Source organism: Cinclus cinclus, chromosome 15, assembly GCF_963662255.1.
Source record: "Cinclus cinclus chromosome 15, bCinCin1.1, whole genome shotgun sequence".
Taxonomy (NCBI): Eukaryota; Metazoa; Chordata; class Aves; order Passeriformes; family Cinclidae; genus Cinclus; species Cinclus cinclus.
Genome location: NC_085060.1, coordinates 7023759 through 7167937, shown reverse-complemented (window position 1 = coordinate 7167937; position 144179 = coordinate 7023759). Strand labels below are relative to the sequence as shown.

The following is a 144179-nucleotide window of genomic DNA, read 5'->3' as shown; positions in this document are numbered from 1 at the left end:
GGAAAGTCATAATCTGTGACAAGGTATCTAACTCACATTGCCACCAACAAGTGCTTACATTGATCCTTGATGATGTTGAAGGAACAATTGTTTTGGGGAGAAATTTAACAATAAAGGGTGTAGATTTCTGCCAAGTGCTCCCGATTTCTTCTTCTTTTACATTCACTGGACACCATGTTTTGTTAACATATTTGATTCCTGTTTTTCTTAGGAGTGTAGGAACATTACAATGAATGAATAGAAAATATATTTACAGTGAAAATGTTTTTTAAATAGTTTCATTTATGCACATTCTTTTTCAAGACATACATATATATACACAAGATACATTATGAATCACTTTAAAGGAAGATGAACTTCCCCTCAGAAACTGTGCTATATAAATTTTCTTTTAGGCTTGTTAACCCATTTTAGGTTTAAAAGACATTGTCTATTGAGATTGGGCAGTGTGTTGTATACCTATAATTAACTTTTTATTAATTATAACTTCTCATATCAAGACAAGTGTTTGATAAAATTTCTCCAAATGTCTCAGGTTTCTGCTTTTCCCCAACTAAAAGTAGATGCTTTTCAAAGAAAAGCAGCTTCAATAACAAAAGAAAGACAAACATACTGAAAATATTAAAGCAAAATAAAATTTTAAGAATCTGCCAAACTTCTTTCTCTGTATCATCAGTGACAACACACTTTCAGGGTATCAGCAGCTGCCTAGTGTGGCATTTTAGAATACCCAAATAGCTTAGATCCTGCACAGCCCCGCTGTTCTTTGATTTATAAACTGATATTCAAATCCTGACCTCCAGTTACAAAACCCCACTGAATTCACTAGAATTTCACAGGTGAAGATCAGGACAGAATTCAGCTTTGAGCTGCTTCATTTTAAATGGCCCATAGTATGTTTGTTGTTGGGAGGTGTTTTTTTCCCACCACTACACAAATTGGAAGATAAAAAATTAGTAACTAAAAATGTTTTCCAGAATCCTATTTTTCCTGAGGAGAAAAAAAATTAATTACATGTAAATGGCAGAGTTATTAGATCTTACTGTGAACATGGTAACTGTGGTGTCTGGGCTGTCTTGTGTTCTTTCTGTCCTTCCATCAGCTCATTTGTTTTCCATGTGGCTGCTTGTGTACTTACAATTGTGTCTGGTTATTATATGCTGAACATGACTGTTTTGCACTCAGATTTATTCCCAGCCTGAAATTATTTGAAAACAGGCAGAACGAGGGGGAGAAATGCAGCCATCATTTGAGAAACTCGTACAGTAGAGTGCTCAAGGGCTTCCTTTCAGATTTGCCTTCCCTGCCAAGAAAAGGCATTGTTACAGTGACAATCCAGAGGCGTGTGTTACAACAGGAAAATCATATGGGATGCAAAATTAAAATCTCAGTCACAGGTGAAGAATCAAGGCAGTAGAGGAGTGCATACACAGAACTGCTCTTTTCTCCCTGCCTACTAGAAAAAGTTGGCATTGCCTGGTCCCTGTAGAGGTGATGCTGTGAGACGTCCAATGCCTATGGCAGGGTAATGAAGCATCCTCCCAGCACCATGTCCTTCCTTGTCTCTGCTCAGAGCAGTGACTCCCCAGTCAGCTTCAGTGCCCCGAGCTCCCCCGGCCCGGGTCCTGCTCCTCTCTAGCCAAGCTATCTCCCATCTGACCCTCTGCTCCTCTCCCAGCTCCTGGAATTGTTCAGGAGTGCCAGCACGGCCAGGCCTGCTGACCCCATCAAAGGAAGAAGTGGCTTTCTGATGTCCCAAGCCAGTGTGGCCACACCAGTGGGACTCTGCAGCACAGCCCGAGGGTCAGCGGGACTCCTGAGCTGAGTTAGGGTCTCTTCAGGGGAGCTCAGGGCTGACACCTATGCACAGCCAAGGATTTGAATCACTCCTGGTGACAACTGAAGTCAAGCTGGTGTAGATACAGGTAGAAATCAGGTGGGATTTCTTCACACACAGATCACTGTATTTCTGAATGGCAGATTATGCTCCTCAAGTTCCCCTACTTCCAGCTACTAAGCATTTCTTCCCTCTTGCAGCAATTCTGGCCAACAACCCCCATTACTACTTACCCTCTCCGGATAATCACACCCTTACGGTACCTCTCACAGCCTAATGTTTTACAGTGAAATCTGAGAAGCTCTGAATAATCCTAATAGCAGTTAGGCAGCAGCATTTGCACAATTATGATATAAAAGGTAAGTGTGCTCCCACCAGCTCTCCATTTAAATTTATAGTGATTGGTTCCATACAGTAACATGGTAAATGAAAAACATCCCCAAGCCTTCATTTAAGAGGTTTATAGTAAATAAAAAAAATGCCGAGGGTTGTGTGTTGGCATCCAGCCTGGCAGCTCTCCATGCAGGAAGGGATTCAGGCTCCTTTTCCTAGGCACACATAAAATGCTGGGTGACACACAGCTCTGTTCCATCAGGAGCGTGGCTGCAGCAAAAGCCTGAGGAAGTCAGGCTGCTGGTCCTAAGGAAACCTTCTCTGCAGGCCTAGGCTGGGAGGGCTAAGGCAGAAAATCACCTGTGCTGTCCTGCTTTCCAGGACACTCTGGGATCTTTCCAGGGTTTGGTGATGTACCACATCCCAGCTACAAGGCAGAACGGATTCCCTGATTAATTCAGTACACAGTGCCCTGATCACACTGAACAAGGGCTGGCAACTGTCACATGTGTCAAGGGCTGACTAAATGTTTTTTTACAAGGAACACAGACCTGGCAGATTTTTAAACCTTCTCCAGAGACTAAAGGCTGCTCTGTTGTTCTGAGTTTAGACTGCATGGAAAACAGGTTCATGAGAATTTAATTTCAGTACCTGTACTTGTACCTTTAGAAAATGCAACTTGGATCTGACTCTGACTCTTACAATTAACTTGCACAAAATCCTGTGCAAGTTAATTAGAAGAAAGGTGTGATTCTGCTACACAAAGCCAAGCATCTGGGGAATACTCAACCTGATCCTGCTCAAAGTATATCACTCCTAGGTGAAAACATCAAGGTACCTACTCCTCTGTGCTCCTTCTGTCTGAGACCACCCTGATAGCCTGCAGTTCTCCCTCTGCCCCTCACCAGCACACCCCACACCACAGCTCTGGAGTAAGAACAGCCAGTACAAGCTACACAGTGAGAAGTACCCATGGCTACTCTCCTCAGACCAGCTCCAAGAAGGGTCCTGCAGCCCAGTAAACCAATACAGCAGGCACCAGAGAGGTTTTCATCATCTTTACGCTCTGAACATCACCTGTGCATTGATTCTGTGGTGCCCAAAACTTCCTTCCTTACAATGAGCTTGCATTCCTTCTCCTGGTGAGGAAGGACAAATCCTTCAAGTTTTCACATCTTCATCAAGCTGTTTCTGCAACAGCACTCAACACCCTTGCACGGCTGCAGTGTCCTGACACTGTTTTTCCCTCATGTTCCTCTCCATACATTTAATCCTTAAAATAAATAAATGAAAGAAGGCATTGTTGGCTGAGCCTCAACCCTAAACAGCCCATATTACTGACAGGTCCCTGCTGTGACCCTCCTCTCCCCCAGAGCTGCCAGACACAGCACACCCTGACCTGTCTCCATCACCATGGTTCAGCCTTCCCTGTTGCACACAAGGGATTATTCTGTGCCTCTAACTTGCTGTGATTTCACACCAATAAATGAATGCCAATGTTCCTATGAAGGGGAAAGTCACCAGTCATGCAACATCCATTGTCAGATTGCAGCTCCTGGCCTAGCTGGTTGTGACTGGCATCTACCTTGCAATCCCTTCATTATTACATCTCAAGGCTCGCCCTATACTTAAGGAAATTCTCTCCTCCCTACAAGAGGACACAAAGCAGAACAGACCAGTTTGTGTTTCTCAAGGCACACTGGAAAGTCAGTGGTGAGCCCAGGAAGGGTTGTGCAAAACTGCCTTTGTAAATCCCTCAGGAGGAGAAGTCACAATGCCTCCTCCCCCAGCTCTAAGGCTTCACACTGCAGCAGCACGTTCCTGGTGTTCCTTGCACATCTGCTGAACTAGGGTAAAACTGGACACTGCAGAGCTGTGATTGGTGTCACCAGGGTAAGGCACTGCTGGAGAGGTCCCTCCCTGCCATAGGAGAAATACTCAAACACACTTCTCTCTCCCTGCTCACACGTCCTGCCTTTGTGATCACAGCACAGTTAGAGGCAAAGCCTGTTACAAGATTGTCACCTCTCCTCCTCTTGCAGTGTCCAGAAGTCCCAAGGCTTGTGGCTACTCTGCCACCTGATAAAGGCAGAGGAAGGGCTTGGGCATCCCTGATAGACTACCTTCACACAGCTCCCCCCAGTCACTGTACTTTGGAGCAGCATAGGCAGCCTTACCTTCCACGAGCACTAACTGAAGAGCTCCAGCAGAGCTAGCAGCCAGCTCCACTGCAAGAAGAGTTAACTCGGTGGAAGGAGGCGGAGGAATAAAAGGCCTTCCTTTCTCCATTTGTCAGGTAACAGGTCACACATGCTTGCAGACAGATCCCAAAGCCTGTCTCTACTCTCACATTTCCTCTCTTCCTTTCTCTGACGCTTTCCTGACATATCTTCTTGTGCACTTTGCTCAGCTTTTGAAGTAACACTCCTCCCTGCTTGTTCTCCTTCCCACTCCTTGTCACTGAAGTCCTGCTACTGTCATCACACTCCCATCAGACTTCTCCTTTCAACTGTGCGTTTCCACGCTGTCTTTCCCAACTGTCACATACGCTTCTGGTTCAAACATCTGTTCCTCCCCCTCCCAGGGAAGCTGCTCCAAAACAAGCTGCTTTCTGTCTGAATGGCAGGGAGGATAGATTTGGTTGTACATGTGGCACTACACAATCATCATGCTGCCAAGTGAAAGACTCTTCTTCTGTGATTTGGTGACATCAATACCCAGGGCTACAGGCTTAGGACCTCCTTATTCTGCCAGGAAGAAGAGTGAGAAGCCTGTTTCTTGCACCTTACAGCCTGGTTACTCAGGGCTAAGCCTCTGCTCTGCAGGAAAGCAAAGGAAGGGAATACTTTGCCGCCCTGCACAGAGGGAAGGTCTGCATGACCATTCTCTGTACAGGTAAAGGAATGCCCACACAAGAATGTGTCAGCCCAGTGGAGTACTAAGAGGCCAGCAACGAACTGGCAAATTACAGGAGCATTGTGGCTACCCAGAGCCAATAGTTAGTGTTGCCTGGCGATCCCAAAGGTCTTCTGTCACTGCAGATGAATCTCAGGCTAGTTCCAAACTCAAAAGTGGGGTTAACCCAGGCAGCATGGCCAGCAAGGTATCCTGCACAGCCTCCCAGTACCATGGGGCTCAGAGGCAGAGCACTTCTCCGGGTTGGTGCAGAGACCACAGCAGCCCCACTGCCTGCACGCCCAGCTCTGCTGGCAGCCTTGGACTGCCCAGCCTCACTGACACCATCAGGAAAGAGAACAAGTGGTCTCTGGCCTGCTACTTGCTCTGTCTGCATGTGCTGGCTGGAGGCAAGGCTCCAAAGAAGGTGTCAGAACTTAGAGAAAAAGGTTCAGAGAGGTTTTATCAGCATTGCTAAGTTCTGCCCGTTGTGAAGAAACAGAAATGTAGTTTCTATTCTATTCCCTTTTCAGCTGCTTGTAAGTTTTTCAAACAGATTCCTATTCAGGGTGAAATGTTCAGTGCTTGGTCTCAGATCAGAGATGATTTTTTTATTTTCCCCTACAGGACCTGTGAACAAAATACTAAATGGAGTAGATTTGGAGTTTGGGGAGCATGAGCAATCAAATATATCCCCCTTGTTCCCTCTGATACCATATGTTCCAGTTGGAAATTTTACACTTGCAGACTGGTAACTCATAAATCGTGGAGATGATAGACCTCAAATGTTCTCATTGAGAGGCAGAAAACAAATCCAGATATAACAAAATAATTGGTTCAATACTGTTACAATGAGTTTAAATAATTCTGATAATGCTTTCCCCTTCCGTCGTGTCCCAGGAGAGACAAGTATACACATTTTATTTCAGTCTCTGTGCTATAATTTTAAGGATAGCTGAGAAGAGGTGGTCTTTTTTAAGAAGTATTTATTTGCTTTGAAATACAAAGAAGTTCAGCACTTGGAGGCTGCCAGAAATCATAGACTTATTATTCAAGGAACTTTTGAGCTGTGCTGTCAAACCCATCAGAAGTCTGTACAGTCAACAGTTCCCATTCAATGCATTTTTGTGCTCATTTACAAACTCTGCAGTGGAATTGCTTGAAGCTTTACCCCCCTCAACTCGAAACTCACTTAAAACTAGAGCCAGAGAACCCCAGCATTCCTGTAAAGGCATGTTTGGAAACCCAACCTTACAGAAGCAATGTCAGCCTGATCATCCTCACTTACTGTGTCAACTAGGTCACTCAAAACCTCACAGTCTAGCTGATATTTTTTACTACAAAGTCAGTCCTGCAACCTCCAGGCAACTTTTGGATAACCTGTTAATACCCAGCATGTTGGTATAAATGCAGAAGTTATAAGACACAGAAAACAGGCTTTAAGCACTGATAGTTCCTGATCACAAGTGCTTCATCATGATCAGATTGATGTATGCACCATAACCATAGATGGTTATATCTATGTGTATTTGTGTAGCACTATCTTCTCCAGGGGCCAGGTTTACTAAGACAATATCCCTGTTTCCTTCTCCCATTCCCACTGCACAGCACAGATGTCCTTTTGAATGTGGCTGGGGAGACACTGAACAGCTGCCCAGCCCATCCTGCTTCCCCCGCTCCATCCATGGTCCCATTCACAGCTGAGAGAGGCACTACTGACAGCTCACATGTATTTAACAACTTGGGCAGCAGGTGACTACCAAAACAGCCCAGCACATTCTGGCATAGTAAAACAGCATACACAAATCACTTTGTTTGGGCAAAGAAGTCTCCTGACCTGGAACTCACCACACACCAGGGCTGGCAGACCATCCAGGAGATAGATGATGGCTCTCTTCCAATCCCACTGACCAAAGTGACCCAGCAGCCACCTGGAACACAGCAAGAGACAAAATCTCTTTCAAGCAGCTCCCCGCCTGTTCTGTGACTCCATAGCATCTGGCACGAGCTACTTTCACCTCAAGCTCCTGATCTCTTTGATCTCCCAGATAGTTATGTACCTTAATGATTCATGATTGTTACTTGAGTCCCACCTGCAAGCAGGGAAGCCTCCACACTGGCCTACAAAGGTTATGGGATAGCTGTGGGCTCACTTCCCCAATCCCTCCTGGGAACTACTTCCTTACACCAGTCTCACAGCATGGTAATTCTATTAAGTGCTATGAAATTAATCATGATTTATGCTAGACAAAAGGAGAGAATAACCAAGTATCCTCCTGTAATCTGTAACCTGTATCCTCCCCTCCTGAACTATGGGTACTGCTCTAATCTTGCTCATACTCTGAAGTACTTTATTCCAGCCAGGTTGTTAGAATTACTTTGTGCTTGTACCCCTAAGCTCTGGTCATTCTTTGCTGTAATTCCTTGCTGTGGCTTCTGGAAAGGTGTTTTTCTCCCTCCACTCCCCACAATAAATTAGTTTGTCACTTGAAATATACTGCCAATGTGTTACATGTCCCACAGTGTTTGTGGTTATATCAGAAGTGTTTGTTTATAGCATCATAATTCAGCAATACCTTGATTACAAGAGAGATGGTGTTGTAACTCACTGTGGCTTGAGAGAATATAATTTTTCTTTTCCTTTAATATAAAATGTTGATTTTCAGTCAATACACTGAAAGAAAAGGGTGCAGTTGTTGCCCTAGTAACCAGCTGCCTTGTAAACCATAACATGGTAGGAGCACAAGGTGTTAATTGTTCCAAGTGCTGCTTGTGGTCAGGGGTAAAAGCTAGAATGGGAGAAATCACAAGGAAACATCTGGGAAGATCAAGTCAGCTGGTGTCTGGTTGGAGAAAGCCTAGCAGGCAGGGCTAAAGGGAGAAGTACCACTGCTACCAGAGGTGCAGGATGAGTGGAATTGTGGCCTCATGTGAAAGTCTTCCCTGAGTGAAGCCTGCTAGAGCACAGCACACCCTGGAAGCTTAATATGTTTTTACGAGGCACACTGAGGGTTCAGCACTCCATCCCCACAGGTAGTAGCTCCTCCTGACAACGCTCATTCCCTTCTCCTGACCAAACCCATCTCCTTCTACGCTTCTGCTCTGTGTCCTGATGTCTTGCTAAGCTCTGCTCCACAAGGTTCCTTCCTTCAGCATGAATTTAGGCTTGTCCTTCCCGTCACACACCTACCTGGGTTGCAACACACCTTCACTGCCCTGCTGAGCAGGTCCTGCTCTCAGGCTCCTTGCATGGCACAGCTTAGCACAGCACAGTACCAACATCTTCCTGGATATTCCTGCTATGCTTATCCTGGCTCTGCTCACTGGGAGCAGTTGATGGCCAGGAGGGCAGACTGAACACAAAGCATCTGTGCCTCTGACCCAGCCTCCTATGAGGCACAGCCCCTCAAATCCAGTGGGTTTTTTTCACCCTGGGGCTGGGAGGCAGCACCAGGACGACTCTGTCTGCAAGGGGCCTCAGAGGGAGAAAGGCTGCATGAGGGTTTCTCTCCCATCTCTCCTCTGTCAGACGAAGGCAAGCTGGCAAGACAGCAGCCTCATGCTCCACAGCATCTGCCACCTCTCCCCTCGCTCCCCCTGGCCAGCCCTTGCCACCTGGAGAGCAAGCAGGAATGCTGTTAGGTCTGGGGAAGGTTTTCTGCTTTGTAGCAATTTACCATATCTGAATGCCCACTGAACCTGCCAGTATGTGCACTTCCTTAGGAAATAAAGGCAAGGAGCCCAGAAACGATGGTGTATTTGCAAGATAAGCCCCTCCCAGGGGCAGGGTTATGCTAAGCAGGAGCCTCTGCCCCAGCATGGGACCTGGATTACATCTACACAACAGTAACATATGGAGAGGAGGGCTCATATCCTGCAGAGAAAAAGGATGGGACACCAGTATATTTTCCCCCTTGGAATCCATTGTCCAGGGATGTATTCCTTATGTCTCCCCTCTTCTGGAGGGCAGTTTTTCCCCCTGTTGTTTTTATTTACGAATTCTTGATGCCTATACTTTGCAATAAAGGCATTGCAGTGAGCCATGGCACAAAGCCCTGAGTGCAATCTAATGACATGTCGCACTGGGGATGAAGCCTACATTTAAGTAGAGGCTCATTTTCTTCCTCTTGCTTCCCCTGGTACAGTTGCCCATGATAATGCAGCCACCTTCATTGCAGCAGAGCCTCATGGAGACCTCTGCTGCTGCTCAGGGCTGGGATTTCTGCCATTCATACTTTACACTAAGAAAACACAGTTTGAGTGAATAAAGCTGATAAACCATTATTTTTTCCAAGCAGAGAGTACCTGGGCAGCACTTCAGATAGCAAAGCTGCATTTTAACTGGGATCTGTGGGAAAGACTGAAAAATAAAGATGAATGAGTTTGGCTGGGTAATTAGGTAATAAAATTGAAGGCTCTGGAGTTTAGCCTAGAAATATAACCCAGTATATGTGGCTGGCTAGCCTGCTCACTCTCCTACTGCTTGCAGCACTGTCTTTATTCAGCAAGATCTGTCCTTCAGAGTCCAAACACAGAAATGCATTTGGTGTAGCACAGACTCAACGGCACAGGATCAATCCTGCCCTCTACCAGTCTCCCAGTAGCTGGATTTACACCCCGCAGGTGAGGCAGGGCTGCAGAGAGGTGCTGCAGGAATCAAAGTGGCCAGAGGGGGATTTGGCACTGGAATAGGCTCCCCAGGGAAATGGTCACAGCACCAAGCCTGACCGTTCAAGAAGCATTTGAATAATGCTCTCAGGAGCACGCTGTGATTCTGGAGCTGTCCTGTGCAGGGTCAGGAGTTGGACTTGATGATCCTTGTGAGTCCCTTCCAACGCAGGAGATTCTATGATTGTATGAACTCTCATGCATCACTCCTGCCAGGAAATACTACTGTGGTTCCATAGAGGGTGGTGTTTCAGGGTAAAAAGGGGAGCAAAGCCAGTCTGAAAGGAAAACTGGGGATGGTTATGCTTTCTGGAGTGCCTGTTTCTCTAAATTCCATTTTCAAATTGCTGCAGACCTGAAAAGCAAAGCAAAGGCAAGTTCTCTTTGACTTGGGAAATCCTTAAAAAATAAAGCAAACTAATTTTGAAAGGCATTTTGTCAGCTGCCCTATTTTTAGGATTGGCTCCTACAGGTCTTTCCTTCAATGATAACAGTTTTGCCTGAGCAATGACTAGGGACTGCAGGATTTAGGCTTTTAATAAAGTAATTGTGTAATTAAAAATAAATGGGTCTCTAGTGTCACTATTTAAAAGAAAAGAAAGTTAGATCAAATAAGGCATTTCTTTCTTTTTGGTTTAGTCTGCTTGGATCATGCAGAGCTTTAATGACGCAGTCACAAATGTTGTATTTAAAAGGCCTCTTCGTTGCTGAGAGGAGCCCCAGGAGAGGGCTATTAACTGGCCAAATTAGGCTATTTATTTTTGTGAGTTTTGCAAGTTTGAAAAAGAGAGGCACATTTTCACTTAGGAGAGTGATATTTCAAATAGGTCACAGGAAACTCTGGCAGGCGGGGAGCAAAGCAGAGCGTCAGTAGGAAAACATTAACCAGAGACATTTTGCAAGTGTAAGTCGACATTTGGGTTCATAATGGCTTCTGAAGTCCATTCAAAAATCTTTCAGTGAACATAAAATAGGGGCAAGACACCACAGCTGTGCAGGAGTCCCAGCCTGATCCTGAATCCCTTAAAAATGGCAGAGCCATGCCTAGGGTGCTGCTGTGAGAGAGCCCAGGGCTGCCAGCACAACCAATGGGATGTGTCTGGAGGAGATGGACTCTGCCTTTGGTCAGGAGAGAGCTGGGGCATGCACAGACAGACAGTCAGTCCTGAAACCTCACTGCACCTTTCCTGCCTTTAGCTTTGACTTTGATTCTTGGGACAAACTGTGATATTCTTTTTCCTCTCCCATAATCACAGTCTGGAGCAAATCAGGGATGATTTCAGGAAATCCTCTAAAGCAAGCTGCATCAGACACAATGTATTTTAAACACATGTTGGAAAAGGTGCCACCACACCACCTCTGCAGGCACAGCATATGCTCACAAACAGTACACCTTCTCCTCCTTTTCACCTTTGCAGACAGAGTCAGTTACCTTAAAGCCCACTCAGGAATGATTCAGATGAAATTACTTTGAAGCACTGGTCCACCTCCCATTACCTTCAGCAGCTGAGGATGAAATTACTCAGGAGTTAAGAAGCCTCTGGGGCAATGTCAGGCTGTCACTGGGTCCTGTCCTGCTCCAGCAGGCCTGGGGTCCTTTGAGCTGCTGCCACACAAGCAACAAGAGCACCATGGCATCTGGATGTAAAGTTTTTCAGGATGTGAAAGTAAATTATATAGTAAGAGAATAAAAAGCAGTGTTCCTAGAAAGGGAGGTCTAATGGGTTCCTCTTGGTGGATTGTAAATCCAGTTGCCATACATGCTGTAAGACAAAGTTAAAGTAACTGCATACCTATTAAAGCAACCTTCCTCAAGTTCTTTTCCTACGTAAACTAGGTAAGTGAGGACTCAAAGTACTGGCATGTCTGAGGCTGTGACTGTTGCATCAGTGCTTCCAGCAGCCAACAACCAATCTCTATAAAGACACCTTTCTGTGATTGTGGTGGGACAGACTCTCAGTACCACATTCTCCTCCTGTGTCTGGGCGACCAAGAGGAGCTGTGGGACCTTTGTGCCTGGAGTTTTCACAGGACTTCAGGTTTATGATGCAGACAAACCAGTGGTTCATTGGATCAGAATAAAGGAGCTAGCACTGATGTAAAGGAAGCTGAAAGGGAAATTTGGAGCACACAGCTTGACCAAAAACCCTGTCAGTCGATACACAAAATGTCAGACAGACCTGACCCACTTTATTCTTCACATAATCATTGTACTCTGTCACACTAACATAAAACAGCTCATCCCACCCTGAACCAACCCAACTGAAACTAGGAGGGGTTTCTGGCCCGGTGAGACCTTGTCCTGCACTGTAAACAACACTGTACACTCAGCAAGAGGAAACCAGAAGTAGAGAGAATCCCTCCAGCTGTGTCATAGAAGAAAGCCCTGATCCAACCCATATGGCATGTGACAGGGTGAGCATATTTATCAGAGGTGAGGAGGGAATTTATAAGTACAGAGAAAGCACAAACATATTGCTTGTCTGTTTGGCATGGAAGGAGCTATAAATAGTATGACAATTGTCACCAGAAACCCAGGACAACCTCTGACCTGATTAGCAACCACACACTGTCCCTTTGGACTTTACTGATGCCATGCAGGTTGCAGTCACCAGCTCAGCTGGCTCAGTTGTCTTTTATTGCCTTTAAAACTGCCGTAGCAAAAGCTGCCTTTTCCAAGGACAGACAGAGGCTGGTTCTCTGCCTCAGAACCTGGTGTAGCTCCAGTGCTGATCATCATACAGTTGAGCAGTAGAGTTGTCCAGCTGGACCCTGTGCCTGCTTCATGGTGACAATTTTTTCAGACCTACTCTGTGTATTAGCTTATCACAGCAATATTTATTTAGCAGATACCACTTTGAAGCTGCTCCTGTAGAAATAGTTTGCAATATATTAACAAGGCTGTAATATTAGTCAAAAGTGTTTTTTTCATGTGTCACCAAATATTTGGTGTAAAAGAATCAGCAGACACAAGACAAATTCAGCCCTTATGATAAGTTAACCAATAGGTAAAACAAAAGGATGAGGGTGATCAGAGGTACCATAAACCACTCTCTCCTCCAAGACCCTGCAGCTCACAGCATGCTGCGTATAGTGCATGCAAGGTTTCAGCTTAAAACAATTCAATATGATCCAAATCCATCCAGACACAAAAAAATAATTCATCCTTTTTTCATGGATGGGCACAAAACAAACCATGCCAGAGTGCCATCCAGGGACAAATAGGTGTTTCTTGTTCAATGCATTTGTATGAGCTTGTACTGCCTGCCTGGCTGAAGATGGGCTTACAGGAAGGCCTGCAAGGATTTGGGTCACTTGCTTTTCCTAAACCACACATCCCATCGCTCTCCTCCCAGGCACAGCCACAGCCATCAGAACCCATCCAGCACCAGTCACAAAACAGCTCCTCCTGGCCCCACGCCTCCAGCAGCTGGGTCACCTTCTCCAGTGAAGGGCAAAGACAATCCTTATGGTGATGGGGGACTGGCAGTGCCCACTGCAGAAACCTCCCCTCTTTTCTTTCTTTCTCTGTTTCCCCATACAGGAAAAAGCTTCTGTCACAACAGCTGCTGATTCATTTTCTGACTTGGTGCCGAGCATGCCAGACATAACATTTGTTTGCTGCCAAAGTGGTAAAAACAATGAGTTACCAGCTCATTTTTCTTCAGTTGATTTTGTGGTGGGGGGAAATAGGAGCTTTAATTAGATAAGATGGAGAATGAATCCAATGAGATACAAACAGCAATGCTCTGGAAGACAGGAAAGGGGAGAGCATCTGAGGAGGTGCAGGAATAGCCATCACGAAACAAATGAGAACGAGGGAGTCCATGGTCAGTGGTGAGGGACTCTGTGGTCCCTTGCTGCCCTTCACCAATTTCTCATCTCTACACTTTCCACCACCCAGGTATCAACAGCTTCCTAGACCAGTAACTCTCAGATCCAACACTTTGCCTTCCAGACTGAGAGGAGAGAAGCCACCTAAAGACAGCTCCAATGAGGGCAGACAGGTATACTGGTCTTTGATGCTTTCCATCTTTCTTCCCTGATTTATCTTCTGTGATGGAGAAGACATTTATTTGCTTCTTAGAACATTGACTAATGATTTGCTCAGGAGAGAGAATCTACATCCAGCCCACATTTTGGAAGGGTTCAGGGCAGAGTGACCAGACTGAGATTTTGGCTTGCCTATTATACACTAGAGCCAAGTCTGGCTCCAGTGAGTGAAAAGTCATGGTAGCCAGTGTAAGGGTGAGGACCTGCTGTGGAAGGACCATCCAAAGCCACTATCCCAACATGACCATTATAATTTCATCTGATGATAAAGAAAAGGCAAAATCATTGAAAGGCTACAAGAAAGATTTTTAAGGCAGTTGGGGAACAATCATTCCACAGATGGAATGTGGCTGTGTGGTCAGATACTACAATTCATAGTAAGGATTCATCGAGGACTATTTATCTAATGCCTGGTAACCTCTCCAAAAACATGAGAAGAAAAAGCTCATTTTTATACCTTGCGAGCTCTTGCATTCTTTGCTTTTAATAGTTGTTTGCTCTCTTCATCTGAGGGGAATACAAAGAATGGCTATTTGCAAATGCAAGACCCAAGATCAAGGTGTCATTCTTGTTCACCAGAGAAAATAAAATAGACACTAGAGAAGTTCTTTAGAAGGAAGGAAGGATTTTCAAGAATACCAAATGAGGCACCTAGATACCACCAACAAGCCACTGAAAAAGCTATCCACCTTCCTGGAATATTTTCGGAAATTCACCTCATTATGTCAACTTGTATTCAGAACCTGAAAGGAGTATTTTCACCACCATACTCTCACAGAATGGCGAACAAGGGATTTAAGAGGTATCTTATGATCTCTACTCTCATCTCTGCTACACAACTAAACTATTCTTTCCTTGATTTGATCTACCTGCATCACTTCACAGGTCTTGTACAAACTGTCTCCCTGGATAACATTGCTAAATTACGTCACTATGGCAAAACATAAATGTTTAAGAAAATCTCAAGTGGCTCTCTCAACCAACCATGTTATGAGACCACCACTAAGAAAGGTTTCTCCCTCTCCCATGACCTTTTGCTGATTCAGACCTCACAGAAAGCAATGCTGCACTGCAGAACAATGCTCAAGCTGTGGATTGACATTCCTGACCATCCAGAGACACCCTGCCCTTCTTGGCTTCAGATGGACATGTAGTTTCTCAGCACCTTTGCAAATTAAGTCTAGAAACTATCACATTAAATTGTATTGCTGCATAAGGACCTTCATTTCCAGTCTTTTATCAGCAGGAATGATATTGCCATTCTATACACTAGTCCTATTTTTGTAATACTATGGTTCATCAGAAGTTTTTATGTTAATACCAAATCAGAAATAATACACATGTGATTCATAATAATCTAACTGAATGGCTGCACTGAATGTATTGTAAGAAATTCTGGTTAGGCAAGAAACTCATTAAAGAAATAGTGACTACTATTATCCCACAGCATATATCGTTCTACTGGAAATCTTCCTTGAGTAGTTTCTTTAATTAGCAATTTGATATTTTGAAATAGTGCGATCTCCACAACACACAATTTCTAACACAGACTTGGCTGGCAAAACAAAGAAAAACAAGCAATCTTTTCAGAGTTTGCATCTCTAGGGCATATCTTGTCATTTGCTGCTGTATATATGTGTATAACATGGTGGCACTGTTCTTGTGGGATTTTGATTCTTTAAAGTTACTCAGATAAAGAGCTTTTTTATTGGAACATTATATATTGCCATTTTTTCCCTTTTTTAGAAAATCTGTATAAAATATTTGCATAACTTTGGGCTATCCAAATAGAAGACATTGACCCCTGCTGTGTTCGAGTGAATGAATCATTTATGTAGGAGCTCATTGCACAGAACGTATGGTATTTTATCTTTGCTGGGCTTCTGCCAAATACAGTCTGTAACAATTTTTCCCCTTTGCCACATTTACTGCTTGATATCCTTTAAAATATACCAGCTCCAAGTGTGAGAAAGCAAAACAGATTCTGTCCAGCTCCGACTGAGAGCTGTATGTATGGATACCCCTGTGCTGGCAACCGAGGTGCCCTTGTTTTAGGAGAACATTCATTCCAGATCTGAGACTCTCCTTGCACTGACTGCTTTTAATAAACACTGAATCAAAGTTAATTTAAACCTGCAGAGAACTGCAGAATCCCAGGAGCAAGGGAAAACAGGGATCCTCTTCATAAACAACATAGGAACTGCCCCAGTGAGAGAGACAAACTTCCACTGCCTTGAACATCCCAGGCTCTGCAGTTACAGCTATCCTCCAGGTATCACTTAAGTGGTATCTGGGCAAGACATATTTCTGCCCAGAAGGGCAGGGAAAAAGATTCTTTCGTTAAGTGACTGAGGCACTGCATGGCCAAAGCCACTATTACACCAGGTTTGATTTGAAATAGTAAGAGAGAGGTCAGACTCTCTCAACACTGATCTCCTGGGGGAGAGGAGATAAGACAGAGTGCTAAGATTTCCATGGTCCCACATGAATAGATAAGGTCTGAATGAGCAGCCTCATATGTAGGCTGCTTCCCTAAGTGTTTTTCATAGCTTTCACTGGAAACCCTCATACCTTTCTACACTGAATCACATAATTATGGTTTCCACAAGAAATTCAGAGCAGGATCTCCTCCCACAAAATTTCCTCTCCCCTGCTCTCCTTTCATCACCAAAGATGAATATTTGTCAGCACTACCTCTACTGCTGAAACGGTTCACAAGCAGCTCCATTTAGCAGAGTCAAGAATACTTCCCCATGTGCAAGTGTCTAAAACGTGTTTGTGTGTGACATGAGCATCTCCATGAGGAATCATTCATTCAGGATACACTTGCAGTCTCGATATGCTCTCCCTGCTAAGCAAGGAGCTTCTTTTACAACAGACAGCCTCCATCATCAAGAGGTTCCCTTTCAGTTTCCCAGGAAAGCCTTGCTCAGATGGAGATACTGCTGGCAGGATGCAGCCCCGTTAATCTCTGCCATCCCAGTTCCTCATACCTGAGCTGTTCCCTGTCACAGGAGGCTCCCTTGTCATTACACCCTCCCACGTGCAACAGGAGCATAATAGCGTGGTTAAACCTGACCCTGGGTAAACTCCAAATACAGACAAGACACTGTTCTGAATTAATTCATCTTTTAGCAGCAGATTATTTCTGCTGTGAAATGTTTGCTCCTGCCCCTCAAAAAAGCAAGCCAGAGTTTATCACAGCTCTGCAAGTCCCTCCTGAGAGAGTCACCCAAGAACCTGCACTGACACAGGTGCCAGTGTTCCAGAGTTGAAAGTGCTGCTGTAATTACAAATTACATGTGACAGTTGTCTAAACTCCAGTTTTGGTTGCTCATTACTTCATCTATTATTAATTGTTTAGGCTGAAAATTTCTCCAGCTGGATTCAGCCTCAGGCTAAACTCTTTCATTTTGGCTGAAATGGCTTGTGTCTCTCCCAAGAATATATTTAAGGAAAAACACTCTCTTTTGCCCCTGTTAAAAGGATCTTTTTGTAATTTACTGAAATGTTCTCACAACTCTATGCTTCTAAAAGCAGCACCTTAAAATACTGGCAGACTTGACTGCCAGTATGTGAAACACATCTCTTCATATTGTCAGGGGCAGAGAAGGATCATAATTTGGCCGTTTTCAGCCTCAGACTTAAATACATGTAAAAAACATGTATAGGTATTTACACACACACACACACACACACACACACACACACACACACACACACACGTATTTAACTCCGACTACCCTCAGTGCTGAGCAAGCTTGGTGCCCTACTGTGCCAGACACAGAAGTGAGGGGACACACACAGAATCCAGCAGACACTAAGGACACTTCTGCAGCTACAGGGTCTGATAGAGCTTTCACTGCAAATGTGCCCTTTGGTTGCAGGTTCTCGGAGGTACCAGACCAGAAGAGGGCTGGAAGCAGGTCAAGCTGTGCAGGACACAGATACTACATCTCAGTGAAAACAAGAGAAGCAGCTACTGAAAGAGCCTGCGATGAGTCTGGCCACAGAGCAAGGTCTGACCTGTAGGCAGTGAAGATAACCCTGGATGCACATGGAGCAGCTAAGACAAGTCAAAATGTTCAAACACAGTTCAGCAAATAGCTTCTACTCTGAAAACAGCCAGAGGTGTCTCTACAGAGGTCTGTTCTACAGTGAGATAGAAGTGGAGAAAATGAGTATGTGGTTACTCAAGAGCACAACACAATGCAAGGGGGCTGAATGCAACCTGCATGAAAAATCTAAAGTTTCCTTCTTCAGGAATATCTGAAGTTAAAAACCTTATGACAGGCTAAAGACGTACCCACTTTCAGAAGGGGTGCACACCCAGTGACTTCTGGCCATGCAGAAAACAGGCAGAAAGCCCATCTGGCAGAGAACAAACCCTAGAAACACAGGAAGTCTTGAAACATCCAAACAGAAAGGTGAAAATTCAATCACTAAAAATTTTACCAATACAGTAGGGTCCAGAGATGTCACTAGGAAAAAGAAACCCCAGCACACATCTGCCTCCAAGCTAACTAGGAAAGCAAAATGGCCTCACTCTAAGAAATCAAAACACTTATAGACAGTTCTTACTACTCTGTGAACATGAGTCAGTACAAGTGAAAATGGTGCACAGATGGGCCAGCACAGAAGCAACAGAAGTGCTGTGATATTTACAAGGGGAAAAAAAAATCTTCTTTTACAAGTGTAAATATACCAGAGAAATCATCCGCTTGCAGCACAAACTGGGCTTTGATGTAGTAAATACTCCCACCAGGGAAGGCACTGGCTCTGCTGGGAGGGTAGACATTGCATCTGGAAGACAGTAGGCTCAAAGCACTGAGCTTTTCCAAGGAGTCACAATATGCACAAACATGTCAGACACACAGACCATTTTTATAGTCTTCATGCAACCAGCAGCAAGGGGCCAAGCACTGTCCCAGGCCATGGAGAGATGCTGAGAATGAAAGAATTGTGGTGGAAAGAGCTCTAACAGCTGGAAAGAGCATTGTGACAGCCCTACCAGCCTGGGCTCTGGTGCACTGCCCTTGACACTAGACATGCAAGAGCTTAAAGGCACATGAAACAAAGCTGGTGGTGTTCTGCATGGAGCCAAGAAAGCAGCACCTGAAGCACTCTGTGCAGCTCTGGAGGTCCTCAGCATAGGAAGGACATGGACCTGCTGGAACAGGACCAGAGGAGGGCCATGAAGGCAACCAGAGGGAAAGCATACAGGGAGACCTTAAAACACCTACCAGTACCTAAAGGGGCTATGAGAAAGATGGAGACAAATATTTTACCAGGGGCTGTTGCGATAGGACAAGGGGTAATGGTTTTAACTAAAATATTTGACTTTGACTAGATGCAAGGAAAAGGTTGTTTTACAATGAGGGTGGTGAAACACTGGCACAGGTTGCCCGGAGAGGTTGTAAATGCGCCACCCCTGGAAACATGCTCTGAACAACCTGAAGTTTGGGCTGAACTAGATGACCTTTAAAAGGTACCTTCCAGCCCAAATCCTTCTATGATTTTTGGGGCCCTCAGCCTCTCACAGAGCAGCAATAACACAGGGGGTCTTTTTCTCCACCCTCTATCTGGTCTCCCCCTCAGTGCAAGCTGCTCAGTTCACAGCGAGAGCACGGGGCTGAACTCTCCAGACTAATCACATTCCTCCCCACACGTCTTCCCCTCACCTGTAAAACAGCAGTAACAATATTTACACTTCTGCAGTTGGCTCAAGATGCGGGAATGAAAACTTAATTATCATCAGTGCTATTCATCTGTGAGGAACAGCACACAGCCCGACCACAGCAGAAATTAATGCAGCCCAAGGAGCCCAGAGTGGAGCTGCAGGAGACAGCACAAATCTCAACCCAGTGGTGAAAAGGTATGGCAGCTTTGAATGGGAAAGAAACAGTTTCCCCATCACTTATGAATTTGTTTATAGCGAATTAACACAGAATTTCATAATGGGTTTCCAGTATCCAGGTCAGGCAAATTCCTGCCATTCAGCTGCCCTGCCTGCTGACTCTGCAGTGACACACACTCTTGTGTTCTACGGGAAAACCATTTTTAAACAATAAATCCAGATTTCCAAACCTCTTGTCCTTCTAACAACTTTTGTGGGTTTGTGCTACATTGTCTCACTCTTTAAGACCTTTTTTTTCCCCAGTGTTGTGTGAAAGACCCAAGCACAGCAGGAGAAATTAATTAATGGAGCAGACAGCTATACTGCCATCAAATGAACAAAATTAAATAGTACCAGAGACTTACACTTATAGTCACTCCTAAGTATTTCACATGACAACAGCAGGGAAAACACAGTCCAGACTGTTGTTTTAATGTTGATAATATTCCAAAGTCCACACACTTACCTATTTCTCAGTGGAAATAAAACCTTTGACACCAGTGGGAATTCTGTCTGGGCACGAAGGCTGGTTGTTATATTATGATCTAGCAATAAGAGTCTGTTTTGATTGTCAGATGTTTAGCACCATTCCCTTCTATGCCTGCCCAGAGCACCTGGACTGACAAGCAGAGGACAAAACTTCAATGGAATTGTGTTAGACATGAATACATCTGGGCACTCACGTGCTTTCTGCCAAGGCTTGTGCTGCTGAGGAGTTCTCTACTACGGGCAGGGTTTATTTATACTTTGCAATCACCTTCCAGCAGCTGGAGGGCTGCCTAATGTGTCAGCCCACTCTGCTGCAGAGTGTTGGCTTTTTGCATCTCAGCTGATTTGTTACTGCTACACACATCCTGCTTGGATGCAAACCAGGACTGGGCACTACAAGGTTGCTAATTTCCCCCAAATCACGAAGATGTTAAGGAATATAGGGGAAAGGAAGGGGAGAAGGAAAGCATTATGATAACGAAATAGTAAGAGGAAAAAGAGTTAAAATGAAGACAGAAACAAAATTCAAAGGTGCACAAGTATGAGATAGCATCACTTCAGGGAACATATGTCAAAACAGTGTCAGATTTTTCCTCTGCTCATTAAGCCAACAGTTAAACACCCACCCGCACTGCTTTCTGCTTGCCCTGGAGCTCTGCTGCATTTGCAGAACCTCTCTATCGTGGAAATTGAGGTGGATGGAAGTGGCTTAGCCTGCAGATGCAGAATACTTTAGCTTCAAATCCTGGGAGGCACCTAGCTAGGAGGAAGGACATCCTTACATCATGGTGAGAGAGCAGAGAGAAGAGTTGTCTCATGGAAACTAATATGTTAACTAATTTGTTACAAATAGGGTGTTGTTCTTGGTTTCAATATATGGTTGGCTAGTGGCCAGCTACATATACGATTCTGTTCCTTGTCCTCATTATTGATTGGATCCTGTACCCTCCACCCCATTTATATACCTCTGCTTTCTGGGTTTCAGGGTCTTCGGAGGTTTTCCCTTGTACCATGCAGTCTCTACATTTGTTATTTTTATATTGAAAGCTCTTTGTTTTGAGGCAACTCCGTCATTCCCATCTCTCGATATTTACACCACGGAGCTCCTGGCTGGCCCGGTTCTGTTGTGGCCACCTGCAGAGGTCATACTGTATGACAACAGCAGTAGAAACAACTAGGTTTGTCAGCAGATAACCTCATTCGAGAGTAGGTTGAGTAACCCCTTCCACTCGTGTCACCATGAGGGCCAAGAGCAGGGGTCAGGTCACAGACTCCATATGGTGGAGACTAGCCCAAGCACAACAGAAGCCATGGGAAAATGACCTGAAATTTATCAATTTTTCTGGGTTTTAAGTCACACGCAACAGCACCCAATATTTGTCCCCAGAGTTCGATAAAATTATCCCTATAATACTAAATTAAAAACATTAAATTAATATCTATCCAGCTAACATGGTAGAGATCACCAGCCTGTAGTGAGGAATGGTCCCAGAAAAGGAACATCTGTGCATTCTGGGAAGAATTTCCCCTCTCCAGCACTTGGGGTTTTTAACTCCTCATTTACAGAGGATTCACAGAGAAAAACCTGACACGAGTGTTTTTCAATAGGACTTTGAACCTGCAACAATATTTGACGTAAAATTACTGCCCAATTACAAAATTTTGTGGTGCAGTTAAAGAAAACCCAAACAAACAATCCACATGCAATAACTAAAGAATAAAATATTAGTTTCCTTTTTTGTACATAACTTTTATTACACTCAGTGGAACTTCGACCATTACAGGTCGAAGGATGAGTGAACAAGCAAACCCTTATTTACAAAAGAGGGATAACATTGTCCAAGGGAGAGTGTGTATTAGATTGAGACTATGGTAATTTCCTAGGACTGTATTTAGATGAAAGAGTCTGGGGTATTTAGTTGCTTTGGCCTCAAAAGCCTTCCCAAAGTACACGTATAATTTAGCTGTGATAAGTCTCCCTAAGGTTTAGGAGCCAAGAAGACAGACTCATCTCTCCTCTGCAAGAGCCAGCATCCAGAATCTGGCAACACACACTTTCCTCCCAAGCAGTGTCAGCCCTGAGTTGTACCTGCTCTTTGCCTTTATACCAACACAGGAATATAAATCACCCCTGTTCAGTCTGAGGAAAAAATCCCACACAGACACCTCAACTGCCCTGACACTACCTGTTCTGCACTCCAATTTCCACACTTCTCAGACCAAATAAGGCTGCTTTATGCACTGTTTTATTACCTCAGGTAATATTGCATCCTCTCAGCAACAGGAACAAAGACACTGGTGAAAGCAAGCTTGTTTGTCTGAGGGTTTTAGGGTTTTCCCCATAAAAAAAAAAAAATTCTCCCCATTTGTAACTATAAACATTCCTTACCAGTCCTCACCTCAGTCAGCCAAAAATCACATGAGGTCTTTATGAAAAACTAAATTCTGTGCAATGAGGTTATTAACTGTTGGGAAAGGCAGAAAAGCTTTTTTACAGCTGTTAATTGATGCACTGAACATCACCTTACACCCTGTAGCCCCTTTTGGATTCTGCAGACTTCTGGAGTAAGCTAAGAAAAAACAAAAACCTTGGCCAGAGCAGTTACACGACTTCTTGAGACACGTTTGTTTTTGGGTTCAGGCCTCAGATTCTCAGCCAGCATTTTCTGTCTCTGATGGAAATTAAAAAAAAAAAAACAACAAAAAACCAAAAACCCACAACCAGAAAATACCAGGTTTGTCTGCTTTTCAGGAATCCAGAGAACAAATATGAGTTCCTAAGGCATTTGCAAGAGATGTGAATTGACCCCAAAGCCCCAGCATCCTTCCATCAAAGACCACAGTTATTCTGAAAAAAGCCAGCAGTGCCTGGCTCCAGACCAGAGTGCTCCCAGACACACACAGTGCTGGGAAGTGGGAGAGAAGCAGCCTGGCCATGCCAACTCCCATTTGGCACCCTGTGAGCCACATCCCTGCTCAAACTTCAGTCGTGTTCCCACAGAAGGGGAGAGCCTGGTCCACCTGATGCTGAAGTCCCCATCACTGATGTTTGAGCCTGTCCAAACAACACCTTTAATGACTCTCAGAAACTTTTCACACAGGGACCACGGCTTGTGCTGCTCTATTCAGTTTCAGACAGGTGCACAAACACCTTGGTTTAACCAACTGACTGTCATCCGGCAGTGAATGAGGCCAAAATTTATCTTCTCTGCTTAATTTATGCTTCAATATTTTTATTCTAAAACTGTACCCGGATGTATGGATACCAGCAGGTGCATTTCACTGGTACATAAACCATACCCACACAGTCCTGTTTTCATTCCTGCGTGCTCCTGCAGGAGCACACCACCACTCACACCCAGTCTGCTGCTTGGCTTCCTGTCCTCTTGCCCTTTTAAATGGCACAGACAGTCGATGAAAAGCCAGGCACACACCTTGACCCAGACTTGAATGTCCACCAGAGTTTCTCAGCAGAAACAACCAGTTTTGAAATGAGAAGAAATGCTTGGCAGGTGTTCCCAAGGGACTGGCCGAAAGTAAATGCACTCTCCAGTTAACTTCCATTCGAGTACTATTAACATTTCTCTTTTAAGAGAGCGGCTGAAGCATTTGATTTACGCCAAGGTGAGGCATTTGTTTGCAGTTACCCGGCAGACTCGGCACACAACAGGGAACAGTCAAACCCATTTTAATCACCTATGTAAGGTGCTCACGCTCTCCATTACAGACAAGGGATCTTTCAGGGTGTGATTAACCGTAATTAGGAACCTACCTCTCACCTTTGATTATAGCAGTAGTCTAGACAGCTAGTGTTGGCAGAGAACTGACAGACTTAAAATTACCTTGTACAAAAATTCCCCAGTGCATCGGTTCTGCAAGGAAACAGACCGGAGGCTCTTCGGGAAGAGTTATACCGAGTAGTACTCGCCACTTAGCAGGCAGCGAGGAGCAGGTAAGGCTGTTTACAGGGAGCTCTACTCAGCCGTGACTCCCACCAGGCAACTCCCTGCATCCAGCACGGAACGCCGCAGGGTTCTGTGGGCGAACCGCGTCCCGAAGCCCCCGAGCAGCTTTCTTCCTCTCAGCTGCTGGCACTGGAGGAGAAAAGTCTGCTGGATGTCAGCTCTGGCGTAGGACCAGAGCCGGCAGCATGGCGACCCGCTTCCTTCCTTCTGCACGATAATAATAATGCAGCTGCGACTGAAGAGTCCGGGAATATCCTCGAGTCCTGTAGCTGCGGGCGGCTGGGTGGTGCAGGCTGCTTGTAGCCCTCATCTCCGACTACTGCTTGCCTTTTTTTTTTTTTTTTTTTTTTTTTTTTTTTTAAGGAACCACTTGGATCATAACTTTAATCAAGACTTTAGAAAACAAGGCATCTAGAAAATTTGGCCAAATGTATTCTAGCTTCATTAAAGAATTTAAAATCTCCCCCCTAATTAGTATTTTTTTTACTTAAAAAAAGAGAATTGTTGTATTTGAAAATAGTGCCATAAAACAATACCTCAGGCAAGAGATAGACTGAGGTCGAAAAGTAGTTAAGCCCCTGAAATTACTTGCTTTAAATTCATTTTCCATCTCAGATAACTGTGTGGCAAGGCTGTGCATTGCTGTATGACAGTTCGTTCTACTTTTCAAACGGCAGCACTTCAGTAGTAGCTAAATTGATGCTTTTTATGGGTCCATCACTTACCGAGGGTAATTGCTTAGTGCCTGTGAGAGGGGCTCTGAGATCTAACGGATCACATGTTCTGAGCCTGCTAAATTATTTGGATAGATTTAGGAAGAAAAAGATTCAAAATTTTGTGTGATCTAGTATTGCCATTCCCAATCAGCATTTCCCCTTCCCCTATTTTTGCTCAGTTAGGAAAAAAAAAAAAAAGTGTGCTAAGCCCAGGGAGCAAGAAGAGTTAACCATGACACCTGTTAAAATATAACGGAAAGCGAGTATATTTTTCCACTGAGAGTTTCTTTGATGACTGTTTATTCCGCTATTTAAAGATTACAGCTTTAATGTAGCTCAAGAGAAGAAAATGGAAAGGTCTGAGCTTCGTCGAGCTCGGAGCGCTCCAACGGGCAGACGGCACTGCAGCCCCAAACAACATGCTATGTTTGAGGCTCCAGCCTCACAACACATCCTCTGTGGTGCAATTTGGAAGCATTTAAGCTCAGCTGCCTTAAACACAGCCTGAACCAAGAATAGCCTCGGCTCCCGGGCACAGGCCAGGAGACGCTGAATCACTTGCTGGCCGGGCCCCAGGCTTTCCAGCTGCCTTGGGTTCGGCCTCCTTAAAGACACAACTTGTGCCTGCCGCACACAGCCCCAGCTCCAGCTGGGCATGGCCAGACAGGGATGGCACCCTTGGATGCCAGGGGATTTAGCCAGATGCGTGATTCCAATATGAATTCCTGGTTCGTGCCGCCCTGTTTCCCTCCAGCTCCGGAGGGCAGCACTGCTGCTGCCTTCCTGCCCATTGAAAGCTACATTCATACATCTCTTTGTAATTATGAATCAACTCCCAGGCATCGGTGCACACCCCAGGCTCACACAGAACGGCAAACAATATACTGTCACGGGTTGCATCAGCTGCACGATGCTCTCTCATGCCTTCAGGCTTGCTAAAGCTGATCCAACGCTAATATAATAATAGCCTTTTTACCCGCCTCCTCCCCCAACAATTACCGGAGGCTTGGAAAGCCATTGAAATGCAAATAGCACACGGAGAGGTTATTGGGAACCAGACTGGGAAGGTACAAATGCTGTCCTGCTAGTTTCTTTTCGTTTAACACGGACGGGGCTGTAGTCCTGAATTTCTCTTTGTATTAACAGGGAGAGAGGCAATACTGTGGATGTACAGACGGCCAAGTGTAAAAGCTGAAGTGCATCTTCTCCAGAACCGCTTCTCTGTATGTAGGACCCCTGTTACTCCCCTTAGCTGCTGCAGTAGCAGAGAACTGCACAGCACAGAACTGTCTGTAGCTGCGATAATGTGAGAGTGCCCAACTGCACAAACTCACAGAAAGGCGTTCAGTGTGGGTTTGAAAGAACTTGCCCGCACAGGGCAAGGCACTGTGGAACCTGCAGTTTGCTCTGTGGCCACAGACGAAAGTCAGAAATACAGCATCGCCCTCCCTGTTATCCCACTTCATCCTTCAACCCAGGAGCTTCTACAGACGACAGGACCCCCTCTCTCCCCGTCCCATCATGGTCTGTTTGCCTACTATCTTTTCTCGTAATATTTCCATCAAGTACAAAAATGGGCTTTCTGGACCCAAGGCAGTCCTGACACTTGGCTGGAGCAGCCACTAACAGCAGTGTGTACAAGTTGCTGTGAGGTGACACGGGACTACGATGACCCAGACACTTATTCAGTCTCTCAGTCCCCAATAAAGCTTCAAGAATACCTCCTAAAAATAGGCTGCAGACGCATCCCTTTTTCTGTAGCAAAACAACCTATAAATATCACAAACAAGATATCTACCCTGCTATTAACATCCCCCTTCCCCCGTTCAAAAGAGTCATAGAGAAGAGGGTCCAATACCGGGTGCACAAGAGGTAACTTGTTTGCTCTGACGAGAAGGCAGCTGAGGGCAAATCCAACGGCAGTTTACAGCTACTCAGGGGCAGTTATTAACACCGCAGAGCCAACACAGCTAGGGGTGATGGCTGAAGTGTCTGTGGGAGGGGCAGACTGACCCAGGAGAATCTTCTTGCCAAGGCAGTGAGACAGCATGGCCCTTGGTAATCTCTAGGGAGGTTAGGGGGAGCTTTCCCCTGGAAAGGTTTTCGCCCTGGAGGTTTTCAGACCCGTGTCCATGGGTCCCGCTCCGATGGGCCCTTTGGGCTGGAGACCTCCAGAGGTCGCTTCCAGCCAACAATTTCCCAGCTCCGCAACCTCCACGTAAATACTCGACATTAAAGGGTGAAACTGCAGCAGCTCCTTCCCCCGTACTTCTGTACTTTCCCAGGAGCAGGGCAGAACACCCAGGCCAGCACCTCTGCGGCCGCCCCCGCCCCGGGGCTGCTATCCGCGGGCACGAGGGGCTGCCCCAGCGCCGGGTGCTGCTGACGGACCGCGGGGCCCCGGCAGCAGCAGTCCCAACCCTTTCCCCGTTCCCTGTGCGTCTCCTCATGGTTATCTGCCGCCCGGGTCTCACCGCTCGGGTGAGCACATGCGGGACTGACAGCGGCAGCCCCGCTCACGCCCGGCGGAAGAATGTACGCCGGGACCGCGTTTGAGCCGAGAGGGAAAGGTCGGTAGGTGCCGGGTCTCGGCCGGCCCCCGGGGGCCGCGCAGTCTCCTCGCAGACGCTCCCTGCCCCGCTCGGGGCCGGGGCGGGGGCGCGGCCCGGTGGGGAGGGCGGGGGGCGGTGGCGCGGAGCGCCCGCCCCTCACGGCCGCGTCCCGCCCCGGCGGAGACGGGAGCCGAACCGGCGGCAGACGGATCCCCGCCGCGTCATGGCCGGCCGCCGCCTCCTGGGGCTGCTCCTGGTCTTCGCCGCGCTGTTGGGCGCAGGTAGGCGGCCCGGCCCGGTCCGGTCCGGGCGGCGGCGGCGGCGGGAGGGGGCGGCCCGGGGGGCTCGGGGGCCCGGGGTGTTCGGTGCGGCGCTGTGCGCATGATCGCGGCGCCGGGCCCGGCCCATGAACGGCGGACCCCCGCCCCCGGCCACGGTCACCCCGCGGGATGCTCCCCCCCGAGGGATGCAGGCGGTTGCGGCTCCCTCGCCGTGGGGGATTCTCGGGCTGGATGTTTCCGCCGGTAGCACGGAGCCTGCCCCGGGAGGGCTCACGGGGCCGGAGAGATGCGCCCCGAGGAGAGGCCCCAGCTGGCAGGATGCACCCCCGGAGGATCGCCTCGAGGAGGGCGCTGCACCCTTCGGGCCCCACCCTGCGCAGAGCACCCCGGCTCCGCAGCGGATGGCGGGGTGCCAGCCCTGTGCTTCAGGGCCGGGCCACAGACGATCGTTGTCCCCCATCCTTCTCCCGATCCTCGCCGTGGGCTCTGCCCGCCTCCGGCCCCCCTGCCCCTGCTCCGGCCGCTCGCGATGGGGCCGGTCCCGCAGCGGAGCCCGCAGGCCGGGCGGCTCGAGCCCTGCCTTCGCTGACAGTGCTGGTGATGGACGCGTCTCGGAGCGCAGCGTTTGCCTTCGGGCGACGGTGTTACAGCGATGCTTAAGATGTGCGATGCTGCAGGTATAAAGCTCTGGAGCAGCCTGGGGCTCGGCTAATCCTGAACAGCGGTAGCTAGCCATGGAGTCATCGCGAAAGGAGTTTGGGTTTGTCTCTCTGCTCGCTGAGCTGTTGGATTAGTGGATTCTCTATGTGACCCAATTTTGTCGGGCTGCTGGTTGAATTCTCACTCTTTTTTTTTTTTTGTCCCACTGTTATTTCTGCAGATCAGAACAGTCTAACCCAGAAAGCAGTCCCAGCTGAGCAGCAAATGGGAAGGAAAAATAAAATCCTGTTTTTAGGAGGGTGAGGAGGAAGAAATTAAGATCAATGCAAAGCTTACCACAGCTCTTTGTCTCCTTAAAGAAACCCAACAGTACTCTTAAAAAAGCTCTGTGTTTGAATTGAAAAGTAAGGTCTTTCTAGAGGTTATACCGAGAAAGTAGACTGCAATTATGTAAAAGGCCTCAGGAAAGTTTTTCTAAACAAAATCTGCTATTAGCTAGGAGGCACCTGGCAAGCACAAACTGGTTAGAAGATACCAGCATCAAAGCAGATAGCGAACTGAACCCTAAGCAGGTTTTGCTGTTGGAATAGATTACGTTTTCCATGAGTCCGCCTGGAATTTGTTTGTTTGCATTTGGTACTTACCTGTTTGTGCACCTGGAATGGTAACAGCGTAGTACAGATCTGCTTATGCAGGTTAGCAGCTGCATTTTTGATTGATGGATATCAGTTTGGCAGGCTGAGTTGAGACAGTGCAAAAAAATCCTGATTTTGGGTTAAAATAATAAAAAAAACCTGATTAGTCAGTACTAAAGCTATTTGCATTCTGTGTTGTTTGCAGTGTGGGCAAACAAAAATACTGTTCTGTTTTATTTTGGAGCTCTTGGGCTGCAGAGTCCAGTTCTTAAATATCCTTGGCTGTGTTTGTATCAAAATGAATTTCACTGAAACATTCATAAATCATTCCTGCCAGCCTGAGGCTTCTCAGGTAATCGAACAACACGTTTGTCTCCTCTCTGAACTGCTTTAAATTGCCTCTCCATGGCAAGCACTGTGTAAGGGGAAGTGGGCTCTTGCTTCCCCTCCTGTGCAGAACCTTGCTGACATGGGACACACCGAGCTGAGATGCTGGTGTGTGGCACAGCTTTTCCACACAGCCTCTGGTTCATCCCCTGTGTATTCTGGCAGTGGCACTCCCAGCTCATGGGTGGGTGTCTGCTCCTCCCCCTCTCTCTCTCTCTCCCCCCCAAATGCGTTGGAACAGCTTTGCAGCACCCCGAGGGAGCCTTGGGATCCCTTCCTCCCCTGAGAACTGAACAGGCCTTTTGGGTATACTAGCACAACCTCCCTGCCATCATCCTTACCCATGGGAAAACAGCAGGTGGTGGGAAGGCAGTGGGTTTCCCAGGCAGGACATTCTATGCCATTTCTTCAGAACAGCAGCAATAGAAATCACACCTCTTCATTACTTCTGTTTCCCAAATTTTTTTTTCTTTTTGGCTTCTTGTTCTGAAACAATTGCTTCAGCAGTGCTGAAGGCAGGCTGTGGGCAGCCCCGTCTCTTAGAAGCTCAGAGATTTATAAATTACCAAGAAAAATGGATAACAAACAACAAAAGCAGTATTTAGTGCAATTCCTGCAACTGTGGACCAGATCCACTACTGACACAAGACTGATGTATGTCTTGTATGTGACTGCCCAGTAAAGCAGGAGCAAACTTCACTTTTTAATTCAAAGAAATGGGTTTGGGTTTCTCTTTGATCAAATTCTAGTGCATTTCCTTCATTCATTGCTGTGTGCTTCCGTGCCTTATCAGTGGGCTATCAGATGCAGCTATGCTGCATCTGTCTGTGCCTCCAAGTTGCCTCTGCCCACAGCCTGTCTGCCTGAGCTGGAAACAGGCATTGCTTGTAGGGCACCAACCCATTTGCCAGTGCTGTTAAACTCTAGAGTATTCCCAGTGTATTGGAGGGGCAGAAGAAGCATTAAAGTATTTTGTGACAGTGGAGAAAACCAAATACCCTGCAAAGCCTCTTGGTTGTAGCCAGAGACAAGCATTCCCTATGCCAGCACATTGCATGATGTTTTAAATTCACAGATCTGTGACTTTTCAAAAGCATAGTTATGTTTCATGTTTATGAGCCATCCAGAGTTAACCACATGCTTGTGGAAAACAGTAAGAGTCAAACAAGAAACGTTCCACTCTTGTTATTTTCCCCTGTCCTGTCCTGTCTCATAAGCCAGTACAGAAATGCCTTGATGCATTTTCATGGAAAGCTGGCAAATTTGACATCTGAGGGCTTTTTGGAGGGAGCACAAGGTTTCCTCTCGCAGGCCAGGCACAAGGGGCATGTGCAGTTTTTGTGCTTTACATTTTGTAAGAAAAGGCTGAATAAAAACTTTACAAACTATGATAGGAACAGCTGGACGTGTCCTCCAAAAATTACCGTCTCAGCACTGACAAGCTGTGTTGACACCCGTGTTTTCATAGGCAGCATCTCACAGATCACCTCTCCTCTCAAGTGTGACTACCAGCACCCACCAGCAATTACAATAATTACTTTAATACGAAAGCAATATTAGACAGTATAATTAGCTATATATAACTCTTGAACAGATGGCTGCAGTCACTGTGGGTGGCTCCCTTGCACCAGCTCCACATGACAGTGCCCAGTGGAGAGCGTGGAGAAAGCAGAAAGGAGCCATCTCTTTTCCAGATGTTCTTTTTGGGTGTCTGGACTCTGCTTTGCACTGGGAAGCCATGGATGCAGCTGGCAGAAAAGGGAGTGCCAGTGCCAGGTGACCCCGTGTCTCTATGCCCCGTCACTTGCTAGGGTCACTCACCATGGATGTTCTAGAAGAGTTGCAGGGAGGAATTATTTGGAGTAGAAGAGAAAGACTTGGTTTGGCATTGTTGTTGAAACTGAAGGACATAGCAGCATTGTATAAAGCTGCTAAAAATCTTTGTTATAATACATGGTTGTGTTATTAAAGTTGTAACTACCAGGTATCAGTGGCGAGTCAAAGTAATAAATTTAAAGAATAATTTGTACTTAGATAATGTCTTTAGTGTGTATGACAAAGCAGGAGAAGCCAAATTTGTTTTCTTGCAAATTAGCTCTGATATTTGAACACATACGCATTAATTAAATATGCCATACTCTGATATTTATGTACGTATCTGTTGAAATAATTAATTTCCTGGTTCTACTTGTACTTTGAAACTTTTTCTTCTACCAGTCTAGTGATAAATGTGCTTGGAAATGGCTGTTCAACTCTTGGGAATTTTTTTTTCCCCTTCTACAAAAGCATTATTTTTTTCTTGTATCTGTTGCAAACATTTCAGCCCTTAAAGCACATAAAACAGAAGTGTCTATTGATTTCCTGAGTTGACTAGAATAAACTTTTAAAACTACTTTGTTTAAACACAAATTTGTTTTCTTCTTGGAAGACTATCTCCTGGAGGTTTAAGGCATTAATGTTCCAATTAACTAAAGGAAAAACTGGGGTTTTATTAGACATTGCTTCTGAAGCTACTCTAATAACAAAACATATGTTTAATAAACTACGTAACACTGATGGCAAAGAGAAAAGCTTTGCAATAATTCCTTTGTAAGCTGATTGATGCAATTCACAATCAGTGGAAGTGCTCAAATAGAGGAAAATGGGAGCAGATGAACGTGGTACATCAAAATGTAGAACATGAAAGAACTTTGAGAGGGAAACTTCAAAGTTGGGGATCCAGATGCTGGAGTCACTAGCTGTGATTTAGGATGTGAGCATGGGAATGTGACTGCTGAGGGAATAATGCTTTTGAGAAGAAAAACAAAGTCCTGATACAAGCCCAGTAGCCATGGCAAAGAGAGATGAGTGCTGCCTCTGCACTCACAGGGATTTCAGTGGAGCTGCTCAGGGTCAGCTTTGGGTTTGATCTTCTGAGAGCTCAGCCTGCTGGTATGATGGGGATGAAGTTAATGCTAATACATATTTATAAAACTGCCTTGCAGTCAGTCCAAAATCCTTTTCCTTTGCTTTTCAACCTTGGCTAGGAAACACAGAAACTTATTGTGGGAGAAAAGCTGGGGCCACAGGCAGAAAGCTGATGCTGAGTGAGCGCTCTGTTTCCCAACCAAATGAACAGCATCTTCAGAGAAGGAGATGGCCAGGTTGCTGTAGGGATCTAGTGCAGTCACCACGTACATTTATAAAAAAAACAAAGCAAGCAAAACCAGAGGCCTTGGCAAGATTTTGGAGGTGGTGGCTCAGACAGAGAGGAGGGACACTGAGAACAGCATCATTCTGCTGTTGGAAAGCTCTGCAGGCTGGTGCAGAGTTGTCTCCAGCAAACAAGGTGCTGGGGAAAGAGAGCTACTCAGAATTTTGCTTGCCCTTTGAAATGCTCTCTTTGCCCATACACAAAGGAGTCTGGGTAAAAAGAACTTGTCAAAGTTGGAATAATCTTACTGAAATCCTGCTTCAGAAGAGCGTGCTCTGGATGGGGTGTTTAGGGGTAACTGCAACTCTGGCTCTGGAAGGGTAGAAGGCAAAAGCTAAACAAGCAGAACAAGTTTCCAGCCCCAGCTGTGGATGACAAAAGAGGTGCTTGTGCTGCAGAACAGATGTTATATAGTTGATGAGATTTTGAACAGCACATTAGTCTGTGCCCATAAAGCTTTTGTCTGCTGACAAAAGTGTCCTTTTAGGGGTAGGAGCTTGGGGAATGTCTCTACCTTAATGTCAGATCTCTACATGATCTCTCTGTGGGGTGAACTTAAGCAGCAGGGATGTCTCTGAGGTGACCAGACACCTCCATTCAGGTGTTCCTGCTACTGCAGGACTTAGGTCATTTTTCCAGACAGGAAAATATGAGTGAAAATAATGCCAGACTAATGTAGACTCATTTAGAGTAAAAACCTCCCCAGCTCCCATCCTCCCATCTGGTACACAGCCTTCCTCTTGGAACTTTGCTTAGTTTCCACTACAGTGCCTGAAGAGGTAGAAAGACGCAGAACTGACGCAACTTCACCTAGCACACTTTCTCACCCTAGAAGTTCTTTTGGCCAGAGAATCACAGAATCAATTAGGTCAGAAAAGACCTGTGAGGTCATTGAGTCCAACCTGTGACCAAAGACCGCCATGTCTTTGGTGGTCAACCACACAATGGCACTGAGTGCCATGTCCTGTCTCCAGGGACAGTGCCTCCACCATCTCCTTGGCCAGTCCATTCCAATGTTTAATCACCCTTTCAGTGAATAAATTCTTCCTAATGTCCAACCAAAAATCACCATGTAACCTTAGGCCAGTGCAATGCTAGGGAGAAGTGGTTACATCCCCCCAAAATCAAGCCATCCCGTCGAGGGTGATGTGTCCAGCTGGTGCAAGCCTTCTCTGAGCCCTTGCTTTGTGTCCCCAGCCAGGCTGGGTTCTGCTCCAGGTGCTTCTGCTGGGGTGGGTGTTCAGCCTGGCCCCACTTGCCAGGCCCCAGCTACTGCTGCTGGTGACACTATCTCTTGCACTGTCAAGATAACACTGAACCCATGCCATGCAGTTTTCTGAAATTATTTGAAGAAATTGGAGTTTGTTATTTCCAACCACTACCTCTCTCCCCACCACCCCAGGACAGCACTAAGCTTTCCTTATGCTTTTAAAAACACACACAGAACCAAAACATATCTTTCACCTCATGCAGAAAATAGAGCATTTTAAAGTGAGGTTAAACATATATTTGAAAAGATAGTGTATTCCTTCTTTCTTTTTTTGTAATGATGGTCTTAACTGAGTGAATTATTTATACTTTCACAGAGAAAATCTCAGAACCACAGCAGTTTGCAGACAGTTGGGTTTGTAAATGTTGGTGCTATTTCCAAGTAGGGTCACAGAGAGCAAGAGACCTGTTGCTGGACTTCTCATTGAACTCACTAAGCACCCAGTTTTATGTTTAAATTATATCATGCCACATCAGTAGCACAGAGTGCTCTGATTATACAGCACCTGTTCTCCAGGTGATGGGGATATAACATGTGCTGGGCATGGGAAGTAGCAGAAGCTGGATACACACCCCCAAACTCCCCTTTTCAGAGACTTCTCCAGACTCCTCTATGAAAGCAAGGAGCCAAACTCACCTTATTGAAAACAAGCTGTTGGAAAAGACTGAGGGATGTGGCACAGCTTCCCTCCCTGTGGGCAAGCCAGGAGGTGTAGCCTCACAGCTGCTGGCTGGGTGGTTAAAGATCACCACCAGTTCCTGCACCACCTGCTCAAGTTGCTGCTTCCTGCTTGGAGGATGCAGCTCCCCCCCCCCCACTGTTTCTCCATGCTGTCTCCTTCCCATGGCAGCACCGCCTGGATCTGGGATGCTCCACGAGCAGCAGAGTTGAATGACCCATAGCACAGTGGGAGTGTGGGTGGGCAGGGAGGGTGCAGACAGTGAGCAGCACGGGCTGTAGTCTCAGCCTCTCCCCATCTGACCCGAATACCGCATGTTTGCACGGGGAGGTGCTGTGGGAAGGCAGGGACAGCAGTGGCCAGGCAGGAGCCCTGCAGTGCTGCTGTGGTGACAGGGCAGACAGATGCCTCAGCCAGAGGAGAAGGCTGAGAACCCATGCTCTCCTAGAGCCCTGCTCCATCTGTCATTATTACCTGAATCTTCATTCCCACTACTGCTCTGCTTCTGATTTTAAATAGCACAGTACAACAGGAGCATCACATCCCAAGTGATGAGCCAGCATTTTTACCGTGTAATTCCCTATTTACCTACTTTTAACTACAGCACCTCCTCTTGATCTTTATCTGATGAGAACAACCTTTTTCCATCGGGAATCAGGTGATAAGCATTTAATCTCCCGCTTCATTTTTCTTTGGGCTCCTGCATCACTGACTTTGTCCTCAGTTGTTCTGCACTGAGTTATGAACAAAATGCTTTCATGCCATAATTTGTTTCTGGCTGATAAACAGGCATCTTTGGCAATGGGCAGATTCATAGTCATTACCTAATGTGTAAGCAGAAATCAAATGGCTAATGTAAATGTACATTGTAATCTTTCTGAGTGGACAGCAGGCAGGAAAACATGAAAGCAGCTGTTGTGGTGTAATCCCAGCTGGCATCTCAGCCCCACACAGCCATTTGCTCACTCCTCACCACGCTGGGATGGGGGAAAGGATTGGAAGGGTAAAAGTGAGAAAACTCATGGGTTGAGATAAAGGCAGTTTAACAGGTAAAGCAAACCAAGGAATTCTTGCCCCACTTACCATGGCAGGCAGGTACTCAGCCATCCCCAGGACAGCAGGACTCCACTTGGGCACAGGGAGTGCCAAGGTTGCCCCTAGAGTGGTTTTAGCTCAGATCCTGCTCTTATCCCAGCCTGCCTGTCCCTGACAGGGCTGGCTGTCAGCAGTGCTGTAGCAGACCGTGTTTGTTTGGGGAAAACAGGCTGGTGCCTGCTGGGCAGTGATCGTGGCACCCCCACATTTCCCCTTCCCTTGCTGCCAGGGCAGTAATCCGTTCTCCAGCAGAGGCCTGCACACAGCATCTGGTGGGGACAAACCCAAGCCCAGGGTGACACTGTTGCTTTTCTCCATCACTGAAAAGTCATATTTTACCATTCTCCATCCTGTGCAGTTGGTTGAGTGCTAATTTCCCCTTGGCCTCTTGCAAAGTGGTTGGGGTGTGGGAATAAAATAATGACGCTGTCCACATCCTTTCCCCTTTAGGTATTGTCTCGGTTTGAAAGACAGATGCCTGCTGGGGAAGGCAAGACTCTCCCCTGGACTGGAGAATGTAAACCCCCTCCCTCCGAATTCTTATAATTTTGAAATTAAGGGGCTCTCAGGCAAAGATATGAGGATAGGAATAACAGTTCTTTACTAGTATGTATAACAAGGAAAACAACAACAACAACTATGAAATTAAAACCACACAGAACCAGGGACCCTGTGACACCCTTCTCAGCTGGGATGGCAAAGGAAGGAGAGGCTTCGCTTCAGCAGCCCTGGGGCAGTCGGTCCCGGTGTCCCTCAGGACTCTGAGGAGCACTAAGCTGGAACAGCAGGAACGAGCACAAGGTCCCGGGCCGGTGGAGGAGATGTATCAGAGAATTCCGCGGCAGTGGCTGGAGCTGAGGGATGTCCCGGCAGGGCAGGAGGTGCGGGGCTGCAGCGCGGAGAAACCCGGAGCAGCGGGAATGGGGCTGGGACTGGGGCTGGGACCGGGACTGGGGCTGGGACCGGGACTGGGGCTGGGGCTGGGACCGGGACTGGGGCTGGGACAGCCGGGCTCCGAGCAGGGCAGGGACAGGGGCTCAGGATTCCCGGGAACTCGAGCAGAGGGGGATAGGCTCTTTTAGTGAGGTAGGTGTTAATAAGGTCCCAGGTCAGTGGCTGCTCTCACGAGCAGAGGCTCACCCCACACAAGAAGAAGCAGCTCCGGGCTGGGTTGTGGTGAATTCCTTTCTCCAAGCAAGCGTGTCCTCCGAAAGCCGCAGAGCCAGGGAACTAGCAACTGTCCCCTTCCCCGCCCTCCTTTTACTTGGGCTCCACCAACCATTTATTCTCTCAAGTAACTCTTAAGTACCAGCAGTCAGCGTCTCCCAGCAACCCATGGGAAAAATTCTATAGGTGAGAAGGAACAAACCAAAAGAAATCTAACCACCGACAAGTACATACATATTTCTTCCTTTAAAAATTCCCAAACAAACAGCAAGAAAGTGGAAAGGAAAACCAGCTCCCTTTCTTATCAGATACACCTTTAAGTTATTGAGACTTACACCTGGGGCATTTTCCCACAGTCCCAGGGAGGGTCAGAGATTTGCAGAGCTCCTATGAGGGCTGGGACAGACTGACCTTGTCCTGCCCTCCTTAGTCCTTAGCCACAATGTCTTGGTACCCACTCCAGGCACAGAAAGTTGGGCATCGCCCCATCCTCATCACAGGTACAGAGCTGAGGTTAGGCACACCCCAGAAAGGGAGGAACCTTAAATATATCTGCTATAAACCTTTCAGCCTTTTGCTCAGGGTGCAATTGATCTGGGCCTAATTGAAAGGTTTTGGCAGTGCTGTGGTAGAGCCCTCTTTGACACAAACCTCAAAGAGCAGCTATCATATTAAAGTTGCTTAGAAAACATCACTCGCTCCATGCACTGAGATGGCAGAAACCCCTGACACCTGGAAATCTTTGAGTGGTGATACTGAAAAAAACTGTTTCAGTTGTCATCTTGTGTTGCTGGAGCAGGGCTACCCGGTCTGGGACCATCCTGTGATGGAAAAGCTGCTGAAACATTTGTTTCATGTGGGGTTAGAGAGAGGATGCTGCTGTGGAGCCAGAGATGGGGCAGACCTGGCCATCAGCTGGCAGCCCAAAGCATTTAATGGGAAACCCCCATACAAAGCCTTTCCTGGCTGTGGTCCTGCTGACTTTGATGGTGAAAGCACCAAAGCTTTCCCTCAGAGCTGTTCAGGGTTGCTGCTGGCACCCAGAGGCGTTTGTCTGTCTGTGGTAGGGGCCCTCAGCTTTCAAGGGTTCCTTGCAGCCTCTGTGCCAGAGGTAAATAGGGTGGGCTCTGTGCAAGCCAGTTACCAGATGCAGCTGCTGGCAGAGACAAGTCAAGGGCGCTTCCCTCTGAGGTTTTAAATCTTGCTGTGGAGGAGTGGGAAAGGCTGTGCAAGAGGGCAGCAGATGAGAAACTCCTCCCTGTTGTGTTTTTTGTCTGGTGTCTGCAGAGGGACCTGCTGGAAGCTCCCAGTGTGGCCATGGCAGCACAGACTGAGCCCCCAGCTGCTCCCCGGGGCTGTGGGACATGGCAGGGCATGCAGGGTGGTGCTGCTTCTTTAGGTGCTTTGGAAGCAAGCTGAAGGTCTGTCCTTGCACACCAGGTAGGGAGAAGATGTGATCAGACCTTGATGCAGCCTTCAGCACGGTGCAGGCTGGATGGGCTCTGCATCCCTTGAGCATCCACAGTGTGGCCAAGCAGGTCCTACTGAGGGCTTACTTTCTGCTTACCAGGATGCCCTTTTGGCCCTGCCCCACATTGTGATGCCAGTGATGTCTGCTGGGAGGGAGCATGATGCATGCTGGTTTTGCTGGTCACGTTTTCCTCACCAGTTCCATCACCCCTGCTGGGTGTAAAGCTTATTGGGTATCACTTTCAAATAATTTATATTATTCCTAGTAAGCCTTGAAATCAAATTGCAACAGACACCTGCTTCTCATGCAGCTGCCTCAGCACACAGAACTGTGGTGTTATCCTGTGGCTTAGAGCCCAAGTGAGGTGTGTTGCCCTGAACTGCAGACTTCAGAGCTTGCACTGGGGCTGTGCTGCCTCTCCTGCCCTGTCCTGGGGCACTGGTTGGAGGAAGGGACAGAGCTGAGGTTGTCATGGAGCTGAGGTTCCCAGCTGGGACCTGAGGGCAGTGTAGGTGCTGGAGCCTGCACGGGTCAGGGCAGTGCCCTGGCTGTAGTGAAGGCTTTTAGGCATTTCCCGGAATAGGTTTCAAACACAACCACCATCAGTCCCTCCACAAAGAGAAAGTCTTCATTATGCAAATTCTCATCTTAAAGCTTTATTCATGTGCTTCCTGGCAGGCTTTCCTTTAATCTCAAGAGTGAGATTGCTTGGAATTACCATACACCCTTGTTAATTGCATAAAAAAAATTTCAGAGGTTGTTTTTGCCATAATCAAGAGTGTTTTTTGATTAGTACTTCTGAAAATCAGAATGTTTCACTGAGAATAAAGAGCAAGGAGAGCAGCATTCCCTCATCCCCTGAAGGAGCGAGGGTCGTCCCAGCTGGGGGAATGTGTCCCACTGCTCTTCACTGGTCATGCCCTGGGCTGGATTGATTATCCTCAGCATCAGCTGTTGGTCCCACTGCTGGGGTGGATGCAGGAGGCTGTTTCTCCCACCCTTTGCTTCTCAGCAGAGCCCTTCCACCCTTTGCCCTGGCAGGCTGCTGGCAGCTTGTTTGTGCAGGGCAGGCAGTCTTCCCTGGCAGCAGCTGAGGAGATAGATTGGAAGTTCAGAGTTTTCAAACAGAGCTACCTGTGCTGAGGAGGCAGCCTGGCCTCTCTGCAGGGAGCAGTGCAGCTGCACAGAAACTGCTCTGAGCCACCTGCCCCACCAGCAGTGCTAACAGAGACTGTGACGCCCGAGCGCTGAGGAGCAGTGCTCTCCCTGCACACGTGGAACTGTGCTTTGGCCTTAGCAGTCAGCAGGAATTTGGGATTCACAAGTAAACTTCCCACACATTTGGCAGTGGCTGAGGCAGTGCTCAGCACTGGTGGAGGCATTGGTGAGTGGGAAGCTCTGTCCTGACTGGCATCTGCTCTGCTCTGGCTGGTGGTGGTGTGCCATCACCTGCACCTGGAGAGCTCCCTGGGGACACTCAGTGCTGCCCCAGGTACCTCAGATGCTGCAGGGCAGACCCATGCCATGGAAGAACAGCCATTTACTCCCGATGGACTTCTGGGGCTGTGTCTCTGCTGAGGTGGCAGAAGCCCCACTGCGAGGATGCAGCCCAGAGGTCCAGCGACACAGCTCTGCTCCCGAACCCCTCCTTCCCAGCACTCTCTCCAGAGGTCCCAGCACACCTGTGGGTTCCCAGCCTCAGGCCCACCCACCCACGAGTGCCCAGATCATAACTTGGAGCCAAAAAGATGAGGCTGGTCATTGGCTACCACAGTACTTGTTTTTCTGCTTTCTTCCTGTTTCCCTGCCCACTGCATTGCTCCTAAGATGGATGCATAAATGTCGGGCAGTTGGAATTACTTTCCGCTGCCCTTGTACCTGCTTTGCATTCTCCTGTAATCTCCCAGGATGTCAATCTCGTACCGTCGCAGGCTCTCTATTCCCAGGGAAGCTAAATACATATATATTACACAAAGAGATCCGTGGGCTTGCGCTAAAAATGGAATCACCTCTCTCTGAGTGCTGCAGACAGCCTGGCAATATACTGGGTGTGAATTATGATACTGTAATTCAAGCTTTGTCACACAGAGGGGCTTAATTAGAATATATATATAATTGTAAAAACTAAAAAGCTGACGAGCACAATTGTGTGTTTGAGCTGCCTGCTACAGAAAATAATGAGGAAAGAATACATTAAGGCACAAAAATCTTCTACCTTCAAAGAGCAGCTAGCTCTGATTAAAAATACTCCTGGCAAGGTGAGGAGACTCAGCAAAGGGGGGGGTGGTTGTGGGGGGCAGTCTGCAGTGCTGGCTTGGCCATAACTCTCACCCCTGTTCTACAGCTTCTGCTGGACACAGCTGCAGCCTTTGGGTCCCCCCACCTCTCCAGTCTGGCTTGGGGGAATTCATATTGGGTGTGATTGGACATGTGATGTCCCAGCTTGGTCTCTGTGGATTGTCAGATGAAATAAAAATATGGAAAACATATCTCATTTGCCTATTCTCACCTCACCATAGAGCTGCAGTCCCATGGATGCTCCACTGCTCTTGGCTGGTGGCACACAGGGCTAGAATTGCCCCCAGTTGCCCCAGGGGATGTGTGTTTTCTCCCAGCAGCCAAAGAGCAAAGTTCTTCCAAAGACCCAGCGCAAGGGTAGGGAAAAAAATAACCCAAACTAGCCTAGTCATCAGCCCCACCAAGGATCCCATACTGCTCCCCAGCAAAGGGAGGCTTTGCATATCACTGCTATAGTGGCCCTGTAAACAGGTGTAGGTGGGGATGTCCTATGGGGGATGTGACCTGTCAGGGCATGCACAACCCTGACTGCTTCATGGGCATTATAGACAAACTCTGGTGCAGCTCAGCAGCTTGTGAGTGCTGATGTGGGCCCCAACCTCTCCCAAAAAAAGTATAAACCCTTACTGTAAAGATAGTCTGTGCTGTGCATGAGTACCCATCAGAGGATGGGCTTTGGAAGTTCCACTTTTCCAGTCATTGTGGAGCAGTGTCAGGGCCCCGGGAGCAAAGGGATTGCACAGCACAGTGCAGGGAGCAGCAGTGCTGCCTCCAAACATCTGCATATGCACAGTAAACACAGGTACCAAGACCTGGTGGGGTTTTCAGTGTCTGGCCATGAAGTACCAGATTTGTTACCACTTAATAACAGAGTAAAAGAATGAGGAGAGCATTCCAGTCTTATCTGTAGGAGCGAGCAGGGGAGTTTGTGTGCCGGTGATGGCAGTGTTTGGTTATTGATCTATAAAAGGTCTCGTACAGCTCTGTTACACCCTTTGCATGAAATAGAGATGTTGTCAGCTTCAATTAACTGGCAGTCTATTATTAATCCTTGCCAACGCCTAGGGGAATATTGGAAAAGGATGTCGGTTTGCCATGGACAGCATCGGGAAAGCCCTGGCTAACGGGCTGTGCCAGGCAGTGCTGTTCCTTGGGAAGGTGTTACTGGGCAATTCAGTGCATCCACAGTTTTCCCAACACTCCCTCGGGTAACATTCCCACCTCTCCCGCCGGTGTGGAGAAAGCCCCCAGGAAGCAGCTCCAGCTGAGGACTCTTTAGCAGTTGCTGTTTACCTCAGCCTCATGAGGATGGAGGGCCCTGAGCACCTTTCACCCCCCTTGGCCCCATCATGTGCCAGCTGGCTCATTGGAGAGTGGTTTTGGAAGGGGCACCCTCCTCTCATCCTCTGGGGAGAGCTGTTGAGGGACCTGTCACCAAACCCAGGGAGGTTGTGAGTGCTTCTCAGCTGGCAGGTCCAGCGAGCCCCCCAAAGCCAGGTGGGGGGAGCTCATTTTTTGGGACACTGTGTTCCCTGCTGGGTCCATGTCCCCACTAGGGGGACATCTCTGTCCAGCCCCACAGCCCCTACAGCCCTTCATTAAAACATGTGAGCTGCACACACCCTGCAGCTGTCCACTCCTCGGGATCTGGGCTCCTGCACCTGAGGCAAAGTGTGGGGAGGATACACTAACACAGGGCTCAGTGCCTTAATATTGACTTAATCGTGGAGAGCAGAGGGAGCAAGGGAGAGGGAAGGGAGGGCTCCTGGCATAATAATGTGAGTTGGTGCTGCCACCACATCTCTCCTGCCAGCTCACATGGTGATGGAACATTTTCCTTGTTCAGGTTGGCAGTGCTTCTCATCCCACCAGAGATGTGATGTGGGTTTCACCTTCTGCCAATTTTAAGCATGCTTTTAAGTAGAAAGACAAACATTACGGAGTCCTGGAAATCCAGTAAAGACTGGGGAAAAAGCCATTCTGGGAAAGGAAGACTGCATGAACTTGCCAGACTGACAAGGTTGGGGCAGTTGGCCAGCACAGTGATGACTGTGTTGAGTCTCAGCAGGGATGCTGGTGGTTTGGCAGCCCCCCGTGCAAACCCTGGAGCTGGGCAGGTGTTTTTCAGCACTGTGGATGGTCTTGCACATTTCTTCCTCCTCTCTTTCCTCCATAACTTCACTCCTTCATACCGACTGACCACTTGTTAACCCTGTGGCTTCACCCAGGCTGTCAGAGCAGGAGAGCATCACCCGTCTGACAGTGCCAGTATTTCACCAGCAATAAGGCCCAAGAGGGAAAAGTTTTGGGAAGGGAGGAGAGAAGCATGGAGGGAGGCTGAGGGTGGCAGACATAGCCCTATTGTGCTGAGCAAGAGGCTTTTCTACATGCTTCTCCCTGTGGATTTCACACAGATTTTCCCTGCATCTCCTGCTGCTGACCGTTCCTCCAGGCTCGCAGGGAAGTGTTGGCATCATTGAGCTCCATGAGAAACACACCTGGCCTGGGACACTCATTCTTTATACACCCCCTGTAGCAGTGCCTAATGTCGAGCCTTTGCCAGGGGGGAGAAGCCCCAGTCCCTGCCCTTGCACATACATCACCCTCAGGGCTGCTGAGTGTTTGTTTAACAGATGAGAGGTGATGTGTGAGTAAGTGGAACCGGAACTGCAGCTGTTACAGTACTTAGTGACCACTCTCAGTAGAAGTTTTTCACTGAAACACTGATACCTGCTTTCTGATGGACTGGTGCCTTCCCATTGTTATTGTCCTTGTCAGTAAAGCTTTAAATTTATTCATGAAGCACACTGGAGCTCAGGTGGCAATAGCTAAATCCATTTAGCAGTAGGAATAAGAGGAAAGCCATTTTAATGTTCTCTTGCAGTGCTGCAGTACTTAGCAAACCCAAAGGATATTAATTACTCAGCATGCTCCGAGATGTAAAAGCATGAATTTATCAAGACAAATACATTCAGAACTAGGGTAAGTCAACAGTAATTAATGCCATGCAAAAAAGAGACAGAGAAAAGAAGGATTAGCTGGCCCTGTTCCAGGAGAACATGAGTTAGCCCTGAGTTATCCCTGGGATGTGGGACTGGAGTTGTGGTGAGGCATCTCTAACAAAAAAAATAAACTGCCCGTGGATGTTACCTATATCCCTGGGATGGGGGTTTGGTCCTGGTTCACATTTCCAAGGCAGGAAGATTCAGGCAGCCTCTGAAATGCTAGGTCGTGCTTGGCAGCCAGCAGCAGCTTTTTCATGCAAAGCCTTTGATGTTGAAAGGCACTTGAGAAGGAGAGGGGCATAGGGCTTTTTTGTTTGCCACCAAATTTGTCTGCCCTGTCCCAATGTTTTCATAGTGTTTAGCAATCATATAATTGTGAGCACAGCCAGAGATGAGTGGCAGCTCAAGAGATGAACTGGTAGGCCCTCCTTGACCAATTTAAGCATAACATGTCTTTACGCCACATCCATTAGGGCATACAAATGGAAAACCCAGAGTTGGCTGCTCTGCATTTAACAGTCACAGCATTTGGAGAGGGCTGATGTCTTCTTCATCAACAGTGCTGGGTGAGGCTTGGAAAAAAAAAAACAGCAAAAAACTAAAGCAATTTGAGGAAACAAGTCTAGCCATGCCTTATTTAAAGGTGGTTTATTCTGTGTGGAGTGAGTACAACCAGTGCTGATTCTTTGTCTCCAGGTCATGGGGATGACACAGATGACTTCAACCTAGAAGATGCCCTGTTTGACCCCATCACAAGGCGACGTAAGTCACATTTATTCATTGTTTTAAAGAGGAGCAAAGAAACAGATGTTAACAGATGTGGTTTGTTCTTTGGGATCTCATGCTGGTGGGAGGGTGGTAGAGGATACAACTGCCTCATCCTCTTTGCTTGGGAGACACAGGGTCTGGGTTTGCACACAGGTGGAGCTGGGGATGGTCCTGGAGAAGCTGGCTGTTGACCAGGTGCTCTTTGCTTTCCGACTCCTGTGAGGAACCACAGAGGCACAGCACACCTGTGCACTGTGGTAGCAGTGGCACTGAACTTGCCCTTTTGGCTTCCTTGCATCCCTCAGTAACGCCTACCATCAGGCCTGGCGCTGTTGGCCTGGAACCAGTGCATCAGCCACTCCCTTCCCAGCCAGGGAGGGCAGCTGGCTGTGTCCGACCAGCAGGGGCAGCGCCAGGTCCTTCCCTGCTCCCATTGCAGTGCGGTGCCCGGCAAAGCAAGCGGTGCGGGAGGTCACTGCTCTGCTTCGCTGGAGTTCCAGTGTAGCCCATCAGTCAAACGAAACTCACTTCCTCTGGGGGTGCCTCGCTGCTGGCATGCAACATTCAGTATTTCGGTGTTTTACACCCCAAGGACAAAACCTAACTGCCAGCACAGCAGCTGAGGGATGGGAGGAGGCTCATCTCCCTCCCTGGGAAATGTCACACGCCTTCCCCCAGTGCCAAGGGCTGAGCCCAAGAGCATTGTGCACTCACACACATCTCTGGCTCCCTTTGCTACCCATCCATGTAGATGCTGCAGCAGAGCTGCAAATGCCAGCACCCAGGACCCCTTGCTGCCCAGTACTCCCCGTGCAGTTCATGGTGGCTGTCCCTAGACCCAGCACCTGGCGGGGCAGCAGTGGGGATTGCTCCATGAGCTATGCCAAGCTCCGGGATCAGGCAGAATATACCCACGTGTATCAAAGGGAAAGCTGTAACAGTATTTGGAACCTCCTGTGCTGTAGTCTTAACAACAGACAGACACTTGTGCTGTGTTACTTTGGAGTTTATGTGGAATAAAGGATGCTGTCTGCAGTGAGCCAGGATAGGCCATGGGGTAGCAGACTTGGTCACAGGGCTGATGTGGCTCATCTAGGATTTTGCAAAAGTCCTTTAATGCAGCATGTGAGGAGACCTGGTTAGAAATAACTAATGAACACCTCACGTGGAAGGAAGGTGGTGTTCTCCAGGCTGGGGTCCCTGCAGTGACAGAAGCGGCAGCACTGTCCCCATGGCCTCCCCAAGTGCTGCATCCCACTCTGGATTCATCGCGTCAGACCCAGAATAAAGCAACCAAGGGTCTGAAGTTGGGTCACATCAAACCATACCAAATGGAAATGAAGCCCAGGAGCACCACTCCAGTCTAATGGAAATTAATGGGAATGGAGCAGCCACAGCTCTTGCTCATAATTTATTCATATACTTGGTAATGCCAGCCACTATTAATAGGCAGTGGTTTCCATATTGCTTCCTCCCTCCCTCCCTCCCTCCCTCCCTCCCCCCTCCATGGCTGGCTGTAGCTAGTTTTAGTCCAGGAACAGCCAGGGGTGCTGGGATCTACCAGGGTGTCACTGAAAGTCCTCCAGCTGACAGGGAACCTCCTGTGCATAACACAGCATGGAAAATCATCTGTCATTGGACTGACTGACAAAGCCAGGGACACTGAAACATTGGCAACTCACTGCTGGCTTCCACGCTGTTCTGTACAGCATTTGCCCTTGCCTGTCTGCTGCTGTATCCTGCAGCCTTAGAGCAGATTGTTGCAGCTCCCTGCTCTTCACCAGCTGGGATGGGATTCTGGCTCAGCTCAAGGCAGCAGTGTCCTGTGGAGCACTGGCTCCATTTTCACCCATGGGCAGTACTGATCCCTGTGGCCACACATAGTGTGCAGGGTGTTCATGACCCTGTGCCCTGAGTTTACAAATGCAGATGTCAGAAAGCTGTGGTGAAATCTTTGCCATTCATTCGTAATCCAGAGGTGACATTTTTGGTGATGCCTATGGCTAACACTTTTCCTCCCCATCTGTTTTGTCACAGCCACTCCCAAGGGCCCCAGAAAGCCAGCAGGTGGGACAGGTGAGACCTTCTTGCATGCACATCATCTCAGCTCAGTGTGGGGTGCACTTCCTGTGGGGTTGAACTGTATTAGCCCCCTTGGGCTACCCATTTGTGGCTGAGTGCTGCTGCCTCAGCAGCTGCTTTGGGACCCCTTTATTTGCCCATAGGGAAGATGGAGCTGGTGTGTGCACCTGCACTGTTCCTGTGCAGCCAAAGAAATGCAATATTGATATTTCTGTCCATGCTGAAGGTGAGTGGCGGCAGAGCATTTACAACCAAGGCAGACTTTTGCACACTTTGCAGTATCCTAATGGAGAGGACACAAATCACTGCTCAACTGCACAAGAGCTTTTGTTCCTGTCTGCATGGCACCTGCTAGCTTTTCTTCCAGAAGGAAGTCCAGAGGATATTTGCCTTCCTTTATTTATTCCAAGATATCCCCAGCCTATAGGGAAAGTCCCATCTTGATGACACTTCCATACAGGGGAGAACGGGTCTCTGACTGTTGGTGCACATCAAATGTTCTGGCTGGCCAGCTCCCAGCAGTACCACGGTCGAGGAAGCTCCCTTAAATTGAAATTAGTTTTGTTGCCAGCAGCTCCTCTGGCTCAGTTCTGGCAAACAGTTCCGTTAAATATAGCATGGTCACAGGAGCTGAAGGGTTGCTCTTGTCCCAGTGGAGGTGCCTGCAATAAACTGCATCAGAAAAGTGCTCAGAAGTAAATCCACTCACCCCTGCATGAGGATCTTGGCATAAATTGAGGCAAATTCAACTGTCTGGCTCCTTTGCCACCATGGTCTTTGCTAGAGAGAAGAAAAGCCAAGTGCGGCTTCAGTGTTTGGATCACAGCCTGAATGAGAGGTTGTTCAATCCAGTAAACTCCCCCTGGGAAATGGACACATGTGGAGGCTGAGGCCTTTGTCTCAGTCAGTTGCTTCTTCCCTGGGGAGTGTTTTTTGGATTAATCATGGCACTGGGTGGCTCCTGCAGTAGATTCCCGTGCCCTGGCCCCTCTCTGTGCATCCCCCACTCAACTCAAGGTCACTCATGGGCAGTTGCACAGGGAGCAATGTCCCAGCCACTGGCTCAGTCCCACAGCCCCTTCTCATCTACACCAGATCTCAGGAGATGCTGCAGGACTCCCCCAAAAGTGAATTATTTTGGGATTTCTGAGGCTGAGCAGCAGCCACAGCTTGAATGGGGGGGACTGAAATTGTGGCCAGGCTTTTCAGAGGCTTTTGTGGTATGTCACAGTTGAGCAGCAAAGTGGCTGGATACCCTTTCCAGCTCCAGACTGACATGGGAGGCCCTGGCAATGGTGTAGCACCATTGCACAACACCCACAGAGCAGGGTGTTTGCCAACAGCCTTGTGCTGTCCCCTCAAACAGGGGTATAACAATCCCTTCTCTACTGCAGACTTCGATTTGGCCGATTACTTTGACACACCCGTGGAGACTACCACCAAACCAGCCAAGCCAACTCCCAAGCCCTTCCCCAAGCCAGGGAAGCCAGGTAATGCAGAGCTCCCCCGAGGCTGGAGCATCCCCGGGGCACCCAGAGGGAGGGGTGACCCAGTATCAGCTGAAACTGCATAAAGACCAGAGCACTGAGCTGGCTCAGTGCAGCCACAGTCTCACAGCAGGGTGGGGGTTTCCCCACACAGTACTCATCTGAACCCGTGTTTCAGAGGGTAACATCATTTTGGTCTTTTTTTTTTTTCCTCCCTTCAGACAACAGCTTTTGGGATGTCATTCGCACCACTACGACCAAGCAGCCAAAAACTACAAGAGCCCCTCCTAAGCGAAACCCAGGTGAGCGTCATCTCCACAGCCCCTGCCACTTCACTCTGGCTCTGCTGCTGGCACAGGGGGAGGATTTAGGATGTGCCATGATGGTGGTACTGCCCTCGTCCTGGTTTATCCAGCCTCTGGTCTGTTTGCTCACCTGAGACACCTTGAGAAAAAAAACAACTATTAAAAACCACAGAGAGAACAGGGCATCTGAGCATTGCCGTGCATTTTCTCAGTAGTTTCTGGGCCATGTTTCATTCCCAAGCTTGCTGGAAGGCTGTGGGCTGGTTGTGCACCCTATCATGGCACAGCCGTGTTGGGCTCCACTGGCAGACACCCACAGGCTCAGGGCACCCAGCTGGGAATTCTGCTGCCTGCCCAGGCAGGGTTTTGGTTTGGATCAGAATAAACTCAGGAGTGCACTTGGTGGGAGGACTGAGGAGTTCAGTTGGCTCTGTGCTGGGGTTTTAGCTGCTGTTTATGAGAGACAATATCCTCTGTCAGAGCCAGGCAGCTTGGGGGACCAATTGAGCATTCAGAGAGGAAAATAACTCCAAGGAATCAAGTCACAGGCTGTTCCAGCCAGCATGTGAGCATGGTACAGCCACCTCCTTCCCTTCTACTAGCTGGGCTCTCGGGGCACCAGTTTGGCTCTGACTTCCACTGGCCTCATTTATCTGATTACCTGGCACTCCAGCCATGGAGACACTGTTTTTCCAGGAAGGTATGGGGGCATGGGACAGGATGGTTTTGGGAGATCAGCCATGAGGGCCCATAGCAGAATTGGGAAATGCTTATGTCTGGAGCTTCATCTCTTTCAACGGTGTTTTTCCCTGATTGATGAATTAATCACAGAGTTCCTCAGCCTATCACCACACTGCAAACCCTGATCTTGTTTTCTAGAAAAGGATCCTATGGATTTTGACTTGGCTGATGCCCTTGATGATAAGAATGATGGAAAAGATGCTGGGAGGCCAGCTGTAAGGCCAGGTGAAGGTAGGCTGACCTCTCCTCTCTGTTCTGCTTGCTACCAGCCCTGCTGTTCCCTGGGGTCTATAGGAGATCCTTCCCAGCCTGATACCATTCCCATCAAGTCATGGGATAAAGAGAAACAGATACTGCCTGGTCCAAAGTCCTGCCCACTGCCAGCATCCACTGTCCCTGTCCTGCCTGCTCAGAGTGGGGACATTTCCACAGGCAGCTTGATCCTGGGGAGGGATGAAGCCTCTTCCTCAATGGTCCCTGGCAGAGAGGGGCTCTTCCTAATGACTTGCTCCCTGTCTGTGTGCAGGCTTTTTCCCCCAGGGTCTCTTCTGATCCATTAAATTGTGGAAGTTGTATTGAGTTCCCCCCATCCCCATACCTAACAGCTCTTTAACAAAGGGCATGGACTGCTGGAGTTCACAGTCACTGCCAAGGTGTAAATCTCCAGCAGGCTCAGGTCCTGGCCTAACACATCCTATGGGCTGGGAGTGTTCTTTTTTCATCTCTGAAATGCTCCAGTGAATGAATCATTTGTCTGTGAGGATTGTTCCCCTGAGCACTTGAGCTGGGAAACAGACTTTGCACGGCTGGTTTATTGATGTTGGGATAGCTGTATACCCTGCTCACATGTGTAATTAACAGGCAGGTATTTCATTACATTGTAATAACTAGATGACTTGTCTGCACTTCGGTATTGTGGGCTTGCTGAGTTTTCAGGCTCCTGCAGGAAAGGTTGAGGCATTGAACTGCTGGAACGTGGCACTGGCCACAAAGCAGCACACACATTCCCCTAGCATCACTGCTCCCTGGACTGCCTGGGACCTCTCCAGGCTCTGGCATAGTCAGGGCTTTCATTCTTTTCACACTCATTACTAAGCCCATAAATCTGGTTTTTGTGGTAAGCTGATGAATGAGACAGTCTCTTCCAGGCTGTTAAGACAAAGGAAATCCTTCCCAATGCACAGCATCAGAGGAAGAACCCTTTGCTGTCCTGGTGTTGGGTCTCTGTTCCCATCAGTCTCCTTGCTGCACCACTTGACTTGCCCACTACAAAATAACTTTTTCACATGTACTGAAACATGCTGCTGCTCAATTTTTCCCCTGGACTGTTCTGTCCCTCTGGGAAGGCTAAGGGTCAGCTCCTGCCTGTAGGAACAGCTGGTGCTGCCCAGGCCCAGCTGGTGCAGCCAGGGGCTCACTGATCCCCAGCAGCATGGCCATGGCACACACAAACCACTTCTTCCTGCCTCCTCCAATCTCAGCCAAGGCTGACCACCAAAACATTTAATGAACTCTTCAGTTATCAATAATTTGTGGTTATCAGTCATCATCACTCTTAAAAATCAGTCATTTCAGTTAAAAAAATACAGTAGCATTTAAACTAGTCAGTTATTACCACTTCTGTTACCTTAAAGTAATTCAGGGTTAACATCTGGTAATTGTGAAGAAGCAGTACTACTTTTTGACCAGTCCCAGTTCCCAAGTGGGGATGGAGCAGCCTATGATCCCAACCTCCAGCACATTTGTGGCTCCCTCAGGTGCTGAACACTGTTTGCTCCTGGTTTTTTTTAAAGGATTTTCAGATGATGACCTGGCCAGCATTGTGGACGGCGGCTACAGCCCAGACAAGAAGAAGGGTAAGTGCTGACCTATGAAAGGTTCTTTTCTTTAGCAGTCATAACTCAGGGTAGCCCCCAGCTCCTAGAAAGAGCCCTGTGCAGAGCAGTGCTCATCTCCATGGCAGGGGCAAAAGGGGTCTCAGCCATGGAGCCAAGGGAAAAGTTCTTGGCCTCTGTGGTCATGCCTGGTGCCAGCCATTGGAAATGCTTGGTTTTGATTCCGTGGAGGCTCTGCAGCTCCAGCTGCCACCAGGGCAGATGGGACCTATGTCTTCCCTATCACCTCGAGGGTGCCCTGGTGCCATGCATGGATACATGCCTTCATTTGCCTTTGACCACACGACAACCAATGTCTGAAACAAGGGGGAAATCCAGCAACAATCGGATAAGTTGTTCACAAGGATCCACAGCATTAAATATTAAAAGCAGTCACATAAGAGCTGAACGCCACAAGCCTAATCAACATTTAATAAATCCCTGTGCCAAGGACAAGATGCATCAGAGGCATTAATACAATGCTGACCTGCTTCCATAAATTCAGGATGTAAGTGACTCGGCAAAGACTGCAGTTTCTAGTAGAAGCAGCTTCTCTTCCCAGCCCAGTTTCTCCAGGAAAGGTGATGTCAAAACAGACTTCAATCCAGTTGAGGGCTCCCTGACATGATGGAGCTCAGACAGTGACCTCGCTGTGATGTGTGCTGTGTAACACTTTGACAACCCTTCAGGTAGTCCCTTGACACTGAACAGTGGAGGTGTAAAAGGTGGGAGTGAGAGCAATTGTCAGACACAGGCAGAGGTGTCCCATGCAGAGGATCCCCCAAAACTTCCCCCATGCATACACAGAGGGAGAGGAGCAGCTTCTAAGCCCTCAGAAGCAAAATCGAGCAGCTCAGTGGAGTGTGGGGCAGCAGAAATGCTGCATCCCATGTAGACATCTGCCCACCCCCAGGCCAGGGCTGCCCTGCCACCCCTGTCCTGTGTGTCCCCTCCCTCCCAGCACAGCAGTGGGGGGAGCAGAGGGGTGCAGGGGCACTGACAGGATTGTGTCTCTGCAGGTGCCAGTGGCAACACCGACAATGACTACAGCAGAGGTAGGTGTCACAGTGGATGGTGAGACCGAAGGGGTGGTGTGTGTGCCCATCACAAAGCTCCTTCTGTGCCCCACAGTGGCAGAGACAGGGACCATCGCCGGCATCGCCAGCGGCCTGGCCATGGCGCTCATCGGGGCTGTCTCCAGCTACATCTCCTACCAGCAGAAGAAGTTCTGCTTCAGCATCCAGCGTAAGTCCTTCCCCAAGCACCCCAGGGCACACAGCAAGCACACACCTGTTTCACCCTGAACCCCACTGCCACTCTCCACCCAGTGCCCCCCAGCTGGCAGAACAAAGCCCTAACCACAGGTCATTAAGCCTCCCCGTGTCAGGCTTTGCACAGAGGAACCCGCCAGCAGTGGCAGCCCCAGGACCCACTGCCACTCCCAGGGCTCACACTGCTCCTCACACCCCACACAAACAGAGCCCAAGATCAAACCATCATTACCAAACACAGGAAATATTAAAAAAAAAAAAATCCCATCCCAAAATAAACAAACCAGACCCCCCCCCCCCAAAATCTCAGCAAACCAGGTTCTCACCAGGCTGCAGGGAAGGAAGCAGGGGCAGTGTGTGCATTTGGGGCTTCAGCCCACTGCACCCTCAGCAGGTTCGTGACAATTACTGCAGTAAACTGCAAATTAAGCAGCAAAACTTAGTATTACCATAAAACACCTTTTGCATGAGCTGTCCCTTAAAGCTGCTTGGTGCAAGCATTGCAGGAGGGTCCTCACAGCCTCAGCCCACAGCACTCACCTGACCATGGTGGGCTCCTGCAGCTCATTATGAGAGAGAAGTTATAAGGAGATGAGTTACAAGTTCTTTTTTTAAATTAATCAATTGAAGTCTCCTGTGAGTCCCGTTTGCTCTAGGGAAAGGGTGTTTGGGATTGGAAATTTCTGTTGGAATTGTGCTATTTTCCCAGTTGTGCCTGAAACAAACAGCATTTTGGTAAATTAGATCAGCAGGAAAAGTCTAATGTGATGGAAGGAAACACCCCTGTATATGCCCCCCACTTAAATGATATTTTGGCAAGAATAAATAATAAAAAAATGTAGTAAAGGCTTTGATGAGGAGGAAGCTGAGAGACACAAAGCCCCAGAAAGGCAGCAGGAAATTAAAGTTAATTATAAAGGAAGATTAATTTAAGCCATCAGACATGGCATGCTGGGCTAATGTCAGGCCTAGGTGCATTGCAGTGCATGACAGAAATCTAAGAGTCATCAGCTGCTGCTTTTTATTGAAAAACATAAATTGCATTTGGTGTTATTTCGCCAAAACACATCTGAGTGGAGGCAGTGGTGTTGTGCAGTGACCACTCACTTGGTGCAGGGAGGAATAGGCTTGGTTCTCCCTCTTGTCCAGCTGTCCTTCAGCATTGAGTCTCTTCCAAGGAGCATTTGCTGATGATTCCTCTAAAGGACATGCACAACGCTGCCTAGAACTCTTCATCCCACTTTCTTTGCTTACACTTCACCTCATACTCACCAGCCATGCCTTGGGCTGTGGCTCAGCCTGTTGGTGTCCCTGAACTCTGGCTGTGCCTGGGCAGGGTGGGAGCTGTACCTCTCCTGCCTCCACAGCTTGGCCAGCTGCTGGCTGCAGTGTCTCTGGTGGCATGGGGGACTTCATGGAGGTTTTCTAGCCAGCTGCAGAACCTTTTCTCTCCTGTGTGTTGGAGACAGCAGCTATCCCATTGCTGCCTAAGGCTCCCACCACGCTCCTTTGGCTTGGCCCCAGCACCATTCCCTGCCTCCCTCCATCCCTGGGAGATACCAGTGAACCTTATCCAAACCTGGTGGTGAGGCACAGCCAGTACCTGCCACACCCTGAGTCATATTTAGATGTGCAAACAAGTTATAGATGCCTAAAGTGTGTGCTAAGTGGCCTGATTGCCTCAAGCTTCATTTGCAGACCAGCACCCAGCGCCCTTCCCTGGTCCCTCTCTAATGGATGAAACAGCACAGCACTGGCACCTCTGCCTTTCCCCACGGTAGTCCTTTAGAGGAGCTGCTGAGGATGCCTGAGGTCCATGGCACACCCCAGACTGTCTTAATTCACCTCCACCTCTGAGGTGGACCACCCCATTTCTCCTGCCCGCCCTCCTGCAGCCACCCCTGCCCACTAGTGCCCAGCCTTGCTCCTTGGCCTGGGCTCCACTTGTTGATAACATTGGGAACTTCTTTGCATTTAAATAAGGGACTTATTTGGGATTTGACACCCCACTGTGTAGGGATCCTGCTTCATCACCACAGCCCTGCTCTGAACTGCTTCTTGAAGCTCTGCATAACTTACCTTTTAATGAGGCTGTGGCACATATCTGTGCTGCTGCACAGCAGTCCTGTCCGGGAAGTCTTCCTCCCTCCTCCCTCACTCCTCAGAGCTGAGCTCCTTAGACAGGAATTAGCTGGGCTGTCTTGCCTGATAAAGATGAAGCGGAAGCCTCAGACGAAAGAGCTGGAGCTTTGCCTGCCAGGAGCTCCGTGGGCACTTTGAAACCCAGCAAGTCAAAGCACTGGCTGTGGGTTATCCAGGTGTCTGTGCTGCTGTCACTGCAGAGGAGGTTTCAAAAAGGCATCTTGGCTGTTACAGCTCTGAGGCCCATTACCAGAGCTTTTAAGGCATCAAAGCAAAGAATTTTACTTTCTACCGTTCCCATCTCACTCTGTTTATTGTACTTCTCAGAGGGATTGAACACGGAGTATGTGAAAGGAGAGAACATGGAAGCTGTCGTAACCGAGGAACCCCAGGGTGAGAACCTTGTATCCCTTACCCCTGCCTGCTTCCCTCCACAAAAACAGCTTTACCGAGGGACTTCCTTAAAGTCCCTGGTGCTGCTGCGTCCCTTTGATGATGGTACCGCTTAGGTGATGCTATGGCTTTTGTGAAATACCTACCACAGTGCTTTTACCCCTCTACTGCACACAAAGGAAAGCCTGCTAAGACCCCAAGGAGCTCATGCTGCAAATGATGGCAGTTAACATTAGCTTTCATGTAACCAGCCATTGAGAGTCTTGCACAACAGAAGCATGATCTTTCTTTCAGTGACACACAATTAAGGCTGCTGCAAAGGCTTTTCCAGTGTCACATACAATCAGCCAGTGCTGGGCACCCATTGCTTGCGCCCTGGTTCCATCGTGTGCTATTGTACTCATGTTTTTTTTTTTTTCTTTCTCCCCAGTTAAATATTCAGTCCTGGAAACGAAGTCAGCAGAACCACCAAAACAAGAGAGTTCGAAGATATAAAGCATGACCCAGGGCTAGAAAATAATCAGTCAGCAGCAACAAAGATCTTACATGCTTGTAATTTAGCTTTTAATTTGACTCCAAAGCTATTTAATGTGTATTTAGGCTTGAACTGGCTTTTTACTGCTCTAGGGTTTAGGGTTAGACTGGTAGCATGTGTTTATTTTTTTGAAGAGGTTTATGTTTACATCAAAGTAGTAGTGTAGGATTGGTGTGCAGTCATATGGAAATCCACAGAATGTACTTCAGCTGTGCTAAGTTTTCAAGAGCTTACAGGTATGAGGACGGTGAAGTGCCTGTAAATAGCAATCCAAAGCCAAACCCTGCAAAGCCCTCTGCAAAACGCCTCCAGCCACCTTCTGCATCGGGCTTGGGGCAGCAACACTTCCAATGGTGGGAACAAAGCTGCACATTTCCTGAGGGTGGACTGCAGTCCTTCGTGTAGCTACACCTAAAAATGAAGTGCCTATGATGGGTCCTTGTGCGGGGCCTTGGGCTGAGCCAGATGACTCCCTGCTCCAAAGCCAGGAGTGAGGATGCTTCACCACACCACCCAGCACTGGGCTTCTAACCAAAGGACCTGATTTTCACACCAAGTCACAAATACAGATTATAGTAGTGTGCACAGTGTTCACTTTTAGCAAATGCCATTTGAATGCTCCACTGTGCTGCAGATCAGAATGGAAGTGAAGTGATACAATTTTTCTTAAGCTGCACCAGGGAAGTTTAGGTTAGACGTCAGGAAAAAATTCTTCACTGAGTGATTTTGGAATTGTCTGCCCAGGGAAGTGGTGGAGTCACTTTCCCTGGATATGTTTAAAAAAGACTGGATGTGGCACTCAGTGCCGTGGTTTATTTGATGAGGAGGTGTTAGATTAGGTCATAGTTTGGACATGGACGTGATGATCTCAAAGGTCTTCTCTAACCTAGTTCATTCTGTGATTCTGTCTCTGACATGAGATATCTATGTTGCCACCACAGTTAAAGCTGTGGATGCTTTCAAGGACAGCTTCAGATCTGAGTCACAGTAGAACAAGTGACAGATTTAACCCAAAAGAAAATAAAAGCAGGTATCTGTTAAGATTGTTAATGCTCAGTACCACAACAGAACTCAAGCTTAACAAGATGCAGTCCCCTCATTCTTTTATCAGCAACTATCGGGAGTGCTCATGGGCAGAAAAAGGATTTAAGCTTCACTCTTTGTCTCACCAGCTAACCTTTAAAAAAGGCAACATCTCCTGAGAGGACAAATTCTCCATCGCTGTCCTGCATGGGGCTCCTGCAGCTGGCTGGGAATCACTGGGCTGTGAGTGGTGCTCAGCAGACATTGGGCTGCACTGGACAATGCACACGCAGCCCCTGCCATGCTGCCCAACTGCTGCCTAGACCTGACCTTCCCTATCTTGCAAGAATTTCTGTTTAGATTTCTATCCCTCCCTGGCAACCTTTTTGACTGCTGCTAAAATGTGGATAACTGCCACTTTCCAATACACTATTGCCAATCAATGATTGCTTAAAAAGCATGATCTCAAGAGAAAGAACCTTCACTTTACATGGTGTAAGAGGTACTCACTATTTATGTATAAACCTGAAATGTGAGCATTTTGTACGGGTTTGCAAATTCCCTATTTTATGAACGTGTATTAAGAAAACCAAGCCTTTCAGTATCATGTACAAATTCACAACTTTCAGGTAGACATAACTTCCAGAAGGCCTTGCCAGGAGCTGAATGAGCCCAGGAGCATCGCTGTCTAACAGCTCTATTTGGAAGGAAATTGCTTAGTAACTTGGTTAAGTATTTTGCAATAGCTGCACAATTCTTTATGCTCTTTTTAACATTTCAATTTTTAAAGCCTTATATTAGCTCTGGCAGAACAGCTACAGTGGTTTATAAGGTGCCTCACAACTATTCTTGTTGTGAACACTTAGGCTACAGCGATACTACTCTGAACTACTGCTGCTTTGCTTTATGAATGTGTTTGGAATAGTAAAGAAATGTTAATTGTTGGCTCAGATAATGGAAGCACAGGAAAGAGATGGGATGCACTGTTTGCTTACTCCCAGAGAAGGGCTTTCATGGAGGAAGTGGGGTGTGCAGAATTTGTAATAGGAGCTCAGATGCCAGCTAAGCCACACAGCTGAATTTGTGCATCTCCAGTCCCAAGCACCAGCATTTGTGTTTTGCTCTTACCCAAACACGTTTGAAAGCTGCAGCATGAAATGTGTTTTCTGTAAGTCACTGCAGATGAAGTGTTACAACAGGCCACTGATGATCACCAGAAGCTGTTTTCCCAGCTTAGATCTAGTGCCCATAATTCATCCTCTCACTTTGCTAGTGCCCATGTTCGTGCAGATGCAGATCACAGGTTTCACCCTGCTCTGCCTGTTTGACCAGAGTGTCAATAGTCAGTGTGGTTTAAAGAGCACAGCACCTACCCCTTCCTCTTACACTAGGGCACAGAGGGAGCACAAGTCTAATTCAAAATTCTGCAGGTCACAAATTTAACAAAGAAAGGCAGCAAGCTGTTTCACTGGAAAACCCACCCACTTTTGGGACTCAGAAGCTGCTGCTTTGCTCAAGGCTCTTCTATAACGTTGGTGATTACTTACACCTTAGTGTAATGTGTAGGTATGTGGAAATCCATAAATGCACAGTGAAAGAGAACACTTCAAAAGTGAATAGTGACAGAATTCAAGATTTCTTTCTCTAGGATTTCAGATAGGAAAATACTTGCAAATCCTGCAGTAGAAAAATTAGGCTTGGCCTTCTCTTCAAAACTGAACAGAAGTCAGAGTCTTAATGATAAATGTCAGCAAAGGCTCAAATGATTTTTTATTACTGTTTGTCCCCTCTTCCATCTGAACTGCACCAGTCTCTGAGAAACAGGGAGTTTATACATCATCTATATTTTAGGCATTATAGCAACTGAGAGGTTTCCTGTGTATTTTCCTAATAGTGATCCAAGTTCTGGAACAGCTGACCCAGCACTGACCTCTACTTTCATTTAATTACTATTTATTCACTTTAAATTGGAGTATGGATTTTTAAAAAATCCTGCATTTAAGCTTTGTATACATGGCATGAACTTTCTTGTCGTTTATAAAAAAAGGCAATAAACCACTAGAATATTGGTTTTTTTTTCATGAATCCAAAACCTATATATACAGACATCCTTAGAGTTTGTGTACTATGTATGCTGTGAACTCTTTCTTATGACACCTCACTTCTTAATCTATTTTAAATGGCTATAAAATGTTTCAGAAAAGGTTTTGACAAAGGTTTGACAAAGAAAAGAACGAACTGAAATAATTCAGTTGGCTTTTTTTGTGTTTATTCCTTGAATTACTTGCATTTTCCTTTGACAGTACTTCATTTCAGATTCCTCAGCTGAGAATACTCTGACACGAATTTCAGATCTTTTTAGCAGTATAAACCCAGTCATTTTCATGCAACCCCACTAACAAATCCTTACAAGTGCTCTACTGTCATTCTTAACTACTCATTTGTTGTGGTAATAGTGGAATTAGTCCATAATACTGTTTCAGATTCTGCAAAGGAAGGATGAGTCGGCAGGCTGAGGCTTTAAAAATTATTTCTCTAACAGATGAGGTTCAGGAACAAATGAAGTTCAGAAACAACGGGGTTGTGAAATTAGAGAACCCTTTCTTTTGAGTGAAGTTCTCACTTAGAAGCAAGACATTTTCTTGCAGCTGAAAAAGTGACCTGTACCAAATGAAGGTTGAACGCTACGATGTTACAAAACACATTTTGTTAATGTGCATGTAAGGGTCACTGGGGTAAAAAACAGGATTTAACTGTCTTTGGAAAACACCAAATAAAGGAAGTTGACTAGAACGACATTTTAGACTTGATTTTTTGTGGGTTTTTTAATGTTGGAAATAAGCTGCAAGTGTTTGGCTATATCCTTATGGTACATCACCTCTAACTACATGGAAGACTTCATTTAAAAAAACAATCCAAACTGGACTTTGTGAGAAAACAAATAATGGCAAAAATGGAGTATTTGCAAGCACGTGCACACACACTCTCCTCAGGTCACCTAGCAGCTAAACTGGAGGCAGTGCCACAGGTTTCCTGCAGTTTTCTTTACATTTTCACACCCAGCAGTGCAAACTAAGTTTTGTATAATGATGCGGTGCTCAGTCCCACAGTCAAAAAAGGTGGTTTGTATTTCAAACTACTTCTGACTCATGTTTCTCAACTCTTTTCTCCCAACTGCACAAGGTAAAAGCTATCAATACCCTCTTAGTTCAGCAGATAGGGTCTCAGCAAATGGACATTCCCTTTTGCTTTTTACCATAAATGTTTCACCTGGGGAATAGTCTGAATCGCCCATTTTACTGTGTCCTCTGTTGTGAAGCTTAGTGCACATGAATGAGAGCTCTTGATTCCTTGTTTTCAGCTTTTAGAGAACCAGCTGTTCTTGGTCTTACTACATACAGCACATGAACTAGTACAGCTTCTCTTGGAAAATGAAAGCAGTGAAACACTTCTTGTTTAAAGCTCTAACGACTTGAGAAGGCTGCCTCTGCCAGGAACAGAACCAGGCAGTAAGGAGTGTTTACTGGCTTTAAAAGCATTATTTCATTTTAATGAAACAACAACAAAAAATACTTTTATCTACAAAAGGGAAAGAAGTGTAAATTCAGCTCTGAAACAGGACTAAAATGGCAAAGTTTCTGATGCTGATGATTCACTTAACTTACTTTACAAGCAAAAAATGTGTCAGCTGGTTGCCAAGGCTTCACCCCCTTCTGGGAGACTGGATTCAGGTTGTACTCCCTTCTCATACACCACTGACAATAGGAAAATCCTACAAGCCAAATGTAACTGGTTACTCTCTTTGCACATTCCCTTTGTACTGAGCAGTCAAAACCCAAATCCAAAGCAGAAGATTTAGCTTTTGAACCAGAAGTCAACAGCTCTCTCCAAGGTGCATCAGATAGGGAACAGGATGCTGCTCTTCTGTTAGCTAGTTCAGTATTGCCATATTGGGAAAAAAAAAAAACAAACAAACAAACAAAAAAAAACAACAACAACAAAAAAAAAAACAAACCCACAACAACAATAAAGACAGAATTAGTTGTCCAATCCATAGGAAAAAAATCTGATCATCAGGAAGCAGACTGAGTGCAATAATCATCTCTTCAGTGTACAGCTATGCTCTAACTGGCCCATATGAGCTACAGAATACCTGTGAATATTTCTGTGTTAAGTATGTACAAATCCATCCATTGTGCTGACACGTGGAACAGCAGGACCCTCTCCCAGAGCTCTCCCTGCACATCAGAGTCACTGAGCTGTGCTGAAACTCGTGGATATGCAGCCAGTCACATGAAATAACTGATGTTCTTCTATGCAAAACCAAATTCTCAGAGTTTAGCTTTAGAAATCCAAGCTTCAGAAATCTCAGAATGCCCAAGCTAATCCAGTCATTGCTTTTGCAATAATTACAGAGAAAATCTTGCGATTATTAGCACAAATATAGAGAAAAGCTTCAAAAGATTTTCTTTAGGACTGCATTTTGGAGATAATGTGGTTTGCTTTAATATACAGTTGGAAGTGTCAAAGAAATCTGAAGTACAGAAGAGTTTAATTCAATACCAGCTCAAGATATTTTGGCAATGTAAAATTCACTGCTGGCACACTGTTCAGCAGAACCATTTTTACAGGAAAACATCTTTCATCTATTTATAAAAAGCCTGAGGTTGATTAAGAGATGCAACATTGCAAGCCTTCCAAAACTGTGTTTGTTTCTATTTATTCTAAAAAACATTCAGTACAGTAAAAAGGACATGTTGAAATACCCTGCACTGCACAGTAAATGTGTAAGCACTGAATACAGCACTTCAGCCTCTCCAGATGAAGTCGGGAAGGTGCTCAGCAGCTCGCTTGACTCATTAACTATGTGCTGGGTAGAGTTCATGCAGAGAACAAGACACAGGAAAGTGCAGTGTGTATTGGGAACAAATGTGCAACAACAAATACAGCCAGTAAAACCTTCAATTCTGCCATACAGAATCAACTGTCTCTTAAGAATGGGGCTTAATTCCCACCAGCACAACCCGGAGCAATACAAACATGATTCAAAAAGCAGAGCTGCAATATTTAAGTTTCCTAAGGAGAAGAACCAGATTTTCATGAAACACAGCAAGGAAAACAATCCAGGGGAAATGTGCAGCATGCACCATTTGTAGGCCTTTCAAGTATGCCAGTGAGTAACTGTCTAAAAGGAGGAATGTTATAGTAATCAAACCTCTCCATAAGAGTATTTCTGGGGGGAGATGCGAGAAAGTTGGGAATGTGTATTTAACATGACAACACAGTTTATTTATTCATTTACAGAAAAAATGCTAGTAGGAATTTAAAAAACAAAAAGCCAAGAGGCTTTATTTCAAGAAAAACAATATCATATTATTAAAAAAACTTTGTCAAACAAAGTCATTGCAAGTTAAGGTCCTCAGAAGGGTTTGGACAGGCAGGATCCATTTTCTGAGTGTACAGCTTAAACCCACGGGAGGATGCATGTTCAACATCCCATACATGTGTATCAACGCACACAGCTTTGCATTTTGTGTGTACACTTAGAAACAAAAAACAAATCACAATGTGGAGCTATACAGACTATACAATTTACACAGCTGGGTGTCATTCCAACCCCAATATTGGCATTTGCTAGAAAACAAACTTTTACTTTGTACAGGACCTTGACATGAGCAAGTTTACCTCTCACTCAGGAGGCTGAAACTGAACAATAAGCTAAACAGTCAAAAGACTTATTTCAACTTGTACAAAAGGCATTAAAAAACCTAACTATATGCTTTACCAAATATATTACACCACACAAGTCAGTGTGGTGTACTTGATAAATCCAGCTCAGCTTCATCCACTTTTAATGGCGTATTTAGTTCAAAATGTAAAACTGACTACACAGGAAAACATTTATTTTAAAATCAATTTCCAAGTGCATTACCTAAAATTAAAAAAAAGTTGGTCTAGCAAAAAAAAAAAAAAATACCGAGTGAAATAAGGAGCTCCCATTAAGAAAAACATTTTGTGTTCTGTGTAAGCATCATGTGGCATTTCATCTGATTCTATTAACCAGGCATAGTACTCTAGACAATGTGTGAGGCATTTTTCTGTCTGCTTGGCAGATGGGTTCTTTTTTAGAATGGTTAAATTGTTAGTTGCTGAAAAACAAAGTTTAATTTCACAATTGGTGACTTAGCTAGAGTGTCAAAACACTTGTGGGAACTGCCAACAACAAAATGCATCACATCTATTAAAGCTCTTTTTGGCCTCAACATGATAGCATCAGACACAGAGTAAGGCATGTAGATCATAGCAATTACAAGTCACTCACAATCCTTTTGTGATGGGAAAAGCATTTCACCCTCTGTGTTACCTGACACTGATTTTTTCACATGGCTTTTGTTCCACATCACACAGAGGTGTGCACTGGTGTGGCGGAATGGGAAGGAGATGAACCTCTGTCAGAGGAGGAGGAAATGGAACGTGTGGCAGCTTCCCGCTGCAAATCCTCAACCTTCTTCTGAAGCTCTGTCCGGATGGCCAGGAGTTCTTTAAGATTTTGGTGAATTGGAACCTGCCAGGTAAAGAAAGAAAATGATTACTTTGAATCTCACAGTGAGCCATCTTTGCCATCAACGCATCTGCCGTTGTTTTCAGTAACCAGGAATTCAACACTTGAAAATTTCACTATGTCAGTATTTAGGGAAAGTCTTTCTTTAGTCATTTGAAATGAAACATTGCAAGAAACTTTCTAACAACACAATTGTTGGGGAACCTATTAAAAAGTGTTTGCAAATGGTTTTGATGGGATATGAAATATACTCCAATAAATGTATCTTGAATCCATTATCAATACTACTGTCAGCTGAACTTAAAATGCCTTTCCTGACAGTGATTTCTCTGGCTTATTGGGACAGGACTTACTTTATACATACAGTTCACAAAGCTGGTTCTAAATGGAGCATCTTGTTCCTCTTCTTAACCAGGCATCTTCCCAGGAATCTGACCCCTTCCAGTGAGAACAGTGCAGCAGCCAAGTGAATGGTGCCTGGACCTCCTAGAATCTTACTCCAATAGTTCTTTCATGGAAGTTCATTGTACAGGTTTCTGCTTCTGACATTACCCAACAAACATCAGAGATGCACCACTCTGCATCAGAGCCCTTTCATATTCATCTGAAACATTCAACTGTATCATGGCCAAAGGAAGATTCATGCCATACTAGATTTTGCAGCTGGATTTGCTATCTCAGACAAGCAGAGAGAACCTTCCCCCTCTTTCAAATTCCACAACAAGGCCAAAAAAGTTTTACTGTAAGTTGCTTTTAATTTATTTTATCCTGTACAAACTCTAATTGTTTATAGCTTTCAGAAAGAGCAAGACAGGAAAATAATTCAATTGCACTGATGCAACAATCATGGGGAAATGCAGCACTGGGAGACGTATGGATTGCTAGATGAGTAATTTATACCCTGGGCTTCTGGAATGCCAGGGTCCAAGGAATTGCATCCACCCAGTATCAGTTCCTACTGCTTAGCAGTGATTGTTAAAGCTGGGATGCACACCTGAGCCTGCCATCTACACATGGCGCCATGTGAAAGAAATAGCAAAACCAGAAAGGGTTTTACTTGCTATCAATACACAAGTTACATTTTTGTGAATTCTCACTTTTTAAAGAACATACATCCAAAATCCATGCATTTGATAATGATATTTTCAAAACCTAACACAGAAAAATACCATTTAATTTTTAACTCTTGTTCTAACTTCAAAAAAAAAAAAGGAGCACCAAAGGTCTTTTTAGGTCTACAATTTTTTGGCCACAGTTTTTTTTCCTGTTTGTGCCTTAGACAAAAGAAACTTCATAAACAGAAACTTCATTATATTGAGAAAGTGCTGCTCCCAGTACCCTGGGAGTCATCAATTTATCCAGCATGTCATCTACAGCAATCTTAAAAGCATAACTTTTGGAGTCTTCAGCAGAACAATCGCTCCACACCACCAGTTCCCAATGACCCTGGAGCCCTGCCCTCACTGTTCAATGAATTCTGTCTCCTGTAGTTTTACCCTGCATCCTCTATACAAACTCTTCAGCAAGTGACACCACAAATCTACAGATCTCCTTCACTAATCAAACACAAAGCACACCCTCCAGAAAGCCAATCTCATCCTTTTGAGGTAGACTACAAAAAGTGTATATACCTAGGAGCACGACAAAACTGAGCCTGCTCATGAAGATTGTCCAAGATCCTGTAATACACACTGTGGGAAATTTAAGTTTTAGTAAAGATTAAAATTTTCTGGAATTGGCACCCCCTGTATTTATTTTTTTCCCTCCATAAAAGATCACTTTCTCACAGACTCCTACTTTAGATTTCTTTAGGAAGACATTTTCCTGAAACATTCAGGTCCCTAACGGAGTGATTTACCATTGGAATCACTAGTCACACAATGGCTCCCTGGGTCATGGGAGATCTGTATACCTGCTTTCTGCACAGCTTAACCATGATTCAGCAAACCAGGCCCATTTCTCTCAAACTGATTTCACACAGGCATCAGCTGCTGGGTTCTACTGCAGAGCTAAAACGCCCTCAAAAAGCAGATCCACACAACTGGCTTTCGGGGAACCTTCTACAAATCTTTCCAGGATACACCACACAAAAGCTGCTGCAGGACTTGGCATGCTCTGTAAAGTGCTTCGAGGAAGAAAAGTGTGGCTGCACCTCTCAGTCTCTCTGCATGGCCAGAGCCTAATTCAACAGGCATATGCTCCAACCTGGATGCAAGTGCTGTTCTCCCCACAGGTCCATCCTGAAGAGCAGAGCTGCCTTTCAATAAATTAGCTAAGTAACAATAAAGACATTTAAAAAGCCTGTGCATATTCAAGTCACACAGGAAACTCTTCAACATTAGGATTGAAAAACTATGCTCTCAAAGAATTAGGAGGTGTCAGAAAGATTACTTCTCTAACCTCTATTCAGCCTTACTATACATATGTATAAAATCATCAGTCAAATAAATATTAAAATATTTGCTTCTTCTTTGTATTCCTCATTCACGCAGTACACAGGCTGATGCTACTTAATTAATAAGAAGTTATTCAATATTTAGTTTACTTTGCAGGTGCCTGACCCCATCTTCTATTTATTCTTCTGAATTTAAAATGCTAAAGATTCCTTTTCTGTACTTTCATCTCATGTCAAGAAACAATTTTATTTCTGCAGCACCCTAATGAAGTATGGGAATATTAACATTCTACTTTTACAAACAAGGAGCTGAAGCCAGCACCTCCTAATTTTGTGTGCTTTGAATCTCAAATGGGTTTAACAGAGAACTTGGGAATTCTGCACCTGGAGCATGAGGGCATCAGATAGGACACCTAGTAAATAAGAAGGACACACAGAGCAACCATTCTGCTCCAGGTGAGCCCCCCGAGAACAGAGAAAACCTGTGGCAAAGGCAGGGAGAACCTTCATTTCTCTCAAAGGACAACTCTTCCTCTGCCTGCAGCCACGTCCCCTCTCTAAGCCTACTTGCCCAGACTCTGTTCCATGGGTTGGACAGAGAGCAAACACCTCCAGCACCTGGAACATTATTCACTCCTAGCTCCTATTCCCAGCTAGCCACAACTCTTTCATAGACTCAGTATAAAATTCATCTCTCAGCCTGTTTATTTATTCTCAGCTCTTGAGAATTCATTGAGATCATAGCAGCCTCAGACCTCCAAATTGGAGGAATTTCTTCCAGGATATGAATGGGACAGTTTCTGAAATATAATCTTACTATAATCTCATGTTTGCCCTAGAGATGGAACATTTATAGAAAAACAGCCCCTTGCCCCAACAGAAGTCCCAAAGTTTCCCAATATTTTCATATGGGAAAACATTTTTCTTAGTCACATTTTCATAAACAACTGAGCCTTGTTGGATTAAGTTTTACAATATAATTTAGTCAGACACAAACTTGGGGACTCAGTGCAAACCATTAGAACACAGCTAAACTGTAAGCAAGGCAGACTAGCATCTTATAGTAGGGAAAAAAGGGGTCACCTTCAAAATATTTGCCATCTTTTAGGAAGGGCATGTTAGATTTAAACACTGCAAGACAGTTCCAATAAATAACACCATCCCATTTCATCTGGTAGTGTAAACCACAAAGGGTTTTTTCATACAATGCTTTTCCCAGGAAAAAATTATTTTTGATTGCCATTAACACAGCATCATGTAGATGCACACAATATGAAACAATAAAACTCCAGAAATAGGTTTCACGTATTAAACTTCCAATACACACGTTAATTTCATGAAATAACATGCCAAATTCAGTCTAGAAAAATCTCAAGTAGCTCAATTTTCAAGCAGCTGACAATAGCTGATTCTTCAGTAATAAAAGTTCATGTTCAAATTACATTATCAAGGGGTAAGGAAAAGCTGGTATCACAGAAGTTCCTACAAAAAGACCTGAAAAACAGCCTGGCATGAGGAGCCATGTTTTCCTCCAGATGTCTTCAGTTCTGTTACTGTAACTGCCCTTTACTGGGAAAAAAAGCAGCAAATTCAAACATGAAAGAATGAAAATACAGAATGAAAAGGGGTGGGGGGAAGGAAATGCCCAAAACAAAGCCTCAACCTCAAGTTACATGTTTTCTTTTTTCTTTTTTTTTTTTTGTTTGTTTGGCTTTTTTAACAAAACCATTAAGTGAACCATGGAATTATGCAGTTTTCTGGAAGCCTCCTTCCATCTTAGATAGAGAAGGAAGAGTAAAAATATAAAGCAGCATGAATTAAAATCTGTAATGAAAAATATTAAAATTAAAATGTCAGTTAATTTCCACACTTCCTAAAGACTTATTCCCAGGCAGACCTGTTGCTGTCAGTGTATCCTCAAACCATCCTGTACAAATTCTTACAGATAACCATCTCCATTTTTGTCACTTCACCCTACTCTATTTTATAACAAGATTCCTCTCTTAAATAAAACCTTCTTCAGAAGAAAATTGGTCCAACAACCTTCACAGTAACACCTGCAATGGCTTGCTGTGAACAAGGCTCTCCTTCACTTTGCCACTGTTTAGAATGAATGGAAGTGGAAGAATGACAGATTCTGAAAGGAACAAGAAGTTTGAAGATTGTTTGTTAAAAGATCTTGTTACCACCTTAACCCTAGAACTGTGTACTTGCACAGCACAAGCAGTGTCTCCAAAGGAAGCTTTTATTACTGTCTTATTAAGAAATCATGCAACTGGTTTGCCTGACAGCAGCTGTACTGTTTTCTACTCTCTCATTCTGCCTCTCAAATTAGGAGTGGAAGCTCAAAAGATGACTCTGGACCTATCACCCAACTGCATTCAACTTATTTTTGCTGCTCTGTTCCACAGATTTTCAGCAGAGTACACATCCTTTGCTTTGTCACACCAGTGTCCCCAAAGTGATGCTGCCAGGCAACACTCAGCTTCTACAACCAGGTCCATCATTTTTGTCCATAACCCAGCTAAAAGCACAGAACTATTTCTGCTGCATGAGAGGAGACTACACAGATGAAACTTGACCCAGCAGTGCATCTACAGTTTGGCTGGGCTGGAAAACTGCCTGGGCCAGTGCTCTTCAGGATGTTTTTCATGTGCTATTTAAACTATTACCTCAGTTGCTGAAAAACAGTAAATTTTATTTCTGTGATTTAACACAACAATCCAGTAAAAATGAAATAGAAACATAAAGGTGAATGTACTACATACCTTTTAATGGATTTTGGAGGACTAACTGAAAAAAAAATTCTGCCATGTACTATTTATAAAAAATAGATTTCTCTAGTTACATAAAATTTACTACAAACAGAAGCTAATCACCCCCCCAAAAAATTGGCACTTGCATCACAAATATAGCTAGCAAGAGAACCAAACAGGGACAAGAATATGGAGTTTGCCAGCAGCACTAAGTAGTGGGGACAAAGGCCTGGATCCCTGGGAAGTCTGATCTCACCCCAGCATTAACAAAAAAGCTGGCCCAGTAAAAGCTGGAGAAGAATCTACCTGCAATGCTTTAAGAAGACTTTTTAGTGTTGGGAGCTTTTTTGTTTGTTTTGTTTGCCCCCCACCCCTGGTTTTTTTTTGTTTGTTCGGGTTTTTTTTGTTTGTTTTTTGTTTTGTTTGTTTTTGTTTGGTTGAATTTTTTTAATTGTTACTATAACTTTGACTCAGGAAGTCAGACTATATGCTGTTCCCCTACCTCATAACTATTTCTTTCCCACCACTTACTCAAACCCTGTGCCCCAAGTCCTTTTACCTGTCCTGAGCAATACCCTCAGCATTAATATAAGCTTTATAGACTTCTCCCTGTTGTCCATGATTCTGGCATCTGTTTGGCTTTAAGCTCCAACCAAATTTTGTACCATCACATTCAAATCCCTAGTTTTATTCCATTACTGCTCTTTCACTGAATTATCTGAAGGAACTATCTTTTTTCTTTTTTTTGTAAAAAACAAACAAGAATATTCAACTAATCAGTAAGATTTTATTTAGGGAGATACACATTTTCCCCCATTTCAACATTTCTTTAAGTTTCTAGTTCAACTTCCCTCCATCAAGCCACAATTCAACATAGGACCTGTTCCCCTCCTCATACAACCTATTTCTTCAACTGTAAGCTACCTTCAACTTCTTCCCTGCTACATGTTTCTTTTCCCTTCCCTTCCCCAGATATTGCCAGCTCCCCCCTCTCCCCAAAGAGCTTCTCCTCTCTGGTACATGCAGTCTCTTTCCCTGGTAAACCATGACATGATTCTCACACTACTAATGATACCTACAATATCTGAAATCCCATTCCCAACCAGTAAAAAGCAGTAAAATGCTGCCAAAATTGAGGGAACCAAGTAACGTTCTTCATTAAGGAAGAACTGATTGTAGGTTTCTGAAAATTAACCAGTTAAAATGGGTGGTGGTTATTTTCATCCTTTAGCTTCCTTTGCTGCCTATTTCATTCAAAAGCAGGTACTTTTCCTCCACCTTAACTACAGGGTACCTACCTACTGCCTACACTGAGAAGAAACATACTTACAGCACTGCTGAAAACATTCTTTATTGCTAGAAATATCATTGATAGGAAACTATTTTTTAAAATGAATCATCCACATACATCACATGCAGAACCTGGTGCAGTGTAATGTTGAGCACACACCACACCACAGTTACGATTAATTATTCCTGCTGGGGAAGGATTTGAGGAATAATGAAGTGGTTTTTTGAAACTAAGCCCACTATAGAGGAACTATAGTTAAGGTATACCATATACATACTACATCCCCCATAAAAACCACCTAGACATAAGACAGCTGCATTTCTTAAAAAATTCAAGCCTTCTTATTTACAGAATTACTACAGCTCACTTTCAGTATTGATTTTCAGGCTTTCATTCCCAAGGAATCCTTCAGGATTCTGAAGTGCTTTGGGATAGCAAAATTTGTCAACAGAAGGATAGATACAAGAGAAATTATAATAGCTACTCACTCACAGTACTGCTAAGTCTTAATTGGATGGGTATCTACTGTGTGTTACTTTACTAGCTCAAGGACAGCCATTCACATGAAAATTGTTCAACAGTGAATGCATTTTGTCTTGTTCATTGAGCATACTTTATCTATTTTAGCAACAGGGAAGAAAAGCTGCAGAAGAAAATGGTTATTTTAAATTCATTGCTCAACTTAAGATGGTCAGTTTTCCAAAAACCTACTCTGTGCATTGGAAAGACAACAATATCTTTCACTTGAGCTTTTCACTCCTCTCTGTGAAGAACTGGAAATCTGACAGCCTAGTTAACAGGAGACTCATAGCAAAAGGCCATCTGATGAAGACAGCAATTTTCAATGATAGTCAATACTTCCACACTTTTTGTAGAGATGTGCTCCTGAGAGCACAAAAGCAAAAAACCCTGGCCTCCTGGAAAAGCAAGGACAGAAATTATGAATGCTACCAAGTGGGAGGCAGAATAACTGATAGATTTCTAAACTCAGGAAACTGTACATGCTACAAGCTGATGCCATTGCTTATTAAAACCTATAGCCCATTTAGATTTAGACATCTGAGACATGAAAGAAATTGTGTGCTTGCTCTTCAAAATGTGTTAGAACTCGCAAAAATGAAGATTATTTGCACAGTACTAGCTTCTCCCATTCTGTGCACATTCTAATGCCACTACAGGATACCAATTTCTTTTTCTTGGGTAACTACAGTATCTGTCAGCATCCAGGATAAGTGGTTAGTCTTTGTTTTATTCCATACTGATTGAATACTGAGACTTTTATCTGTAGATGAAAATTATCTGCAGTAAATTAGACTCTGGAAATCTTGACTTGACACTCAGCTAGAGAGAAACTACCAGTACTGGCTGAAACCTGCCTCATCTCACAAGAAACTCTTTGTTAACTGCAGGAATGAAATCTGCTTTGCTAAGGTAACACTCAGCTGTCTAATTCTCAAGGCAATTCCTTCTCCTGACATCCCCTGCCTCACTCTTTCATTCAGAAAAAGGGACTCAGGACCAGCAATGCCAAGCAGTTTCAGAACTGTATGACAGCTCTGTCCTGTCACAAAATGGTGGTAAATCAAATGTGTGGACTTTCAAAAACATCCCAATGTCAACTTGCTCAGAGGGGAACACACCAGGCAGTGTGACTGAAGGCAGGGATAAATACATGAACACTCCACGTGCCAGACAGTAAGTTATATGCAGTAAATTACACATTATCCTGTTACATGCAGGATAAAGCATTTCAGTAATTATGTTTTCCAGTTTATTGTCAGCAATTTTCCCAGTGACACTCAGGATCTTGCTGTTCTCACTCTACAATATTTTGTGTTTATTGACACTGAAGCTCAGCTAACATCCAACTGCTCAACTATTCAACACATCAAATCCTTCTGCAATATCATCAAATAAAAGCAATTGTAAGCTATTTATATACTTTACAGTAATTTCTGTATATACTAAACAAACAGCTTTACTTATTCCTTTTACATCTTTAAGTGAACTGTGAACCAGGCAACAAAATTTCCCTGGCTCTTCCCACAGAAGTTTTGTGACTGCCTTTAGCAGGTGATCCCCTTACAGTAGCTGAACTGAATTTCTAGGTGATAGATGGTGCTAGCCTTTTACTATGGATGACAGTCCACACACATCAAGAAAAAAAATTAATTTGAAAAATTACAGGGGTTTCTATGGTATTAACATGAACACTGTGGCCAAATCTACGGAACAGATCTTGAAGAAAAATTACCAGGCATAAAAAAAATATCAAAAGAAAGCACATAAAACCAAAGTTAAACTACGCCTTGTCCTCCAAGGGTCAAAACACAATTTCCAAGAAACCTAAAAAGAACTAAACATTTTCTAATACACTGTGCAATGTTTGGTGACTAAAATGCATTATTTTCCTTGCCTCTCACAGCTTGACTTGAAAGGACTGGAACTTTTACTCATGTTCTGCATATATGAATGACGGGGTATGTTAGCTCAAAATACTGCCCCTGCAGAAATCACATTCAAGAACATTCATTGTTGTGTTCTCCCCACCTTCCAGAGATGCCCAAGGAGATACCTAACAACATCTGGCAGCCAGAACTCAAACCAGTGTCAATAAGAGGATGAAATCACTACATAGAAAAGGGAAAATGTGTATCAACTGAAAAAATTCAAAAGCATCATATCATCTAATGTATTCTAGACTAGAAGAGTTATATTGTAAGGCCATACCCACAGACCCCATGCTGCTGTATGAGAGAATGGAAGAGCTTCTCTTCCACATGCCACATACAAATACACATTTCTCCAGCTCAAAGGGCAAATCTGAAAAAGGTCTTCTCAGCCAATGAACTCAAATAAGACCAAACTTAAATCTAATTTTCTTTCGACAAGAAGTCAATAATGATGTAACGCTTCCAAACTCAAACCAAAGACTATTTTATTTCACTTAAGAATTTGAATAACCTTGTTGAAGCACCATTTAGGAACAAGAGATGTCCACATCTAACCTAGAATTTTCCAGAGTGTTCACTTCTCAGACTCCTGAGCTTTGAACCATATGGAAAGAGGCTGTGTTTCCTTAAGTGCACAAAATCTACTGCAATACAAAATAAACAGGGTCCTTGATGCAAATAAACACAATCAAATCCACCATCTCAGGCTTCTACAAAGCTTAGACAGAACTGAAATAATATGATTCTAAGCAATCTTTACAGAACATATGAATAATGCTAAATTCTGTATGTCCTAGAGCAAAGAAGAATATGTTTAGACTGTACCACAATGGTAAAGGTCGAGACATAGATATCTGAAGACAGAATACAATAATACAAAAACAAATAATTGGTTACATCAAGTTAGTGTTCAGTAATTTTTCTGATTAAAAAAAATTACAGGCAATATATGCTCATTTCCCATAGAAAAGGCAATGAAGTGCAGTGAAACTTCTCTTCATTTAAAAATGAAGCTCACTAATCAAGCAGGAATGAAAAAACCCAAAATACTACTATTCATCTTCCATTAAATTCACCTGTTGGGCTTTTTCCCCTTTTTGGTGAGCTCCTCAAAAACAATAATCATGGTTTAGTTTTCTAAAGATGTTTTTGCAGCTGATAAAACAGCACAAAGTTGCCTTGAACTAATCATTAGAGAACTTATTCATGTTAAATATTTTATTTTCTCTAATATTTAGCTGAAAATCAAAAGAACACATTAAAAAGTATTCAACAAAATCACCTTTTATCAGTAGGGAGGGATGCCCATTATTGTAATAAATCCACTGATTAAGAATTTTTTTCACTGAAGGTAAGTGAAGACCTGCTGAGTGTCACAAGGATCATTGTCTTTTTTTCTGTCACTGAATGCATCTGAATGTTACTGAATTGGTTAACAGGGTGTGACACCAGACAATGCAAACACAGAGGAAAGCAAACAGTATATTGTGATTGCAGAAACTGTTTATTTACTTGCTTGTAAAGTTTGTGGGTTTGTTCTTTCATAATTAGACTGGCAAATGCAATTCTGCAACAAGAAATTGTGAAGGAACACTCCCAAATGTTGGTCATAATATCACACAAATTCAGGTCAGAGACAAGAGGAAAGGGATGATGTATCAGGACAAAACTTAGGTGGCAGAACTAGAAAGTTGAAACACTTTTTTAAGTATTTCAAGAAAAGCAGGTGGCAGGAAAGTTAAGGGAGTTACCAGAACCATCACATTTTATTCCCTTCAGCTGCTGATGGAGGGACCTGCTCTAAGACAGTGAATGAGTCTCATGTGCCAGAATGACTGAGGAGCATCTCCCAGAGAAGCAGGCAGAGCACTCTGTGACAGAGACAGTGAGCAGAGCTCTCACTAAGAGATGACAGCTCTGGCATTTCCTCATTATGTCATCTCTTCCCTACCCTCTCTCTTTTGGACCAGGACTGGCTTTCACGTGGTTTCTCAAAGCCTGCTCACTCTCAGGGTCTGGAGATCTCAATCAAATACAAGTCATAAACCAACAATACTGCAGGTAGTGCAAACACCACCCAAATGGTATTCAGCAAACAGGCTAAAGGAAAGATGGTATTTTGCTAAAAAGCAGATGACAATTTCACTTGAAAATTATATAACTTAAAATACACCATCTTTCAAACTTTTAAGAAGTAAGAGAAACAAAGCAGCTCAGAGGAAACACCTTAGTGAGAAAAGCAAGCAATCCAGACTTCTCCAGGACTTTAAAAGGTATTCATCAGACACCTGGACTTCTACCAGTGTAGTGTCCTTGCAACTTACCTTGGAACACCATCTTTTATAACAGATTCTGACTTGTGGATGCCTAATAAATCTGAAACTCACATCTCATTCTAACTGCTAGAAGATGAAAACAGCTTTCAAGCAATCACTTAATACAGGTAATTTATTATAATATGCTTGGGGGTACCTTGGAGTGTTACATTTTAAATAAAGAGATGGTGTAGCACACTCATATTATGGTTGTGACACAATCTGAATGTGTCAGTCTTCAGATTTCTAAGCCTAAGATCACATGAAGCATTTGTCTGATGAAATTTAGAGATTTATCTGAATAGCAGATATTATTTATATGAACAAATACTAGATGAATCAGGGAACGTGTATAGGGAGTGTTTAATCTTTACTACACCATCTTAAAACTATAAAAGACAATTGAAAACAAGCATCCATGGGATGTTTAGTTTAGAGAGCCTGCAAAGTGAGTTGGTGTAGTCCAGTTCTTTCAGAAACTGCTGGTATGTTTTATGTCAGTGCTGGGGAAAGGGCAAAACATGATTAAAAACAAAGGTACACAAAAACGACAAGAAGGTAATAAAAAGTATTAAAGTGTTACAAAGTATTATAAAAGTATTATAAAAGTAATCTTCTGACAAAGAAAGACTGTTAACCTTTACAAGCCAATACGGTGGTACTGTAACTCCCTAGTCTGTGGGTAACTTTAATGAAAACATCCTTTTTCCCAGTTTGACCATATCCTGCATCATCTTCATGACAAACACCTTTTTCCCCATCAGCTGAAATACGTGCAACAGATGAGCACTTTTGCATTAAATGCTGCATCTGACATAAGGAAAGACAGTAATTTCTTTTAATCTCTGTGACCTGCAGTAAAACACTGAAGACATGTGAAAGCTCATACCTGTGGCCGCATCCTTGGGTTCCATCTGATGTAGTAGTTCACCCACAGTTCCAAATGGCTCAGACTGGCAACAGGATACAAGACATGGTTTTCATAGTTTACATAGAAGGGATTTGTGAATTCCTCTAGCTGGCTGTTTATATAGGACCACAGAGATACAGTCTTTGTGCTCACCTCCTGATTGAAAAAAAAAGTTAAAATAAAAAAATTAATGACATGGATTGCAAAATTTTAGACTATGATGTTAATACCTACATATCAGTAATTCTGTCAGAATTTTACCTTATCTACTAGAAAATTACATGCAGTCTGAGAACAATTCCAGTAGTTGATCATTAAACAGCCTTAAAACTTTAGCAAAACATCTGAACACTTATTTTGGTCCAAGGCTAATAGAGAAAGGAGATTTAGTCATATTATTTTCAGAGGCACTAAAGTCTAGTTGAGCAAAAGCAATCTGTACTGCTCATAATTTACAGCAATATATACAGCTACTTAAATACATGGTTATGTACCCACTGAACAACTAAACTAAAAAGATAGTTTTAACAAGAATATCAGTGAAAAGATAGGGAGTTTGGAAGATCCAAAACAGTGTCTGTGAAAAATAATTATTCAATTTTCCTACTCATACTATTTGCTCCTAACAAATAATTGATATGCTTTAAACTCACTACTTGTACCTTTATTTGCAAATGTTGTTTTATTCTAATTATAATCAGCATAATAATGGTTAGATCAAGAACTGGAAATCTGAACTTACATCAGATTCATCTTACAAATCTGAGCTCCTTCAGTGTTGTAAAGCATGTGTTTCTACTACTGCTGTGTCTTAAATTGCATTTCTTTATTGAGAATTGCATCTATTTATTTATGAAAGAAAGCTGTCTGGAAACCCTGCATTTGCTGAGAACGTGTTATTCAGCTCCATCTTGTGGTATTTACATGCAACTTCTCCCCTACAGAAGCAGCAGAGACAAACAAAAAAAAAAGCAGAACTAAATTTAGCAAGGAATTGTAACTTGCTTGAGATAGTAAAAACAACAGTCACAAGCAAGCAAAAGTGTACTTGGAATATTAAAAAAAATTAATTTTTCTTCACAAACACATAATATTTTGTTGAGTCCTAAATTCATTCATTTAGATAATTTTAATTTCTGTAGTACTCATACACAAGTTCCATCCAGTTATGTCCTATAGTAACCTTCCAAGTCATCCACAGGAATTCCTTCAGAAATATAATATAATGTGAAATTACTATTACTTAAAAGTTTGTATTTTGGCTAAAAATACCCACAAGAGGTCTTAGTAAAACCCTCAACCCCGCAAACAGATGATAACTAAAGACACCTAAGTGCCACCTCACTTAATAGCAGGGCATTCAGTATGTATTTCTCATACCATGAAATTTAATGTCTGCATTGTTTAAGACCGTGTGACAAATGCATTTTAAAACACAGCTCAGACATTCTTAGCTAGGTTTCTAAGCACTTTTATATAAGATAAGAAATGTGTATCATACTAAGATACCAAGTATGTGTACCATTTACCTCTTTTAATCTCTCTTTTTCACAGTTGCATAAGAAAGTCCCAAAGAGACAACTATAAAGGTGATCCAGAATGGTGATCAAAAATAACTCGTTGAATTCAAAGGCTGCAGGAAACTGGTATTTTAAAAAAAGGGTAAAATTACTTCAAGCATTATTTTAAGCAGTGTAGAAAGGAAGAAAGACTTAAGAAATAACCAAATATTTCAGGTAAGATTTTTTTTCCTATTTAGGGATTATTTGCAGGAAAAGTCAGCAATTTCAGTAACTCCTGTTTCAATAATTCATTTCACCTACCTACTTCTTTACAAATACTTCTCAGAGTTATAATTTACATTCATTATCCAAGTATACCAGAATACAAACATTAGCTGATGTGAAACTGGTGATACAAAGCAATTCATTTTAAGAAGCTCTAACAGTATTCTGTTCTACCCCAAACCATCTTAAACATATGCTTTAAACCTCTTATTACAGAACAAGAAAACACTGGGGGGAGGGAGGGGGAAGTGAAATAAGATAATCACATATAAGAGTTTTATTTCCTATTTCAACATGCAATGAATTGAATAATAAGGACTACTACACATACATTGTGCTTAACATTTATTTAGAACTTTTCTTTCATTTTCTACTCAAGTAAGTTACTTCTCTCCATTTCACCCTGAGTTTACTATCAATTATATACAATAAGCCTTTAATCCCTCTTTTTCTGTATGGGAAAGTAAACCCTGTACATCTGAAAGAACTCTTACTCCCCTGAGCACCATTAGGTATTTTATTCACAAGCAGAGGTTACTTGATATAAGACAAACAGTCAGAAATCTGAAAATGTTTCTCCTCATCTGTAGTGCTCTAAAAATTCATAAAGGAAGAAATTGCTGCAAACTGCATGGGCTGCTGCCCATTCAGATGGAAAAAGTCCTTCTTCAATCAAATTTTATGGTAAGACTACACGTGGCAACTGCTTGATGTGCCAAAATAACTTTGTGTCCAGTATGATAAGGGTAGAAAATGCAGATATGGAATAATATGTAGAAGAATGAAAAAAATTAGGAAGACTCAAGGAAAACTTAAGAGATAGTATTTCTCTCATTAACAATAAAGAGCATGTAATAAGAGAATAATGTTCAGGACAAACAAAACAAACTTTGTGCTCTAAAAGAGTACATCTTCACAGAAGTCTAAGAGGCAAAGTTGTAGATTCATAAGGCAGAATTTCCTGCTATATGGAGAATTTTTAAGTCAGTATTTCAGATTTTCCTCTGCAGAAAGCAGAGGACTAGTTTGTTTTGTGCCACTAAAGAACACTCAATACCTTGGTGAGTGATTAAAGAGAAAGTTCAAATAAAGATGACTCCAACAGTTAGGAGGAATAACAGCAATTGGGACTGTGGGTGAACTAGCTGATCCAGGAATTCCTCTTCAGTATCAGCTGTGATTCATGAAGGGCAAATGTTTATTCACGTTGAAAGTAAAGGGCTGAATAACACACAGTGGGTGTGCTTGTATTAAAGCCAGAAATATCTAAGTTTTAAACAATGTTATATAAAAAAGGACTGATCTAAGACAAACATTGTAAAACATTCTCTTTCCAAGACTTCTGAAGCTAATACACACCAGCTTTTGACTGAAAATTTTGAGTAAGGAGATTATCAGCATCATAACAGAAAATGAATGGGAGCCTTCTTATGACTCTGCACTGTTCACCAGCACACTGGGGCTTCCCTTGCAAATTGAGGGTTGTTTTCAACCTCCTCACCATTTGTTTTCATAAGGCATAAAGGAAATTAAGATTATCAAAATTTCTTTTTCAGTCATGTTCAAGTTACTACTTCTGAACTTCCTTTTCTCTCTAGGAAATCGTGCCAAAACTTAATTACAAAACAATGATGTTAAAAACACAACTATCACTTCAAGGAAGTATGAACAGAACTTGACAAGCAGGTGAGCTGAACCAAGTCAGGAGAAAATTCACCGGGTCTCAGATCTCAGCCTGTTGTGTCCAACTCAAAGCAGCAATAAGATACAGAGAGCAAAAATAATTTGCAAAGCATCAAAACGATATTTGAAAAAAAAAAAAGTGAGAACAAAGCATCTCCTAAAGGGATTCTCTTTAACTGAAAGCATTTAATGAGCCCTGTCACATCAGGGTTCTGCGTTGTGACAGGTCCATACTAATCAGGAGGATGCTGACATGGCCACTATTCCAATCCAGTGAAGCATATTCAAAATTCCATACATCAGTGGTTGCACGCCAACTAGTTTATTAATAAGTGATAGCACTTTATTGAAACCAGGTCTTTGGATACAAGAGTTGCACTGTTGGAGCTGATGTATCAAGACTGTAGAGCTTCTATTACTGCTGCTGAAAAAATCACTGACCTAAAAATGCCTTCCTCTGTAGTTCCAAGCCTATTAGCGTCTGCTTCAAGATTCAGGTGGAAGAATTCCCCAAATGGAAGTTTACTCCTTCTCAAATCCACTAATTATGAGAGAACACATGGGTCATTAAAACCTCCCACTTGTTGCTGCTGGGGGCTTTTGTAAAGTGGCTTATAAAAAAAGAAATTATCTTGTTTAAATCCTACAATGACAAGTGGCATTTGATTCATAGTCTTGCAAAATAGACTTACTTTTTAACCAATGAACTCATTCAGTAATACAGTAACATTTAACACTGAAACACTTGGCAGAACAACTGTGCAGTGGACAACAATGGTTAACTGAACACTAGAGAGAGGAACAGTGCATTGCTGAAACCAGTGAAAAATGCATCTACAGCAACAGCTGACACCCAGTGACAAACAGGATGAAACTTTCTGCTGACTTTAAATAGACTTTCCTCCTGTGAGGGCTCTGTGCATGAAAGGTAGGAAGTTAAACTGCAGTGCTACATGCAAATTTTACAATTCTGTTTCATTTTCAACCAGGCATCAGTATTTCATCAGCTGACATGTGGTCTTTCCAACTTGACATCTGCTACTCAGTATCACCAGAATTTACTAACAGAGGAGGGAAATCACTTCACCATGTGTTTTTTTTTATTAAAAACTGATGCCAATGTACTTCTCTCAAGTTCTCCATTATTATATTTGTGTGTTATGAAGACCATAAACCCAAGGAAAAATATAAGGCAGTCAAGGCCTAATTTTCATTGTCTGAAGCTATCTGGAAATGTGTATCTTAGTAGGAAGTTAAAGATTCTCTCACAATTTTAAGATGATTGCTTTAAGAATGTAACTTCCATACTCCAAAAGAGCCTATTTGATTTGCTTTTAGCCCATACCCAAACCAGAGTCCTTACACCCTGTAGTCATTAACACTTACTTGAGCTTTGGAACATTTCACATATATTTACCATGAATTCTAAAGCACTAAACTATCACTGTTTTATGAGCAAATGATCTACACAACGATAAAATAGAATCCTTTTCTCCAAAGGCCTGAGTCAAGGTAATCACAGTCTTCACATCTATTCTCTAAGCATTCAAGTCAACTGAAAAATTAAAATAAGTGGGCAAGAACTGTTCAAGAATAACTTTTTCCTATTTGTTTTTCCTGTGCAACATTAATATTTTTCAACGCCACTGCTGTTCATGAATTTCAGAACAATTTCTGGATCCAGGTTTTGAACAGATGTGGTATTGGCAAAATGTTCCACAGATTCCCCCTCTTCCCCCATCCCCTTCTCTTTTTTTAAACTAGAGGGAACTAAACTGTTTATAGCAAGAAATAGGAAGCAGCAATGGAGATGGCAAAAATAGAAGAGGCTGCTCTTAATTAAGGATCTCTCCCCAGAGGACTTTTGTTCCTACCAGGTGTTTAGAACTGCTCCTCTTTGCTATTGTTTTTATCTTTCCTCTGGAAGAGAGAGAGATTTTTTCATTTATTTTCTCCAGCCATTCTGAACAGCACATTAATGCTGAGATATAGATACACACAAAGTCTACAAGATCCCTTGGACAAGGGCCCAGTATGACAGCAGGGAACTTCCATAAAGCACCTAAGATGACTGTTGCAAATACAAGTTCTGGAAACTATGATGTAAGTTTTGAGAACCATGTTCAGAACAGGAAGACTAAGGTAAGAGATCTGGAAGTGCTAGGATCATATGGAACCAGACTGTTAGCCCCCTCCCTTCAAAACAAATCACATACTATAGAGACTTCAGTACAACAGCTTTTACTATAAAAGCACAGATCCATGTTAGGCTTCAAGAAGGTTAAAAAAAAAGGAAAGAAGGATAAAAGATGGAGTGGGATGTAAAAACCAAAGGAGTCAAGCACCAAGAACTTCTACATTACTTGGAAATAAAGCCTTCATGTGGACAACCTATTTCAATAACCCCATGATAGAATGGCAATATAAAAGCCCAAAAAAGAGCTTAGGTTTTTGCTCATGGAGGCACAAATAAGGAAAAAGAAGACCAAATCCACTAGACAATTTAACATTTCCGAACAAAATTGAGAAGCTGAGTATTTTGGTATCTTAAGAATCACTAATTTTAGAGATCTCCCCTGATCTAGGGGTAAGAGCAACGATGGAAGTACGAAAACTTATCAGAGAATAGGCTTGTGTGGAACAAATGCTGTCCTGTATATATAAGGATGAAAATTCTCACATTTGAGACACATATAGAAGAACTCTCTACTACACTCAGTTCACAATCAGCCCAGATTTTTGCTGTTTCTTAAGGACAATATAAATCCGTATGAGTGAACATGCAACGCAAATAATTCATTTCATCAGTATCTCTATGCAAACAGCAAATCCTTCGTAAGCCTGTTATAAACTGAAAAAAAACTGCTGTATTTTGGTTTCAAAACAAAATCTCTACGCTAGCTCCTCGTACCTCACCTCGAACAGAAATTCCCCTCTATGTACATAGTGCAGACCACTTCAGGTAGACATACTACTACTCTATAAAGGAATGTGTTCCCCTACATAAATTATGTTTCCAAGACTGATACCTCATAGAAATACACTCTTCAGCATCTTACCTGCTTTGTCATTTGCCAAACACAGTCAATGAACTGCAGGAAGATGGGAGATCTGTCAGCATCCGCATGATCATCGTCTCCATGTCCCACTCGCTGGAAGTCAGAGCACACTTCATTTCAGTCTGGTGTGTCTGCAGCACCATCCCAACACTGCAAAGCTCAGGAACTCTCAAATATGTTCCAGTAGTGAACAAGACAGGAAATTCTTCCATAATGTTAACCTGCATTTTTCAACTACTAAAAATGCATCCCAATATTCCTTATGGCCATGCCTTCAGTGTTGAGCAGAGCTGGAAAGCTCTACCAGTCACTTCCCCATCTTCTACTGCACAGCCACTAATTTCTACCAGTGGGTGAAACTGGTAGGAATTTATTAAGACTGTACTGAAAAAATGGTTATTCCATATACACCTGTCATAACTATAAGCCACTTCTACTAAACCATCTTAAGAGTCAGAGTCCACAGAATGTCTTAACAATTTATTCTAATTCCCCATTCACCCATGTGTTAAATAAACATTTCAACTTAAAATCAGAGTAGTAACTCCAGCCATTTTTACACTTCAGAAACCTTAATTGTTTTCCTTGGTTGTCCATTCATAAGCTCCATAACATAAATTATAATCCCTCATTTTCATAAAAAAGCCACATGACTTTTTCTCACCATTGCATTCAAACCACTTCATATTTATTTTAAATTATACGTCACATAGAGGTTTCCTGTTAAAAAATGAATGGGTCACAGTTCTCTGACACACTCAGACCACTAAAAGGACACCAGAGACAATTACTAAAATGCAGCAGACTACTCTGAAAAACATGCTATGTAAATTAAAAGCCCTGAAGGTGACAAACTGCACACTCAATTTTCCAGCTTACCATTGCAAATCGATGTCCAAAACTTATCCATTCCTTTTCTACAAGAACTTCAAAGCCCTTGATGGTTCTGTAATAGCTGTCCAGCATAAGCATGGCCAGTGCAGTGAGCTGTGCAGTTCGATCCCAGCCATCACTGCAGTGCACCACTACAGAAGTTTTACCAGATTCAATTTTATCTGCAATTCTTACTGCTCCAGCAAGAAGCATCTTAAACAAAATTGAAGAAACAAGAGTATTAAATACTACCAAAAGTCTACAAAACCAAAAAAAGTTAAAATTTTATACTCTTTAAGACATTATGTTTTAAAATTTTAGTAAGATTAACTACATAATTATCCTGATGACAAGGCCTTAAATTAAGAGATTTCCAAACAGTGCTATGCATATTCCTAGAAATACAAAGACTGTGTGCACCCTGTTGCTCAGGAGAGAGTTCCTACCAGCTCTCTATTACTAGCAGCACATAACAAATGAACCTAGGAATTCCTTCTCTAAATTAATTTATATTCTGTATCATGATGAAAAGACACAAATACTGTAATCTATTCCAAAGGCTGAAATTCTGAGGTTTTCAAAAGTTCATTTCACATTAGTCAATCACTCTTTCTTGCTCCATTTTCAGTTCAACTGTAACTGAGTTTAAAGAAAGAGACAAATCATCCAGCTAATCTGTAACAAAACACAAAGCAAAGCAACCCAGAAACCCCTGGCTGAGAGCAGTTCTGATCTGTTGCTGCATGAAGTTTACACTGTATTCAGCTTCTGAGCTGATCATCAACAGCCTGGATTCTGGAACAGTGCCCAAGACAGATGGCACAGGACTGAGGTCACCTGTGTGAACTTGTTACGCTTCTCCCTACTCAAAACTCCATCTCTTTTGCTCCCTGATGCCACCCTCTAGTTTTTAAAAAACTTAAATAATCTCTCTCCTGTTAAGACTTGTCTCTAACATGACCTATCATTGCACTAAAAAATATGTGGAGAAAAAAAAACAACCACTAGGAATGGGACCACAGAAGAATTTCTATTCTGCATTCCAACATCAGAAAATGGAATGTTGCAAAATATTTGCACTTTTCCCAGGCATGCAAAAGCATCTGGGAAGTAGGAAGACCAGCATCTACTGGAGAAACTGTGTACAAGACCAGTCTTTAAATCTATTTCAAGAACCATGTTTTAGAGACAGTTTCCATTGATTCTATCTCTCATTGAGCATATCTTTTATGGTAGAACTGAAGGATGCCAGAGGGGAAATATCAAGAAACAATATGAAAGTGTTTATGGGAGAACAGAGTTTGTGGTCTGAACTAGTTAATTGCCAATTATTTCAGTTAGAAAGCTCTACTGCATTAATCTTAAACCAGTTTGGTCTTCAATAAAAGCAGAAAACTAATCTATTTAACATATAGGTATGCAATAGCTTGCTTTAAAGAGAACACAGATGCCTGTGAAGGAAGACAGCTGGAAATAAACAACAGAACAGGTACAGGAAATGAGCAGAGAATGGGAGACAGAAAACACATTCACTATTAATTCAGCAAATATCTGTGGAGTATGTGAAGAACTTTATTCCACTTTGGACAACAGTTTAGAAAATAGCTTCCTCTACAAATTTTTATTTTTTTTTACAGATCTTTCAAAACTTGGTAACCAGCACAGTATTTCAGTTAGGGCTCCTAATGAATAACTGGCTTTGGACTGGTTTACAAAATGAGAACTGAAAAATAGTTAATAGTACAAGTTCTGCCCTCAGACAGAAAATACTCTGGGTGTGCAATAAGCACCAAGTGCCTCTAATCATATTGTTACTGTCTTCACACACCAAGAGTTCCTGGTGCCTCCACAAGCCACCCCTAGATATCTCTAAAAGCTCTGCAGATGCCATGGGTTGGAAGCTGAGTTTCCAGTACTGCACTGCATTAAACTGGGACACAACCACACTTGTTTGAGCCCAGAAAACAGCAGATGTGTTAAGAGTAAAGCTGTGGATTATTAGTGCTATTACAAGCCAAATCAAAAGGCAAAGAACCCTTGGAAAAAAATCTCTGAGACAGTATCAACATAATAATGGCAGCTTTTAAGAAATCAGCCTGCAGTTTCTGCTCTCAGTACCATTAAAGTGAAGTAGCATGTAAGGGACAGGTCAATGTAGAATATCACATGTGTCAACTCTTCAAAATAATTTAAATGAAATTTCTAATTGCTATGCTATTGCCACCTGTCTGAGAGTGGTATCACAGCTCATTCCTGACAATGCCTAATCCAGGAACCCCATCAGGGTCAGTGGCAGTGAAAGGCGACCACAAGCACAGAACAAATGACTGTGAAAGGCCAGGCTGATAAGAAAAGTTTTACAGATATTTAGATTCCCAAAGCTGTTGCAAATAGTTCAAATTCAAGAGAACAAGAAAACTAAACTGTTCCCAAAATATAATTACATTTGACTCTTTATTTCATGTTTGCTCCCTCTACTGGCTCTGCTGCAGCTGTCAGCAGGCACTGCTTAACAGAGTCAAACTAATGAAAGATCCTAAACATGTTTTGCATGAGTGACATTTGAGCCAGCTGCTAATAAACCAAATTACACTCTATCCATATTATTCATAAACAGGAGATTGAACGTGGTAATGAAATAATCTACTCCAAAAATAATTTCAAAGGTTAGTGAAACTGACTGTAAAACTGAGTGTGGTAATAATTTAATATTCTGTTAAGTAACAAGGCAGATGATAATATGATAGATCACTGGCCAGAAACAGCTCATGAAAATGTAGATGCCCACCACAAAAACTGTAACATTGCACTGAAGGAGGGAAGGATGAGAAAGACTCTGGAATTCACAGTCAAGTCCTTTTGGCAGTGGCTCAAATATACTCTGAAGTTCCCAGCGCATTCTTCCAAATGAGGGATAACCCTGGACTGCCCACAAACATTCCTTCTCAAGAAAATAAAACACAGCAGTAAATATGACACTGTGTTATTGGGAATTAACTATCTGACAGTACAGAAAACTAGAAATACTGAAGTTATTATGGAATGCTTAAAATGCTGCATTCTAAATGCAATTCTGTATTTAAAAATTATACTTTTTTCACAAGATGCATGCACAAGCAACATGCTTGAATTTCAACATTATTTTAGCAATATTTTCAGAAATGCAACCTAAAAACATGGTTTAAAAAAGTAACTGATTTTTCAAATCAAAAGCATTTTACCCTTATATATTCCAGCCAGTGTGTGGAGTCCACGTTTGACAGCCACCGAGTCTCATCAATAGTAGGATAAACAATTTCTTTAAGTTTCCGCAGGGATTCTCTCATGACATGGATATTATGAATCTCCAGAAAGATCAGCTCTGCATTTGGGTAGGCACTTTCACTTTCATATCCTCCACCTTTAGCCTGTCCATTCAAAAGGTAAAAACAGACAATGAGAAGAACATGCACAAGACTTCAGTATAAGGCAGAGAGAGCTATTTTACCTAAGTTTCAGGATTTTCTGAGAGAAGGGATTATTTTAGTGCTGATAAAAGCGTATTTTTGGCTTTTGTTTTTTAAAAAAAAAAAAAAACCAACAAAAAATGGGTTTTTTAGGTGAAAGAAATTCTAATTGTAACAGGCTACATTTGATAATACATCCAAATACCTTCCCCTTTTTATTAATGAAAGCTTTGGTCTTCTCTGAGCTCTAATGCATAATTTCTCAGCTATATCTTTAGGCTGCCTTTGATTCCTTTCCAAAATGCTACAAGAAACTTATCTTCCTTTCTCTGGCCTCTTCAGGCACTCTTTCTTATCTCTTTTCAACACCATGTTCTCCACATCCTGATATCTGGCTCAAGCTTCAGCCTTGTAATAAGGCTGATGAACTAATGCCACTTATGATACAAACCTACCTTGTTTGTATCTGCAACACTATTCTGCCTGGCATCAAAGATGGTAAGTTTATGTGACTGAGCATTGGCATCCATAATTGTCTGCAAGTATTTTTCATCTTCCTTGCAACGTTTATCATTTGGGCCAACTGATGGCTGGCTGCATCGTGTTATTGTTGCTTGACTCTCAGGATGAATCCAGGATAACACCTGGAATAAGAGAAAACCATTTCATTTACTACACTAAAAGCTGCAGGCCAGAGAACAACTAGACAATCACATAGCCTATCTGGCATTATTTCCTGGCAAATCAACAAATCCAAGTTTAAGGACAGGCTGATGTAAAAACATATTGACAGCACACTAGCACTGACTGATCATCCCAAATCTGAGCTTGAAATACAGTGATTCTAAACATCTTAGCTTTTATTTCTAACAGCAATTAAGCCTGTATTATTCTTACTGGAAAAAAAAAAAGTGCAATGGAGGAGTAAAAACTGCTTCCATGTGAAAGACCATGGACCTGTACAATGCCTTGTTAAGCATGAAAAACAACACAATCTAACATATTTAAAGGGGTTATAATGCTACCTTGTCTATTCTTAAGCAAAGCACTATGGCTATGACACATTGTACTCCAAGTCAGAACACAAGCTAATACATACCAGAGCATCAGATACCATTGTAGCCTAGAAGTCCTAATCCAAACTAAAAACTGATTACATAGCACAATAACTGTACAATTAAACTCACACTTGAGTTGCACCCTTCAGTTCTAAACCCACTGAGCCTAATTATTTCTTTGCCCTCCACCCCACCCCCTCACAGGAAGGAAGCCATTCCACTGTTATTTAAAAAACAAAGTCTAAAAGAACACTGATTATTTTTTACAAGCCACAAATTTCTTGAACACTTATATCCTCTCGTACAGACTTCACTTACAGGAACTCTCCCTTTTGCTCTAAATGCTGCCACTTTTGAGAGGTCATCATCCTTTACACTGGTTGGTACAACAAGAACAGCAGGATATGTATCACAAAGCTCGTAGGTGCTGTTAATTTTGGATATTTTCCAACTCTCATTGGGCAAGCCCTGTAGGAAAATAAAACAATTTTGCACTTTTCCAGTTAGACTTTCACATATCTGAGTTTGGGACAATGAACAATTTTATGTGCTGCATACTTTTAAAAAAAGGCATGCCCACATTTTTTTAAATAAGCTATAAACTTACATCTTCATACTGAATCGTAAACCAATGGAAGTTTTTCCTACTAAACTGATAAGGATAATAACCCTATGGAAAATGTAGATTTAATATTACAAACTACAGTTACTCTTCTGTTTAGTGATACTTATTCAAAGCCACTTTTTTATAAAGCCTGTGTTTTGTAGAAACAGCACTTGAAAAAAGTGGATTTCAGAACCATGTTAAGTTAGACCAATCTGCTCAAGTACTCAGCACCTTTATCTCCACCAACTTTAGCAGGTGCTCAACGCACTCAAATTCAGGCCACTTGCATTTTATTAACTAAACATGAGATGTAGACAGTCAGTCTATTTAGCAAGAGCTGAAAATGATGAGTTTTCTGTAACATTTTTCCTTGTTTATATGGCTATGGGGGAGATGGAGAAAAAGAAAATAAACCAAGTATTCTGTAACTTACCTGCCTCTTATATTCTGCCATTGGATCATACACTTTCCAGCCATTAACAGCAAACTTTTCTTTATAGCTGAATGCAAAAAGAGGCTAAAAACAATAAAACAAAATCATAAATTACTGCCTGACAGGTTGTATGCACAATAACTCCAAAACAGTCAACGCTCCAGTGTTGCAAAGCTAACACTTCTAAAACTCTTGAACAGCAGACATAACACCTTCAGTCATTGCTGGAAAACACAGAGCTAGAAAGAAGTCAACTTTAAAAGTCATACTTAATGGAAAAAACTAACAAAACCAAGACAGGAAACAGAAAATTGAAACGACTTGCCTCTGATCACACAACACATCACTGGCAATGCCAAGATGAGAAAATTGGTTTCCTACCTCCCAGCCAGTTCCTTACCCACACAAGCAAATGAAATAGAATTCTGCAGCTAACTAATAACAAGACTAATTGTACCTATTTGTTGTATTAGACAGAACTTCTAGACTGAATCTACTGCAGAAAATAATGGTCAATACATACTTTTTTTATCAGCAACATTAGGCAAACCTAGATCTCAAGGTGATGTATAAATTAACTTCACCAATAGCAGGACACAGCAGTGTTCGATGAATTAATGCAAAAGCACACGGGGTGCCTGCCTACTCTGCAACAGATTTTATGAATCAACACTTCAAAGTTTGTTATACAGCCCTTATATTTCCTTTCTTCTCTCAAAAGAGGAGAGCCAACAACAGCCTCCTCTCCATGTCAAGACTTACCAGCCCGTTAGAGACAGGAAATGCACGCGTTACAAGGTTTTCAAAGATCTCCAGTCTGTTCTGCTCTTCCTGTTTATAGGCCAGCCGCAAATTTCTCATATCCTGCCAAAAATAAGTTACAGTTTTACTCTATGATAAATTTAAAAAAAAGAAAAGCAGTTATAAGACATCTGATTGAATGAAGGCACATATGGAACACTAAGTCACTGACATCATCTAACCCCCAACAGAACAGAGTTCTGTAAGCATTCACATGAGATAACTAGGACTGTCATTAGAGATATTTGATATAAAAGTAACCACTTTTCCTTTGAATTCACCCTCCAGACAAAAGGCAGAGGTGTTTAAGACCGCAAGGATCATGAAGGAATTGAAATAAATGGAGCATGATTCAAATACAGGGAACTGATCAGAAAGAAAAACAGCACATGGGTTGACAGATTTTTCTCACAGAAAAATGACATGAAAATACTTTAATATTAGTAAACCTCTACCATGCCTTACCTTGCAAACTATTTCTATACCATATGAATTGTCTCCATGGCTCTGTACTCCAATTTTTTCAACCCTACTTATAACTCCAAGGGGAACATCAACAACAAAAGGTGGATCCTGAAATTTGTACATAAAAGAAATTAGGTTTTTTTTACATTAGAAGAAATACAAATTAATATTATTCATGTATGTTCCATTAGAGCCAACAGCAATTCCTGCTTAGCAGACTGCTGTGAAACATCACACTTCACTGGTCACTTTCTGAAATCTACTTCAGCAACATTCCTACCTGAACCAACAGACAGGCAGATAGTGAAGTCTTACCCTCTCAACACTTTTGATAAACATTCTGAAGTCCGTCACTGTGAGCGTACCGCTGACTGCTCCCATAAATGGACAGATATACATAACATCCTTAGCTGGAAAACAGATGAACCAATGCTATGTTTTACTATTGTAGCCATTTGTTCCATAACAATCTATTTTCATTTGAAACTCACAAGATTTTGGCAGCTCCATAGGAGTTTGATGCCTGACCTCTTTAGGAAATTTTATTCTTGCAGAGTTGACTTTATCTTAACAATGAAAACAACCAAACTCCTCAGCCCCACTGCTGCTCAGCAGCTCCTGAGCACCCGGGGAGGGCTGTAACAAGGGCAGGCAGGTCCCCAGCATCTGCAGGTACCCCCAGCTGCAGGCAGCTCTCGTTCCTGCCCTGAGGTGCAGAGTACCCACACTCACACCAAAGACAGAGCATCCAAAGGGGTAATTACTGATCCACATGCACCCAATTTCCAAGTAATTCAGTTTTATGCCCATATCGTTGTTTTCACTTTTATTTGCTGGTATTCTTTCCTAGCCAAGTATTAGACTGCTAACACAGAGCTTGATATCAGATGCCAAAGTGAAGTAAGTCTCACTAGGAACTGGAAACTAAGTTTACCATAACTTCATCTTTTTTGCTGTAAGAATTTTGAATCTATAACATGTCCTTGGCACCCCAAGCAGAAATGCTATGCATATACCTCTATGGAACAAAGAACCCTTAGGAAAAATTATCTATATGGAGCAAGTCATCCTCTGGATCTGATTTCTCCTTCCTACACTTGGATTTAAAAGACAAAGAAAAGAAATCCACATCTGATCAGCTAATCTTAAGTGGCATTAAATTAAATAACCAAAGTCAAAAGGAAATAATATTCTGGTTTTAAATAAAGTAGCAATTTAACAGTATTCAGTGCAGCACTCAGTAGTACACTCACCAATAACTTTGATTGATTCTCCAGGAAAAAGTGGAGCCTCTTCCATCTGTGCCAGTTTGTTTCCATCCCGCAGTGCCTGGCAAAAATCCAAAACTGTGATTAAATCTCACTCTCCATCTGTACCATATTGATACAGTTTGATGCAAAGTGCTTTTACTACCAGATGACTGGAACACAAGAAGTGTCTTTTTTAAAATCACACAACTGTACTAAACAGTACCACACTAAAAGAAAAAAACAAAAAAACAACCAAGCACAAAACTTAGTATTATAGATATAACACAGACATACATGTTAGTAACATATTAGTAACAAAGCATTTATGCAACAATTAGTTTGACATGCTAGCTATATATAGCATACAAAAACATGAATAATAAGATCAGCCCAAATTAGTAATTAATAATCTGTTAGTGTTTTGCTGAATGCAGGTACTATTTGGGGTATTTTATCTACTTGAGAACATATTAAAGCTCTTTTGGTTGTTTTTTAAATTCTAACACTGCTCATTTAATATTTGAATATTTTCATCTGAGACAAATTATATGGCAGAAACTTTATTTATTTAACAATTTAACTTTGTGATTTTGATTGCAAGAAGCACCCACAATGCTCTATTTCAATCAATACTGAGAGTGTCACAGGTTATGGAATAGGTTATAGGAATTTTGGATCCAGATGGTCAGTTTAAGAATGAAGTAAAAACAAAATACAGAAGAACAATTAGCAATATTAAAATAAGAGTTAGTTTAATAAAATTTCATTGAGGTAAATTACTTCCTTGCTGAATGATACATGATGGATTCTTTGGGTCCTTTTTAGGCAGTTAAGATTTACAATGTACTAAAGATTGCAATAAAGCATAAAACGGTTAGTGGTACTGTTAAGCACCGTGTAAGGAAGTGATTTGTCTCAGGTCAATATGATGAACTATTAGGGTTTCAATTTTTTATATCCTGAATAAATATAATGGGCTGACTTGTTACAACAAACCACTAACTCTCCCCTTGTATTGCAGCTCTGACCCTCAACACCCACACAGAAATAACTGGTAGGAACTGTCTGCTTCCAAAGAGACTACCCCAAGCTCTCACTAATAAATAATTTCTAAAAGTATTTCAGCTGATCTCTGGCTTCAAATTCCCTTGGAAAATTTTGGAATTTTACATTCAGCACCCAATCACAAAAAAGAATGTGCAGAGAAATAGCCAGTGCTTAGAAAATGAGGGTGGATGTGCTCTTTTAAACCGGGCTTATGTTCAGTATTATATTTTAGACTACATGACCTGACAAGAAAACTCTGCTCGGCACATAACCAGTTACACACTAAATGCTTTCTAGGGCTTCTCTTGCACGACAAAAGTAAGATTTATTTGCACTGTATGAGTACTAATTTATAGTACCTTGCTACATAGTTAATGAATGAAAGATGAGTAAAACTTGCCACCTGATCAGGTTCTGCTTCAGAATGATAGCCATTGTGTCCATCCTGTATCTCCTGCTTTGCATGAGGCAGCAGTAGGGCAAGAGAGAGGTAACAGCAAAAAAAATTGCAGACAACAGGTAAAAGGACAGAATCTTCTCTTCTTTTGTTTCCCTTTTAAAAATTTTCCTTAAAAAGACAGCATATACTTTAACTCCAGTTTAGCTTTCCAAAATCTTTCACTCAGGGCACACACTACTTTCCACAGAAGGGAATCCAAGCTATTAGCACCATCCTTTGAATGTTACTTGGCACAACACAAAATGAAAAATTTACTCCTTTTTTCACAAAAGTGCTGGCAGATAAGAACATAAAAGCATGTACTGTCTTTTTAAGATAAATAATCTTATGATGAAGAAAATTAATTTCAAGTATGCCACATGCTTATCAATAGAAGAAACTGAGTACAACTTGCAATGGCAGCATTATGGGAAAACTCATGCAATCTTTCACAGAAAAAAATATGTCAGCATCAAATAGAAGTACCTGGACACTTAAAAAAAAAACTCTGCTGTGTAAAATATGATGTTATTGAACTCTCAACCTTAAAGTTTTACATATCTTTCCAGCAACTTCTTTGTTGTTGTTTGAAACATGACCAGTAACTTTACAGAATCGAAAATTACTACTCATAGCAAAATATGCAAACAATTCACATTTTCACGTTAATTTATTTTTGCATCAATTAGCAACAAATCCTGAACACTAATTAAGTTTCTTTAATAAACATAATGTCCTTTTGCACACCAGGGAGAAGAACAAATGACACTGGGTCATTGAAGGAATTGTTTTAATAAGTTCAGCCAAAAATGTTCTTCCATCTTTGCTCTTTAACAACTGGAGAGAAGTTGTGTTCATGACAGTCTATTTATTACTCCCAGTTCAAATGCAAATAACTTCTCACTTGATCAGGCTGCAAAATCAGCCTCAGTCTAAATGTATAAGCTTTTGTTAGGAGTCAATTTTTCTTTTTACAGCATTTCAACAGAACCCTCAAGAAACAGCTTAGAAGAAGGACTTCAGATATCTTCAGATAATCTGAACTCTACATGAGTCTAAAAAGTTATAAGTAATTAAAAAAACCTTTTCAAGTTATAAAGGAATATTCACATTTAGGTATGGGTAGAATTGTGTTACAGAGAAATTACTTCAATTTCAGATCATAATTATGTTGTTTCTGAAATCAAAGAGAAGTAGACATTGTGATCTCTGGAAGAAAACCAGCAGAACAATGAGCAAACACAGAAAAAAAAATGAATATATGAAAGACAAAGAAGCAGAGTAGACCATTCAAATATCAAAGCCTTTACACAGAACTGGGAACAACTGAACAAAAACAGTTTTTGTTACTCAACTCAGACCAATTATTTGAAGTGCTATCTATTCAAAAGTAAAAGAAAAAAGAACAACTTGTGGATTTGTATGATTGGACAAAACACATCATTTTAAAATAGGCAAACAACAGATGAGAAAAAGAAATCATTGAGACTTCATCTCTTCATTTCAGACTGAACAAGAGATCTTTGTTTGAATAAAAGTGTTGGACACGTTTCATGAACAATGTCACAACACTATCCAGATAATTTCTCACTCCATAAATGTTACTAAGAGAGAAGGGCAAAAAAACAAGGCATGCCCTTTTTCATCTTCAATGAACAATGGGTAACTCCTAGTCTCAAAATTATCATTAAAAAGATGTAGGTCATTACACTAGTGCCTAACTTCAAACCTAACTTTCAATCCTATTACAGCTTGGTAACTACTAATTTAAAACAAGTACAAAAGCAAGCATGAATTTGAAACTTATTGAAATACAACAGACACAGATATAACACTTTAACTGCTGGTATTCTTTAGCATAGACATGTTAGAGTTGCTAACACAGTACTCTGCAGTCTGAAGCACGTAAACCTGAGTTGCAAGCATCCATTTCATCAAAATTAATGCAATAAAACTGAAGTTAGTATTGCACGTTCACAACATAATTTTAAAATATTGCTCTCTTACATATTGACTTCTATTGCTCATGAAAACATTGTAATGTATATGAAGCATTTCTGTGGCAAAGAAGCTGTTGCACTGCATAGCAAAACGGTCTGACTGGTCCTTAAAACCCATTAATGAAGTAAAGAACGCTTGACACACCAAGATCTCACACAGCACGAGAGACACACAGGTAGGAGGCTGTTCACTGCTAGCCAAAGGTAATCTTACCCGTATAACTGGCCTCCTGTACACCTGTTAGTCAAAATATAAAATGTTATCCAATGAAACACACAGATTCGATTTGTTCAAGATACTGTATCTTATTTCACTAGACTTTCAAAAGAACTCTACTCCCAAACATCTTAAATATAGCTGGATTCTGAAAGAACAAAACAAAATTATGCAGAACTAGTAACTCTCATTTGCAGAATTATTTTGGTCTTAAAAAAAAAAAAAAAAAAAAAGTCCCAGCCACTTCATTTTAGTGATGCAACAAATTCCAAGCTCTTTGGAAACATTCACTCCTAATCACCCTTTTATCCTGCTACACTGTTCTATTGTTAAATGAGAAGAAAGAGCCTGGCAACCCTTCTAGATGGAAGACAATAAGCCTGCACTAACGACCAGGAAGGAGAGGCACAGACCTTTCACAGGAAAGGATAACTCTTGTCAACTTCTGAAGGTGTTTGTAGTCACTAACTACAATCTGACCCATTCTCATTTGTATGAGCCCCTAATTCAAGAACACTCTGCAGGCAGAGCAAGAGTCAGAGAAGACACACAGAGCAGAACTCAACTCAGACTGAGATCACGTTGCTGTAGGGTTTAGCTAGCAAGAGATCCTCCAGTGCTCTCCAGTTCTGACCATTCCATTAGCTTCCCCTTTGCTTCCCTCCTCCCTGCTAAGTCATGTAAGAGTAATGTGAGTAACACTGTTTGATACAAGAATCAATATATTTACCTGGTTTTGCAAACATATTAATTTAATGAAAGGGATAAAATAAAAAAGGGATAAAAGAAAGAATCCCCAATAAAAAAAGGGATGAAAGAAAGAATAAAGCAGTCCTGGTAAATCCAGCACAAACTAACAGAGCTGCCTGACCAGTTCCAGAAGCAAACACACATGTCTGACCTGAAGGTTCTGAGTTGTAAGATAGTCTCTAAATGCAGCAATTCGAGGTAACCAAAGGTAATGAAGACCCAGGAAAGAGAAAGATGTCTCAAAAGAAAACTGAGCTATCACATGGGCATTGTCTTTTCATGTGTGGATTCCACAGTAACAATGAAGGAACCCAACCTGTCAGGGTAACTGAGTAAGCAACTATGAAAAAATTCCATAATGTTATATACAAATATGGGATTTCAAATCATAGCAATGCAATGATATCTAATACAATTTATCCACAACAATTCTTCATTTAAACCATGAGGCTTAAATCCTTTTCTTTCACTTCTCAGAGACAGAGAATGAAGTAGAATTTTAATTAGGCCTTAAAAGATGTACTCCTGTTAAGTAAGATCTGAGATGAGACCGGTATAGAGATGGAAGTTATTCAAAACTAAACACTGTTCTTCATTCCAGAGGAATGCATTCTACTCAGAGATAAAATGAACACCAAGCTTACACATTTGGTTTTACTAAAATGAAATCCTTGGCAAATACAACATCAACAGATGTAATACAAGGTTTCCCCCCAGTGTTTTATCAAAAATGTTGGTCGTGACCTGGAGCAAGCATTTTCAATTCAGCAGCTTCTGTAGTACAGGAGAGCTACTCTTTACAAACTGCTGACTGTGCCAACAGTGTGAAACTCTGTTGACGTTGAACTTTTAAATACACTACAGTTAAATAAAATATTTTGTGGCTTCATCTCAGACTCAGGCTGAATCTGACCTGCTGTCACTCAATCTAAAATACACTATTTCCAGATAACGTACTTTGTAATCACAGGGCATATGCGAATCAAAATCTAGTTAAAACAAAACAAGAAAAAGAGATAAAAATCTTCTTTTGGCTATTCCCTATGTAGACAATGAGACTGTTACAAACCTAGGAAGAAAAACAGATCTAGACAGCAGCAAGTTGGGCTCCTTAAAGGGAATTGAAACATGTATAATTTCTGTCACATTGTGAGAGGAGAAAAACTGCCCATGCTCCATTCTTGACAGCTGACTTGAGTGGCTGCATGAAGGGAAAGAACAAGGGCACAAAAGCACAGTGGAACTCGGGGAAAACATACTGTACAGTCATTACCTTAGTGATAAAAATGTTGCTGTAAGGGAATGAAAGAGGTGACTTGTTTGTTTGTATGTTTAATGTTAAATTCTGTGTCTCCGGAGAAACTCCATAAAAAATGATACTCAACTATGTCCCCTGCAAGTAACAAAGACATTAATTTATTTCTTGTGAAATCTGAGAAGCTCAATTCTGTACTCTGAATGATACACACTAGAAACCATTTCAACCTGTAACTATAATCTACTTTACCAATTATTTTATGTAGTATTCAAAAGAAATGACAACCCATTTTTGATGTTTTATTCAAAACATTGACTTTTAAAATCTCCGTTCACTTTTCTGTTAATTTTTATTCTGCAGAGTTCAATAGCACTATTCTAAATACAGAGGAAAACAGGAAGCAAATTCAAAAGACTCCTACAGATGATGAGATGTTTCTAGTCCTGCAACACTCAGTGATCACTCAAGTACTTACCATCTGACCCATCTTCCACACTTGTATCTTAAAAACAAATCAATGCATTCCTCAAGTCACTTACCCTGTAGTCTCTGGAGACACTCTCTGATGGGACAGACCCTGAAATCTGACTCGAAATGGTTGCAGCTATCAGCTGTTTACACCATTCCACATGGGATCCAGTCGGGCTACAAAACCGGAAATTTCAAAATAGTTAGCAGTAATTCCAAATGTGCATTTTTAACAGCACAGCAACTAAGCAGATCCAGAAAGCAACACTATAAGGAATCACTAACATCATACAACTTAATTTGCTTTGTGGGCAGAATTCTATTGATCAAATTAGGAAAAAGAATTTTACTAGATCATGTCAGAAACACAGAGCTGTCAAGAGGTTAAAAGCAAGGTTAGGGCCCTAGGAACTTGAAAAATGATCTGTTCCTTAGCCAGTGTAATTTTTACCATTCACATGCTTTTTTCTTAAAGCCATCCATGGAATAAGTTTGGCCAAGGAAGAGGAAACTCCTTATAAGTATACCTTATTAATATGTCCTGATTATTCTGTAAATCTGTAAATTCTGTAAATTCCTCAGAATTATATTACTTCATGCTAGTACTAAAAACTGTAAACTATGCTAATGTTATGTTATATACTAAATGTTGAAAATACATGTTTTCCAAAGAGTAACTTGTAGTTAGCTGGTGTTTTTTCATTTCATGAAATAAACACTGGATAATTTTCAGGACGGGCTTTCCTATGCCACAGCACTGAATTGTTTACAAGAACCCTAAAGCATCTGAACCACACTAAACCCCAGGTGATGCAGTTTGAGAACACAAATTACCACAGCCTCAGCTGATATCTTAGATAACTGCCACTTTCCTTCAAACCATTCAGCTGTGCTCTTGTACAGACTGAATGCTTATTCAGAAGTCAAATACAGAAAGAAATAAAACACATTTTTGGTAGTTAATTCATAAACTAGTTTTGGATTGTATGAATGCTCCATGACACTGAAGTGAATATACTTACTCACACCCAGCAGGTGCACCACACCTCGGACATTAAGAGGGTGGGGTAACAGCCTTAGATGACCAATTACGATTGAACAGGAGGCCTTTCCTTACATTAACTCTGCCACTATAGCTAGGTATGAGGCACAGATCCATGCAGCAACGCCACACTTGAAATGGAAGATATTTCAAAACTTTTTCTGATAAATTTTAATAGCTTTCTCCCCACCTGCACATTCTACACAGAACTAGATATCTCACTGTTGTTTCGCAACGAAAACACATCTATGATAGTCCTGCTTGAACAACATAGATAACTCTCAGGTTACTGCTTAACTTGAACCCAGATTTGCTTAGAAAACTCTTCACTTAAGTTTTACAAAAGAGCCCAACACCTAAATCCTACAGTAAACCCTTTCTTACCTCATTTATTTTTCATTCTCTCACATCTCTTTGATTTCCAGCGTAGCGTTTTAAGGCTTGCCTAAGTTGTTTTCCAATAAGCACTCACTTGTTAATTAAGAAAATTATTTCTTTTTCTATGGCTTACCTTCATAAGGAATCACTACACCAACAGAGCTAATAACAGCAGGAAGATGCATATGAATGCAGAATCACCCCCTGAGACCCTTGTAGGGGATGTGTCAGTGTTCTACAGAACACTGATCACACCAACGTGCCTTCTTCCCACGCACCACCAAGGCACACACCAGTACTGATGGCTTTTGCATTCTATCTCATCTGCAGTCACTCACATTAGCCTGGCCTAGTACAACCGTACTGGCAAACAGGTAAACTCTAAGACAACTGGATGTATAACTGGACCAGGGAAGAGCAAGATCTGAAGATGAAAATTAGGATAAAAAAAGCAATACAAAGATGTATGTTTTGATGACAGAAAATGGACATTTGATTTCCATCCTCACCAGAATGATGTAAACCTCCAGGTTTCTACTAACAGAAAAAAAGAGAGAATACAGAGACTGGAACCTAGCACTGATTTTAAAAGTTCTTTTTTATTTAGTTTTCATCAGGGTGAAATTTCCATTCAGTTCTGCTCCTTGTTTAACGATATTTAAGCTCAGTTCTGAAGTCTGCCTTCAGCCGTAAACTCCGGAGTGAAGGAGTAACTGCCAGTGGCTGCCGGAGGAAATGTGGTCCCACCGGGCACCGTCCTGGTGAGACCCTGCGGACCCCACCGCACTTACAGACACACATCAGGGACACACCACACACGTACGGACAGACAGACAGCATTCCGGGACACTCCGCACACCAAGGGGGCACAGCGGGGCCTGGGAAAGTCCCACCTCTGCAGATTAAATTCACGCACAGAATAAAACCCCAAACCCATCAGGAAGAGACTCAAAACCCGCGCACGGTCTCAGCCCAGTCTGCAGGACGCTGCCCCAACCCAGGGGCCAAAGCCCCGCGGCCGCCTCAGCCAAGCAGGCGGCGGCACTGCCGGCACACGGAGCAGGAAACTTTGACAACAGCCGGCTCCCGCCGCAGACCATCCACCGCTGCACTGCAGCCGCACTCGGACTGCAGCTTCTCGGGCCGGAGGGGTCCAGGGAGGCCGCCCCGAGGCCGGGGAACCGCGCTCGGCCGAGGCTCGGGCCGAGGGGCGCCCGCCGCCTCCCCCGCCCGGCCCCGCAGGCCGCGGCGCGTCCTCTCCCGCCGCCCGCTCCGCCCGGGGCCGTCCCCGCTCACCTGTCCAGGGTTTCGGTGCTGGGCTGCCGCGACCCCGCGCCCGCCGCCGCGGCGCCCCCCGCCCGCACGGCTCGCCGGCTCACTCCACCGCCCTCCACCGCGGGCCCTGACGCCGCCGCTCGCTCCATGGTTCCGGCCGCGTCGCCGGGATGGCGGGCGGATTCCCGCCTCTCCTCGGCGCCCCGGCCCGGCCGCCTCAGCCCAGCCCGCTGGGGCCCCGGCAGCGCCGACGGCTGTCACCTGGCGGCGGAGCTTTCCCAGAGGCCTCCGCGCCGTGGAGTGGGCGGGCGGCGAGGCCGGGCCGAGCAACTCCGGCCCACCGCCCATTGCGGCCCCAGCACGGAGACCCGGCGCGCCGGGAAAAGGGCTGCTGGAGGCAGAGTATTCGGCACTGACATCTTTATTTTCCTCTCCCCGCACGTACACGGCAGACGGATGATGGTCGCTGCTCTCTCCCCGACCCGACCCGACCCAACGCCTGACACAGAGTCCGGCTCCAGAGCAGTCCCCCGGTATCCAAGGAGAGCGGCCGACACGGTTAGTGAAGGAAGCGGTAGTACCGAGGAGGTCCTGTGCTGTTACAGATCATGTTTTCTCATGCATGACAGAATGCTCGCTGCGACACCACACCTGAACTCAAGGCAGAGGTTAACAATACATCAGAAGGAGGTAGCACACAAGTCATGTCTTGGGTACAGCCGTAACAGTGATGCTGGCGGGAAGGGTAAGGCATGAGGAAATAAAAGAAGGCATTCAACAAATAACCTTTCTTACATAAGTAACAGAAGCCCGGAGCACCTAGCTTACTATTATTAAAAACCTAGCTTACTCTCCTTATGTCCATGGAAGGAAGAATACAAAAGACCTAAATTAGCGTTCCAAGACTGACATTTCTTATGGGATATAGGGCATTCATTGCTGGTAATGGTGACACCCCAGCTCTGCTTTCTCACCCCTTCTAGAAAAGGCACTCAGCACCTGCAAGTCTTGACGACCTCAGAAGCCTCCCCAGGTGTCCTCCTGGCAGGGAACAGGCTGCAGTGTGCACACTGAACAGCAGACCTGTGCAGAACGACAGCCCGGAGCGCCCACTTATGGGAGAAGGAGAGAGATGTTCTGTTAGCATTGAAAAGTTTGTATGCCTACATTGACAAGCAGTGTTTTCCAGAACATACTGGATTAAAATCACCCTTATCTTGGTCTCCTATGTAAAAACAATTAAAACACTTATTTGCTGACTTGTAAAATTCCAAGCCCGCACAGAGCCATGTTAGAGCTTCAAAGACAAATTCAGCTGAAGAGTAATAGGAACTAAGTAGTATGTAATGAAGTAAGTGCAAAAATATCCTTTCCATTATATTACACTCTCCCAAATGTAATAGATTATTATGTAGTGTTTACACAGTAAAAACTATTAGATTTTCAGAACTTTTTCACACCGCTCAGAGACATCACCAATATGATAAACTCAAATTCAGGAACTTTAAATATTCTCATTAAAATAGCTTTTTTTTTAATAAACCACAAATAAGTAGAAGGCAAATATACCAGAATATGCATAGCTTTCAAAATGTAAAATACATCATGAACAAATGAGTATCCTTCTTCATTTATCTGATGTAATGAATCTTACTTTAACAAGTCAATATTGGGGGACAACATTGTTATTTTGAATACATATACTGGAGAGTATAGATGGGAGAATGATATTTAGAGGACAGAAGTAATATAATTCTGCATATTTAGAACATACATGCTATATGCCCTGAACTTCCCTGAAAATATAGTGCAACTCAGTGCATATACTGAATTAAATCCAGAGGTGGTACATATTTATTCCTTTGAAAAAATACTGTTTTAAATATTTAATGTCCTCTAAACTTTGATTTATTTTTATGGAGCTATACCTTTAAATTTAGTTTTCATATGCAAAATATTTACACTTCATAAACTTGCAGAATTTCTCATAAACTATATTATATACACTCACACAAAACTTAATTTATATATAATACTGTTATATCTTGCAGATCAAAACTCACGGCATATACAATAATTTACAATGACAGAAGCCTCAAGCATCAAAATATTTCCTTTAAAATAACAATATAAGAGTTCTTTACAGATTCTGATTTGCAGTATTTCCTGGATTGCCTGAATACCATTAAACTTCCCAGAATATGCAAAATTTTAATTAAATATCAAGAGCAAAGATTGTGCTGTGGTAAGAAACACTTGCAGCTATTTAAAAAATACCTGAAAGGAACGTATTAAAGATTTACAAAAAGCCTCTGAAAGGTAGGCTTGAAACTAGAGCTCACTTGGATGTTCAGTATAAGTGCACACACTATATGCAAATCTTGGATACCAAAGCCCCTAAAAATACTTTAGAATAAACTTGCTCTACAGGAGTTAAATTAAACAGTAAATTATAAATGTACAAGTCTTTAAAATTATTTATAGCTGAGAATTGTTGTCTACTTTGGTATAAAAGCTCCTTTAAAACAGGCACATTTATTTTTAGAAGGTCAATAGAAGCTTTAATACTATGGCTATTGCTGGATATTTAAGCAATGTCTCTGTGGTTCTGTTTCTTATATAAACCTTCTTTTGGAAACATCTAATTCTGTATTAATCCAAAGAACCAATACTGCCCACAGTGATAATTAGTACTGTACTTTAGTGCTGAACAGCTAGCCCAAACAAACCTTCTCAGAATCCAGTACAACGTTCATTTTTTTAATAAAAATAATTTAAAATTAAAAAGTTTCTTTTGATATCTACTGAGCTATTTGAATTTTTAATTTAGAAGCATATCAGTGAAATGCCTTCCATATTTCTGTTTATTTAAAAACAGGAAAATTTGAAATTCTCGGGTAATTAACGTTTCAAAACTTCTCTCTCACATCTTGCAATAGAATTTCTTTCTCTCATGAACTCCATGCATGTATTCCTAAGAGGAATACAGACATACCTAATTTTATAAAATGTGAGTATTCCTATTGCCATTGTTGTGTTTATTCATGACATGCAAGACTGAGCATGAATTTCCTTACAGAAACATGACCTAAAATGTAATAAATTAAAGCATTCTTACAAAAACAATAAATCAATTTAATTTCAATTGTACCAGACCTACCAAAATAACTCTTATAGCCCTCCATAGCTATGAGTTGATTCATGTTCCCAGTCCACAGGTTGTGAAAGGCACGTAATTGAAGAGTTGGGTTTGCTGTCAAGTCCTCCTCAAATGAAGATAGTCTAAAATAATTTGTGTTCAGACAGTCTAGTGTAAGGCATTAGAATATTCCTCTTTATACTACAGATCTATGTTAAGCACCACTTGCTATTACAGTATGGAAAGAAGCCAGTATTTTCTTCAGAAGTGTGTTTGTACTTGGGACACCATTTGTGAGGGAGATGTTGATGAGGCTGATGAATTGGATATCTTAGAATTATTTGTGATCTGAAGCTCTTCAAGTCTCCTGATATAATCATCACGCAATGCAAGGAGCTCCATGTAACGCTGCTCCACAGGGTTTGGCTGCTAGGAAGAGACCCGTGTTAGTCTTAGCACTTCACTCCAACTACTTATACACAGGCTACTAAAGTATCTGGGGCTTCCTGGCAGGTGTAGCAAGTCATAGCTAAAGAGAAATACTCATTGCTGTAACATGAGAACCTCTGCCTTCCAGATGTCTCCCCCAAAATCAATCTTTGCACAAAATCCTTTGCCCTAACTCAGTAAAATCAGCCACCACTTCCTGAAGCATCTGGATTTTATTTTCTTGTTGTCTGATATTGTGTGCAAGACAGTTACTGATATACCTTAACCAAAGCTTTTTTCTTGACTTACTAAGAGGTTTTAGAGTCCAGAAGCCCATATCTTAGCATCTTCCCTAAAACAGTGTTTAGCCAGATTATTTTAGCTACACTGATTGGATTAAGATCGGTGTCTTCAGCATAAATAACTTCTCTCACTGATGAAATTTACTTGAGTTTTTAACAGTAAATTTGCAACTTAGTGTAAATAAGTGAAGTAAACTTTATTAGTGAATTCTCTAAGTAAACTTGCAGGTATTTAAATTCAACTGCTCTGGCTTTGAGGAGATTACCCAGAAAAGAGCCTTTTAACTGTTTCCACTTTCATCTTAACTGCCTTTTCAGACTAATGAAACAAATGGAAAAGAACTGTTACAAATGTCCAAAGCAGAGGGCAAGCCTAAAGTTAACTTTGGCTGAATATACCTGTCTAGAAGTTGTTGCTGTTTCACAGTCAACTGCCTGTAATTCAAAACTATCAGCAGTGGAGTTTCAGCAGCTAATGCTTAAACACCTCACCAGTTCTAAACCAGTTCAGCCAGCACTCTTGAGATGCACCGCTCACTGTGCACCCATATGAGGATCATGATGAATGCTGAGGCAACTGTGGAAGTTGGATCAATGCTGAATGTAGGTACTAAGATGACTGGTGGTGTAGGATAATAGTCTTGCTACCAGAACATACTTCTAAGGGATGGCACTAAGAAAGGTCATAAAAAATAGTTCAGGCCACATGTTCATTATTCAGTTGCTTAAGTGAGATGAAGCATAAATTTCATGTGCAGAAAAGAGAAGTTGCATTTTGTGTACAAAAATGGTGAAAATGAGGGACCGGTAGTAGCAGCATGGAATACTATCACTTGCATTTGCATTTCTAAGGAGAAACTGCTGCCAAAAACCTCTCCTGAATAATGGCAAACTGCATTTTAAAGTAGATCTACAGCTAATTTGCATGTCTTATAATCCTTTACTTTCTAAATAAATCTTTATATTCACCTTTTGCAAAACACCCTCATCTTTCACAACAAGCAACAACAGCTTTAAAACAAGAACTTGCAATTCCAATAGGCAATGTACTTGCAAAAGGCCATAGAAAACTGCCAGGCTTTCCTGTACCCTCTAAAGCACTGTAAATAACACAGGAGATCAGCTGTGGAAGTGTATTGCTTGAAAAGTATTGACTCATGCCAAGGGCTGGACTGTGAAGATTGCTTCTGTCAAACAAATTGCTCCTCTATCTTCTCCTACTCAAATCTCCGCAAGCTGTTAATAATGATAAAATAGTCTCTTGTACACAATCTTTGTGCTGCATGGCTGAGATTTTTAGCAAGACTGTAACAAACACTGACTGACCATATTGGATTAAAACCACAGAACTTAACTATGTGTAATTTGATAAATGCTTTTCTGGACTTCTAATCTCATCCACTTGTATAATTTTCAGCAACAGCTGTCATCCATAGTGTAAACAATGCTAGGTCAGTGTTACATAAAAAATTAAACCTTACCATCAATACATATAGCTTTGAAAGAGAAAGAACTCAACAGGTCATTTCATTTGTACATTGTTTCACACTCTCTCTCAGCAAAAGGAAAAAAAAAAGCAAGTGCAACTGTGTGTTGTTACTGTCTCAACTCTACTGGGATCAGCAAGCCCCATTTCTAAGCATTGTCCTTCAGAATTTAGCAGCATCAAATGGCCTCAGACATGTGTCCAAGAAAAAGGGCTAGAAAGAGCTCAAGGATGACTTTCTACTAAAGAGGAAAATAAGTTCAATGAACTAAGAGAGAACTAGACAGTTACTTTCACTTTTTTCCCCTCCATCTTTACAAACATAACATTAAAAACCTGAACAGATTACAGGTACTGCTCTACAAGTCAGTTATGACACAAAATCCTTATTTCCAATGTCTAGCAGCATTTTTTGTGTGTTACAGAGAATTTACTTACTTGTTGCCGAATCCTTGGGTTCCACCTGATGTAGTAATTGACCCAGAGCTCTAAATGCCGCATGCTGGCTACTGGATAGAGTGCTCGATTTACCTCTTTACTATAAAAAGGATTGGTGTATTTAGATTTTTCACTGTTTATCAAAGACCATAACGATAATGTTTTCTCAGTCACTTTCTAAAATGAAATAAAAATAAGAACATAATATAATATGAACATAATATAATCAAGAAAGCCATCATAGAAGCCACTGTTACATTCTAAATTTTGGTTTACTTAGAAGCATGATACACTACTGTATTAGAAAAACTCCAAACCCAGTGCTTGACAAGTATCTTAGTGACTGCATGGCACTACTCTATAAGAAAAAAGCAGGTTCGAAATCATTGTCTGCAAGGACTATAACCAGATACAATCCATCCCAAAATTCTGCCATCACCTAGAGTAAAGACAGCAATGCAATGACACAATCAGTGGATTGACTAACCTCTTTTTCTCTGAGAAACTCGCTGTTATACAAGAAAGTGCCAAATCGGCAGCTGTACAAGTGATCCAGGATTGTAATCAGGAACTGCTCATTGAATTCAAAGGCAGTAGGAAACTAGAACCAGGAAAGACAAACTCATTGTTTACATGGAAAACACAGGCACATGCCCTGGTTAAAAGGCTGAAGGTAAAGTTTAGAACCGTGGATGCATCTACAAATAATTTTAAGGTAATACTTTCATATACTTTATAGCAAACTAAGTGTTCCAATGACCCATTGTGTTCAACATTCTGAAACTAGCCAGTGGAAAAAAATCTCAAAATGTTGTACCTATGTTTAATTTATAAAAAGAATAAAATACTTCTTATAAAATTTATAAAAAGAATGGTTACACATACACTTTTACTAGCAAGACAGAATAAGACAATGCACTCTTACAGTGCAGCACCAAACAGGAAAATAAAGGTCCTGATCCTTAACCCTAAATGGACTAAGTTCACTGCTTTGTTTCACTACTTACTGACATTACAATGTTTAAATCAAAACAACACTCAAAAGCTCCCTGGCCTCATTCTTAAACACTGACAAAACAACATGTGTCCCTGCAGTTCAAGGGACAGCTTCATAAAATAGTCAAACAAAACAGCAGACCCCATTAAGGCAGCTGGGTGCAATTCCTATAAAGGCTTTCTGCTGGGTATGAAATATCCCTCAGTATGTGTCTTAGAATCCCATATCCAGGAACACCGGCCGTGCCTGTACAGCAAGTGCCATGTCCATCAACATAACCACAGCCTGTGTATCACTTTCACAAAAGTAAATACACTCTTTTTTACTACAGATCAGAGCAGAAGGGTATGCTGTCCTCTTCAAATACTTTTTTCAAAAAAATAAAGAAGTAGGGTTTTAATTCAGTAATCTCTTCACACTGTTACCTTCTGAAGAACAGCACAACATACCTGTTTAGACATCTGCCACACACAATCAATAAACTGGAGAAAGATGGGTGATCTGTCTGTATCAGCATGATTTTTATCACCATGGCCTATTCTCTGAAATGAAGCAAAGCAGCCTCCTGGTAACTGAAACATGCTATTTTATGGCAACAGACATGTTTTCTTATTTAGTACTAGAGCATTAATTCTTCTGCAATAACGCAACCCACTGTTATAATTTCAAAATCAGTTACTGCACCGAAGAGAGATTAAGATACAGAGAAATACTGCAAATCTGTTACAAAGATGTCTGAAAAAATTCCAAATTGATAACCAGTCCTGTTATATATATCTGCTGATTATTAGAAAAGCAGAACTGTTGAAGCATCAACAGTTATGAACATTTATCAACAGAACATGTCATGATCATTTGACTTAACAAATAATCAAGACATATTCTGAACTATATTTACATGGTAAGTCAGTCAAAAGCCAAGCTGCATACTTTGTCTTCCTTTTTATTTTAAGCCAGTACAGGACCTAGATCATGAAATTATCCACACAATCTTCTCTTTCTCCTCCACTCTTGAACCTTAACATTCACCCTGAGATAGTAGGCACACATGAACAAGATCAGAGAAAGTTCATGTTCCTGACACAAAATTAACAGACTGTTAAAAGTTTGGGTGAGCCCCTTATTTGGAGGTGCCCAAAGTAACAATCAAAGGAATTTGCCTCACAGACAAAAAGTAGATTTGGTAAAAGCTGTTTGCTTCCTTTTTGCATTTGATAGCTGAGAACAGGCAAGAGATTCAGGGAAAAAGAGTTTCTATTAATTCCATAATTCTGTTTGCATGTACTTGCTGGAGGAAAAAAAAGAAAAGCAGGTATGTTGACCTAAGATGTTGTCTATCTGCCTGTAAGATAGCAAACTTCATGCCTCAAGGACATGAAAAATCGTAAGAGCAGTACACTAGTCTATACAATGGCTTGCAACATAGTTTAAAATAATAGAATTGAATGGGAGGAAATAGAGGGAGATGAGAGATTTGAGCTGAATCAGTCAACAGTAACAAATGACTAGAAAAGGGCTTTAAGGAAGAAGACCAAGCTGGCTTCCTTGCTCTTCAGTTTTCATGTTTTGAATATTTCTTATCCATTAAGAGTCATGTATGTGTTTAGTAAGGAGTGAAAGTCTGTCCAATTCCACTAGTTAGCAGTTTCAGAATGTCTATCTTCCATCTATAATTACCTCTCATATTTGAATGCATAATTAAAATTAAATTTCACACAAGCAAATTTATCATCTGGAGAGTGCACTAAATTCAGCATACATAAAGAAGTTGAGGTAGGGAATTCCTTTTCAACAAGGAAACCTATGGTTCACCTAATCTGATACAAAATACGGAGAAGAACTATTAAATACTATTTAGTTATTTGATATTAAAAAATCCAAATTGTAACCCTGGTATCAAAAAACACAAAGCTTGTGCCAACTCAGACAATATAAGTAACACTCAACTCCCTACTAAGGGGAAAATGAAACAGCAACATTTTCAGAGATGAAGTTCAGGAATTGCTCTAACTGCACCAAGTGCCTAGGTCTCACTCTTCAAAGTCACAATTCCATCAAATAATTATCAAGCTAAAACAGTATGAATTATCAAAATATTTTATGCTTACATTATAATTTTATCATAGAATAGTTAGGATCAGAAAAGACCTTTGAGATCATGGAGTCCAGCTGTAAACCCAGCACTGACAAGTCCACCACTAAGGCATGTCCCCAAGCAACACATCACATGTCTTTTAAATCTCTCCAGGGATGGTGACTCCACTACTTCTATAGAACACTCCAGAAAAGATTAACCTTCACTATAAACTAAATAACCCATCAAATAAAAATTTACAGTACTCTCAAGAAGGAGTGGCTTCAACCATTTCCAAAGATTACTACTTGACTGAGCAAGTTGGGAAAATAGCAGTTTAAGCAAAAGGAATTACTTAAATCATTCTTACTACTGCTACACTGTCAGACATGAATTCACTCATGACTGAGTGAATCATCTGGAAGGGATGCCACGTCGTGCCTCACTCTTTGGAAAGAAAACATCTGTTGAGGGAGAACAAGATCTTTGATTACCCAACTAAAATCAATGGTTTAACAAAAAGAAACAGATTATATGAACTTACTAATAATGATGAAGAACACACAAATCTCTCTTTTTTAAGCTCTGTGTTAAACCATGATACACGTTTGACTACAAGTCTCCTAGTTACATCATCTAATTTTATCTGCATCCTGACTCTCTAAGTACAAAATAAAATATGAGAACAAAAAGTCAAGACACTAGCTTCATATTTTCCAGTGGCTGTACCAAGACAGAATACTTAAAAATTTAGAAAACATATCACTGCTAAAAGACCACAAGTAAGTACACAAAAAAAACCCCCAGACTACATCAGCTATCACTCCCAACACCAAAAGTACAAAAGTTCTAAGCTTCAAATCACCTTTAGAATGTCAGATCAAAAACTGCCACCGCCTACAAACACATGTAAATGGTGAGGTGACTTATGCTGAGTAGCTATACATGGATTTCCAAATGGCTGCAACACTCTTACACATTTGCAAGTATAAAATGCTCATGAAGCACACACACACAGGTATATTTTTCAACTTCTTGATTTTTTTCCAGATTCCCTATTATCCAAATTTTAGTAATATTAACATCTTTAGAATATTCCATTAGGGACAAAATATCCATGCAAGTAGCTTCTACTAAAGTTGTAGAAACTTAGTACTTGAGAATAACCAGATTCAGCATCAACAAGCAACACTGTTGTAATGTTTACAGTAAGTAACAGCACAGTCTCCCCGGCAACCTAATCTGCTCCTCCAGGTTCCTCATATCGACTTCCTGGTTAAATGGTTAGCTCCCACATTTAGAAAAAGTTCCACTAAGACTTTGAAAAGTTTTCTAACAGAAACAGCATGAACAGGGTCCCTTCCAACTCATCCTGAAAATTTTCTGTGAAAATTATTCACAAACCTGTGAAATATTAAGGATTTGCTATGGAAGCAAGCTATGGAAGCAGCTAGTTAACCTTCTGAGCTTCTAACCTTCTGCCCAGAAAACAACTGAACAGAAGTAGAGCCAGCATTTTTCCAGTGACAGCCTCTTGGGAGCGATTACGACAAGTTTAGAGTATTTGGGAATCAGCACGCAAGGTCTCACTTGAAGACACTGGCCAGACTCATTCATCTGCTTCTTGTGACAGTCAAAACAGCCCAGAGAAAGAATGATGGAGAACCTCATGTCCCAGCTTTTTCTGATCTTCAGCTGAAGAATTTGAGAGGACACAATTTTTCTGCCTCATTTTCTTTACTCAATAACCACAGTGACCCTAGCAATTCTATGCTTTTAAAAGGATGCAAAGGACAAAATGAGTTCTCAGACAAAGAATAGCATGAAAAATATTAATCAAACGGATCCAAACCCAAAAGTACTACTCAGTTTACCTGGAAACGTTTAAAAACGAAATTCAAAAATAACAATAGGAATTATCAAACCCTGACACAAAGTGAGCCATTTAAGACCGGAAGCTTTTCAGAAAGTCAACACCGCACTTTGCAATTATCTTCTAATAAGGTAAGTCTCTGCAATTATCTTCTAATTCTTACCGATGCAAACTTGTGTCCAAAGCTTATCCACTCTTTTTGCACCAGAACTTCAAAGCCTTCAATGGTTCTGTAGTAGCTGTCCAGCATGAGCATGGCCAGGGAGGTGAGCTGAGCCGTGCGGTCCCAGCCGTCACTGCAGTGAACCAGCACCGAGCTCCGGCCCGATGACACCTTGTCTGCCACCTGAATGGCTCCTGTCAGAACGAGCTGCCAAGGAGCAACACACACCAAACAACACAGCTTATTTCTGCTCAAATGGTAACACTGAGTTGATTTTTTTTTTTGAATCTGAATTAATGCTGTTTCCATTAAAAGACCTGAAATGAGCAGTGGAGTTAATTGGAAAAGAATTTCCTAGGAGATCAAGTGGATTTCTTGCATAAGAAGAGAGAAACTGATTGATTCCCTAATCCCTTAGTAAGATCAAATTCATCTCACAGCAAATTATTAAAAAACAGGGTAGAAAACAGTAACCTTGATAAACCAAAGAACATAAGCTTCTTTGTCAAAGAAAGAGGGGATTTACCACGGGATATAATCTCTTAAAATTCAGAGTTATTTCATTTGACTCCTTTCTTTGAAATAAATGACTGAATTATCTCAGTTGCTGGAAAAATGATTTCGCACCCTTTTAATATACTTATTTTTCAAATATTAAATTAAGATGAAAATTTTATTAAGTAGGATTCATTGCATAATACTCTAATTGCTTTTGCACAGCTGTACTTGAGGCAAAAGATTCAAAGGTCGACTGGTAAGAACACTGGTGAATTACCATCTTAAGTATTTTGTGATGCCAGATGAAAATTACAAAAGTCACAAAAATATACAAAATTTATTTACAAAACCATAACTCCCAAAATAAAGTCACATACACACTGACAACTATTTACTAATATGTCATTGCAAGAAACAAAAAAAAAATAATTTCTCATGTAAAGTCAATCAGATTAAGAATGCATTCTTCTCCCAAACACTCTTAAGGCAGGCAACAAACATTCAATTTCACCTACTGCTGCTTAGTTATGACCCTCATAACATACTCTAAGATTAGCTGGCAAACTACAGCAAACATTCAGGGATGTTGTTTTTATAATTCAAGTAGTTTGATGTATTTCAAAGCTTAGCAAAGAAAGCAAGTATGATATGACAGATTTGGACAAACATTTTTCAAACAATCAAGAAAAACTTACCTTTATATGTTCTAACCAATGGGTTGATTCCAGACTTGACAACCAGTGTGATTCTTCCACATTAGGATAAACAATGTCTTTCAGCTTCTTCAAAGATTCCCGCATGACATGAATATTATGAATGTCCAAAAAGAAGAGTTCTGCATTGGGATATGCATCTTCACCTTCATATCCTCCCCCAGTTGCCTACAAATAAGAGATCTGAAATTAACTTTAGTCATATACACACTCCTTTCAACAGAGCAAGAAGAATGAATGTCATCTGACACAGAAATAGACAAAAGTGATAAAATGTTTGGCCAAATAAATTTAAATTTAAGAGTTCAGTTAAGAATAAGATACTTTTAATTTAAAAATTATGTCCAAGAACCTTAGATTCTGTCTTTAAGAAGTAAATTAGCAATAACATTAAAGCTTACTTTAAACTAACTTTTCTAAAACTAAGTTTAAGTGCTGAAGATGAAATATATATTTAGACTGTTAAGATATGAAAGAGCCACATAAGTAAAAAGCCTGTTCTGCTGCTGCTCTTTCAAAGTATTTCAACATCACCACTGCAGAGCATATGCCTGGTCACAAAAGGAAGCAGAAAACCCACATATATTTAAGGGCACAATGCCACTGATGAAAACTTTCCAAAGATAAGCATGAAATCATTTGGGTTGGAAAAGACCTTTAAGATCACTGAATCCAACCATTAACAATCCAGTAGTGCCAAGCCCACCACTAAACCACGCCCCCAAGTGTCACATCTTTTAAATACTTCCAGGGACAGTGATTCAACCACTTTCCTGGACAGCCTTTACACACATAAAATCTTCCTGATATATAATTTTAACCTCCCCTGAGGCAACTTGAGGTTGTTTCCTCTTGCCCCATCACTTGCTACTTGGGAGAAGAGACTGACCCCACCTGGCTACAACCTCCTTTCAGGCAGTTGTATAAAGTGCTAAGGTCCCCCCTGAGCCTCCTTTTCTCCAGACTAAATATCACCAGTTCCCTCAAGCTCAGAGAGCTGCAAAATTGCAGCATTTCCTGCAGACAGCAAAAACATGCCATAAAGTCGGATAAATAAATTTTGCCTTTATATGCCATTGCAGCCACCAGCTATACATCAGACAAGAGCCTAAAGCACTGTGCAGCCTTTCCCCATGAATGCCACCTATACTGCTGTACAGCAGCACAGCATCTCTATTCTGTGCTCTGTCTTTTTTCTCAGACGTGGGATTGTTATCAGAACTGCCAGGCTATGTAGTCAATGAAGCAATGAGTGTATTTTTCTCTTTCCTTTGAGTATTATGAAGTCTTCATGAGGAATGATTGTAATTTCAGCATCGGGGCTGCTGCAACTCCTGACCTATGTACAAGGAGCACAGCAATGTGTACCGCAGCCCAAGATTTTGCACAGACAAATCTTCACAGCTGTTCACAAAATATTTTCAGTGCTGACCAACACTGATTCACATTTCTTATGTCATTCTCCCACAGATCCTGAAATATACCCTACCGTGTCTAGCACTTTGACTGAGCATTTAATATTTAGACATATGAAAAGTTAATCAAAACAAGTACATATCAAATTTGTCTATAAGACATTACCTTAATTTTTTTTGCAGTTCTTGGACAAACTCAATTTTTTACCCCATTTGTTTCAAAGACATAAATGACAATCTTTTCACAAGGCAAACAAAGATTATATGTTTTGTTGACCCATAAAAATTCAGTGTGCAGAGGATAATGGGAACTGTACAGTGAAATGCAAGCAATTGAGGCAGACCCTCAAAATACAAACCATCAGGTTAAAACAGGATAGGATCTCTGAAATAATGTGTGCTACACACACAGAGTAACAAAGCTTAACAAATTACATTCTGTATTATAGAGAAGACTGTACAGGTACAAATACATGCACCTAACTTGTACAGAGCAAACTACCAGTACTACTGTTCCCTTTGAATTATTATTGTTATTCTTGAAAGCAACTTAACAAATGTTACACCAAGAGGCAACCAAGTTTTACCATTTCATATTTCTTTCAGCACAAACAATGAAGAGGACTCATTTCACTCAACTGGTGTTTATTTTGTTCCACAAAATTATTTGGAAGCTACAATTCCTTCTCTCCAGATAAGCACACTTAGCATTTCACTCAGGTCTCAAACCCTCTTGAGCTGAGCTCTCACACTCTGCTGTGCAGACACACACCTATACTAGCAAGTACTGAAAAGCACATTCCTTTCATTAGTGTTTGAAGTTCCACGACTAAGGGACTATCCCCAGGCATGGCACATTCTCTTATGACAAAAGCATTCAACTTGTCTCCTGCACCACCACTCCTAACATGGTTTTTGCATATAAAGATGGAGCACATCTGTGTCTACTGTGCTCCATGCCAAAAACAACACTGACACAGTGTACTGGCAGTATCTGAGCTTGCCTGAATAATCTAATCCTCAACAGAGCTGAAGGGGAAGCAGAGGGGAAATCAATTCACAGGCACACCTTTTCTTCCTGACAGGTTAGAGGAGATGATTTTTCAAGATCTGTTCCAGATCTGATCCTATTTAGGTTTTGATCATAGATAAATAGACAGTCACCTTAACCAATGAAAATACTGTTTCTGTACTTACCAACTACAAGCACCTGGGGAAATAGAAATCAAGGTATACAAGATCATACCCACACTGCTGCTTGGAGTGCGAGCACCCAAGTTAACTTATTTATCACTTTCTCTTTATTTGCTGGATGCCAGGATAGGTCTGAAGTAGTCCATATAATGGTTAAGAAGACCCAAACAAAGGATGCCTGTCAGTGGGGTTGGCTTTATGCACACATCCTTTCTAGGACAGAATTTTCCCAGAGGATCTGAAGGCTGCACAGAGGTGGCCTGTCATCCCAAAAAGGGACATGCTCTACAGTCCAGCCTACAGCTACCTCCTCGTGCTGAGTGGAGTCATGCCCAACTTCAGTCCCATACTAAGTGCTTGGCTGAGAACAGACACGGAAAAGGGTATCCGGAAATCCACATACGGTCATGAAACTCTGCTTAGGGACCTACTTTAGACCCTCGTGTCCTTTCATGGCCTTGAGCCTCAGTAGTTGATTATGTGAATTTATCTACATTAAGATTACTACTATTCCCCAAAACCTCCTCACAGAAAACTTTGAAGTAAGTCTCCTCCTCATACCCTTCAAAATAAGACATTAGAAACATCTGTTTACCTTGTTTGCAACTGCATTGACATTGGGCCTTGCATCATAGATGGTCAGTTTGGAGATCTGCCCATTGGCCTCCCTGATGACATCAAGGTATCTTTCATCATCTTTATTCCGCTTGCCACTCATTCCAACCAGGGGCTGACTGCAGCGCATGATTACAGCTTGGGTCTCTGGATGAATCCATGAGAGAACCTGGGTCACATGGCAAACACACAGCAGAAGATACTCATTTTAGTAAAATACCGTAACTTAAAGCTATATTCTTTAAAATACACAGTATGAAAATTAACACCTTCCTTTTTATTTCTTTAAAATACAATCCCTTTACATCTCAACTGCTTTGAGTCTCCTAAGATTTAATAATTATCTTCAAAAGAGTTCTCTTACATACTTAATGCTTACTGAAATCATAGTTACCTATATAATCCAATGTATTTTAATACTTTCCTACAAGTCTTAAGTTACACAAAAAATCCTGAAAAGTAAACTAGTAACAAACACAGGAATCTCTGCTGAAACTAAAAAAACAACTCAGGAGAATGAACTCATTGTAGAAATGGTGACTAAGATGCTCTAACTCTTCAAGAACAACTTTCCCCTTTTTATGGATAAGGAAGGGAAGTTGAACCTTTCTGCAGTATCTTGAATGTTTTCTCTTCTCTTTAAAGCACATTTTGCTCCTCAGCCCTCTTTACAAAGAGGAGGCACTGGAGTGAAGCACATGTTGTTGTGTTCTTCTGAGCCAGAGGACCACAAAAGACAGTGAGCTGCCCAAGGAACAGATGCAGTGCCAGAGATAAGCAAGAAACCCAAGAAGTAGGCAAAAAAAAAAGCAAATGTATTGTTGAAAAATAGTAAGAAACAGTATTCTCACCCATTTTGTAAGTTGTGGGTTACACAGTGAAAGAAGATCAGAGTTCAAACAACAACAACAACAAAAAAATCCCCACTAAAATCCAATCCTCAGATGCTGTTCATTCCTGAGGTCAGAAACAAGATCTGCTAGTGGGGGGGGGAAGGATGGAGGAGTTGTGAGGATCAGTGGCTATTTCTTGACAATAATGAAATTACTATTATAAATTACTATTTTAATAAAATTAGTATTATCAAGGGAATTACTCTCACTGTACAGGCATACCAAAAGGCCTGTCATGAATTTCAAGGTGACAGGGATAACACCACTAGGTCATTAGAACTATATGCACAGGCTATACATTACACATTCTGTAGACATTAAATATTATTCAGGTGTGTGCATATATAGTAAATTTATAATTATAGACCTAGTTTGTCAGTAAACACCAGATCTAATAAATATTTGTCATATTGAGCTGTGCATGTGTTTGAAACTGAGATTCAAGGCACCTTTCTGATACCATCTAAGGATCCAGCGCATGTTCCAAGTTCACAAAAGGGAAATATCAGTTAAAACAAATATTGGGATAGAAACTAGTATTTTCTACAGTGCTGTAAAGGGCTGATACACAAAAATTCTCTTACCTCAGATTTTTCATTACAGAAATGCAAGAAGTCAAATGGGTTTCTCTAATTTTACAGATTAAAAAGCCCAAGAATTCACTAAAGAGACTATGCATGAGGTCTTACTTTAGGACTGACCGGTGGAACTGTGTTTAAATGTCACGTGGTTTGCTTGCAGGACAACATTTGTGATTACTTTTTACAGGCACTCAGAGACAGTCACTAGCACATATGGCAGTGTAAGGCTCATTCCTCATCAAGGGAAACTGCACTGCCATTGTTACTGGGCAAGCCAAGTTAAAATCAATGAAGCTGCCATGGGAAAAATGGAAATGTGGTTTGACTAAGACCAGTTTCAAGCAGTGAAAACTGCCAACCAATCAAAACAATTTCACCATAACCATTTCCAAAAAAAAAAAAAAGAATAAAAAAAAGCATGGTCTGCATTGTGCTCAGCAAGAAGTTGTTTGGATGCTAGCTACACCACCAGGCAAGTTCCATCACCTAATACTCACCGGGATTCTATTTCGGGACCTAAAGGCAGCAACTTTCTTGAGATCATCATCTGTTGCATTGTATGGCACGACCAAGAGAGATGGGTATGTGTCACACAGCCCATAATGCTCATTAATGAAAGTCACTCGCCACCGTTCATTAGGCAGCCCCTAAAATGCAACATGAAGTTATTTAATGTATTTTTCGCTGAACAAGTAATAATTCTGCTCCTGAATTTTACATGATATTATGGCCCCATGGCAACAACTTAACTAAGTACAATTTCAATGCAATAGAAGCAAAAAAGATTGCAAGACCACACAAACCAGCTCATTGCAGACAGATTCATAGCCTTGAACAGCTGAAGAGCCATCTCATACCCTTATGCACACAATGCTAACCTTATAGTAAATTTCAAAACAATGACTCAAACTAGGAGATGTATTTCTTTAAATGTGGGATTGAGGAAAGAAAATTACCTTCTCTCCTTCCCTGAAGCTTTGCTTTACCACCATCCCTGGTGAAGGGAGACAGTGAGGGAGGAAGTCACACCATTACCTGTCTTCCCTGTAGCCTGATACTACTGTCAGATTAAAAGTAAAATTCAGGGTAACTTCCTTATTGAGAAAGAACAACTCCTAATTACACTTTGCCCAGTAAGGCATTTCCAGGAGACATACTCATAAGTCCTCCACAAACATGCACAGTGGGGTTTGTGTGGGGGTTTGCATTTTACCTTTTATGGGCCTCAGGCTCCTAAACCATGAACAAAAAAAACCTGTGGAGGCTAAAAACAATTAAGGAAGTTCTCATTCTTTGCTATTTTTTTTTCGTAATGTCTTACTTTAATTATCTAACAGACATTTTAAAATCAAATATCATCTGCTTTCATTGACATTTTCCCAAGATCACATAAAGAGCAAGTAAGAATACTGATAGACATCCAGAATTTCTGTAAAGCAATGCTATTTCTAAAACAAGCTTTTTTTCCCCCACTGCATTTTGGGAAGAAGAACAAATGCAATCTATGTTTAGGACACTATAATTCCATATTGGACACATCTTCTCCACCTGTGCTCACTTAGCAGTGGCACATTGTAAGAGGCATCAATAACTTCCTTCAAAGAAAAAGATCACCTTCCTGTGGCATTTTTGGTTTTTTTGAAAGCTTAAGTGTTTTATTTCTTTTCTTTACTTTTCTTCACGTTGAAATTTCATCCTCTTCCAACAGCTGATAAAATATCCAAACTGTAATTCCTCTATGCAAGCTGGAAGATGTGAAAGCACCAGGCAATGGCAACTGTAAATAACTCACCTGTCTCCTGTATTCAGACATTGGGTTGTACACCATCCACCCATTTTCAGAAAACTTTTCCTCATTTAAAAAGGCAAAAAAAAGCTGTAAGATATAAAAGAAGTTTATCACACCGATCTCTGACTGCAAATGGCAAGTATGAGGGCTCATCATCACTTATACCCTACAAAACAGGACTGACTGCTCCATGCCAGCCCCACTCTCTCCATTTATACCCGGTATGTGCAAGACTATGAAGCAAAGAGCAACAAGTAAAAAAATACAGATCTGGTAATGAAAAGAATGAAAATATGGCAACAGTTACAAGGTAGCAAAAATAATAGAAACTATAAAGGTTAACTGGTTGGATTTTTTCTTTTTTACTGCCAGGAGGTTGAAATGCTTTAGAATGGTTTATTTCTCATATTTCATATTATCACTAAAACTACTGTCTTCTCATCAAATTTCTCCAATAGGCACAGCTTCAATTACAACATACAACATCAGATGCTAAATTCAAAGTGGAAAAAGCTTTTAATTGCTATTCATTGCCATCAGGAAGCAACTACCTTTCTGCATCCCCTCCCCGACTGATACTTACTTTGAGAAATCCCAATTACTGTAAAATTCCATGGAAGGGAAAAAGCTGCTGTTGAAAATGAAATTGTTAGCTGCTTACATTACTTCTTGCTTTGTTGCTTGCTCTCACAATTCATTTATATAGCACAGCAGCCTTACTGAGCATTCCAGTAAGTTGTTCATACCTTTAATCTTCCTTCTTCCAACAAATTCCAAGTGGGCTCTATTACCTAATACCTAACTAACTCCCTCCTCCTCCCTTGGTTTGTTTCTATAGTTTTGGATGAAAGCAAAAGTAATGTTTACGTTAAGAATCTTTGTCATTGAGAAAACTGATTTTGGTGGCCTACAGACTCTTCAGATATCAAAAGGAACATGAAACAAAATTGTTTCAAATAAAAACCAAAACAAAACAAAAACCAAAAAAAAGAACCAAAACAAAACAAAAAAAAACACCAGATAAGAGAATGTGTTACACTGAGCTAACTGAGCAACAGCATACAGAGCAGAAACACTCCAGGCCCATCACACTCATCTGTAAAAAAACAGCTGAAAGTCTCCTAGCTGTTCAAAAACATTAAAAGGAGAAAGTGAATGCTAAACTGATCATCCCACACATGCAGAAAACCCAGTAAGCAAGAAAAAAACTGCCCCCATGGAGGAGGCTTTGAATCTTAGGAAGGCTCCAGGCAATTCTGCTCAGCTCAATAGTTACACTGCTTTTAACACTGAATAGCTCATATGAAAACACAAAAAACACAAAAGGAGAATTTTTTTCCTCATGCAGTTCAAGTAAACAAATACTTTAAAAGGATGTTACTGTTCACTCAAGATGCTTTATCTCACTAGTTTTACAAACCAGCATTCTAAATTAAATCACTATTTTAGAGCAAGTGTACTCATTGGCAAATTTGCAGAAGTAAACAATGCATTCCCTTTTTTTGTTTTCTGAATGTCTTTACCATTTTTAAAGGGGTAGACCTTCAGTGCAAGCAAACATTACAAATTCTTTTGACTAAATAAACTACTATTAAGTGGTGCAGAGGCAGAGATGAAGTGGATTATCTACCAGAAAAAAAAAAACAAACCCATCCCATTATAAGTAGATGCAAGTATCAAAAGATATTAAAAACCTGAAAAAGGTTGTTTAATTGCAAACAAGGAATACAGCAAAATGGGAACAACACTATCTGAAGCAGTAGATGCAAATGATTTGCTGTACTATTAATAAACAGCTACACTAAAGAACCACTCCCTCTGCCCAAAGGAATTTCCTACATCCCAAAGAGCAACTATGCTAAGAATTCACCAAGGACCCAGATGCAAAGGAGAATCTTAGAACAGAAGGAAACAGAAACACTTGAATCCAAACAGCTCACTTAAAAGATGTCTTGAAGGTGGGCATGTCTTTTTATTTAAACTCCTACTTACTGCAAGTTTGCACATAAGAAACAGTGCACTGTGATAGCTCTTACATAGAACAGGTTTTTTATTGACAAAAATTCAGAAAGGTGTTGCTCCAAACTAACAATAGATGGCAGCTATGCTGCTCATGTCACCCACAAAAAAAAAATCCACAAGACATCAGAGGGAAAAGCACTTTTTTTTTATCCTTTAAAAATCATTAAAGCGTTAAAGTGTTAAATTTATTATGCATGAAGGGATGGATTGAATCCTTTCTGAAGGAACAATGTCCTACTATTTACAGCATGATTCATTTAAAATGCTTGGCTACAGCTGCTTTGCCACATTTGCTACAAAAGCTTACAGTCACAGAGCTCTTAACTATTTAAGTGGACAATTATGCTTCATCAGTTTTGTTGATATTTCAGGTAGTAAAAATTCCTCCTATGTTGTTCAATAGAAAGAAATTCATCAGTAGAAGAGATCAACCAGCAAAAACCTCAAGTTTAACAAAACACAGAACATTACAATGAATGCAAAGGCATATGGAGCAAAATTTGGATTCAGATTTTTATGTGAACAATTTAGAGAAAACCCCTGCATTATACTACACAAGAACAGTATTTAAAAGTTACCCACCGCTAAAATCCTGAAGACTAAAAATAATTTTTCTTCTGCAAGGATTGACTAAGTTACAGCAAAAGGTTTGTACACACACATTTCTATGTGCACCATCGTGTACAGACTGCACAGCTAATCTGGTGACTACTGAAATTCCTACTCGTTGTACCGAAAGATTAAAGATCTGATTTCCGTTCCCACCACCCCCAATATTTTCTCAGGTAAGACTGAAACACTCTGTGAAGATGACCTGACCTTTAGTTCAGCCTAACTGCTGGAGTCTGAAATACAGTAACATCCCCACTTCTCCTAACAAAATACACAATTATTGTTGTGTTATGTTGTCATTAAAACAGAGTAGGAGACACACAAATGCAATATACAATTTTGACACAAAAATGCAATTACACTCAATTAATATACATCTATTTAATTTCTAACTAACAGTTTACCTGACTTGACTGTAACAAGCAACCCACATCTATAACCATTTTATTGTAAGCATCATATACTTTACATAAGATAGATACTTGGATACAGTTGCATTTTATGACCTGTGTCAGTACAAGCCTTATTTTAACATATTTGCACACTACTTCTTTTTGTTTGAAACAAAATGTGATAGTGCAGCAGGCAAACAGAACAGAAATAAACAGGAAGGAGAAATGCCATTCACAATGTAACATGCATAGGTTCTCTTTATCACTTATGTAAGATTTGAGAGGTGCTGTCTTAGTAAAATTACATGGCTTAGCTTTTTGTGGATACAGGTTCCTTCACATTAGAGCCCCTCACACACACATACTTGCATGTGAGGATGAAAGCAGCAAGGTCACACCACTGCCTGCAGGCACTGAGTACAGATCAGCTGGCTGTGTATTTATAGCCTTCAGATGCAGAAAGCAGAGGAAGGTCAGAAGAACTGCATGAGCAACTCTCAGAACTGCACGGCACCGCAAAGTGGAAAAGCCCTGCCAGCGTCTCTCAGTGCACCATTATTTACACAGGAAAGCCTTTCAAATACCAGAATAATGGGAGGTTGGCCAGTTCTATGCCTTCTTCACACACCTTCCCTTCAAATCTATGGGTACATTCCTGCTAGATCCTCCTTCTCCCCAAACAATACTTTAGGTACTCAGAGTCTCCACCCTGACCTCCACTCATTTTTCTTCCCGCCACACACAAAATTTCATTCCTTTCTCTCATTGTTAATCCTGCCTCTCCAACAAAAAGCTCTTCTCCATCTCCTGCTGCACACAGTCTATCATCCCAGAAATTAAATCAACTGCAGCTTCATCAGATGTGTCCAGATTTGAGTGGAAATTAAAAAAAACATATAACCTACGTAAGAGAAATTCAAGTTCAGAAGGATATTGCAGTAAAATAGAAGTGTGTTTCATTGATTTTTTTGAGATCATGAATATGTTTTTCAAAACCAAGAACACCTAATCAAAAAGCTGAACTATGGTTTGCACAGATGCACCTGAGACAATGCCACATTAGTTTGGTTGGATATTAAGGACATGTTTCAGGCAGACTACTTGCTCAACACATCAGTGTTTCAGGCAGCATGTCTGAACTGGCATCCCTCCTCTCAGCACTGAGACTGACTGGCTGAAAGCCACTTAAATAAAACACAGATTTACCTGTTTTAAGTTAAGATTTAAGTTATACTGGTTATTTATCTCACATCTTGAGTGCAAGGCAGGATAATATGCAGTCACTTCCAATGCACTGATCATATCTGTTCTAAGTTTGATGGAGATTAATACTACATGTCTGATGAAAGCCCAGCTACTCTGATTAGTCTATCAACTAATTAAAAATCAGTTTCAAATTCTTTTCAGCTACCACAGGAACTAGAAAGAAGAAATCAAAGCAAACATTAAAGAAGTAAGAAATCAAGAAAGTGTAGTAAATCACCACTCAATATAGTTGGCAAAACCAATCAAGATTCACCATCCATCAGCCAAGATTTTTCTAAAACCAAATTAAAGCCCCTGCACAAAACAGAAGCAGGGATTTCATTGCAGATCCAGTCTAAAAACAGATGACTACTGCTTCACTTGAACCAGAAGGCTACTACAGTTAAAAAAAAAAATATATTTCAAATCTTGCAACATTTTTGATAAGCTACTTTTTGCTTTACTGTGCAAATAAGTGTTTACTTCCTTGCAGGTGTTAACCCACAATTTCAATACAGTCTCTATTTTTAAGCCTCCTACAGACAGAGTGCTTGTCTTTAACATTCAATTCTTCCTTCCCATTTAGTACACAAAAATCATGTGCAATATACTGGCTGTTCAAAACACAACACAGTTCTGTGAGGTAAAGGAGAAAGCATCTACAATTTGACTATTACAGTTCAACAAGCAGTCTATTTAGCAGTATAAACACAATGTAAATATATAAATCAGTATAAATACAATAGCTACACATTTACCCTTTATGGAATCACAGCACATGAACACATTATACTTGTACATGAATATATAGCACAGACACCACTTATTAAATATTTGACCAATCTATGCATTGCAAAAGAAGAAAGTGGGAAAACTAGATCAAGAAGGTGCTACACACCTGTAAAGAAAATCAATTGCATTTTATATTTCTAACCCCCTGATGTTTGCTTTTTACATATTATAAATTACTAAGTTTTTACTCACTGTAAAGGCTGACGGTTTCTCATGTATTTAAAAATAAATACATCATTATCCTTGCCATTATTAATGGCATTTAGTATGCCATTACTACAATCTAGCCACTTACATCTTACTTGTTCATCTAAAAACAAAGGTCAGACATTGTAGTGCTGGTGTAACTGCCCTCTGCTCCTCTGTGAACATGGTCACCTCATACCACTGCTGCCCTGGCTCTGATGTGTCATGGGGAATGAAGCCTCAAATCAAGAGGTTTTTTGCAAATTCAGGTGCTCTGTCAGACAGGTCCCTTTGCCAGCCTTGCTCCATCTGAAGTCATCTCTGCAGATCCAACAGCAACAATGGCATGAGCCATCCCTCAGACCTTTGAAATGACCAGGATAAGCAGTGACATCAGGAGCAGTTCTAGTCAGCCAGCACAGCCACCAGTCTCATCAAAATGGGCATTCCCACAGATCTACTGTGGTTAGAATAAACACAGATTGTGCAGACATCACGGTGCTGAACAATCTTATAAAAATGATGTGTAGTTTCATGGTAAGATCAGGAACTGAAGCAGGTGCTATGTAGAAACTAAACTACAGAGACCAAATATATCTTACTTTTTGTGGTGTACTAAAACATCTCATGGGGGGAAGGAAGTTTGGCTATTTTGGTTTTATTTTTTCAAACACTATTAAAAACACTTTCAGCAACAATTTTCTTCACTAATAACAAATTACTACTGCCTTAAACAAGACTTTTCTTATTAAGCAACTTCTGTTAGCAAGGGGCCTTCACACAGGCCACATAATGATGAACTTTATTAGGTTCAACAGGTCCAGCAAATAAAGCAGGAAGTGGACAACTCCACACATTACTCACTGCCATCACTAGACAGGATCTCTGGGGTTTTTTTGGATGACGAATTTAATACAAGTCCACATCTCATCACCAAGGTTTTCACCCCCCATAGTTGGATTATCCCACAAGGCACTCTCCTATGTCAGTTACAACTTCTTTTGCCCATAATCACTACATGCAACCCTCAAAAAAAAAAAAAAACCAAAACAAAAACAAAAAAAACAAAAACAAAAAGAAACACTAACCAAAAAAAAACCCCACTCTTCAGCATGATAATCTGGATGAATTGCATTGGCATGATGGAATCTAAAATACAGGAAATATTCAACAATACACTTGACTGTGCCCTGGATAACCCAATCTACAACCCACTTGCCACAGAACCCCATGATGTCTAGAAGACAGTTTTGAACTGAACCACTCCGTAACTTGGTATTGCCACATACAGCTTCTTTTCCATCATACTTTCAACCATTCTCTATCTTAAAATGGATAAAATGGCAACAGTAGAATTAGATACAGTCATTTCTTTAACAACCACCTTCTTTGTGATTACAACTCCTCACACCTACCCAAATGTAAAAATTTTACATTTCTGAAAGCCTGTTCATTAACAATACAAAATATTCTAAGCAGAAGCATTTCTTTTCCCTTTTGCTTTCACTCCACAGTTTGTATATAGAATTAAAATTTCTGCAGAAAAGTTTTAAAGAATTAAATGCTTATAGAGTCTAGCTCATTGACTGACACATATATTCCTGGAAAGAAGTAAGATTCTTGCTGCAGCCTTGTATACCCAACCGCTCTTTGAAAAAAATTCTTAAAATTCAGAGAAAAACCTTTGTGAACAGTGTTCTTGTACACTTACCCTAATCAAAGCACAGCAATAAAGTGTAAATTGATACTACAATGGACAAAAGAAAGCATTTAATAAGAAGATGTCAAATGACTCGTGCTAGGGACAGAACACAGATTTCAAAAGAAGGGAAGATAATGATTAGCTTGCATCATTGTTGCTCAATTCCTTCCATAAGATGCTGTTTTTAGCTGAAATAAATGCATGCAATTTCATAAATGCATTCCTGCTATATTTTTCATTAGTTTGATCAATAAAACAAGTGTTGTCTTACCATATCTTCTTCTCCTGAAGTAAAACCCTTGGTGATTCATACTTGAGACTGCTTGATTAATTAATATTTTCAATAAATCAAGTAAGGCATGCATTCCATATATTCCCATATTAGGGAGGATAACTTGAGTTTCTAGGCAATGAAATCTGTATGGAGCAGAGGCTCTCAGTAATATATCTGGAGTGCATCCTTACTTTTACAAAATGTATAGATTTAAGTGTTGTAAATATAAAAAATAAAAGGTGCTACTTACTTTATGCTGACACCAGATTCTGTGGTTATACTTTTTAAGCAGCCATGATATAGCCATTACTAGGTCAAATAGGTAAAGTTAACTGGCAAGGACTCTGCATTAATACAACTCAGCAATAGAAATGATGTAACTTACCAAGTTATGTGACTGGGGAAATGCATATTTTGTGAGGACTTCAAATATATCTCTTCTACTGTGCCCTTCTTGTTTTAATGCAAACCGTAAATTCCTCATATCCTAAAACAAAGCCATTATCTGTTAGGTGAACCAAAGTTGTAAGATGCTTCTCTCTGTATAAATGCTATATTATACACTAAATATGAGGTACAATCTCCCTGTAACACATCTCAAACCCTTGTGAATGTTCAGTTTTATTACTTATCCCATCAAATAGAAGAGAGTGTAAGAATTGTAGAAACAAAGCAGTACCATACTCTGTGTGCTGCAAACAGCACTTTGGCATGAAGCCATCAAAAATGGCTCTATTTGATTCACTAAAAAGTCTCACGAGCTATTGAAAGTTTGCAGGATGGGAATTACTGTTTTCAAAAGAAAGATTTGCCAATAGTTTGTATAGAATATATTGTTCATATGTTCTGATCAGTGGTGTCAAAAAAAGTCAACTGCACATTAACTGCTAAGAATCAAATGTGCATACACTCAACAATGAATCTAGTAAAGGAGCCTGAATTATCCACTGGAAACTCCCCTATGACCATAGTTTTCCATGGTGACAATTTTTTGTAAGACTATAGGTATTTTTTACCTAAACTTCTCACTGGCTTTATAATTCAAAAAGACCCTGTTTGAGGTGTTCTTCAAAGATATCAGAATTATTAAAAATATTCCTTTTAGAACAAATGAAATAAAGTGGTGCACAAATAATGCCCTAAAATACAACTGATGTGCAAAACTTTGTCAATTAATGATTTGGAAAGCAAGACCATCCCTGTCCTTGTGTGCAGGGAGGACAGTTAAACAGCCCTTTATACAAAAGGTATTTCCCTGTCCAGTTTCAAAAAGCTCTTTTAAAATTCATCCATAAGCATGTACATTTCCCTCCTATAAACAGGTAATCAGTGAGAAAAAAAAAAGCCCTCTAGATTACACTTTCTACTGAATTATAGGAAAGCCTTACTTTACAGGTTATATCTAAGCCATAAGAGTTCTCTCCTCTGCTTGAAGCTCCTCCCATTTTTTCAATCCTTGAAATTACACCCAATGGAACATTCAATATCACAACTGGATCCTGCAAGAAAAGTTTGAGTAAGGAAAAGATTAATGTTAAAAGAAGACTCAAGCAAAATGTTCTTATGCATTCCAGAAAAGAATGCAGACATGAAATAAAAACAGAAAACAAAAGCATATTTCTGCCCTTGAGTCTCCTTTCCTAGCATGCTACTAAGTCTGTACAGTCACTCTACAGCCTTTAGCATCATCCAGTTCAACATGGTGCAAAAATATTTGCATGCAGGGAAAACAGTCACAACACCTTAAGAGATGCCTTCTGCTACATACTGACTGCCCCTGCTTGCTAATACTGCTTTCTTGATATACAGCATAAAGCACAACTAAGTGGAAAAAAGACATTACTAGTACAATTAGCTACAGCCAGAAAGATCTCAGTTCAATAGTCCCAAATCCTTATTTTTTTAAAAAAAAAAACGTATTATGAAAGATCACAGGCACATTTTACTCTCCTCCATGTCACTGCTTATCAAACACAAGGTTCTACTGATCAAAGTACTTTCCTTTTATAACAGCAAGGACAATCAAAGTGTAGGTTTACTGACAGCCATTTTTAAGAACTATTGCAACATCATTAGTTGCTGCCCCTGATCTATCACAGATTAAGTGTAAAGGGAACAACTATCAAAAAAGCTCTGACAGACAAAAGATAAAGGTATCAGTTCAGTTTAAGTGATTAAACTTCAATTTTACCAGGTTAAAAAAAAAAAAAATCACACTTTTACAACACATTTAACTTCAAAGAACTTGTATTTTTACACAGATTTTTCAGTGGCACAAAGGCAATTACTATTTAGTCATGACAGAATTAAGATAGGGTTATTACAAACATTACAGACCATTTCAAGCAAAAAAGCCTCCCACGCAATTCCATAAGCATATGTGTGCCAAAACTAAAACAGCTGAACTGGCCAAAAAAGGAATCAAAGGTAATGGGGGTGAATGGAAGAGAGTTTAAAGCCAACTCATCCCATGAAGCAATTGTGACATATTACTCACATTTTCCACACTTCTTAGGTACAGCCTGTAGTTCGTGATGTAAACTCTTCCTTTAACGGGGCCATTAAATGGACACATATAAATAACATCCTTGTCTGTAAGAAATGAAGTATTTCTTAAAAGATTGTGAAAAGACAAAATGAGAGCTAAGGACAGTGTTGCTTAAGTAGCAGTGAAAGAAAATGAGAGCTGTACTCAGAGGTGAATGAATTTGAAAGTAATGCATCTGAGTTTTATCTACTTGAGTTATTAAGAAAATGTGAAAAACTCATAATAAACTTGTCCAAATGAAGTGCACAGATTTCAGCAGCCTTCCCTAGCTACATTTGTGTTTTCTTTCTCAGCACTACATAGGAAAGGGCAGGACGTAGAACAGGGAGTATTGTTATTACTGTACCACAGTCTATTGACCGTCCCAGAACAAATACATTCTTTATACTATTACACCATTCTGCAAACAATTCTCTACTTAAGTCGTAATTTAAGTTGTAGAGTGTTTAGGGAACTCACCACACTGCAGAGAAATATTACATTTCAGTTTGAGGCAAACAAACAGAGAAGGGCCATCAGTAGTGTTTTAGCAAGGACAATAACAGAACAAATACTAACACGTACCACTCAAAAAGATTTCAGTGAAGCAATGCAAGCAGAATCACAGAACTGTTAAGGCTAGAAATGATACATCAAGATCATTGAGACCAACCATGATGTTAAAGACTTCAATTTATTTCTTCCTATCCACTCATTTCTTTAGCCCCATCTATTTATCTGCCTTCCCCAAGAAGTGCCCTATTCCAGTGCAGCTCCCCAAAGCATAGACTATCTCCATAAGGACAATATCATACATCCATCTTAGTCCCACACCCCCTCCCTCACACCTTCTTCATTAAAAACAAAACTACTTCCTCTGAAGCACCACTTTGCTTGTAAATGTTCTCGTTTACAAATTCACCCAACAAGTCTGGGCATAGGGGAGGAGAAGATGCACAAGACAGACTCCAACAAAGACTTCCATTTCAGGAAGAGCCTCCATCAAGAAAAGAAAACTACACAGTACATCAGTCTCCCTCATGCTACAGCATTTCTGTATGTAAAGACCAACAAGAGCAGAGAAGCCCTGTTCATGCTGTCTTCTGTCAAGGAAGTATAAGATGGTACTATGGGAATGCACATTCAGGCTTAGATTCCACACCACTCTACAAGGTATCAATGCACAGTGGGTGGAACATAGAATTCTCTTGACTTCAGAAAGCTCAGAGGAGCTCTCATCCATGTAAGTAGCATTCAACATGTGCTACTTAATCCATAGATACAATTAGGACACAGCTTGCAATTTCTCTCTATGGGAAGATCTGCCAAATGGAGAAACTGAGATTTTAAATACTCAGAATTGTAATAAGTGATAAAAAGAACCTTCCACAATTTCTTTGAAAAATTCATGACATCTCAGCATGACTTACCTTTGCTCCCAACCCAAAACATTCCAAATTACAAAACAATTCAGTAAGATACAAGTGTCTGCCAGACTGCTGAATGTCACTGCGTCAGGCAGCTACTGAGCTTCATACCTGTAACCCTGGTCTCTCCTGGCAGACGAGGTATTTCTTCATTTTGTTCCCAGTTAGCCCCATCTTTCAGAGACTAAAGAAGAGAAGCACAACAGCACATCACAGTTTATTTACAATTCCAAGTTGCGGATTAAAAATAAAAACAACCAAACTTAAAGGTAATTCCTGCATGGGAAAGAACAGGTCTTGCCAAAGTAGGAAGTCACAGACTGAACCAAAACCACACACCACTATCTTAAAATGCAACTATGAAATATTTAAAGGTTGAACAGACCTAAAACCTAAACAGGTTTTAATCCTTCTCCTAAAAGAATAGTCAGCTATTCGTATTGGATCAGAATTAAACGTCTATACTCTGAGTTCTCTGGAAGCTGTGTGCATTTAATTTTCCAAGCCCAATGTACTTGGAAGAACAAATCAACTGAAATTACTTAAGCAATGTACTCACAACTATCACACACAATCTGCTCATTTCTGACTTGCCCAAATTCAGTAGTTTCTGCGGTTTTTTGCACCCTGGTTACATTTTCTTCAGCTGCACAACATTAGAAAGCAGAGGGGCATGACATTCAGACTGTTTTAATGCATTTTTCACTCCAGATAAACATCTTAAAACTGAGCCAGACAAACATAACAAAGTGTAACTTAGCAATTGCACTACAGAATCTAAGTGACAAAAATTTTCAAGAATGCCACAGAATATTTCAAGATAGAAAGCAAAGGTAAGAGTAAGGATATTGGAACTGATTTTAAGGATACTCTCATTAGCTATGACAGAGAATACTTTGCCCATCCACTCCAGAAGATATTTAAATCATCTCAGTTAACTGCATTAGAATTTTAGCAATAAAAATCAATATTTACATTCAAGAAGCTATTTAAATACTTATTTTTCTAACCAAATATGCAAGACAATGCTCTCTGGGAACTCATGGGAACATGAAAAAAATTACACTTACTCGTTTACTTGAGGAGTTCTCCAAGGAGTTTGAATTATATTTAGGTGTTGATGATGAGGCCATGCCGGGTATCTGACAAGTAAACACAAATTGGAGACTTAAACTTCCTCCTGAGCTACAAGACTATTCCCAGGAGAGATTTTAGACTTTTGAGGTCCACAGGTAGACATCAAGAACTGAAAAGAATGTTTTGCAAGCTACTAGTAATTCAAAAAATTACACAATCCCTCGTAATTGAAGGTTACTATTCAAAAACATCCAAATCTAACAAGAAATTAATTACTAGCTTTGCAATTTGGTCTTACATTATAAGAAATATTCTGACTCAAGCTCTATAATGGAATTTAGATGTTGGAATATGAGTATTAGTTCAGTAAACAGACATTAGGGCACTTAAGTCACTGTATACACACATTATGAAATGCTTCCTACTTGGGAGTATTATTGCACAGCTCTTGAAGTCACAAACATGTCAGTACACTCATGTGGTCCAAGTTTAAAAAGCATAACAAGAAAAAGCAGGACTTCCACTTCTCTGTTTAAAAACAATCCCTCATTTCCTAACTGAAGCTTCAGCTAGTACACCAAAATAATGAGTGTCCAGCCTTCTGGTCCAAACAACTTTCATGTATTTAAAGGAAAAGGATTTTCTTTATTTTTTAAATGTCATTAATTAAAGACAATCTTGTGTGACAGAGGATTCACCATCTTATCTTCCCTACACTGCACAAGGGATTTCCAGAACTAACACTGGGAAAACACTTCCATTTCACTATTCACATACCCTTCATCAACCAATCTGACATCTCACAGTAGTCTTGAAGAGATTGATTGTTTGTGGGGGGGAGGGTGGAATGACAATTACAGACCACACAATCTTTGTTTCTATTGCACAAACTTGTAGTCTTTAAAAAGCACTGTTTCTCCCCTCTCAACACTGGAAAGTTTGGCCAGATCTCTGCACCATGAAAGCAGCCCATGCTCCTGTGTAACAGTGGGCTGACAGTGACACTGCAACAGTCCTGTGACAGCAATGCATTAGACTGCAAGAGGAAAAATGCTTTGACATCTCTTTGACAGTACATGAATTAGTCTGTTTGGCAATAAAGTGGAAAACCACACCCTGAAGCTCTACAGAGTTGTTACCCAAGTCCTTCATTCTCATTAAGAACACAGGAAACTTGACATTGTGTTTAAAACTGCAATATTCAGTGATATAGCTTATCAGTAAAAAAATCACATCCCTCCACAGGAAAAAAAAATTAAAAACTAAAAGGAACACACATTCAGTTGGAAAACTGAAGGGGAAAAGAAAGCTTTTGATGCCACAGAGCCTGTGTGACCCTGCACACAGAGGTTACTACCTCTCTTCTGGGTGTCCAGCTATCTTGACTTTCTGCAAACACTGTAACGGAAGCCCTGAACTACTTTTAGTGCAACGCCAAGAATTTAAATGAAAAGCTATTAGCAATCAAAATTAAATCATTACTCTTTCAAACTACCTCCACAGAAATACAGCTGCAACACTGGAGTCTAATATTTTGTCCACAGAGTATTAAGAGAAGCTATTTTCACAGCTTTTCCATCCTTGCAGTATCTTATATACTACAAATTTACAGTAGATTCAACTTTTGCTATAGTGCTACACCAACCTGTCAACATCCAATACTTGCTCAGATAAGAGTCTTCAATTTACAGAAGTTTAATATTTTATAAAGGTATAAGGCATATTTACTCAAAGGCTGTTTTAAAAAAATTTCCATATGAAATGTCGCTTTTTTCATATTTTAAGTGAGAAACACCAGGTGAGACAAAGACACAGCAGCACCAGTTTTTCTATGTCAGCAGAGACTAAGTAATTGGAGCTTTTAAATGGAGCTCACATAAACTTAAAATTATGGCTGCACCAACTGCAAGAGACAAGAGAGCACAAACAAGCCCTAGAAAAGTGATTTTTAAAGGATGTGACAACCCTGAATAGATACACACTGCAAAATGGAAATTATGACTGCAGCAGGTACCAGCACACCTGAGCTGGCTGTTGATCTTGCAACCACAGCTACTCCAGTGTCAAAGCTACAGGAAGAGCTCAGCAGAGACCACAGGAGCCCACCCAGGACTCTGGATACCCACCTCAGAGCCACCCCACCGCCAAAGCTGAGAAAAACAAAAGCTTCTTTGGAGACTCCCTACATCTTCCAACTGCAGTGTAGTCCTGCTGCTCACAAAGGGAACAGCAAGTGCTTCCAAAGCCTGTTTGCTTCTTTGCTTTCTGTATTATTTCCTTCCCTTACTGCACATTCACGAGGATTGAGCTGAACTGTGGCATTACATGAGATGATTTAACATTCTGAAATAATCCAGAACACTGACTGTAATACACACTGAGATGTGGAAAAGTTAAAAGAAATAGGCAGAGATCCCAGCAGGTTCTCAGAAAAAAATCTCTTTGAGGAACTTGACAATATAGCAGGACAGAGCTTCCTTTGCCCCCATGCTGCCACCTCACCAGGCCACTTCAATCAAACAAGATGTGTGTGTTCTTCAAGCAGATGTTTATGTTTCTGTGTATGGAAGTTTACTTCATGTAAGATTCCCCCACTCTCCCCAGACCCATTTCTTTAAACATACTGTTCAAAGACAATAAATTACCTGACTTCAGTTTCTATAGAAAATTTCACTTCAGAATTACAACCAACTACTGTTTCATTTCCAACATTTCAGTGATGCAAATTATACTTATTCAGAGCTAATCAAGTTGAATAAATATGTAATGGAGATAAGGTGCTATCTGTCACAGTGTTTTCTAAATCCATCAAACATTTTCACTAAATTAATGTGAGTTAACTTCACCAGTATGCAAATGGAAGAATACTTCTAATGCTAAAAAAATTTGCTTTGAAATCCAGTCACTGTGTGTCCTTATTGGGATATTTAAGCATATAATATGCTTATATTTATAACCACCTGCATTTCCATAAGTAAACTAAGTCCTAGTAATTAATTATAGAGCACTCTTTAGACAGCATTTAGAACACTGTCCACTTTTGGACCCCAGTACAAGACAGGCATTGATAAATTGCAATGCATCCAGCTGAGGTTCCCCAAGATGAGCAGAACACGGAGCACCTGCCCTCCTACAGTGAGAGGCTGAAGGAGCTGGAAACTGTTCAGCCTGAAGGAGAGACAGCATCAGTGGGACCTCACAGCTGCTCACTGCTACCTCTGAGGTAGTTGCTGAGAAGGCAGAGCCAGGGTCTTCAAAGTGGTGAGTGACAAGATACAACAGAAATCAAAACAAACTAGATTCCAGCTTGTTCTCAGGGAAAAAAGAATAAACCCCTTCTTTTGCATTGTAAAGCAGTCAAGACTGAAAACAGGAAGTTGCAGTTTTCATCCTCAGAGGTTTCTAAGACCCAGCTGGACAGAACTTTGTGCAACTGGGTCTGATCCTGCTTTGAGCAAGGGGCTGAACTAGGGGCCTCCTGAAGTCCCTATCAATCTGGATTATGCTTCTGTAACCTTCAAACAACAGACAAGATTAAGTTCTCGTTAAAAATACCCATCAAACAAGGACACACCCTCGAGGAAGTGGCTTTCTCTGTATCAAGAGAAAATACTCATTTTTAAAATATTATTCTTAATCTAATTGTAGAATCAGCTTCTGGCAGCCACCCAAAGTCATATTGCCATGAACTATTCAAAAAAACATACTCCACCACAGTCTTAAAATAGCTACAACTTTCTCATTATCACAAAGCAGCAGTAGTCCTTCCACAGAGGGAGAAATTTTTCAAGTAGTTTTCCACTGCAAGCACATTTTATTCCCCAGTATCACTCATGTGTACTTCTAGACTTGCACAAAAATTGATAACCATACAGAGCTCAGACTTGTCAGTAGCTGAACAGAAAGAGAATTGCTCTAAAATCTAAAACAAATCAGAAAACTTTGTTTATGCTATTCTGCAGTTAGCAATAGTTGAACATCCATTCCTGAATCTAGAATAGCACGGAGACAAAGCAATTTTACAGGATTTAACTTGAGCTGACAAACAAAGCTTTGTTAAAGTTATCAGAACTTAATATAGTAACACTATCAAGAAATGGAGGCTCCAGTGATCTTACAATAACAATTAAACTACTTGGAATCTGTGTTTTCATTAAACATGGTATTTATACTGGTGTTTCCTAGGATTCATGGGAATAGAGACACAGACAGCAATGTTTGAAAGGTATTCTGGTAGAGTTTTCCTTGCTATAGTAACAACATACAGAGCCAGTATGAATACACTGCCTTGTGTTTCCCATATAAAATTAAAAGCATAAAACACGAAGTCCTAAAACCAAAGGCACATCTGGCAGAACCAACACTGCACAGAAGAGACAATACATAATATGTAGGATTTCAGAAATAACATACAGAATAGGGCAGACCTCTAGGAATTTCTAAGACAGTATCAAAGTTAAGCTAGGACAACCACAAAGGAAAAAAAAAAAGTATTTCATGCTAAATATTAAGCAGAAAAGAATGTAAATCCTTTACAAAATGTATATGGGAAAGCAGCAGTCCTGAGGTGTCAAGCTGACAGCAGCATATACTTTACCAGAGTCACCAAAATAAGCATCAGCATCTTTAACACTAGTAAATAGGTACTTAATCAAATGAAGTCAACAGTAGTCATTCATCTTACTAAAGGTTAATAAAATTCTAGGATAAGATATAAAGACGTACAAAACAAGACACAAGAAAGATCTAAGGCAATGAAGGTAGTTTTCCAGACATCAGCTGTCCCTAACCAAACAGTACCAATCAAACAAAATGAAACACAGCAAGACAACAGTGCCACAACCAACTAATCAAGTCCACAGAAACAAATACATCTCTTTCAAGCTCATTTAACCAGTTATATCTTAACACAGAGGAACTATAATCAGAAACAAAAATAAGGCAGAAGTCTCCGAAGTCACAACACTACCAAAAAACAAAGTAGTATAAAGCAGAGCACTCCAGTTTCAGAAGAGTTAAAATACAGAAACAACTAAAACCCCACAGAAAACCCACACCAGAGAAGTACTTGCTGATATGTATTTCCAAAGTATATAAATCCAACAACAATTTCCTGCAATAGTGAGAGATACCAATGTAGGGGAGAATTAGAAACAAAATTACTTAGGCTGGAAGGGACCTGCACAAGTCATCTGGTCCAATCCCCCTGAAACGAGCAGGGGCATCTTCAAGTACACCAGGTCGCTCAGAGCTCTGTCCAACCTGACCTTAAATGTTTCCAGGGATGAGGTATCCTGTCTGGGAAACCTGTGACAGGGTTTCACCATCCTTGTGAAAAGGTTTTTCCTTTAACTAGTCTAAATTGATCCTCTTTTACAGTAACTCATCATCCTTGTCCTATCAAAGTTGGCCCTGATAAGCAGCCTGTGCCCTCTTTCATTTCGACTCCCTTTTGATACGGGAAAGTGCTATAAGGTCTTCCTAGAGCCTTCTCCTCTCCAGGCTGAATACCCCTGACTCTCAGCCTGTCTTCACAGGAGAGATATTCCAGTCCAAGACCATTAACCACAATGATGTTGTTTGTTGTCTCTTATCTCAATAGGTAAATCACAGAATCTCCTATTTCTGCTTCACTATCACCATTACAGGGTCTAAAATCCTTCCAAGTATAACCTCTTAGTAATGGAGGCCACAGCCCCCACCTTTCCTCAAGTGGATCCTCATGATTGTACTGATCTGATGACAGATTATGCCACGAGTGGGTCCTTCTCCCTTAAGGTCAAAATAACTTTCCCTAGGAAACCATATGAGCTTTCAAGTCTCTCTGAAAGCCTTATCAATTCAAGTTGGAACCAGAACACGCAAAGCATGCCAGCAGTGCAAGCCTCAATGGAATACTGTCCATGTAGAAACTATCTGCCCTTCTGCACCAAGGTTTCCAAGTCAGTTAAATCAAATTCATCAATAATCACTATATAAAAAAATCTGTATCCTACAAAAACAATAACACAAAAAACCTCTCAGCATGAAGCTGTTTGCTCAGCACCAAATCTACACCAGGCTTAACATCCCTAAGAAAGATGCCCTCCAGAACTGCTGCCAATTCTCTGCTAGACTGTACAGCAGCTGCACAACTCAACACAGACTGCTGAATTTGTTTGTGAAGAGCCAGAAATGTTCCCTCTCCCAGAAAAATCACTCTCTTGTTCCCTCCTGTGCTCTGCACTTGACAGGTCAACTTACTGTCCCCAAAGGATTCAACACAAACAAAATTCACAACAGTCAAGTGACTCCTAATTCACCACACCAATTACAATTGTGTCAGTTGCCTGCCCACTCAGATTTTACAGGCCTACTATAGTAGGGAGTTTTCAAGATACTAGAAGGAAGACCTCATACAAACAAAAACTGATAACCTGACAAGAGAAATCTACAAAGGGCAGCAAAAGAAGCAGCTTGGCAGAAAGTTTAGCAGAAAATTTCTCAGTGCCACCGAATCCTGCACACTTCTACGCAAAAGTTTTTTTAAAAAGGAAAACCTCTTGTAGCCTGTACATGGAAGGCAGGTATTGAATAAAGAATAGCAGGAGGAAGTAAAAAAGTTACTGTTCTGTCTTGATTGATATTTCTCCTGTCTGCATTTGAAGTTTTTTTTTTACTGTCTTAACATTACATGGAATTTAACTCCCACCCTATTTTCAAAGTAAAACACAACTTTCAACAAGACTTAACATAAAGGTTTGTAATGTTACTTTTTCTAATTATCAAGCCAATTGCTTACTCCTTTCATATTATATTGAAAATAAAATTTAGGGTGATAGCCTAGCTTTTATCCTGGCAAGCTTTCTTTTAAAAGAATTTTGAGTTCTCTCACAAAGAGAGGCGATAGAGTAGAACACATACCATCATGGATCTGATAGTTAGATAATCTTTGTGCTTTACATCACCATTACAAATAAAAGCAGCACCTTCTCTAGTAGTAATACATATAATTATTTGCTAAGGCCTGTCTACCAGCAATTGTCAAGACTTCTGTTTCTTGCAATTTACACTAACAATCATTTCTGTCCACTTGTACTCAATTATTGCTAATCTTGTATTTTTTCTATATGTACTACCTTTCCCTTGCTATGGTTGTCTTTTTTCCTAGATTGCTTCTGAATATTCAGTCTGGCAGCTGAGTTCTAAAGTGGAAGTTCAGTCCTGTGAGTGGATCAAAGGAAGTAGTGGTTTCCTCCCTAACAGCTGTATCTACCTAGATTAAGTGGCATGACAGAAGTGAGTGGGTTTTTAAAGGAAGCATCTGTCAGATTACCTCCAAAATCAACATTACATCTGTAGGAAAACTATATCTGAAGGTTAATCCGTGGCTTTCTAAACTCATCCAGTCTATTTTCACTACTTCGCATCCCCTGCAGGGAACGCATACCTCCCACATTGCCAAAAGCTGATGCAGTTGGCAGGAAAGCCTATGGGACAGCAAACACAGCTTCCCAGTTTTTTATTAAGAAAGCCTTCAGTTGCTCTCTGCTCATTCCTCTTGAAAGATACCCCCTTAGCCCACTGTAGTTCTGTTGCTAAAGATTTAACTGATGATTCCCCAGGAGTGGAAACTGTATCTGTTACACAATGATATACTGTATTAATAAATTACATTGCAACAGTTAAAACTACATCCCCCTACTCAGATATTCTTCCCAGCTTTCCTTTAAGAACATGTACAACCCATCAGACTCATCTGCCATCTGCTGTTTAGTTCCATCTTCCATTACATGAATACACATAATGCCAAGGAGAAAGTACCATTCTCAGCTGGTCTGTACTTAAAAAAAAAACAAGTCTACTTAAAAAAGTAGACCAAGCAGACTATGATGAAGACATTTACAAATCATTGCTTGATTCCATCCCTAAGAAAGCAGACATTGGGACTACCCTGCCTAAGTCATTCACAGGGCAGCACCATACTTCTGGGGGTGCTCTCTTTCCAGAACAAGCAGGGACTTTGCCAGGCATAGAAACTTGGATACTTTCCATACTGCTGGGTCCAGTCACATCCCAGTCTGCTGTACAGCTTTTCCAATCACTACATGCAACAATGGTGCACATGAGTTACTTAGATATGGTTGGGAAAAACCACATTCTATCTTATAAAAAAAGTATACTACAGTCTACTTAAAGGCACTTACTTTTGTTCTCCCTTGCTCAGAAGTCTCCAGATTTAACCAGTCATTTCAGCTGTATAAAATACAGATGCCCACTTCAGTGTCAGATGTCAGGGAACGTGTGTTCATTCCTTCAACTTTACAACAACATTTGACTTTTGTGCTGTAGCTGGCCCTAAGAGGAATGTAACAGGTAGGAAGACATTGTTAGCACTGCCAGAAAATTTCAATTGACATTACTTTTAAAAATTTCAGAAAGGAAGCAAAATCCTAGAGTAGTTGCTATTAAAAACATTGTGGAGAAAGGAAACAAACAGTACTAGTTCTTTTTATGTTTTAACTTTTGTCAGGAGGTTTTGGCATCAAACAGGTGGAATAGAGAACTTTCTCTTCTAAAATTATAAAAAATAATTTTTTAAAAAATAAGTTTTTAAAATTTAATTTTATAATGTTCTAAAATGTTGCTAAGTCAGTTTCTTTTCCCAAATACACCTAGGAATGACTTCCATATGAAAAGCTATGTAACTCAGCAAAGTCAGAAGCAATAGACCATGAAACAAAACACTTAGTTCTACCCAATTCTTAGAGAAACTATTTTGTGTAGTTCTTAGAAAGTATTTTGTGTCCTTTAAAACAACACACATAGTATCCACCACTTTATAATTATTTTTCATTAAATCAGTAGTGCACTCTAAATTAACTATTGGTGATTAACTCTGTAACTCTACATACAGGAATACAGTAGCACTGGAATTTGATCAGCCTTGATGATGCTACATGCCCATATCTTCGACAAGTGTGTTTTCTGCAACTTTCCTTCTGACCAAACATAGAATGATAAACAGTGCAAAAAGGGAGAATTCTACATTTTATTGAAAACAGCTCTATAGCTCAACTCCTGGGACACCTGCCACACAATGAAATCACATACAGTGCCAGAAGTTGTGCGTGTTAAGACTCTATTAATAACTGTACAGACTAACTTTTTTTAACCACCTAAATACAAGTTAACTTTAAAAGAAAAACTACAGCAAGGAAGTGATTTTGGTTTTACATCATACTATTCCTGTACCATCAGACACCCGCTCCTTCAAATATAGCTAAAGATAAACAAATGTATGGCTACTAGCAAGCAATGGGAACAATTCCTGCCCCAGAAAAGTAGATGCACCATAGAGCTAAGCTACTTTTTAAACATCCAGTTTTTGTCAGTGCCTATTGCAGCAAGCCAGCCTACAGACCCTCAACAAACATTCTCACAATTTTAACACTGAGTTTATCTATGCTGGTTTTAGAGCACTAAGAAAAATTGTGTTTTCTGTGAAAAAAGTTAACATCCTTCTTACGCTCCTAAAACACATACATCAGAAAAAAGCCCACACTAACAAACTAATATCCACCAACTACGCAAAACAGAAAACATGCCTTTTGACTGCCACAACACAAAAACCAGCAAGCAGGAAGTCTGCCATCTTCAAGAATAATTTCTTGTTTTAAATCAACTAAAAAACTTGCTCTGAAACGGAAGGTTTTAACATTTCAGCCGTGAACACTGAAAGACGTCACATACCTCAGAACAAAATTTAAGCCATTCAGAAATGAACACTACAGCGGCTTAAAGGTCTGAAAGCGAATCAAGAGCACTCGGGATATGCTCACATCGCAGGAGATTTAACAGGAAAAGTAAAAAATACACTTTAGAGGTGTCTGCCGAGCCACACTTCAGCAACGTCTCACTCCCGGATGGATGCTGCACACCAGGAGAATCAGGAGCAGGCGGAGACGAGAGGTCACAAACAGCCCGGGCAGCCGAGCCCCGCCAGCCATTGGGTCCCACCGACACCCTCCACACCCAGGGACACTGCCCGGGCCTCGAACGGACACTCCGAGCCCCGCACCCGACAACGCCTGGGCCCCACACCGACACTCCTGGGCCTCAAAGACACACAGCGGTCCCGCACCGGCACTACCCGGCACTCCCGGGCACCAACGACACACAGCGATCCCACAGCGGCACTCCCCAGCACCAGCACTCACCGACACCTCCCGTGCCACCACCACGGCCCCGAGCGCGGCTCTGACGTGACGGGCCCGCGCCCGTCCCACGCCGCGGGGGCTGCCGGGAGCTGCGGCCGAGGGGCGGGGGCTGCCGGGAGCTGCGGCCGAGGGGCGGGGGCTGCGGGGAGCTGGGCGGGGCTTTCAGGGAGGGGCGGGGCCGGGCCGAGCGCTGGGGCGGGGCTTCCCCGGAGGGGCGGGGCTTCCCCGGAGGGGCGGGGCGGGAGCGGCCTGCTCGGGCCGTGAGGGCGGGCGGAGCCTCAATGGCGCCCTGGGGCGCTCCGCGTTGTGGCCGTCGCCGTCCCCGCCCGGCAGAGCGGTCCCGGGAGGAAAGGTGGCGCGGTCAGTGTGAAGCGGATCAAGCTGATGGAGTAATCAGACACCCCAAGCCTTCTGGATTGGGGTTCTGGTTCTGGACATCAATGAACAGTATAATAAAAGGAGTAAACTATAAGAATAAACGCTATGCTAAAAGAAGTAAAAAAATCGGTAATGCAAATGGCAGGGGTATCATTTAAATAAAAACTGTCCATCAATTGGCCTGTTGGCCCTGTACAGGGAACAGCAGTGCGTGTCTGGATGGCAGGGTGGAGATCGGGGCACTCTCTCTGCTCTGATGGTCTCTGCTCTCAGGGAAAAGGGATTTGTGATATTGTCAAGCCTGTTTGATGTCATAAAGCACATTTTTCAGTTACAAAACAGCAGTGTCCAGCTTCTCCAGTGGTGTGACCGACCCTAACTTGATCCCCCATCAGTGGAAGGTCAATTCCTCTCTGCTTGCAGGACTGGATACCACAGAAGAGCTGATCAACGGGGGGAAAAAAATACAAAAAGTAACTTGGGTTCTTTTGTGACCAGTTAGGAACTCCACACTCAGTTTGAGCAGATCTCACAGACCCAGTGGTCCTCCCCTCACGCCAGCACTGGCTCCTCTGGGAGAAGCTCATCCCCCCTGCCAGTTCATAAGCACCATACCGACGACAATATCAAAGATATCATATCACCTCTGCTTTTTCATGTCTTCTTGAAAAATTCTTCCAGTTTAATTTTGGCAGTTATTTCTTCTCTATGAATAAACAGTTACACCGTCTGAAGAGCTGACTCTGGCCTAAAGACTTTTTGAGTTGAACCGTGCATTTATACAAGGCAAGAAGTACTTTCAGATCAAGCCACAAGACAGTAATTTTAATAATAATTTTATGTATTACTTTTACGTGTCACCTTTACTATCAAAAATTTACATCTGGAATTCCAAAAACTTCAGAAAATCAAAACCAGAAAAACACAAGAGAATTGGGCTGGTGCCTCTTATGACAGAACAAAAGTGTTTCCGTAGTGAAAAATATTTTTCTACAATAAGCATGGAACTGTGTGTTTTATGTTAATAAGCAGCAGGAGTTAAGCAGCGAGCAAAAGGAGATTAAATAATCACCTCCTTCACACAAGCAGTCTTGTCTGTTGTCTTCTGGTATATCTTTGCCTCCAACATTATCCTCTCAGCAAAGATTAGCTAAAAAATCCACTGATGCAATTTTGAAGTCTTGCTCTGATACATTTCAATGTGGTATTTCCAATCATAAATCATGTATTGTTTCATATATATATATGGGTCTACATACATATGTGTGTATATACACAAAGGATCCTTTACTTTTATCATTCTTTCAAGGTTTCATTCAAATCATGTTTTAAAGGTTTTTCTCTGTTGTCATGAGAACTAGAACTCATTCCTGTCACTTCATGACTCAGATCGCTAAAAGTGCTCTCCCCAAATGATCTCATAAATTTATTTCCATCAGTTTTGTCCTAGATTTTTTCCAGCCTGACTTATGCCCTTTGCATTTCTTTCAGAAGAGAAAATCTCAAACAGGCTCTTGCTTATTTTAGTGATCACAACTATTATTCCACCTGAATCTGTCAAGTGAAATACTCTCCACCCTTGTTCAGTGACTGACCTGCCCCTTTTTTCCCACCTCCATTTCTAAGACACCTACTGGCACATTTTTGAGGGACTGTTTCTTTCATGTCTTCTGGCTTCCAATTGGTATTAACCAGGCCTTTCTCCTTGTGTTGCTGCTCCAGCCACTCCATGCTTTATCCCCACTTAATGTGTACTATGACCACAGCTCAAATGACCTTTTCCACTCATTTTTTCCCAGCTATGCCTCCTCAATGCAGATTGACTTGCTTTCCTAAAAAACTTTAGCTTGTATCTCTAGTACCCTCTTATGACTTTTCTGTGTGACTTCACCTTCCATTTCACTCAGTCACAAATGTCCTGTGAATCCCACACCTGCATGGTCAGGCACCCAAAGGTGACATGAACTGGAAGAAATGTGCTTACTCCCCTGACTGATGATTCACCCAATAGCTCCCTGGATCTCAAGAGCATATGTTGTAGCCTGGATAGCTGTTGAGATGGTAGCAGGTAAAGAAGCAGGAAGGGCCTTTGCATGGGTTCCACAGAGATGTTTCAGCCACGCGCGTGAACAGTCCAGGGTCAGAGGGAAGGGCAAAGGCAGAACTGGTGAGGGTCTAGGTTCAAGTCCATGGGTGTTCGGGGCGGGGGGAGCACCAGGGACCAGTCACCAGGGGACATGGGGACAGAAGCAAAGGTGGGGTTCGGGCATGAGAGACAACAGGGACACGGGGTGGGAGTGACCGAAAGACTGAGGGACAGGGAGAGGACAGGGGGCTGACCCAGGGAACAGAACAGGGGTGCATTGGCATGACAGCAGGGTTTGCTATGAGAGAAGCCTCTTGTGTCTCCCTAACTAGGGAATGCCTTCCAGGGTCTCCACAAGCATAAATTATTAGTAATTTGTTAATTATGTGGGAAATGGGAAGGGTGTGGGGATATTTAGGCTCTCTCTGCATTTCTGAGCCTGGTGCTCATACTAGTGTATTACAGGATATGGTGCCTCAGTTGTAATCAGCCCAGACAGCACATAAATACTTCAGCCTTCAATCCCTGGACCATCTGGATAAAAACTGGTTAATTGACAATGCTAATGTAATTTTCAGCTCAGTACAGTTAAAATAGTGTCTTCTCCTACAAGTACTCTCTACTTTATCTGTTATGCTAATATCTGCCTGTATGTAATCATCTTTGACTCAGACCTTTCTCTAGCCCTTTATAGTCAGACTATGTCTAAATCTGTCCAGATAGCTAAAACTCCGATCTTCTCAAATCTCAATTACTGCAACATCCTTTCCCTTGGCCTTGAAAAATATAACCTTGTCTTACTCATATTTATTGAGAACACTACTAGACTGACCATTTTTCTTAGTCTGTCATTCTCACCGTGTTATTCCACTATTTTCATCCCTGTGCTGGCTAAGCCTACTCTATCATGTAGACCTACCTGTCTTTACTTTGGAGGCCTTGGCAGCCTGTCTACTTACCATTTCCATTTCCTGCTGACATCTAACTGCAGCTCCAATCAGCTCATGATGCCAGTTTCCACATCCCACTTGTAATACATTCAAATATGTTCTTTTGTGCATTCTTCTCACTGCCTTTTATTTCCAAGGATCCTATAAACAGCCCAAAAATTTTCCTTAAAACTTTTCTTTCCTGTAATGTCTACAATAGAGAGTCACAGTTCATTATGCTGCCTCTCCTGCCCATATTCCTCAGTTCTCTCATTTCATACTTTCTAAAGTATAAAAAGTATTGACCCCGATACATGCAGGCTCTTGTAGCACTATGGTAATGCAAATAAATGCACACATAAAACTGAGATGCCAGGGGGAACTAAGGTATTAGGAGATTGATGATATCAAAGTGCAATTTGAGAGCACAACAATACCTGATATTAACTTGTTTTCCTACTAGTCTGGAGAAAAATCCAAGTGGACGTAGGGAGTCTGCATCTTTAAATCAACCCCATAGGTCAAGTTAAAGATTATTTATGTCCATT

The 144179-nt window shown here is 41.9% G+C and overlaps 3 protein-coding genes across 4 annotated transcripts; 1 reads left to right on the top strand and 2 right to left on the bottom strand.

Moving 5' to 3' along the window:
• Nucleotides 1–27601: 27601 nt before the first annotated feature.
• Nucleotides 27602–58939, top strand: CD99L2 (CD99 molecule like 2). Its single transcript, XM_062503019.1, is given in 11 exon segments — nucleotides 27602–27685; nucleotides 44242–44307; nucleotides 46351–46389; nucleotides 47790–47885; nucleotides 48104–48184; nucleotides 49067–49159; nucleotides 50722–50784; nucleotides 51822–51863; nucleotides 51934–52047; nucleotides 54543–54608; nucleotides 55039–58939. Coding segments are annotated over 11 exon segments (801 nt in total). The 5' UTR covers nucleotides 27602–27627; the 3' UTR covers nucleotides 55122–58939.
• A 2489-nt stretch (nucleotides 58940–61428) lies between these two features.
• Nucleotides 61429–99299, bottom strand: MTMR1 (myotubularin related protein 1). The gene is made up of 16 exons (XM_062502805.1): nucleotides 99206–99299; nucleotides 96561–96666; nucleotides 94011–94034; nucleotides 90314–90389; nucleotides 89376–89470; nucleotides 89061–89168; nucleotides 88557–88658; nucleotides 87795–87878; nucleotides 87073–87222; nucleotides 86152–86340; nucleotides 85472–85657; nucleotides 82257–82463; nucleotides 81378–81470; nucleotides 76378–76491; nucleotides 74828–75004; nucleotides 61429–62731 (listed from the first exon to the last, which is right to left on the bottom strand). The coding sequence occupies exons 4-16, from the start codon at nucleotides 90357–90359 to the stop codon at nucleotides 62567–62569; spliced, it is 1716 nt and encodes a 571-aa protein (XP_062358789.1). The 5' UTR covers nucleotides 90360–90389; nucleotides 94011–94034; nucleotides 96561–96666; nucleotides 99206–99299; the 3' UTR covers nucleotides 61429–62566.
• Nucleotides 99300–100693: 1394 nt separating this feature from the next.
• On the bottom strand, nucleotides 100694–140315 carry MTM1 (myotubularin 1). 2 transcript variants are annotated; one of them, XM_062503207.1, is made up of 16 exons: nucleotides 140239–140315; nucleotides 138226–138376; nucleotides 130033–130104; nucleotides 129074–129146; nucleotides 127506–127600; nucleotides 126397–126507; nucleotides 125394–125495; nucleotides 117787–117870; nucleotides 116492–116641; nucleotides 114501–114689; nucleotides 111279–111464; nucleotides 110086–110292; nucleotides 106425–106517; nucleotides 105466–105579; nucleotides 104979–105155; nucleotides 100694–102752 (listed from the first exon to the last, which is right to left on the bottom strand). In XM_062503207.1, the coding sequence occupies exons 3-16, from the start codon at nucleotides 130093–130095 to the stop codon at nucleotides 102585–102587; spliced, it is 1812 nt and encodes a 603-aa protein (XP_062359191.1). In that variant the 5' UTR covers nucleotides 130096–130104; nucleotides 138226–138376; nucleotides 140239–140315; the 3' UTR covers nucleotides 100694–102584. The 2 variants fall into 2 exon arrangements, with proteins under 2 accessions (XP_062359191.1, XP_062359192.1); XM_062503208.1 differs by having other exon boundaries at nucleotides 100694–102749.
• Between the last annotated feature and the right edge of the window lie 3864 nt (nucleotides 140316–144179).

Bases quoted from the DNA above. Each gene is read 5' to 3' on its own strand.
- MTM1 (XM_062503207.1), bottom strand. From the start codon at position 130,095: ATGGCCTCATCATCAACACCTAAATATAATTCAAACTCCTTGGAGAAC. The intron at 125,496-126,396 runs GTAAGGCTTTCC...GCTTTGTTTTAG, and splicing joins GCTTAGATATAACCTGTAAA to GATATGAGGAATTTACGGTT. The intron at 102,753-104,978 runs GTAAGTAAATTC...GTCTCTTCCTAG, and splicing joins ACCCAAGGATTCGGCAACAA to CAGCCAAACCCTGTGGAGCA.
- MTMR1 (XM_062502805.1), bottom strand. From the start codon at position 90,359: ATGGAAGAGGCTCCACTTTTTCCTGGAGAATCAATCAAAGTTATTG. The intron at 81,471-82,256 runs GTAAGCTGGAAA...TCTGACTTCCAG, and splicing joins TTGGACATCGATTTGCAATG to CGAGTGGGACATGGAGACGA. The intron at 76,492-81,377 runs GTAAGATGCTGA...TTAAAATACCAG, and splicing joins TTTGGCAAATGACAAAGCAG to TTTCCTGCAGCCTTTGAATT.